The 144,179-nt window shown below is 46.0% G+C and overlaps 2 protein-coding genes across 4 annotated transcripts; one reads left to right on the top strand and one right to left on the bottom strand.

Moving 5' to 3' along the window:
- Positions 1-32,066: 32,066 nt before the first annotated feature.
- On the top strand, positions 32,067-83,975 carry LOC120917253 (inner centromere protein). Of its 3 annotated transcripts, none has more exons than XM_040328409.1 (19): positions 32,067-32,206; positions 40,408-40,554; positions 40,822-40,932; positions 43,286-44,019; positions 45,611-45,659; positions 46,407-46,443; positions 48,481-48,610; positions 57,266-57,302; positions 59,148-59,265; positions 59,343-59,489; positions 61,384-61,389; positions 61,593-61,702; positions 76,204-76,324; positions 76,421-76,543; positions 79,977-80,164; positions 81,693-81,804; positions 82,181-82,345; positions 82,438-82,594; positions 83,332-83,975. In XM_040328409.1, exons 2-19 carry the CDS (start codon positions 40,418-40,420, stop codon positions 83,544-83,546), a joined length of 2,697 nt encoding a protein of 898 aa, XP_040184343.1. In that variant the 5' UTR covers positions 32,067-32,206; positions 40,408-40,417; the 3' UTR covers positions 83,547-83,975. The 3 variants fall into 3 exon arrangements, with proteins under 3 accessions (XP_040184343.1, XP_040184342.1, XP_040184345.1); XM_040328408.1 differs by having other exon boundaries at positions 32,067-32,214; positions 40,410-40,554; XM_040328411.1 differs by lacking the exon at positions 61,384-61,389 and having other exon boundaries at positions 32,068-32,214; positions 40,410-40,554.
- Positions 83,976-95,684: 11,709 nt separating this feature from the next.
- PPP1R32 (protein phosphatase 1 regulatory subunit 32) lies at positions 95,685-142,627 on the bottom strand. Its single transcript, XM_040328407.1, has 11 exons — positions 142,437-142,627; positions 140,451-140,586; positions 138,770-138,923; positions 135,902-136,030; positions 126,834-126,897; positions 121,488-121,594; positions 118,617-118,685; positions 111,621-111,707; positions 109,321-109,401; positions 109,146-109,234; positions 95,685-95,866 (listed from the first exon to the last, which is right to left on the bottom strand). The coding sequence occupies exons 1-11, from the start codon at positions 142,540-142,542 to the stop codon at positions 95,749-95,751; spliced, it is 1,140 nt and encodes a 379-aa protein (XP_040184341.1). The 5' UTR covers positions 142,543-142,627; the 3' UTR covers positions 95,685-95,748.
- Positions 142,628-144,179: the final 1,552 nt, after the last annotated feature.

The following is a 144,179-nucleotide window of genomic DNA, read 5'->3' as shown; positions in this document are numbered from 1 at the left end:
CATCTGTGGGGGTTCATGCATAGGTGTCTATAGAAATCGCCCCCGAAGTCGCCAAAAGTAGTGCAGGAAGTCGGCATCACCTCGCTGGGTACAGTGCCATTGCCGCCAATAGGCGGCAATTTGGCATGCGATTTGACATGTTAAATCGCATGTTAAATCACGCCAATGTGAGTTCCAGCTTGTTTTTTTACCAAAAAAAAAACACCCAATGGTCACAACGAATTCAATACATTACAGAATTAGTACTAGATGTAGGTTTTCTAAATCCTTTTCAATTTTAAAGACTCACTGTGCTCTCCTCAGGGAGAGCACTCCCACCTTCTGTGTGGGCATCTGAATCACACTTGTTACTCCTTCCGGGATTGGGTGCTGCTGGCTACCCAGCATGCATCTCCTGATCTTGCGCATATCGTACAAAGGGCGGAACACTCATTTTGTTGCAGGTTGCCTGGCAATGCGTCATTTCCAGTTTGGAAATACCACAATGCTACAAGCGGGGGATGGCCATTGACTCCTATGGGACTTGTAGTTCTGCAACAGCTGAAGGTCCGCTCGCTTGTCCCCACCCCCTTTCCTGATCTGCCAGGCTGTGTGCTTGTATAAGGGTATGGTATAGATTTTGGGGGGACCCCATGCAGTTTTTTTGTGTAGGTGTTCCCCTTAAAATCCATACCAGCCTGGTATGCTATTGGATGTCATTTAAAAAAAAAAAAACTGCGTGGATTTCCTCCTAAAGATTCATTGTTGGGGATCAAAGTCGGTTCCCTGTTCATTTAAGTCGAACGCATGTCGGACTTCAAGTCGCAGGGCAAAGTCAGATCCAAAGTTGTACGACTGTCGTGTCGTAACAGTGTGAATCCGGCCTTATCATCTCAGGCGCCTGAAAATGCCAGGCTTTGAAGCACAGGAACTTAATGCCCAGTGTACATGAGGCCTGTCATCAAACTCAATCAGACAGATACTGAATCAGCAAGATGCTACAGAAACTATAGACTAGAAGATTATTTTCAAAGGTGCCATTTACAATTCAAGTTGCCGATAAAAAGTCTGTGTAAGAGCTCTTTTTACACTTGCAACAAAGTGTAGTGCCCTCCGAAGAGCGATTCACATGCAGATAATTTCTCAGAGGACATTTAACAGGTGTTAGGAAGCTAGCCTCCTAACCACGTAATTTAACCTTATGCTGCACTACCTCGCTTCAATCACCTATCAAAACTCAGCAAAAATGGGAGTTTAGGAAGAGTCCAATCAGTAGCTGAATATTCATACAACCCTGGCCAATCCCTAAGGAGATATTCCCAGATGGTGACTGGGAGTCTGTATAAATACTCTGAGAGCTGTCTGTTTTTTTCCCTGAAGAGGAGATCACAGCCTTGGGGGGCTGCTAGCCTCCTAGGCAATTCACCCATGTGCCTGTGGGGTGTCAAGGCCTCAGTGTGGCTACCTGGAGGCCTGCTGGTGAGAGTTGGTGAAGCTGACTGAGGGGCTGTCATCTGAGGATCTAGCCAGGTACCACTGGGTGAAAGTGTCTGGAGGATATTGGAAGGAGACAACCAATTTTCCAACGACATCTGTGAGTACAGACTGGTGAAAGAGATCCTATAGACTGTGTGCTGTGTCCTGGGCCGGACTTACCATTGGGCTTGACTGGGCTCAAGCCATGGGCCCCGCCAGTTTACATTTAATTTTTTTCAATAATATGCCAGTCATTAAATTTTTCATTTAAAGTGTGTTGATTGGTCTAGCATTTTTACCTGTTCTAGGGACATTGATCATTTTTGTCCTCTGTCCAAGTAGACAAACTGTCTTTCTTTTATTACCATTGTGAAGCAATTTTTCCAATATTATGCCCGGTGTCTGTCCTTTTGCTGGATGTGGCATGATACTTTGGCTCCAATTGCTGGATTTGCCCATTGAATACATTGCACTCTGACTTGTGTAAGGCCTCGTACACACGGACGGACAGTCCACTGAAAACGGTCCGCCGGACCGTTTTCAGCGGACATGTCCGCCCGGAGATTTCTGTCTGATGGTTGTACACACCATCAGACAGAAATCCGCGTGTAAACAATACGCGGGGACGTGGCCGCGCCGACGCCGCGACGATGACGCGGCGACGTGGGCGGCCCTGGAAGTTCAAAGCTTCCACGCATGCGTCGAATCAGTACGACGCATGCGAGGGATGGCGGTCGGCAGGGCTGGACTGGGACAACAATGTGGCCCTGGACTTCATCCAGACTGGCCCACTTTGACAGGTCTCTCCCATGGCGGCCAGACAACTCCCGCACCCCCCGGCCACCTAAGCCCCCTCTCCCCCTTCACTAGCCACCCGCCATTCTACTTTATTAGAGTAGAACGGCTGGTACTGGTACTCTTATAGGCAGTACCAGTGGGGAAGCTACACATTATTTCACCCGGGGCAAAGAATCAGTTTGGTGCCCCCCCCCCCCCTTATGGGACAAGATTAGGCAGAAGTGAGAAACTCTCAGGCCATAGCTGTTGAGTCAGCTGTCTGTCCCCTCCCCCTGCTCCTCTGGCCCTCCCCTGCTTCTTTGTTCCCCCCCAGGTGAGCGCTGCGGGAAGGGAGAGACAGAGGAGCGGAAGGGGGCGGTGGTCCGCTGTCACTGAAGCCGGCCCACTGAGCCATCGGCCCACCGGGAAACTCCCTGTAGTCCCAATGGCCAGTCCATCCCTGGCGGTCGGTCGGACGTGTCCGGTGAGTCTGTACAGACGACCGAACACGTCCGACGGACAGGTTTCCAGCGGACAGATTTGTTAGCAGGCTAAAAAAAAATTTGTCCGCTGGAAACTGTCCGATCCGCCGGACAATTGTCCACTCGGGCCTACACACGACTGGATCTGTCCGCTGAAACTGGTCCGTCGAACCAGTTTCAGCGGATAGATCCGGTCCTGTGTACGGGGCCTCAGTGCTTTTTTGTGCCCATGCGCAGTATACATCATGTCCTTCGGGACAACGCGATGTTTACTATTGATGACTACGCGTCATCATTATGCGACGCGTTCGTGATGACGTCATTACGCCCAGTCATTCTTCTGCACATGTGCGGGCATCCGAATGACACCATTTAAAGCTGCGACGACTACTGATGGACATACGTGACAGGCCGGCTCGTACGGCGGAATTATATGATCCCTCTCCATCTAACAGGTACAGCGGAAGCTTTTTCCTTGCCAGGCTCTTTGTGGTGATATTGGGTTATTTATCCCCATACACACATTCATTTTATGCTGTTTTGCTTCCCTAGGCATACCCCTTTGAAGTATGAGAATACATAGCTTGTGTATGTATCATTTTGTTCTATTTAAAGTAATGTATAGAAGGTAGGGCCCAAAAGTGACTCAAGCCCAGGGGCCCCCATCACCCTAAGCCCTGCCCTGGCTGTGTCCATTCTTCTTGTGCTAGAGTCAGCGGGTTTAAAGGAGAAATTGCATCCTGTGTGTCCTAAAGAGCTTATAGGTAGATTCACGTAGAGTTGCCTAAACTTGCGGCGGCGTAGCTTAGCGTGTTTAGGCTACGCCACCGTAAGTTAGCTAGGCAAGTACATGTTTCACAATGTACTTGCCTGCTAAGTTACGGCGGCGTAGCCTAAAGCGGGCGGGCGTAAGGGCGCCTAATTCAAATGTGTGTAAGGGGGCGTGTTTTATGTTAATGGGGCTTGACCTTAATTTCTTGACGTTTTTTTTTAACTGCGCATGAGCCGGACGCCTACATTTCCCAGTGTGCATTGTGGCTAAGTACGCCGCACGGGCCTATTGATTTCGACGTGGACGTAAGCGACGTAAATCGCTATTCGCGGACGACTTACGCAAACAACGTAAAAAATTCGAATCTCGAAGCGGGAACGCCGGCCATACTTTAAAGCGGGAGTTCACCCATTTAAAAAAAAAAAAAAAATCTCCCCTTAGCTTCCTGCTCGTTCGGTCTAGGGGAATCGGCTATTTATATTAAAATATGTGCAGTACTTACCCGTTTTCGAGCTGCATCTTCTTCCGTCGCTTCCGGGTATGGGTCTTCGGGAGCGGGCGTTCCTTCTTGATTGACAGTCTTCCGAGAGGCTTCCGACGGTCGCATCCATCGCGTCACTCGTAGCCGAAAGAAGCCGAACGTCGGTGCGGCTCTATACTGCGCCTGCGCACCGACGTTCGGCTTCTTTCGGAAAATCGTGACGCGATGGATGCGACCGTCGGAAGCCTCTCGGAAACCTGTCAATCAAGAAGGAACGCCCATTCCCGAAGCCCATACCCGGAAGCGACGGAGAGGATGCGTCTCGTAAACGGGTAAGTACTGCACATATTTTAAAATAAATAGCCGATTCCCCTAGTAAAAACGAGCAGGAATCTAAGGGGGAAAAGTGCCCTCTAAGGGTGAACCCCCGCTTTAACATTACTATTCCATCTAATAGATAGAATAACTTTAGGCCTGATAATGCCTTATGGAAACGGCGTAAATGTACTGCGGCGGCCGGGAGTACGTTCGTGAATCGGCGTATCTAGTGATTTGCATATTCTAGGCCGACCGCAATGGAAGCGCCACCTAGCGGCCATCCGAAATATTGCAACCTAAGATAGGACGGCGCAAGCCGTCGTATCTTAGATATGTTTAAGGCCTCGTACACACGGCCGAGGAACTCGACGTGCCAAACACGTCGAGTTCCTCGGCCAGTTCAGCCCTGAAGCCGCCGAGGACCTCGGCGGGCCGAGAGCTCCCATAGAACAACGAGGAAATAGAGAACATGTTCTCTATTTCCTCGCCGAGGTCCTCGTCGGCTTCCTCGGCCGAAAGTGTACACACGACCAGTTTCCTCGGCAGAATTCAGCCAGAAACTCGGTCGGAAGCTGAATTCTGCCGAGGAAACTGGTCGTGTGTACGGGGCCTCAGTGTATCTCTGATTGAGAATACACTTAAACATAAGTCGGCGTAGATTCTGAGTTAGGTCGGCTTATCTACTGATAAGCCGGCCTAACTCTTACTGAATCTACCTATTAGTCTATTTTTTTTTTAGTGAAAGGACTTTGCTTGGACTGTCCAGAGAGGAAGATAAATGTAGTAGTCAAGCTGCTACTACAAAGCTCTGTCCACCCTTTACTTATGCAAGGACTTGTCTCACAGTTCTACAAGAGAATGTTCAGTGTCCTCAAATCGTTAATAGGGGTTACGGGAGTATCCTTGCGATAAGAAGAAGAATGGCGGCACATCCGAATGAAGAATAGATGGTTTATTGGAAGTCCATAAGTTTAAAATGCACGACACACAACTGATAACAGGTACTCAGCAGTGTGATGCCCCTTAATGATTATTTAGGTATATACTGGTGGGCAGCACTGTTTTTTATATTGCCTTTAATATCACTTTAATTTAAATAATGTGCATACATTTTTAGCCAGGGGTTCCATCAGTACTGAAGCCAATGGATTAGCATAACAGCCAAGCAGCTAGTATTTCCAGAAGGAGGTCAGCAAAAGCAGCAGCCACACGATAAAGTATGTTTATATAAACTTTCTTGCAACACACGTGCAGGTCTTTGTATAACAAGTAAGTCACGTTATAAAAGTGTTAATTACACAAGGAATATGGAGAGACAGCTGACTCTATTGTGTAACTATTGTAAACAGGAACAGAAGCGTCATTGGAGCTGTCAGCAAAGGTGTGTTCTAATTGGAGGATACAAGTTTTATAAGCGCACTGGCATCCATGGAATCCTTGTGGCAGGTGATTCTACAGTACATAATGTACAGACAAGAATTAAAACACACCTCTGTATTCGTACTACGTCTATGACAGCTTGCCTCAGTTAATAGGTTAGTAGGTTAGTGGCACTGCCCAGTGACATACATATATGCCACATGAGTTGGAGAATATCATCTGGTATAAGAAAGACACTCATGAGATACAGGTATTTTGAGTTGTGCACAGACTATTTAACCTGCAAGCTCATACCCTTAGGTTCACACTGATGCAGTGCGAGTTTTCTACTGCGATTTCAAGGATCATGGCCAGTCCCAGTTCAGCTGCGATTACATGCGATTTGGATGCATCTGCAATTTTGATTTATCTTAAGTTGGGGGTTTACAACCGCTTTAAGCTTCCTTAAAGCGGGAGTTCACCCATTTATTTATTTTTTGATCTTTTCCCCTTAGATTCCTGCTCGTTTTGTCTAGGGGAATCGGCTAGATGTTTTAAAATATGAGCCGTACTTACCGTTTTCGAGATGCATCTTCTCCGTCGCTTCCGGGTATGGGTCTTCGGGAGCGGGCGTTCCTTCTTGATTGACAGTCTTCCGAGAGGCTTCCGACGGTCGCATCCATCGCGTCACTATTAGCCGAAAGAAGCCGAACGTCGGTGCGGCTCTATACTGCGCCTGGGCACCGACGTTCGGCTTCTTTCGGTAAATCGTGACGCGATGGATGCGACCGTCGGAAGCCTCTCGGAAGACTGTCAATCAACATAGGAACGCCCAGTCCATACCCGGAAGCGGCGGAGAAGATGCATCTCGTAAACGGTAAGTACGGCTCATATTTTAAAACATCTAGCCGATTCCCCTAGACAAAACGAGCATCCATCTAAGGGGAAAAAGTCATATATACGGGTGAACCTCCGCTTTAAGGCGACCTGTAGGCAGATGTGTGCTCTTTAGTGATACTGTGGCTGGCGAGTTGTCCCCAGCAACAGGATTGCCAATGTGATACGACTATAGGTATTCTCTGAGGTTTGACTGCAGCCTTGTAGGGCTTACCTAGTACACTGTTAGTACTGTTAGTAGTTAAAGCATATGCCTGCTTCCCTTGTTCCTGCAGAAAGATTTGCCAACTCATCCCTTTAATTACAGAAAAACTTATACTGGGCAAGTTATTTGTCTTATTTTGTTTAGTCTGTGACTTATATAGATTTAATTGGGTGAAGAACCTGTGTAATAAATGTGTCAGGAATTAAAGGATGAGTTGGCAACTCACAGGATCCTACATGCTCTGATTACAGGTACTTCAATGGCCACGCCTCTTTCTAACATGCCATCAGGTGACATCATCAGGATTAAAGTGGCAATAAATGATTTTCTTACACATCTTACATATCCACATCCATCTACTTTTCACAAAATGGTTTCTAATGCCGCGTACATACGACCATTTTTAATGTCATGGAAAAAACAATGGGCCAGATCCACAAAGAACTTACGGCGGCGTATCTATTAATACGCCGCGTAAGTTCTACGATGCGCCGTCGTATCTTTGTTTTGTATCCACAAAACAAGATACGCCTGAATGTGGGCTAGATCCGACTGACGTACATCTTAGTACGCCGTCGGATCTTAGGTGCATATTTACGCTGGCCTCTAGGTGGCGCTTCCGTTGATTTCCGCGTAGAGTATGCAAATTAGCTAGATATGCCGATTCTCAAACGTACGTCCGCCCGGCGCATTTTTTTTTTACGTCGTTTACGTAAGGCTTTTTTCGGCGTAACGTTACCCCTGCCTCATGAGGTGTACGCAATGTTAGGTATGGACGTCGGGACAGTGTAAAATTTTCCGTTATTTACGTAGTTTGCGTAAATCGTTCGCGAATAGGGCTTTGCGTAAGTTACGTTCACGTCTAAAGCATTGACTATTTGCGACGTGATTTCGCGCATGCGCACTGGGACACGTCCACGGAGGGCGCATGCGCCGTTCGTAAAAAGCGTCAATTACGTGGGGTCATACCAGATTACCATACAACACACCCACTCCAAGCCTACTTTGAATTATGCGGGCTTACGCCGGCAGATTTACGTTACGCCGGCCCGCATATGGGAGCAAGCTCTTTGGGCATGTGCCGTAGACAACGGTGTATTCCTTTTGGCAAATATCTCCTAAGGAGATATTGCAAACACCTACAGGTAAGCCTTAATATAGGCTTACCTGTAGGTGTAACTTCCCACAGAGGGTTTACAACCACTTTAAGCTTTGACAATAAAACCTGGAAGCTGATTGGTTTCTATGCAGAGCTGCAGCACTCTCCAGTTTTAGTAAATCAATCCCGGTGATCATCATTGAAGGAAAAATCACAGCAGGATGATAACGTTACTAACGCGTTTCCCCGAAAATAAGACCTACCCCAAAAATAAGACCTACCCCGATTTTCGGGAAGGGCTGCAATATAAGCCCTACCCCAAAAATAAGCCCTAGTTTAAAGTGCTGGTGAAATACTAGAGTCCACTCTATTACAGTGTTACATAGTGTAGACTGTGTGTGTGTGTTCTAGTTGTGCCAAATACCTTTTGGTATAGCGCTGACCTCCCGCTGCTCTCAGCTGATCTCACGCTGCTCTCCTCTTCCCCCTCTCCTCCCAGCGGGGGATCTTGAGCCGCCCTCCCTCTGCATTCCTTAGAGCTGGAATAAGGCCTCCGACGGGCAACGGAATCGCCGAGCAGCACTCAGCTGATGTCAGGCTGCTCTGCTCTTCTGCAAACTGTCAGCGGGGGATCTCGGGCCCCCCTCCCTCTGCAGTACTTGATGAGGGGAAGAGAGCTTCAAAGGGTTACAGATGCGCCCAGCACTAGAAGAAGGTATGTGGCAAAATTGAATTGCAGACATACACATTCTGCAATATGTGGTGCTGTGAATTTTAGGAATTTACAAGCACTTGTACACAGTTCCACAGGGGATTTCTGACAGGCAGGGGGAGAGAAGACAGCATATGGCATGATAAGACCTACCCCGAAAATAAGCCCTAGTGTGTTTTTGGTTGCCAAAATTAATATAAGACCCAGGCTTATTTTCGGGGAAACAAGGTAATGATGCATGGAAGCGGCTTGGCGTTGTCAGCCTAAAACAGGAAGTGCTGATACTGATATGATCTCCACCAGATAATTTACAAAAATATTTGGGTTTATATACACAGGAAAGGTAAAAAATAAAGTAACTGGAGTGTTGTTTTTAACTTTCATAAATCTGGGAACTTTCTTTCCACAGAGCAGTGAATGGATTGCACATGTTGTGTTGTCTACGAGATGTGACCTAGGTAGATGTAAGCTCACAGCAAAGACAGATGACGCACTTGTTTAAGGAACCTTAGATTTCAAAAACAAGTCCGAGAAATAGTGGGATTTCCACCAGCCTCTTACCACCGTAAATACGTAGATCTGTGGTCTGGACGCCGGACAACTCTGCTGTCACCATTATAAGTTTAACTCTGTAACCTCTACAACGACTGCATCATTTTTTTTAGAAGTCTGATGAAACAGCACTTCCCTGATTCAAGAGATCTCTCTTAATTCATTTTATATATTTTTTCTTTGTAACATGATTCTCCTCCATGGAATAAATAAAGCAGAGTTAGTATTGCCTTTCACATTTCTGAGTGGGAAGCGAGGTCATATTTCAGTTTCCATAGCAGCTAGTTTGGGAAATTTCAGCTTTCCTGGGTTACGGCAGTGAAGTTTATAGTTTAAAGTGACACAGTTATACATTTTCCACTGTGAATTGGCAAACCCAGTGATTTTCTATGAGACCGAAATTTACATTTACATTTACATTTACTCCTTCATTTACATTTGTCCTCTGCTGTGTACTGCAAATATAAACTGCTTGTTAATGCGAATAAATATAGCTGATCCTCTACCCTCTGCGAAAGGGGGTCTCCAAACGCTCTAAACAAAGGGCCAGTTTACTTCAGACTTTAGGGAGGCTGGACTGCGGACAATGGGAGTATAAAATGTCCCAGATGTCGGCGGGAGTAAACAATGCCTCTGGCTTGGTGGTCAGTGGGAGTGGAAAAATGTCATGTACAGTGCCTGTGCTTAGTAGAAGGCGATATAAGGCACCATCTTTGTTATCAGCAGGAAGAATAATGCCCCATCTTTGGTATCAGTGGGAAGAATAGTGCCCCATCATTGGTATCAGTGGGAATAATAGTGCCCCATCATTGGTATCAGCTGGAAGAATCGTGCGCCATCATTGGTATCAGCTGAAAGAATCGTGCGCCATCATTGGTATCAGTGGGAAGAATAGTGCCCCATCTTTGGTATCAGTGGGAAGAATAGTGCCCCATCATTGGTATCAGCTGGAAGAATCGTGCGCCATCATTGGTATCAGTGGGAAGAATAGTGCCCCATCTTTGGTATCAGTGGGAAGAATCGTGCCCCATCATTGGTATCAGCTGGAAGAATCGTGCACCATCTTTGTTATCAGCAGGAAGAATAATGCCCCATCTTTGGTATCAGTGGGAAGAATAGTGCCCCATCATTGGTATCAGATGGAAGAATCGTGCGCCATCATTGGTATAAGTGGGAAGAATAGTGCCCCATCTTTGGTATCAGTGGGAAGAATAGTGCCCCATCTTTGGCATCAGTGGGAAGAATAGTGCCCCATCTTTGGTATCAGTGGAAAGAATAGTCCCTAACCTTTGGTATCAACCAGAAGTATAGTGCCCCATCTTTGGTATCAACCAGAAGAATAGTGCCCCACCTTTGGTATCAACCAGAAGAATAGTGCCCCACCTTTTTTTATCAACCAGAATAATAATTTCCCATCTTTGGTATCAGCGGGACGAGTAGTGCCCCATCTTTGGTATTAGCAGGAAGAATAATGCCCCATCTTTGGTATCAGTGGGAAGAATAGTGCCTTATCATTGGTATCAGCTGGAAGAAGAGTGCCCCACCGTTGGTATCAGCCATAAAAATTGTGCCTCATCTTTGGTATCAGCGGGAAGAATAGTGCCCCCATGTTTGGTATCAGCTGGAAGAATAGTGCCCCACCTTTGGTATTAGCAGAAAGAATAGTGCCCCATCTTTGGTATCAGCAAAATGTGTGCCCCATCTTAGGTACCAGCAGGAAGAAAAGTGCCCAGTCATTGGTATCAGCCGGAAGAAGAGTGTCCCACCTTTGGTATCAGCCATAAGAATCGTGCCTCATCTTTGGTATCAGCAGGAAGAATAGTTCCCAGTAATTGTTATCAGCAGGAAGAATAGTGCCCCGTCTTTGGTATCAGTGGGAAGAATAGTGCACCATCTTTGGTATCAGTGGGAAGAATAGTGCCCCATCTTTGGTATCAGTGGAAAGAATAGTCCCTAACCTTTTGTATCAACCAGAAGTATAGTGCCCCATCTTTGGTATCAACCAGAAGAATAGTGCCCCACCTTTGGTATCAACCAGAAGAATAGTGCCCCACCTTTTTTTATCAACTAGAATAATAATTTCCCATCTTTGGTATCAGCGGGAAGAGTAGTGCACCATCTTAGGTATCAGCAGGAAGAAAAGTGCCCAGTCATTGGTATCAGCCTGAAGAATAGTGCCCCATCTTTGGTATCAATCAGAAGAATAATGCCCCATCTTTGGTATCAGCAGGAAGAATAGTGCCCCATCTTTCGTATCAGTCAGAAGAATAGTGCCCTATCTTTCATATCAGCCAGAAGAATAATGCCCCATCTTTGGTATCAGCCAGAAGAATAGTGCCCCATCTTTGGTATCAGCTGGAAAAATAGTGCCCCATCTTTAATATCAGCCAGAAGAAGAATGCCCCATCATTGGTATCAGCCGGAAGAATAGTGCCCCATCTTTGGTGTTAGTGGGAGGAATGGTGTTCCATCATTTACATCAGTGGTAGGAATAATGCCCCATTGTTGGTGTCAGCAGAAGGAATAGTGCCCCATTGTTGGTGTCAGTGGTAGGAATTATTATACCCAACTGTTGGTCTCAGTGAAGTAAGTAGGAGGAATACTACTTGTACTGTTCTACGACTAGAACAACCAATCCCGCTCTATCCTCAATGAGTGTAGCAAAGGATGCAGAGAACCACACATGGGCCACTTCAAGTCATGCAAATACAGCAGTGGGCATTCGATGATGTCACCCCAATGGCAATGAAGACAACTACCCTGTTATTGCCAGTCTTTTTACCCTCTTTCTCATAATTCCTTTACCATAAAAAAATCTGGAGCCTTGGTAACATGAGAAATTCAGTGAGACCTTGGAACAAGAATAGCCATCTGAATAAGTATACAAGTTGAATTGTGCGCACATACCACAAATTGTAAATAGTTGGAGGTCTATTTTTAAAATGATTTACTGTGCAAGTTTTAAGAATTTGTACTGGCATCATGAATAATTTGCCTTATTTTTTTCTATGATCGTCAGCTCCATCTAGTGGCCATAATACAGTATTTTAATGAAATATTTCAACTAGCAAAATTCCACATTGCAGACACTAGATGGAGCTGATGATCATAGGAAATAAGCATATTAGGCAAATTATTGAGACAACTGTTTGTGAAGGCTGTGTAAGTGCTTGAGACATTCGCACAGCAATTTTTTTATAAACAGACCCCCTTTGTGTTATATTACTACTATACTGGTATATGGGAAATACTATGTAATTCATACAAGCAAAGCAACACATCTGATCATCAAGCAACAATCATTTTGATAAGATGAAAAAATGTGTCTTTATAAAGAGCCTTGAAATATTGTGAGCTGCATATCACCACCTATTGGCCTTCAGTAGTAATGCAGCATTTACATTTCCAATTTTACCAAACAAATATCTTCTCAGGACCATTACCGGGTATTATTTTAAAGACATATAGCCAGATTCAGAAAGACTGGCTTAACTTTGTGCAGGCGTAGCGTATAGCATATACGCTACGCCGCTGTAAGTCAGAGAGGCAAGTGCTGTATTCACAAAGCACTTGCGTCCTAAGTTACGGCGGCGTAGCGTAAATGGGCCGGCGTAAGCGCTCCTAATTCAAATTGTGAAGAGGTGGGCGTGTTTTATGGAAATAATCCATGACCCCACGTAAATGACGTTTTGAACGAACGGCGCATGCACCGTCCGTGGACTTATCCCAGTGCGCATGCTCCAAATTACGCCGCAAGGACTTATTGGTTTCGTGAACGTAAATTACATCCAGCCCCATTCACGGACGACTTACGCAAACGACGTAACATTTTCAAAATTTGACGCGGGACCGACGTCCATACTTAACATTGGCTAGGCCAGCTTTTTGGTGGAATAACTTTACGCCTGAAAACGCCTTACGTAAACGGCGTATCTTTGCTGCGACGGGCAAGCGTACGTTCGTGAATAGGCGTATCTCGCTGATTTACGCATTCTAGGCGTAAATCAGCGTTCACGCCCCTAGCGGCCGGCGTAAATAGACAGCTAAGATACGACGGCGCAGGCAGTCATATCTTAGCTAGATTTAAGTGTATCTCTACTGATACGCCGGCGTAACACTACCTGAATCTGGCTAATTATCCACTTTTAAGACCATATTTAATTTAACAATCATATCTAGGATGTAACATGAGACACAGTTGCATTCTTGACCCCCATTTTACCAAACACACGCACTGCCCTGAATCGCAGGATTCTTCTCCCTGTAGTATCCTAAACTATTTTTAATGCAGCTCAGCTTTGTGTGGATGTGACCTCACAGTTGCATCATTCATTCGCAGGGATCTTTGCAAGGGAAGACTATGGGCCTTTCACATTGCTCGATGGAAAAAATACTGTAAAAATGCATATGCATTTTTTTTATGCGTTTCCTGTGCGTTGTCTGGTTGCCTGACCTAGCTTGCACCTGTGAAATATGGATATATGACTAAAAAAAAGCACACCTTAACCACTTGACCCCCGGAAGATTTACCCCCATTCGTGACCAGGCCATTTTTTACGATACAGCACTGCGTTACTTTAACTGACAATTGCCCGGTCGTGCGACGCTGTACCCAGATAAAATGTATGTCCTTTTTCCATACAAATAGAGCTTTCTGTTGGTGGTATTTGACTACCACTTGGCTTTAAAAAAAATTGTGCTATAAACAAAAAAAGACCCACAATTTTAAAAAATAATACATTTTTTTTACTGTCTGCTATACAACATATCCAATTAAAAAGATGTAAAAAAATCGAATTTCTTGATAAATTTAGGCCAATATGTATTCTGCTATGTTTTTGGTAAAAGAATATCTCATTTAGGGCCGGTTCACACTAGTGCGCTGTGCGATATTGCATGTGATTCGCACCGCACTGCAAATCGCATGTGATGTCCGTGCAATGCGATTTCAGCCATACAGATGGTATAATTCTTTCCCCTATTTTGTAGGCGCTATAACGTTTGCGCAAACCAATCACTATACGCTTATTGCATTTTTTTTACCAAAAATATGTAGAAGAATACATATGGGCCTAACCTGAGAAAAAAATAGTTTTTTTTTTTTTTTTAAATGAATATTTATTTTAGCAAAAGGAAAAAAATATTGTGTTTTGGCGCTCTATTTTTGTTTATAACGCAAAAAATAAAAATTGCAAGAATGATCAAATACCACCAAAATAAAGCTCTATTTGTGGGGGAAAAAAGGACGTCAATTTTGTTTGGGTGCCACATCGCACGACCGCGCAATTGTTATATCGTCTACATATACTGGATATTTACAGTGGAAGCTTGGATTGCAAGTAACGCGGTTAACAAGCTTTTTGCAATACAAGCAATTATTTTATTTTAATTCTGACTCGGTTTGCGAGTGTTGTCTCGCAAAACGAGCAGTGCATTTTGTGTTTTTGCACATGCGTTTTTGATGCATTTTTTTATGTGTTTTGTATAGTTTTATGCTTTATGCCAATTTGTTGTTGAGTGGATTAAAAAACGCAAAGTGCAAATCGGGACAAAATCACATTACATGCTTTTCTGCAGCTTCTCCATTGAAGTCTAATGAACCAAAAAACGGAAAATTGTATACTTACCTTTCCGTAATTTTCCTTTCCTGACGCATCTTCATGGCAGCACACACTGGGTTGTGACTCCGCCCCCACAACCTGACAGGATTGGTTAGCTATAAATTTGAAGAGGAGACACCCGGCATTATTCTCCGTAAATATCATCATTGAACAGTAGGGTGGGCAGCTGTGTGCTGCCATGAAGATGCGTCAGGAAAGGAAAATTACGGAAAGGTAAGTATACAATTTTCCGTTTTCCTGACGCATTCATGGCAGCACACACTGGGAAATAACTCGCCAGTCGGGAGGGTTCAATGCAAAAGTATTTTATTCCCTAGAGAGCAGAAGAATTGGCCCTGATGACAGATCTGCCAAATTCGGCCGTAGCCAAGAGAGCGGCGTCCACCCTGTAGTGGGAGATAAAGGTATGCCTGGAAGACCAGGTTGCTGCTCTGCATATAGTTTCCGCAGAAACACCACAATATGCTGCCCAAGAGGTTGCCACTGCCCTGGTTGAGTGTGCCCTGACGCCTTCCAGGATCTCCATCTGCTGAGTGGAATACGCTTTTCCAATAGCCCTGACCAGCCAAGAGGCGATGGTGCGGGAAGTGGCCGCCTGGCCTCGCCTGGCCCTGTGAGGTATAATCAAGAGAGCGTCTGTTGATCTAAGATGAGTAGTAGCCGACAGATATTTGGAAATTGTAGATTTAATGTCCAAGGCATGAGGTTCGCCATTCTCGTTAGAAAGGCATGGTAAGACGATGTCCTGGCTGTAATGGAAGGCCGAAGTAACTTTGGGCAGGAAACGGTCTGACGGTCTCAGAATCACCCTGTCGGGATGAAAAATCAGGTATGGCTCTTTAGACATGAGAGCTTGCAACTCCGACACTCTCCTCGCCGAGGCAATGGCAATGAGGAAGGATAACTTTAAGGTCAGATCCCATAGAGAAATTGAGTTGAGTGGGAAGAAGGGTGGATTGGAGAACGCCTCGAGGACCACCGAAAGATCCCAGGACGGGAAGGACGGTCTTCTGGGTGGTCTGACCTTTACGCATGCCTTCATGAACTGGATGATCAAAGGATGCAAGGCCCACCTGGTGCCAGTTTTGGCGGACAGAGCGGAGATCTGTACCTTTAGGGTGCTTGAATTTAGTCCCTTGTCAATTCCCGTTTGCAGGAACTCCAGGATCTGGTAAGGATCGGGTGAGACGGGGTTCCAACCTTTGAGTTGCGCCAACTGGGCGAATTTTTCCCAAATCCTGGTATAAATGGAGTTCGTGGAGGATTTCCTGGCTTGCATTAAGGTTGTTATAACCGCTTGGGAACATCCTTGTTCCCTTAGTCTAGCACTCTCAACCTCCAGGCTGTCAGGTGGAGCCTGTCTGGGGCTGGATGGGGAGACCGACCTTGGAGTAGGAGATCCGCTGTAACTGGAAGGTGGATTGGAGGTCGGGTATTGAGCTGTAGGAGCGTCGTAAACCACGGTCTCCTCGGCCAGAATGGTACCACTGTGATTACTGTGGCCGACGACCTTCGGAGTCGCGATAGAAACCTCGCTATTAGAGGAGTTGGGGGGAAGATGTACCCCAAATTGAAGTCCCATGGGTAAAGGAGGCAATCTGTCCCCTCTGCTGTTGGAAAGGGTACCCTGGAAAGGAATCTCGAACACTTGGCATTCGCTGGTGTTGCTGCCAGGTCTATCTCCGGAACCCCCCAGGTTTCCGTCAGAACGGCGAACACCTGGGGATTCAAGGACCACTCGTTGTTGGATAGAAGTTCCCTGCGTATTCTGTGCTGCTGGGACATAGACTGCTCTCAGGTCCAGAAGATGTATCTGGGACCACTCCATTATGGGGCGAACTTCCTCCAGAAGAGTGAGGCTTCGGGTACCGCCTTGCCTCTGGATGTAGGCTACCGCCACCCTGTTGTCCAACCGAATTAGGACGCTCTTCCCCTGTAGAAGAGGCGCAAAAGCTAAGAGGGCCTGGAATGGCGCTCGGAGCTCCAGTATATTTGAGACTGTCCCCCGAGCAGGGAAGTGCCAGTGACCCTGGGCTGTCTGATCCAGGTAGTGAGCCCCCCAACCTCTCTCGCTGGCATCGGATGTTACTATCTCCGGTTCCGGAGGAGCTATGGGCCTGAATCTTCTGAGGTTGGAAGGGCAAGTCCACCACAGAAGGGAGTGTCTTACATGACTGGGGATGCTGATGGGTTGGTGCATTGATGCTCCGTCCCAATGCCTGAGAAAAGTGTTCTGCAGGGTTCTCATGCGCCATTGGGACCATTGTACCATGGGTATGGTGGATGACATCGAGCCCAGCATACTGAGGCAGGTTCTGGAGACTGGAGGACAATAGATTCCGCACTTTCCGGACTAAGGGATTCACCTTCTCTAAGGGCAGTTGTACCCTGTTCTGCTTCGTGTCCAATTCTGCCCCCAGGTAAACCATGGACTGTGATGGCTGAAGGCTGCTCTTTCGCCAGTTGATTAACCAGCCAAACTTTTGGAGGGTCGAGATTAGGATCTCCCGCTGGAGGAGTAGAGTCTCCCGATTTGTAGCCAAGAGCAAGATATCGTCCAGGTAATGATGCACCCGCAGCCCCTTCTCTCTGAGGAATGCTATGAGGGGAAGCATAACCTTCGTGAACGTCCTGGGAGCCGAGGAGATCCCGAATGGTAGACATCGGAATTGGTAGTGATGTTAGCCGATGGAAAAGCGCAGAAACTTCTGGTATGCGGGATGTATTGGCACATGGAGGTAGGCGTCTGACAGGTCGATCGACAGCATCCAGTCTCCGAGATTTACTGCCAGGAGGATGGACTGGAGACTCTCCATTTTGAAGGCCTCTATTTGAATCCTTCTGTTGAGCCGCTTGAGGTCCAGCACGGGCCGAAGGTCCCCTGATTTCTTTCGAACCAGAAAGAGAGGGGAATAAAATCCCCTGCCTCTTTGGTGCGAAGGAACTTCCACGATAGCTCTTTTCTGCACTAGTTCTAAAATGTATTGAATGAGCAGTTTCCTTTTGTCTAGGGAAGACGGTATTTTGGTGGGCTGAAAGGTAGCGTGAGGCAATACCCCTATAAAGTTCCATCTGTGGCCATGCTTTATTGTAGAAAGAGTCCATGGGTCCTCTATGTGGTTCGACCATATTTGCGCAAAACTGCTGAGCCTTGCCTGGGTGGGCAGGCAAGACTTCGAAAAGACTTCTGCTGGTCCCCTGCAGTAGTGACCTTGGGCTTCTGCCCCCTCGTAAAGGGTGGGCGATTAGGTCTCCATTCTCTCCTGAACTCCTTACCAGGACGATAGGATCTGGCCTCCCTGTACCTCTCAGGCAGATTACGCCTGAAGGTAGGACCTTTCTGAGGCTTGGGTCTTCTGTCGGAGGGAATAAGCCCCGATTTTCCACCCGTGGACCTTGGAGATTGCCGAATCCAATTTTGTGCCGAACAGGTTCGTGCCATCATATGGTATCCTGCACCAGTTGGCTTTTGAAGCCGCGTCAGCGACCCAAGGCTTTAACCATAAGGCTCTGCGGGCCATAACTGAGGCTAACATGGACCTGGCCGAGGAACGAATGATATCCACCGAGGCCCCCGCCATAAAGTCACCGGCTAGCCTGATCTCCTGCAAGGAGGATATGACATCCCCTCGATCAGCACCTTCTAGGAGAACCTTCTCAGCATTGGCTGCCCATGCGGAAATGGCCTTGGCGACAGCTGCTGTAGCAATAGCTGGTCTACATGCGCCCCCCCCGAGGTGGAGTAAGCCTTCTTTAATTCTAGGTCGATCTTACGGTCGAGAACATCCCGGAATGATACTGCGTCTTCTATTGGCAGAGTGACATGCCTGGCGAGTCGCATAAGAGAAGCATCCACCACGGGAGCGTTAATGAGGGAAGCGACTTTAGAGTCTTTCAGAGGGTATAGTTTAGAGAGTTTATTGGACAGACCGGGACGCTTGTCCGGTTTTTCCCACTCCTCCTTAATGAGGTCCTCCAGTTCTTCGATGAAGGGAAACAGTTCGGGATCCCTCCTTAACTCGGGGAAATATTTCCCAACCTTGGGTGGTTCCGTCACGGGTTCTTCCCAACCTATTGTCGCCTTGACCGAGCGGGCAAAAGGTTCGACTAGACAGAAGTCAAATCCAGACACAAGTTCTCGATCCTCATGATCAGAATGAGCCTCTATTAGTTGGGCATATGGGCCGGAGGCGGATGAAGTGCCCGGAGTGGGCTCATCACAGACCAAAGGAACTGAAGTCCACATTGATTCTTGCGCTGACTCCCCCACGAGCTGTTGGGAGGAGAAATCTGTAGTCATCCTGGCGCTCGTCTCCTTTTCTCTAGTTGCTTCATTAAAGCAAGTCTGACATGCTAGCTTTCCTGGCAAAGCAGTAGCACCGCACACCCAGCAAGCGTTAGCTGCAGGACGGGTATGATAATGCTCGCGGTGGGATGAGGGAGACCGTCTGCGTTGAGACCGGCTATGACGGGAGCGGCTGCGGCGTGATCGGCTGTGCCTTGATCGATGGTAGCGGGAGGAGGATCTTGACCGACTTTTACGGGACCTCCTACTTGATGCATGCCTGGACCTCTCCCTGCGCCGTGGGCTTGCGTCTTTTGGCCTGATGGGACTGCAACAGAAAGGCAGTGTTTAGTGGCCGGCTCTCTTTTTTCTCTCTTCTCTACTTACCCGAAAGTGATGGTCTCCATACCTCGTTTGTTGGTAGTGGTCTGCGAGGGCAGTGGGCTCCATGAAAAACACAGGGAAGCAGCAGAAGGATGTACTGGAAGAAAGCAACAGGTGGTTAAAAAATAAATAAACAAAACACCTAACAAGGCATAGGCAAAGGGAAAGGGAAGCACCTGCATACCCTGGGAGAAATCCCAGTGGAATTCCAGCAAAGCAGCAGCCTCAGGGAATAAAATACATTTTCAGTTTTTTTAAATTTGGCGCCGCCGACGCGGCGCTGATGACGCGTACGCGCATGCGCAGTAGCGTCCCGCGCGTCCCGGCGCCATCTTGGATGAGGGCGAGGGAGGTGTCCGGCGTCATCATTGTGCTGCGCGCATGCGCAGTACGCCCGAAGAGCGCGGCGGTGCGAGGGACTACATGGCTCAGAGAGCCTGCTGGAAAAAAAGGTACAAACGCACACAATAGGCACAGCAATGAATGGGAACCTTCAGGGGCACAATAGCAGGGAAAGCCTTGTCATACAAAGTGAAAGAGCATACCCAGAAGAGGGAAAGGGAAGCACCAGGAGAGAAAAGAGAAAAATAGTTAGAGAGCCACACTGCCTGTCTAAGCTTATTTAAAGCTTGTATATATGCCAGGAACTTGCCGGGATTAACCCCTGAGACCACCAGAGCGGGGCTCCCCCTATAAAAGCTCTATTAGAGACTGTACAAGGGGGACTTCCAAAACAGGAGAGGCTGAACCTGCTGGGGCGATAGCGGTAGGAGACAAGCTGTACGTCCACGTCCTGTCAGGTGAGGATAAAAAAAGAGAATAATGCCGGGTGTCTCCTCTTCAAATTTATAGCTAACCAATCCTGTCAGGTTGTGGGGGCGGAGTCACAACCCAGTGTGTGCTGCCATGAATGCGTCAGGAAAGACCTTTTCCAAAAATACAGCGGCTGGAAAAGGCATAGATGTGAACGTGTCCCATAGGAAACCATGTTAAATGGACTGTAGTGCATTTCTGCAAAAAGCATTAAAAAATGCATAGATGTAAACCGAGCCTTAAAGAGAAAGTCCACTTTTCTGCTTGTGTGATTGGCTCACCGATTTTCCCAGAAGTCTGCCTAAGATACAAGGCATCCCCTGCAACAAAAATTTTATTTTTGGTAAGATACTCCCAACAGGAACACGTCTAAAGGGATGCAGACCCTACAATAGTCCTCGTTAGAGCCCTACAGCTTCAGCAGCTGGTTGATAATTATGAAACCACTCCTATTAGACTCACTTGGCCCGGAGACACAGAGGAACATACAGGGATTTCTTCAGAATAACAAAAGGTAGGAATCTGCAACAAAGTTTGGTAAAATCCCTGCAATGCAAATAAATCACCCAGAGGGGAATGTTTATATCTCAACAAAAGTGGAGTTACGCTTTAAAGAGGAGATCCAGGCACCCCCAAATAGTTTTTTATCCACTTAAGACCTGAACCATTATGCAGCTAAAGGACCAGGCCCCTTTTTGCGATTCGGCACTGCGTCGCTTTAACTGACATATTTTTGGTAAAAAAATCGCAATAATCATTTATTGATTGGTTTGCGCAAAAGTTATAGCGTTTACAAAATAGGGGATAGTTTTATGGCATTTTTATTAATATTTTTTTTTACTGGTAATGGCGGCGATCAGCGATTTTTTTTGTGACTGTGACATAATGGCGGACACTTCGGACACTTTTGACACATTTTTGGGACCATTGTCATTTTCACAGCGAAAAAGTGCTATAAAAATGCACTGATTACTGTGAAAATGACAATGGCAGTGAAGGGGTTAACCACTAGGGGGCGCTAAGGGGTTAAGTGTGCCCTAAGGGAGTGATTCTTACTGTAGGGGGGCGTGTCTGGATGTGTGATGTCACTGATCGTCGTTCCCTATAACAGGGAACAAACGATCTGTGACACTGCCATACAGAAGAACAGGGAAGGTGTGTTTACACTCACCTCTCCCCGTTCTTCAGCTCCTGTGACCCGATCGCGGGACACCGGCAGCGATCGGGTCCGAGGGTCCCGCGGTCATGGAACTTCGGACCCGGGTCGCAAGCGCGCTGCCGGCGGCGCGTGTGTGACCCAATGACACTTAAAGGGCAACGTACCTGTACGTGCCTGTGCCATTCTGCCGACGTATATCGGCGTTAGGCGGCCCTTAAGTGGTTAAAGTCAGCAGCTACAAATACTGCAACTGATGACTTTTAATATATGGACACTTACCTGTCCAGGTAGCCTGCGATGTCGGCACCCCAGCCAATCGTCGCCATTCCTGGTAAGGGAACCCGGCAGTGAAGCCTTTTGGCTTCACAGCTGATTCCCTACTGCGCATACGCGAAGCATGCTTTCTAATTGGGGGGTAAAATCTTGCGCCAAAAATAAATATAGATAAATAAAGTTAAGTACTGAGCTGCTCACCCAAAATTACAGTGAATTGTAACCATGTGAATGAGTGAAAGAAAGGGGGGGCTAGCAAATATTAACCATCTAAGTGTGAACAAGTAGATAATTATGCCAGCAAAAGTGATTCGTTTAAGTGGTGAATATAATACAAATGTAAATATTAAAAATGCAACAACAATACATTATTGTCCATTAAGTGCAAAATGGGAGATAACTAAAAGAAATAACGTGCAGAAAAAGGGTAAATCACTGCAAAAGTGCTCATGGATGGCACCTTACCGCAAGATGTTGACCAATTTAATTAAAAAGAGGTCAAATAAGGCGTAAGACATAACCATAGATTCCAGACTTGATTCTTGCTATCGTGATACCGCCACACTCCACACCACATGAAGTAAATCAAAAAAAGGAGATCGCCATAGAATAATAACATTTATTTTAAAATGATTAAAAACAAACAACGCCAAGTGGCCCCTTACTTGAATAGTGCGGCACTGAGGCTGAATGGCGTTAAATACAGGTAGAGGAATGTCCTGGGGCTTTTCGATGGGGGGGTGTGACCGGAAGATGGTGGAGTAGGATCAGACAGGCTCCGCTCCACATACCACGCCATGTACTTCCACCCGACCGAGAGCGTATGAGTGATTGAACCCTCTCATGTGAAACCCCCGGACAAGGACCCGTAGTGAAGCGGAGCTTTTGGCTTTTGTCGATCCTGGCTGGGAAGAGTAGCAGCAACAGTATAGTACTGCGGGGGAGATCGCAACAGATAGTTGGACTGCAGCGGAAGGATACGGGGGATGAGGAGAGAAAAAGTTGACGAGAGGAAAGTTGTCAACTCACCGGGAAAGGAGCCGCGGAAAGAACCACTGCAGGCACGGCTGTCTGGACCTCCGGGACCACCCAGGACGTCCAAAAAGGCAAAACAGACTTACCCGTCCCAGCCGGAGATACAGCGGTACTTTCCTCTGACGAGATCAGCTGCAAGCAAACACCGCGAGACCGGGTCACATGGTAGTGTGACGCTTGGGGAGACGCCGACAATTACTCTCTCTCCCCTCCCGACGGTGTCAGCAGGGACGGATACGCTGTGTATAGGAGGAAAGGAAGCTGGAGAGGGGAGAGACCAGGAGCAGAAGGGAAAAGAAATGTCTCAGGTACAGTTCCCACAGCCCCCGCAGGAGACTGAATTGAGTATATTAAAAGCCATGTTACAAGCTCTTCCTACTAAAGCAGATATGGAGGCATTAGTGCACCGCATGGAGGAATCCCACCGTAAGGAGGCGGAGGCGATACGAGGCGAAGTCCAGCAGATAGCAGATAAGTTGGAGAGAGATGAATTACTGTTGACAAATTTGGATGCACGGGTCACTGCAATAGAGCAGACATACAGTGTTAAAATGGCCCAAGTAGACTATATCCAGCTTAGGCTGGAAGAAATGGAGGACCGTAGCAGACGTAGGAATTTAAGGTTCAGGGGGGTCCCTGAAACAGTGGAAAAAGAGGACCTGCAGATAACTATAAATAAGATATGTAATCAATTGGTGGGCTCACCCCCCCCCCCAGGGGTTTGAATTTGAAAGGTTACATAGAGCATTGGGCCCCCGTTCAACGAACCTGGACAGACCGAGGGATATAATTGGGTGCTTCCATAGGTATTCCCATAAAGAGATGGTCAGTAGAGCTGCATGGGAGGCGGGGAAGGTGGTGCTGGAAGGGGCACAAATTAAAATTCTCCCGGACTTATCGAGGGCTACGCTACAAAGAAGGGCAATGTTGCGCCCACTGCTGGACAAAGTAAAGGGGGTCGGTGGGAACTATAGATGGGGGTATCCAATATCTGTGACAGTAAGAAAGGGAGCAGAGTCTTTTCTCCTGCAGCAGCATGAGGATCTTCCCGGCTTGTTTGAAAAGATGGGAATAGAACCAATAGGAGTTCCAGATTGGCTACAACAGCTATCGAAGTTAAGAAGATAGGGCCAAGCAGAAGTAGAAGAGAGGCTGAAGAGGGAAGGACCCTGAAGAGGATTAGGACGTTTAGGGGGGGGTCCCCTGTGCTTTTTTTTTTTTTTATGCGGGGTTTGGCTCTCTCCCCCCTCTCCCCCCTGCCCCCCTAGTTTTGAGGGGAGAGGAGGGAAGGGTTTAGTTTTTCCTCTCTCCTGATTTTTTTTTTTTTTTTTTTTTGCGCCCGACCCCTTCACTGAACTGCACATATTCACAAAAGGATACAGGATATAGGCGATAAGAAGAGAAACTTAAGAATTTTAAGGAAACTGAGACACGAGACACAAATCGCACAGGATTAAGAGGAGGATGGAGGATTATATTTTTTTTTTTGGGGGGGGGTATTTGGGGATGAGTGGAGGGGGGGTTTTTTGTTTCGCCCCCTTGTTTAAATATATATATAGTTATTTTTTATTATGGAGCTCCAGAAATATGGAGTAAGGGGGGAAAAGGAAAGGGGATTTTTTTTTTATTTTTTTTCTTTCCCTTTTCTTTTTCTTCTTTTTTTTTTTTTGGTTGTTGTGTGTATTATGTCACAGAATCACTATTTCACTATTTCACAGATTCACAGAATTCACAGATAACACTGGATTTTGTATCTGCTAAAGTTAAAAAGTAGATAAAGCAGTCAGGGAAAAAGAGAAACAATGAGAGAGGATGTTTGGAAATAATGCAGGTTCATTTAGGTAACTAAGCAGATACCTTAAAAAACATTTTTTTTTTTTTTTTGTGTTTTTGTTTCACAGACTCACAGACTCACAGATTTATAGAAATCACAGATATTACTGGACCGTATCTGTATTTGGACTGTATCTGCTAAAATTAAATAATGTAGATAAGATAGATAGGAGATGTGTAGAAAGGTGAAATGTGAAGTAGATTCATATATGCAGATACGTAAACACTTTTATATAAATATTTAGCACAATAAGGGGTATGGGGGTACGGGGGGAAAAGGGGTATGTGGGGGGTTGGAGGTGGAGGGGGGGGAGGAACACCGCAGAAGAATTAGGGGTCTTATCTTCTTTTCAGGCCTCCTAGGTGATATAAGGCTGGGAAAGGGGGGATCGAAATAAATGATTTAGCCCCCTTATTATTTTCTTTTTCTCTTCCCCCCCTTTTCTCTTGGGGTTTTTTTTTCTTTTTTTTTTTTTCTCCCCTCCCCTCTGTTAGAGATGATGAGGTTATTTCTATAAAGATAGAGGTTTACTGAGTGTGAGTTCAACCTGTTTCCTGGTTTTCTGGCCCTCTCCCCCCGTGTAGTGGGTTTTTAAACCACCTATTAAATTAAAGAAGATGGGTAACCTAAACATAACGTAAATATAAAGGAATAGACAAGGGAAGGAGCTAGAGGGGAGGGAGTGGGGGGTTGAGATAAGGAAGTGAAATGAGAAAAGTAGTAGAAAAAAAACTAGGAAGGGAAATATAGAATAAGGGAGGGGGGATGAGGAGAGGGAAGGGGAAAGGGGGAGGGAAGAAACGTAAGAGAGTAGGAGACAGGGGGATTGAGAGGAGGGGAAGATGGGGAAGTGGGATGGGAAGAAGGTCGGGGGAGGAGTGGAGTGGAGTGGAGTGGGGCTGGATGGTGCTACTTGACCGCTCCGTTATTTCCCCCAGAGTAGGTACACACCCACGGTGACTACTGGAGAAGGATCCAGTCTTGGGTGGTATTTTTCCTTAGGGCTAGAGAAGAGGGATTGGGGTTGATTTAAGGGAGGGAGGGGGGTAGGTCAGGGTTTTTTTTTTTTTTTTTCTCTCTCTCTCTCTCTCTCCTCTCTCTGATTTTCGAGATGGGGACTATAAAAGTAACTTCACTGAATGCTAGAGGATTGAATATTCCAGAAAAACGAAAAATGCTTTTGAAAGATTTAAGGAACTGGGGGACGGATGTGGCCTTTGTACAGGAGACTCATTTCAGGGGAGGGAGCCTGCCATTTCTCCAGAATAGATTTTTTCCATGCGTGTATCACGCAATGAACCAGGAGGCGAAAACAAAGGGAGTATCAATCTTGATTTCAAATCGAGTTGCTTGGACTTTACAAGATAAACGCCTGGATTCTAGTGGCAGGTTCCTTTTTCTGAAAGGTAGCATAGGAGGGGTTAAGGTGACCCTGGCTTCGCTGTATGCGCCAAATACGAAACAAGACATATTTATTAAAAAAGCTCTTACAGAATTGGATGAATTTTCAGAGGGTAAATTAATTTTGGGAGGGGATTTCAACATTACGCTGGACCCAGGAATAGATGCATCTTCAGGGACCTCATCGGTGCCAGGGAGTATCAGAAGGGGGATAATAAAGAAACTACACGAGGTACGATTAGTGGATGTATGGAGGATCCTACATGTAGATGAAAAGGACTATACTTTTTTTTCTAATCCACATCAAGTATACACTCGGGTAGATATGTTTCTTATCCCTCATTATCTGATTACCTCAGTAACAGAGACAACTATTGGGAACATAACATGGTCAGACCATGCACCGATTAGCTTATGCCTCTCCCTCTCTGCCGATGTATTTGCCCAAGATAGAACATGGCGATTAAACGAGAGTCTGTTGCAAAATTCAGAAGTAAGAGAGGATGTCGCTAGGGAGATTGTGGCATACTTTCAGGTCAATGATACGCCAGGGAGTAACCCTAGTATGGTGTGGGAAGCTCATAAAACAGTAATCAGGGGAATTCTGATAAAACATGGATCGTACTTAAAAAAAAAACGAGAAAAACAGATTAGGGAGATATTAGAGGAAATCCAGGAATTAGAACTTCAACACAAAAAAAAAACAAACACCCGAGGTGGGGAGAGAGCTAGGACAATTAAGGAGGCAGATCTCAGAGATTATGCGGTTTAAAGCCAAAGCGATCATACAAAGAGGAAAGAGGGTTAATTATGAGTTAGGCGATAAATGCAGTAAATTACTGGCAGGGAAACTCAAGGAAAAGAGCAGGTCGATATATGTTCCGCAGATTAAAGGGAAAGAGGGACAGCTTATAAAAAAACCTAGAGAGATAGCCCAAACATTTGGGGAATTTTACTCGGGGTTATATAATTTACCATCAGAAGTAGATACAAAGTTGGAGACGGAGGAGTATCTTTCCGCGGCAGGATTAACTAGAGTGCCATCACCGATTCGGAAGAAATTAGAGAGTCCTATAACTACTGAAGAGGTAGAGGAAAACTTAAAGAAAGTCAAAGTAGGGAAATCTCCAGGTCCTGATGGATTTTCGGTAAGTTATTATAGGGAATTTTCCGGAATACTGAACGTGCAGATGACAAAATTCTTTAATGCAGTGGGGGGAACGGCGGTTTTTCCCCCAGAGGCACTGTTGGCCCACATTACGGTGATCCCTAAAGAGGGGAAGGATCCGGCAGAGTGTAGTAGTTATAGGCCTATATCACTGTTAAACGCTGATCTTAAACTCTTCTCTAAAATAATAGCGTCTAGACTGCAACCATTGATAGCACAGTTAGTGGACATGGACCAGGTGGGATTTGTACCTGGGAGGGAAGCAAAAGACAATACGATTAAAATCCTTAATCTGGTGCATTATGTTGGAAAGAAAAAAATTCCCTGTGTATTTTTGAACACTGACGCAGAAAAAGCGTTTGACAGAGTGAGTTGGCGTTTTTTGGAGCAAGTGCTGAGACAAGTGGGCCTGGGTGAACGGATGGTCAGATGGATCATGAGTATGTACACAAGCCCACGTGCCTCAGTAAGGGTTAATGGAGTAATATCACCCCCTTTTGGAATTACGAACGGAACAAGACAGGGATGCCCCCTATCGCCCCTGTTGTTTGCTCTTACATTAGAGCCCCTGTTAAATAGAATTCGACAAAATGCGAATATCCAGGGAATTCAGATGGGAGATCAGGTACATAAAGTAGCTGCATATGCGGACGACCTGCTCTTTTCAGTGACCAACCCTCATGTATCACTCCCCAACCTGGTAAGAGAAATAGAGAAATATGGGAGGATATCGAACCTGAAAATAAATAAAACAAAATCTGAGGCAATGAAGGTGGCGATCCCAGAACCTATGGGCGACATAATAAAACAGAATTTTAAGTTTAAATGGGGGAAGGTATTAAAATATTTAGGTACATATATATCATCAGAGATCAAAAATATATATGCATTGAATTTTCCCCCACTGTACAATGCAATACGAATTTTGTTAGATAAATGGAGAAATGGAATGCACTCGTGGTTCGGGAGAGGAAGTATAGTTAAAATGTGCATTTTGCCAAAGGTTTTGTATTTATTTCAGGCACTGCCAATCTCTATACCAATGACCTTTCTTAGACAGGTGAATACCCTGTTTATGAAATTTATTTGGGCAGGGAAAAAAGCCAGAATTAAAAGAGATCTGCTGAGAATGCCTAAAAGTGTAGGAGGGATGGCAGTCCCAAATATAATAAAATATTATAGAGCAACACATTTGACCAGGTTGGTAGACTGGTGTAGACATGGGGAATGTAAACGTTGGGTAAGTATAGAGCAGTACATAAGTCAGATACCTTTAGGTAGAGCACCTTGGTGCTATGCGGCTCTCCCTAGACAACTTAAGAGACACCCTATAATAGGCCCCACACTGTTAATCTCAGCAAAAGTATGTGGAGATAAGAAATATACACCAAGTAAATCACCACTGTTACCCATAATTGGTAATCCTAATTTTATCCCAGGGATGGAGAAGGATATAGTTGAAAAGTTTAAAGGAAAGAACCTCCGACAGGTCTCGGATTTTTTAAAGCCAAATGCTTGGCCATCAATCGGAGATCTGACGGAGGCTGGAGGTTTATTTGAACTCTCAACGTGGCAGGCGCTTCAAGTAAGTCATTTTGTAAGATCTCTGGGCTCGGTAACTGAATTTCAAAGGCAGCTGACAACAATGGAGATTTATTGTAATGGGGTGGAACCAATATCAAGAGTATTATCTAAAATGTATGGGTTTTTGAACATGCCACCGGAAGAATTTGTGATGCCGGGAATGCGGAAATGGGAGAGGGACTTGGGGAGAACTTTCACCCCAAGTCAGCATAAACAAATAATATACCTAGCATTCAACTCTTCGGTATGTTCAAAGACACAAGAAGCTAACTACAAACTCCTTATACAATGGTATTACACCCCAGAAAGATTACATCAATTTGATGAAGAAGCAGATGAAAGGTGCTGGAGGTGTGGTAGAGAGCAAGGAACTTTGATCCATATTTTTTGGTCCTGCCAAAAAATCAGACAGTACTGGGAGGAGGTGAGAAGAATTTTACAAAAATTTGAGGAAGAGTTGATCCCAGATGATCCTGCCTTTTTTCTGCTACATAGCTCACAGATACCGGTGCAGAAGTACAGGAGGTCGGTAGTGCCCCATATGGTTAATGCAGCAAGGGTAGGAATAACGTTGAGGTGGAGGGACTCGTGCCCCCCCTCTATTGCAGGTTGGCTTAAAAGGATTCAAGAGGTTGGTGCAATGGAAGATTTGGTGCATTCAGCGCAGAATAGGAGGACACAGTATGAAGAAACATGGTCAGGATGGAACGTATTTATAAGATCGGAGGAAGGGAAGAAATTATTAGAGTAAAGGCAGAGGTGAAGAGAAGGAATTTGAAAGAATCAATCCTACGTCTCGTGAGAGGAGAGAGGGGGGGAGGGGGGGGTTTCTATAGGGTTTTTTTTTTTTTTTTTTTTTTTGGGGGGGGGGGGGGGGGAGGTTGGTTGTTTGGGGGTATTAAATAAGAGTGGTAATAGGAATGATGACTGTTAAAGAAAAAAAAAAACTGAAGGAGAATGTATTGAAGTTGTAATTACATCTTGTCAGTCGTAGTATTTTTGGATTATTTGTTGGAAAAAAAAAACATAAATAAAAGATAAGTAAAAAAAATAAATACAGGTAGAGAGACGGTCCCACGATTCTGGAAGCCTGCAGAGCAGCGTGCAGCGTGCGCTCCACCTCTCAAGGAAGGAGAGCCAGCGTGACCGGAAGTACGTTGATTGTGCGTGACCAGTGCGCCTCGACGTACGTTTCGTGATTGCCACGTCGATTGGTCACGCACAATCAGCCTCAGTGCCGGGGAAAGGCACTATTCAAGTAAGGGGCCACTTGGCGTTGTTTGTTTTTAATAATTTTAAAATAAACGTTATTATTCTATGGCGATCTCCTTTTTTTTATTTACTTCATGTGGTGTGGAGTGTGGCGGTATCAAGATAGCAAGAATCAAGCCTGGAATCTATGGTTATGTCTTACGCCTTATTTGACCTCTTTTTAATTAAATTGGTCAACATCTTGCGGTAAGGTGCCATCCATGAGCACTTTTGCGGTGATTCACCCTTTTTCTGGTGGAGGTGGAAACCTGTATTAATTAAGTGGAATCATCTTTCAAGCATTTGTTGTTTATTCACTTCAATTTATGGACTTTTTTCTGTACATTATTTCTTTTAGTTATCTCCCATTTGGGAGTTTGCACTTAATGGACAATAATGTATTGTTGTTGCATTTTTAATATTTACATTTGTATTATATTCACCACTTAAACAAATCACTTTTGCTGACATAATAATCTACTTGTTCACACTTAGATGGTTAATATTTGCTAGCGCCCCGTTTCTTTCACTCATGCTTTCTAATTGGTCCAGCAGCGAAGAAAGGAGGTGGGAGCTGCACTTCCAGGGGGGTACCCGTTCCCCCCTGAAGGGGGCCAAATGCTGTTGTGGGAATGCTATAGGGTGAACTTCAGCAACGTCTCCCTAAAGGGAACTTTTTTTTACTAGTAATGGCGGCGATCAGCGATTTTTATCGTGACTGTGACATAATGGCGGACACATCGGACACTTTTGACACAGTTTTGGGACCATTGGCATTTTTACAGCGATCAGTGCTATAAAAATGCACTGGTTACTGTGAAAATGACACTGGCAGTAAAGGGGTTAACCACTAGGTGGCGCTGTAGGGGTTAAGTGTGTCCTAGGGAGTGCTTCTTACTATCGGAAGGATGGGCTGTGTGTGACAAGACAGTGATTACCGCTTCCGATTACAGGAAGCGGTGATCACTGTCATTGTCACTAGGCAAAGTGGGGAGACGCTTGTTTACTTCAGCATATCCCCGTTCTTCCTCACCGTGAGACGATCTTGGGTATCCCCGGGGTGATCGAGTCCGCGGGACCCGCGGTCGGGCTCACGGAGCTTGCGCTGCTGGCGGGGCCCGCGCATCCACAATGCCTTAAAGGGGACGTGTATATATACATCCTTTTGCCCAGGAGTGCCATTCTGTCGACGTATAAGGGCAAGTGGTTAAAGCGGGTGGAAATCCGCTTTAAGTGTGTAAACTGACCTCATTTGCAGACCGAAAATTCATCCCTTTGAGCTAAAAGAACCAAATGATACAATGTTTCTTTTTATCTCTCAGCACTGAGCAATGTTGTGATAAACTTTGCCAGCCTTGTGTGATAGCTGTGAGCAGAGAACTCACTTGATACATGAATTTGTGGAAATGCCGGATTAAGATTGTGAGGGGGGGGGTTGAATCAAGGGTGTTTTTTTTATTGCGCAGCTCTAACGCATACCTATTTTATGTAGACGTACGTGGGTGCGGAAATGCATTCTAATAGAGTAGATGAATATTCTAGCCAATAGAATGAGTTTATGTTCATATGCATCTAAACGCAATATGCCTGTATATATGTGCATATGTATTTGTGCTGAAAAACGCGGCATTAGAGGCTTTTTTTTATTTCTGTCAACATTTAAAGCATTTATTTATATGCCTGTGTATGAGAATTTGGTGACTGGGTTTACAACTAACTACTCAGTTTGGAACTATTGTTATGTTTTTTTTTCTTTCGTTTATACCCATCATTTAAGTTTCCATTACTTCTTATGGGGAAATTTGCTTTGATATACAAGTGCTTTGGATTACGAACATGTTTTTTGGAACGAATTAAGCTCACAATCCAAGGTTTTACTATATATCGATATCTACCTATCTATCTATAAATAGATAGATAGATATAATAGGGTGTACTGTGCTTGCACTACTTAGAATAACGTTGTATGAGAATGCAGCGACTGGGATAACAAGCGTTTGGACTCGAACTATCGTATCACAGAACACATCAGCCCAACCAACGGCGTTGCATTCCTTTGTTGCTTCTCGCGAGTCCTCCAGCCCCCGGAAGGAGGTGCTCTTCTATCCTTACCCCGGCTTCCTCTATGGTTTCCGGCTCCGCCCTCTGACGTCGCGCCGTCTGGCTTGCAGCCGTTTGGATTTGAACTATTTGAACGGTTTGAGCGGGAGAGGAAAGAGCTCCTGTGACGGGGGAGCCATAGTTATAGAATAACAACACCGGGGACACGGAAACTCGGGAGACCGGGACCCGGACAGGTGAGCGCCGTCCTCCATTAACCCTTGTACGGCTGGAGGGTTAGTCACAGTATAGCGGGGCGGTGACTGGCCAGAGGGCTTTAATCCTGGACATGCCCGTCTCTGTCATCACCGGTGTCCGGCCCGGGCCCTGCTTCATGCCGGGGCTGTGTGTATCTGTCCGTCCATGGAGGTGTCCCTGATCTGCACAATGTGTGCTGAGGAGGGGAATGGAGGATTATTATTCTGCATGATAAGCGTCTCATCTGTTATTACTGTGCGTGTTTATTATTTACTAAATAAATACATCTGACGTGATGTGTGATTGCAGACAGTTCTGAAGGAGTCAGGTTTATCTCGCTGTTATAAAATTCTGTGTTTAATAATTTTTTAAGAATATAAATATTATTTCTCCTAAAGAGGGTTATCCATATTAGGTCAGGTGTGCAGAGTTATGTGATACCATGAAAATCGCACGCCTTCCCGCGACAGACGTAGGGGGTAATTCCTAATAGTACCCCCACGCCTCTATAAGCGCAGCGTATTTTCAAGTGCATGAAACATCATGGTGCAAAAGCACCCTGCGGTTTGCATGCAGTTGCGCTGTAGAGAAGGCGCAGGGATCAAAGGAGTGGGCAGCTGTGCCCGGCTTCCTGGACTGTTCTCAAAATGCGCCCTGGCGCATTTAGATTTTGTGGTTGTGGAAGTGAGCCGTGGTTCACACTGCTGCGATTTGACATATCAAATCGGCGGCAATGGCACAGTCCTATTCGGTGCAACGCCACATCTGCGGCGCTGCAACGATTTCAAAAAGTAGCTTCTGTACTTCTTTTTGCGATCTCGGCCCGTGATGTTTGCACAGATGTCTCTGTAATCGTGACCGAAATCGTACAAGGTCAGCTGAACTCGCACGGTTTCATTCCCTCAGCCCAGTGTAAACCTGGGCTAAAAAGTCCACTATAATTTTATTTATTTTTGACCCACCTGGTGGGTTATGCCATAATGTACTAGCGTGCACAGCATCAGACTTGCCTGTCATGGTGTCCTCCAGCGCATCGCTGGGACTGATTTTGGCAGGTCCCTGACACTTCCAGTTTCTCCTAGTCTTCTTTCTGGATCCTGTGCCTTCTTTCACTTGATGGGCCAGGCTGCCATAACACCATTTCCACGCATGCGCACGGGGATCACATCACCGTGGCACAGATCGGGGCCGCTAAGGTGCGTGGCTAAGTGAACATGACAGCTGACAGGCCGACGGCTGCATTTGTGGATTAGGAGACCTATAGGGTCATTATTGCCTTTCCTTTCAGCCATGTATTGGCAAACCAGCTGTACTTCCCCTAAAGACGTGGTTGAGCTTCTTTTTTTTTTTTTTTTTTTTAAGCATGCACGACTGTTAAAGCCATAGTCCACACCAAGAAAACAAGTTTCCCACGCAAGTTTGAGTATAATGTGCTAGTCTGCTTGCCACATTCTGAAAGACTTCCCTTAAAACGCATCTCTCCAGCTGTGCACTGACCACTGACAGGGCTCCCATCTTCACGCAGGTTTGTGGAGATTGGTCATTCATGCCTTCAGGAGTGACAGCTGCAGCACAACCCATGCCGTCCATTGAGAGCGTAGTGTGCGTGCGCCAGTGATGTCACTAGCTGCTACTAAAGTACATATCTCCTAAACACTGCATTTGTAGGAGATATTTACTGTATCTACAGGTAAGCCACCTTAGTCTTACCTTTAGCTATAAACGGTTGCATTTTTACTATCCCTTTAAGCTGGTTTGGTAGTGACAGCCTGATTTCCAATCTGTGTGTAGCCCTCCTGGTTTGACGGAAGACAGTTTAGTTTCTGTCAAACAGTCCCGCTGGATAACCTCCTTCAATCAGAGGCTTTTTTTTTTTTTTTTTATTTGCATTCAGCACACATGTGTAGGCAGCTAATGCGCCAGTGTGTTTTTATTTGCCCCTAAAGCCTGGTACACACTAGTAGTTTTTTTTGGGTTTAAGGCCCCGTACAGATGAGCGGACTGTCCGCTGAAAACGGTCCACCGGACCGTTTTCAGCGGACATGTCCGCTCGAGATTTCTGTCTGATGGTTGTACACACGATACGCGGTGACGTGGCCGCCGCGGCGACGTGCGCGGCCCTGGAAGGTCAATGCTTCCACGCATGCGTCGAATCACTTCGACGCATGCGAGGGCTTTCGGCCGAGCGGACATGTACGGTGGGTCTGTACAGACGACCGAACATGTCCGACGGACAGGCTTCCAGCGGACATGTTTCTTAGCATGCTAAGAAACATTTGTCTGCTGGAAACCTGTCCGATCCGCCGGAAAATTGTCCGGTCTGACATACAGACGACCGAACATGTCAGCTGAAACTGGTCTGCGGACCAGTTTCAGCGGACATGTTCGGTCGTGTGTACGGGGCCTAACAAAAAACTGAAGAGCTCAGGAGGGCTGCTGTACTAACTATGCAATGTTAGTACAGCAATCTCACTTGCTGTGCTATGGTGTTCTGACGGGGGGCCTCTGCCAGAATACACCAGTCAGAATTCTCAGCCATTGGCTGAGAGCACACCTTTTTCGGTCATGCCCATTTGACAGCAGCTGGACCAGCTGCTGCACACGGGTAGAATGTCGGCCAGTTTCTATTGAAGCGGCCGTGGCTCTCTGATATTTGGCCCGTGTGTACGGCCTCCTGTGTCATTTTAGTATCTGCAGTTTTTTGAAAGGGGAAGGAGCAACATCCTTTTGAAGGGTAAGAGCCTGTAACCTCACCTGTGCAGTAGAAACGTGTGGACTGGGGAAGGTCCTGTAAACAGTCCCTGGGAGTCACAGCTGTCAGATCTCGGTGAAGCATGTATCCGTGAAGGGGTGGGATGGAATCGGTTAGGTCAGCTTTAGGTGGAACTATACTCGCCTCCACTTCAGCACTACAGTGTCCTGGAGCTCCCTTGCCGGCTGCTGACCTGTTTGGCTGAGCCAAGATTTTGCATGGAATTTCATTAATCTCGACCGATGGCAAAATTATACACTGAACTGCGTGTCCAGACAGGCAGGTAAAAAACTTTAATGTGATGTAGAAAAAAAAAGAACCTGCCTGTTTGCTGATTTATTTTCTTTAACTAAAGTTCCACTTTTGTCTTCATGTACACTTTATTGTATATGATGCTCTCCCTTTTTAGCACAGATTGGCATGCAATTTCCTAGTAGCACTGGATCCATACCTTAATGTTGGCAATTGTGGCAAGGCATGATGGGATGTGTAGCTTCTTGGAACCTGCAATCACAAATTCGGTGTGTCCCAAACCTCTGCCTTCCCACGCGTCATTTTGTATCCCAAACTTACTGATGTAAGAGAATTATGTTGGAGCTGTGATAGATAGATCTATATCAGCTCCAACATGTTTGCATTTTGTTTCTAGTCTCATGGCAGGTATCTTGAGTTTTGAATACTTTTTTGGTGTCGCATATACAGTGATACCTCGGTTCACAAACTTAATTTGTGAACTGACTCTGGTCACGAACCGAGGCACATTTTCCCATAGGGTTCAATGTAAATCCGGTTAATCCGTGCTGACCTTTTTTTGGGGGTTTTTGAAGCACAAAAATATGAAACAAATTACAATACACATTAGTACAGTATAGTAATGTATAAAGAGAGGACACTAACCTTGCTTGAGATGACTTCTGGCATGGAGGAAGGCAGGTGGGAGGCAGTTATTGTTTGGAGCTCCTTTGATGGCGGCTTTGTTTTTCAGAATAGTCAAGATTGTTGACTTTGCCATCTTGTACTCCGAGGCCAGATCAGTCACACGAATACCACGGTCATGCTTTTCTATAATTTCCTTCTTCAGCTCAATGGTTATTTTCTTCACAACCTTGCTGTCACCTTTACTACTGCTCTGCACTTTCTTTTTGCCACCATCCTTGCGCTGTACATTCTTGTCACCTGCATTTCCACTTTGCACATAGTCACTTGCATTTCCACTTTGCACATAGTCACTTGCATTTCCACTTTGCACATAGTCACTTGCATTTCCACTTTGCACATAGTCACTTGCATTTCCACTTTGCACATAGTCACTTGCATTTCCACTTTGCACATAGTCACTTGCATTTCCACTTTGCACATAGTCACTTGCATTTCCACTTTGCACATAGTCACTTGCATTTCCACTTTGCACATAGTCACTTGCATTTCCACTTTGCACATAGTCACTTGCATTTCCACTTTGCACATAGTCACTTGCATTTCCACTTTGCACATAGTCACTTGCATTTCCACTTTGCACATAGTCACTTGCATTTCCACTTTGCACATAGTCACTTGCATTTCCACTTTGCACATAGTCACTTGCATTTCCACTTTGCACATAGTCACTTGCATTTCCACTTTGCACATAGTCACTTGCATTTCCACTTTGCACATAGTCACTTGCATTTCCACTTTGCACATAGTCACTTGCATTTCCACTTTGCACATTGTCACTTGCATTTCCACTTTGCACATTGTCACTTGCATTTCCACTTTGCACATTGTCACTTGCATTTCCACTTTGCACATTGTCACTTGCATTTCCACTTTGCACATAGTCACTTGCATTGCTGTTCTTGTCACCTTCATTGCTGCTCCGTACTTTCTTCTTTCCACTATGCTTCTTGGGAGCCAAATTGGGTGTCCAGTGAACTGTACAATACAGCAAGGACAGTACTGTATGTGCTAAAAAGCACACCAAAAATCAAAAAAATCACTTAAAATGTTTGCAGAGTACTCACAGTACTTCTTTCTGTGTGTCTTCTTCTCTCCACGGTCTTCCTACAGGAAGTCACGACCATATGACAGCCTGGAAATAGCATTAAAATGGCCGCGGCTCCTGTTCGTGAACCGAGGCAGAGTTCGTGAACCAGAGCATATTTTTATGAGCTTTTCTGTTCGTGAACCGAGTTGTTCGTGAACAGAAGCGTTCGTGAACCGAGGTATCACTGTACTCCTTTGGGCTGTAAGGTCTGCAGACACTGTTCATAAATTGATATGTAGTCAAAGGTTGGTGAAACCTCAGCTGTCCAGACTTGTACTCTGATGAACATTGCCACATATTTTGACTCATAAGATTTGGATATGTGAATACTTGTATACAATATAAGCATTTTGGCTTTGACATCCGTAGGATGCAGTCGTCTTTATTGCAAACCAGGAAAAGTAGAGAACTTGGAGCGGATAAATACCAGCGGGTTCTTTTAGAAACCGGTTAAAGCAATGACTGGGTTACGTCTAACGATAATTGGAATCTGCTTCCTATGGAGAAACTGGCCTTTGCGCACTTCCTGAATACCTTTTGTAAAGTTCTGATTGTTTTAGCAGGATTTTTTAAAATTCTTGAAACATCTTTATGTAAATTGCTCCCAGATGTACAGTATGTTTGGAACACAAGTGTCAGTAAAGCCCTTTAGTTTGCAGGCTTGGCACTAAAATCCAAAATGGTGTTGTGAGCTACAGAGCACCTCCCATTATCCTATCTCTGTAACAGTGATGTAAGGGTTCAACGCATACAACCAGAAGTGTGGAGTAGGATTGGTGCAGAGCTTTTTTCAAACAGGCCAAATGACAGGTATTTATAATTCTGCCAGCACGTTGGGTTTGTGTGGGTTTTTTTAAATTTATTTATTTTTTTCCTTTTTCTTTCTGAGAAATGATCACTTTTGGTTCTTTGCAACTGCACCTTATGTGTGATGTGATCGCCATTGGTACATTTACAGTGCATTTAAATTAAAGTGAATGGAGGTGGTTACTGTCTGCAGGTTTTGCAAGCATCAGCCCTTTGCTTTTGTTTTTCTGTGACCCAAGTCAACCCTAAGGTTAGGCTCATGCTAGAATGCAGTGTGGAAAACCGCATTCCGCAATCGCTGCACTCAAAGTAGCCATTATTCGTTTTAAGTTAACACTCCAAACAGTGCGTTAGCCTGCACCAGATCTCATGGTACAAAAGTGTTGTGCAGTTCAAAAAGTAGTGCATACGCTACTTTTGCTAAGATGCAGTGTGATTTGAGTCCATTTCAAATGAATGGGCTCAAATCGCACTGCAATGCACATGAATCCAATTGCACAGTGTCATTCATAGTGAGAACCGTGGGAATATTCTGCTTTAATTACATATCAATCTGCTCCCTGTATCAAGAATTTTGAGTGGCTTTAACATTAATCTCTAGGCATTTGAAAATAAATTCTCTACAAGTTCAAAATGCAGGCGCTGACACCTGAAGCACTTTATTTTTTTTTTTCCTGAGACCAGACCAAGACGGCTTTCTGATGTAAACACACAGCAGGTGTTTCTAAGCTGAAATCTACTAAATTGTTTTTCTTGTGATCTTTGAGAATAAAAAATAACTTTACAATAAAATCAGCTAGATCGTGGATGGCCTATTTTAAATATTTGACTATTTTTTTTTATATTTTGTAAATCTTTTATATGCCAATAGTCTTGACTTGGGTACACTATTTTGCACAAATCAGCCCATATTCTCCTTTTCAGCACTCCGGGGTCCACCCTCCTGTTGAGTGCCCCACAGAAGGCCACTTGCTATCAGGGCTGTGGAGTCGGAGTCGGGGGAAATTTTGGGTACCTGGAGTCGGCAAACAATGCACCGACTCCGACTCCTACTAAATTTAGATTGGAATAAAAAAAAAAAAGCAAGTTTAAATGTCCCAATTCACAAAAAGTTATAATAATGACTTCTCTACTGTAAGAATAAAGACCAATGCATGCAGTGCCTCACGTAACCGCAAAACGAACACGTTAAGTGACCGTGAAGAAGCATGCTTTTCATGTGCTTCACTATATGGCACGCAACGCACAATTAGGAGCTGCAATACTTATACTTTCCATAGTGTTGTGTTCTGCTTTTACAGGGAATGCAGCGTCCATGTGTAACCTAGCCTCTCACTGATAAGGGATTAAATAAATATGTTTTTTGCTGGACTAGAGAGTGAGACACTTGTATAAGTGAAGGAAATGGAGGGCCAATAGTTCAAGACTGAAGCTGTAAACCATTGGAAAAACTGCTGTCATTTAGCTAAGGCTATAAAAACTTGTAAACTCCGATTGTTAGCTTAAACTTTAAACATGACTATGGGATTCTCCTAGGAAAATCATGTTTTAGAATAAATGCCCCTTCCTGGATCCTCCCACTGCCCTATCTTCAGCAGCAGATTTGTTTTCATTGTGTTTGTTTTTTGCTTAAACTGTGCAATACAGTAGACTGTTGGCTTCCCAGCCAGTAGTCCTGTGGTAGGTTGCGTTTCTTTCCCTCAAGGAATGTATAAAATACATTTGCATATTAATACAGAGCAGTCGGAGTCGGGGAGTCGGAAGTACATAAAACTGAGGAGTCGGAACATTTATCTACCGACTCCACAGCCCTGCTTGCTATGGGGGCACCCAAGCCACAGCACCATGTGTCCATTTAGACAGAGCTGTGGCCTGGCCTCTCCCCCTGGTGTCGAGTGTCGTTCTCGCCCCCTCCCTTGAGGGGGCGAGCAGGAGAGTCAGGACGCTCTCTACGTTGCAGATAAAGGAGCTGTATGTTGGTGGGTGTCCTGACTCTCCTGCTCGCCACCTCCCCCCTTGAAGGAGGGGGCGAGCACGACACTCCACACCAGGGAGAAAGCCTTGCGTTACTGTATGGAGTTAGACAGAAGAACAGGAAGTGAGAATTTATCAGAAGAAATAAGGACATTTAAAAGCAAAATTGGAGGAGGACTGCACTAATATAATAAATATATATTTGTAATATAATAAAGTTGCTCTTCTGTTTGTCAAAAAGCAATATATGTTTGTTCATGAAACTTTGTTTTATTTATAAAGACATTCTATATCGTAAGAGTCGGTTCACACTAGGGTGACACGACTTTCAGAGGCGACTCCGACACGACTTGAGCATGAACCACAGGGCGATCTGGGGCGATTTACAACACAACTTGAAGTCGTCTCCAGGACCGGAGACTTTCCAGTGGCCAATCAAACAACAATCAGCTCTAGGGGAGGGAGGGGGAGGTTTGCCTGAGAAATGCATGTCATCTTATGGTAAATGGCAAGGAACACTTCTGTTTCCTCTATTAACATTTTTTATTAATTTTTTTACAAACAAGCAACTTGAGAAATGTATACGAATACTATACTGTATTAATGAAGTTTTTGTTTTTCATATATATTAATAGGTAGCAACATGAATGAGTCAGAAAGCCTTTCCAATCTTCTGCAAGTATGTGCCCGCAAAACAGAAGATTTTGTGCGGCATCTGGACAGCAAGCACATGGTATGGCTGATGGAGATAGAGGAGGCAGCCAGGAAGATGTTCAGCAAGTGAGTATAGCAGGATCAGCAACATATCTCAAGCTGCAAATGTTTTTGTTATGGTTAAGTTGTCTATCTTTGTAATTCAAACACTGATGGAAATGTCCTTCAAAACTCGCTTCTCTTTTATACAGCGACAGTCCCGTTCCTTTTCCAGATGTCCATTCAATATGTGTTTGGCTTTTTTTTTTCTTCTATTTTCCTGAGTTGTGCAGGTTGTTGCAATCAGTGGGTTTACTGTCTGCAATATATTTACAGTTGTTTACTTTCCAACAGTGACTTCACTGCTGAGCCAGAACTGATGCCAAAGACACCGTCTCAGAAGAGACGCAGAAAGAAAAGAATCTCTATTGTGCCAGATGAAAATAGGGACCCGAGTGGGCGCAGGTAACTGCTGCAGCAGTAATGATACTATGGATCAATTATTAACAACTTTTTTTTTTTTTTTTTTTTTTTCCTTTGCCTCACTGTGCTACTTCTAATCATGTCTAAAGTGCCACAACAGCTGTGCTTTACAATGATATAGTGAACACTTTAGGTCTTCAAACTATTAGTACTGACACATATGCGGGCACCTTGTGGAGATGGTGCTTATATTTCACTTCAACTCGTTTTCTTAGGGCCTTAGAAGTGCCTTAATCCCAGGCTATACCTACAGCTTGGTGCTAATAAGCCTGGTCTTGCCAGCTTGCATGTGGAAGCCTCTGTATAGTCTAGGTGTTTATACTGGATCTTTGAACAGCAGAGAGATTATATCTGAGGTGGACTGACTGAGCTCATCAATCGCTACAGACAAGTCACAAACTTATGTAAAGTGTGTGCCTGGAATCAGAGGATTGCCCAGGAGCAGAAAGAGTACCTTATGAATAAGCGGCGGTTGTGTCACTTGCTCACATAAATCTTCAGTCATGCAAGCATTGTTGACATGTTCATGTTATGTACTTGTGTTGTAGCAAGAAGAGCAAGGTCTGGGGGTCACCTTGGCATACTTTTCTTCAGGGTGGATTTGATTTAAATAAAGTTGATTTAAATCATAATTCTTAAAGAACTGTCATTTCTGTCCCACAGTGGCTCCCCTGACCCGCTGTTGACTCACTGACTGTCCCATTCACATTATTGGGACAGCTGGTGACACAAGGTGAGGGACGTGGTGGCAGCAGGTGAGTGGATGCCCGCTAACCGATGCTGCCATGATGGATTTAATTTTTGATTATTATTTTTTTTTTGCTTGGTGAAGGTGATGTCCAGTCTCCCTTGCAGTAGCAAGAATTTAGTTCTTTAGCATAGATAAGTAGGTGGGGGTACACAAGTTTGTACAGTTATCACCATATTTTGACACTAGACATGTGGTTGCCTGGTAAAAACACAATTTTAAAGCTCTAAACCCAGCTCAGAAAATAGTGTTTAAGCGAGGCACCATTTTATAGAGATGCTCTGTTCCATGCTTAAAGCGGAGTTCCGCCTGGGGGAAAAAGATGAAAGTGGAGGTTCTGCGGGAATTTTTTTTTTTTTTATTTATTTATATATGCATCTGCCGCTCTTACAATACTTAATAGTGTACTCACGTGTCCTATTTAAACAGCCGTCTGCATTGTCATTCTGCGGTAAAAGATAATTTTATAAAAATATTTCCTGAACGCTCCCATCTTGCTTGTGGGCACTCTGAAGCCCACAAGCAAATCCTTCCTGGATATGGTGAATGCTGATGTCCCAGCATTCACCACTCTATCCCGCGCATGTGCAGTGTTGACGGCGAGCTGCGCCGTCAACACTTCACAGTTGCCATCACAACGGCCGGCGTACTGAAAAGGTCACGCCCCGTTGTAATGACATCCACGTATCAAATCACGCGAGAGTGCTTCTGGTGGGCTAGAGAATCGTCTCCTAGGCAGCGTCACGCTGTGCTCCCAGGAGACACTGGGGCGATCGCAGCCAAAGCGACACGCCCACTCCAACGGGAGCTAAACCAGGAAGAGCCTGGTTCTTAACGCAGAAACAAGGTATGGAATTGTTTTTTCATTTTTTTTAAACAGCGAAGTTTCGATAGACACTCAGCCCGTGTGTTTAACGTTGAGTTTAAAATTAGGGTGAACCTCCGCTTTAAGTCGGCAGCTACAAATACTGCAGCTGCTGCCGACATTCCTGGTAAAGGGACCAGGAAGTGAAGACTTTCGGCTTCACTCCTGGTTCCCTACTGCGCATGTGCGAGTCGCTTTTGCACATTCTAAATGGTCCCTGCTGTCTTCTGGGACATGTGTCACCCAGAAGACGGCAAGAGGGGCTACATATGGCGTAGTGAAAGGTGCCAAATGGGACACTCAAAGGAGTGGAGGAATACAATAAGCGGAAGTTCCATTTCTGGGTGGAACTCCGCTTTAAAGTGTGTGTGTGTGTGTGTGTGTGTGTGTGTGTGTGTGTGTGTGTGTGTGTGTGTGTGTGTGTGTGTGTGTGTGTTTTTTTTTTTTTTTTCCCCAATCACTTTATTGCAGGCTTTTGGCTTTGAGTTCAGGAAAAAAAGCCTCCACAACTGGTTTCCCAAAGTCTTTTAGTGCAAAAGATGGGTGGCGTTCATTTAACATAATGGTAAAAGTGCTTGCTACTTGGTAGAACAAAGCACTGAGGAAGCATCTCCCAGAGTTTGACGTGCTTAATGCTCCTCAAATCGCACATATCCTAAAATGTTTTATAATTGTATGTTTGTATTGCATGCACAGCTCAAGCAATGATTGTTTTTTTGCAGGATTTCCAGGAGACTAAGTAGTGTCAGCTGGAGCTCATCTGTGCGCAGGCTCTCCGCCAAACAAATTAGTAAGCCACTTAATGAATCTATTCAGGAAGATGCTGACCAGCCCAAGAGAATGACACGGGCACGTAAACAAGCCAGCACAGCATGCATGCCAGTATTGGAGAAACCACTGCAAGATCTTGCTAATGCATCCAATGATCGCATGTTGCAGGTGAAGATCAGTGCTGACGAACGGCGTAGTGCAGAACTGCGCTGCGAAGAGATGATTGCATTAGGCTCAGTGAAAAAAGAGAATCCAGAAACTATTGTGCCAGAGTCTCCTCCTTCAGTGACCGTTGCACAACCCCTCGATCCTGTCACCCCTGAAAAAAATGGCCGCACAGCAGCTAAGTTAAAGATTGCGGACAGCTCCACGCCTAAGGTTGCTTCTAAAGAAATGATAGATTTGACAAGTGAAACGCCCCAGCGTGTTGATGAAGCCCCTAAAACACTGTCATTAGACTTGTCAAGTCACAGCACAACACCTACGGGCTCGAAGTCAGACCGACGCTCAGTACGTCGCAGCATTGTGGGTCGCAAGTCTATCAGCATTCGTCCTTCCTTGGCTAACCAATACTCCCTATCCAAGAAGCGTGAAACCATGACTCGAGAAGCTGTTCGGCAATCCATTCGTCGCTCAATCTCGAAAAAGAGAGCTACAGAGAATTCTGCTTCTAGCTACAAAAGTTGTAAGTACTCCTTTCCCTATGTTGTATTGATTTATAATGCACCCAAGATTGGGCTGGCACCAGCATCTTGTAATGCTTAGTGTGGCCTTGACAAAAGAGAAAATGCTTAAGTGATTGGAGCATGAAAGATTCCAAATCTTTATTACATACAAAAATCACCACAGGTTTTCTGAAATTTTAGCATGTTCCTTGCTTTCTAAACCTAGTACAATATTGCAGAATCTGTGGCGCCAACTCTGACTCAACTTTTTGCCTCCACTGTTCACATTCTAACTGAACTGTAGGGGTGAGGTCTGATCTCACTTCACTGTTGCCAGTCTCAATTGATATGAAAAGAGATGAAACATTGCAGAGGCACTGTGTTGTGACCTAATCTTGGGACTGCTGCTAAAAACCACAGTTCTCAGCCAGTTATAGTTTTGATGCATGACTTAAAGCGACGTAAAAAAACCTGCCCAGAGCAAGCAAGTATGACAGTGGTTTTGCACAGACTGACCCTCCTTTTTTAAAATTTTTTTTTTTTTTGGCTTCTCCCCTTTTTATTTAGTGCTCCCAATAGCAAGCCGCTTGCTCTGGAGACACTGGTTCATGCCCTACTCTATGCATCCATGAGACACACAGCCGCTGCTCAGCTTTGCCCCCCACTCTTTCCTCATTGGCTTGCTGGCTGTGATTGACATTGGCAGGAGCCAATGGCTTCCGCTGCAGTTTCAATCACTGAGACTCGGGAGAAGCTCATCGCTGGATCGAGAGGGAGCTCAGGTGAGTATTTGGGGGTGGGCCTCTGCGTGCGCACACAATGTTTTTTCCCCTCTTAATGCATGAAGGTTAAAAACCTTGAACCTTTAAAACCACTTTAAATCGCCACCTGCATTCTCCACCAAAAACTTTACCCATAACCACTTGTTTAGCCAGGAACATACATTCCGCATTAATAATTATGCTACCATAATTGGTGTGTGCTGTAAATTGCCTCCAGCATTGTTTCTTCTTGCCAAAGGCTGGCATTTTGCTGAAGCCCAATGCCCCTGAACAGTAAATCAACAGTAAATCAGAGCGTAATCTATCAATTTAATGGTTTCAAGAAATGTTACATTCCTCGAATGCCAGGATTGCTATCACATTTGCCTGTGTCCTCAACCAACTATCAAATGGCTGGTGTCATGGCTGATCACGTGGAGCATCATGGCAGTGGCAGATCAAATCAAAAGCGGCTTCCTTGGCTGTAAAGGATGGGAGGGTTTAAGCTTTAAGGCTGTCAGATCGGCCTTTACAAACTCGGCAGTGCCTAAAATTGGAGAGCAACTTGGCATGTGAAGAGCATGGATGAGACAACGTATTTCTGTATTTTAAACAGTATAGACGTTTTATTTTTATTTTTTCTCAAACGAAGGTTTTTATTGAGCATATGTAAAAAAGAAAACAGTTTACAATTTCCAGAGCATAGTCACATTTAAAATATCATGGGAATTTAACGTTTTATTTAGTTATACCTGCAAAAGGGACCTGCCTGAAGTAATCTAGCAGGACTTAATTTTTTGATTAAAGTTCCCATTAATTCTGCTTTCATGTGTTACCCTTTTTTTTGCAGACCACAGCTCCGTTGAATTAGTGGATGAAGAGGTCACTGTTCAAGTTAGGTGAGGAGAATGATTGTGAGATGGTTGAGTTTTCTTCTGTTCTGCCAGTGGGCTGATTGAAATAAGTAACGGATTCCTCCATCCACACATGAGGTGTGGTTTACTGCTTTCCTATTTATCGAAGATCACTGAGCTGAATGGAGGCATACCGGGCCACCATGCTGCTGTCGGCGTCTGTGTGAGCTCCCCCCTTATCTCTGTGCTACAAGCCAGAACTCCAAAGGGCATATGTGTTTCGGGGCTTTGCCCCTTTTTTAAAGCCCTGACATATTCTCACTCGCTGTGGTTCTGGCTTGCAAAGACGGAGGGAGCTCACAAGGATGCCAATAGTGGCATGGTGTATTTCTGGGTTGGCTCGCCTTCATTTAGCTCAGTGATCTTCAAAACTCTGTGACTTGCTGCTGTCCTAGTAAGTGGTCACCCTGTCCCAGGAGCTGCTGCCTCAATACCTTGGTGTAAGTTTGGATATGGGGTAACTTATTTTTTTGGGGGGGGGGGGGTGTTACAAATTATTAGTGCAGTGTCTTGGCTATTGTTTCTCTTTTTAATTACTCTATCATATGCTTATTGCCAGTTGTGCTTGAATCCACTGCTCTTCTGGGTGGCTTCATTGGTTGTATGGAGCATGTTAGGGATTATACTTGCAACTAGTCTTTTGTATATAATGGTTGTGTTTTAAATCCTAAGTGGTATAATGTCTGGTGCCAGATCTTTCAGACTTAAATTTGTTCATTAAATCGTCTGCAGGGCCGAAGCTGCTGAAACTGCAGAACCTGCTGAGGAGGTAAGAAACAATTTGCTTATGTTTGTCCTTTTAACTAGGATTGATCAGATGTGAATTTTTTGTAGCAATATATGTGGTGTTTTTTCTACCCATTTTGTGCCATGCCCCGTTAGAACTTGATCAGGCTGCTGCAAACTACTGCATGTGAAGCAGAGGTGGAGAGGAGTGGCTTGCAAATTGCAATTGGGTGGTTCCAGAAAGCCAGGTCGGCAACCATTGGTTTATACAGTGCCTTGACGGGGTATTCGTACGGTTTATACAGTGTCTTGACAAGGTATTCATACCCCTTGACATTTCCACATTTTGTCGTGTAACAACCAAAAACATGTATTTTATTGGGATTTTGTGATGGACCAACACAACATAATTGTGAAGTAGAAGGAACATGATGAATGGTGGTCAACAGTTTTTACAAATGAGAAGTGTGGCCTTCTTTTTTTTTTTTTTTTTTTTTTTTTATTCAGCCACCTTTCTCTGCAATTAGTTGCAAGTCTTTTTGGGTATGTCTCTATCATCTTTGCACATCCAGAGCAAAACATTTTGCCCATTCTTTGCCAGATGGGTTTAAGCTGTCAGATTGGATGGAGAGCGTCTGAACAGCAATTTTCAAATCTTGCCACAGATTCTCAAATGGATTTAGGGTTGGACTATGAGCCATTTTCGGAAGACAAATTGAACAGTGAGATGTTCAACACTTGGGATATTCTTTTATAACCTTACCCTGCTTTAAACTTCTCTGCACATTTATCACTGACCTCCCTGGCGTGTTCCTTGGCCTTCATGATGCTTTTAAGGGCTTCACAGAACAGCTGTATTTATACTGAGATACAATTACCCACAGACTCTGTTTATTAGGTGACTTCTGAAGAGCATTGATTCTACTATATTAGCTAGGGGTATCGGATTAAAGGGAGCGAAATACAAATGCACACCACAAATTTCAGATCTTTATTAAAAAAAAAAAAAAAAATTGAAAACCGTTTATCATTTTCCTTCCACTTTACAATTATGTGCCACTTTGTGTTGGTCTATCACATAAAATCCCAATAAAATTTAAAGTGGAGTTCCACCCATTTTTTTTATGTTTGTCTGTGCTGCATGCCCTAATCACATAGTGTTCAGAATGGACACTTTTTTTATTTTGTTGCTTGTAAATACCTTTATTTTGTAGTCCTTCATTCCTTTCTCCTCCTTATTAGCCTAGGCTATTAATTTACAAGGCTATTCGCAAGGGTTTCTGAGATAGGCATCATGTATCCCAGTAGTCCTTGCAAATAGCATATTTGCATAGAGAAGGGGTGGCAACTTCCTCTGACACTCCCGTTGCTATGGAAACCTGACTGAAACCTATTACATCGCTTGTGCAGCACTGAGCATGTGCGAGATCTGCAATGCTGTAATCCAGGAAGTCATACAGTCTGGCTTCATAATGCCCACACTTAAGATGGCCACGGTCTATTTCTAGATTATAAACTAACTAAATGCTCGAACAACCTAACAAAACGGACCTTTAGTTTACAGACTATCTTTACTAGACTACATTAAGCTTCATTAAGCTTGTGTATTACAGGGGTATTTATATTTAAAAAGTGAAATTGTGGGTGGAACTCCCCTTTAAGTTTTTGGTTGTAACATGACAAAGTAACAATTTTTAAAGCGGTTTTGAGTACTTTTTCAAGGCACTGTACATAATGGAGGAGAAGACTTGGGGGTTTATTTGCTAAAGGCAAATCCACTTTGCACTTGGAAGTGCAGTCGCTGTAGATCTGACATGCAAGGGAAATGGCATTTATGCTTGTACATGATTGGATGATAAAATCGGCAGAGCTTCCCCTCATTTTAGTTCTTCCCCCTCGGATCTAAAGCGACTGTAGCTCCAAGTGCACTTGTAGTGCAAAGTGGATTTGCCTTTAGTAAATTAACCCCTTATACTTTAAACTAACAACTTCCTATTGTACCTACAGATATATTTGAAAAATACAATTTTAAAAATGTATATAAATTGTCTAAGCTCACAAATGTCTTTTTATTCTTTAGGCTCCTACTGCTGAGAGTTCCAGGCCTTCTCTTCGTGTGCGCACTTGTAAAAAAATTCCTATTAGCAACCCAGCAGACTCTGATGAGCCACAGAGGATGACGACACGACAGTCATCGACATCAAATGGTGGTAGGATTACTATTGACGTTAATTTTTGTGACATTGACAGGTCATCTCCATAGGAATGAAAACGGCTCATCTGACACTATATAAGCTCTAACCACTTGCCGACAGCGCTGTAGTAATGACTGCTACAGTGGTGTCGTTCAGTTCTGGGAGGTCGTCTGTTGACGGGCCCTAAGAATCGTGCCCGCTAGGGTGCGCACCCAGTGTGCTCTGTGATCGCCAATCAAAGTGGCCCTTTACCACATGATCAGCTGTGTCCATACATGGCTGATCAAGAGATGTACAAACGCTTCCCAGCTATCAGCATTCCTTTTTAAGGTGTGTGTGTGTGTGGGTTTTTTTTAATTTTTATGCTATGCTATTTCATTTGTTTAGCAAAAAATAAAAACCTAGTGGTGACTAAATATCATAAAAAAAAAAAGTGTGTGGAGGAGATAAAAATATCATATAGGCATAATGCTGCATTCCTGCGCAATTGTCAAGTGCTACAACGTTAAAACCTGAAAAATTGTCCTGTCAGCAAGGGGGTGAAAGTGCAAGTGATTACACTGAATTCTGGGCTACTGAAGACGCTTGCAAACAATGAGTAGGGAAAGACTGGCTGTAGTTTGTTGCAGAGGGACCCCCAGACAAGGCAATGCTTTTTCTAGGTTACAAATATTGAAATGGGGAAATCTGTCTATTGTGGTGTTCGTGAATATGTTGTTGAATCTACTGTTGTAATGGGCTTCCAGCATTGAATTGTGCTGGAAAACATCCAAGATGACAAGTACTTTTGGAAATGTTCAAAAGCCCACAGCAAGAAACTTGCTTTCTGGAATAAATGCTAACTCTTTAAAGTGAGGGCAGAAACGGTTCACGTAACCTGCATGGGCAAAGCACAGAGTTCACTTTAAAGTATAGTGTTGCAGAGCCTCAGTGCTGTTTCATCAGAACCTGATGTAGTAAAGGTGGTGGGCAAAAGAAAACATGGTGGGCTGCAGTATTAACTGCTCTACTACTTCCTGGGAAAATTGGTTGTTTTGGTAGCTGCTATAAGGCGCAAACTAGAAACTACTCTTGCTTGAGTGTTCTTGAAGAGAAACTCAAGAGATGTCATTTTATTCCGACTTTGCTACCTAATGAGTTGTGAACCTAGAACAGATCTCAAGTTGTGCAAGTTAGGTGTCCGACACTTCATTGGCTACAAGCTTGTTCTGGGTCAGTGACTCATTAAACTGAGGGATGCCATCTACCTTTTACAAATGGGTTTCTTTGTACATTGTATGCTGTATCCACTGCTTGGACCATTGTAGAAATCTGAACTGGGGGTCAATGCACACTGAGCAGCAGAAATAAGCAACATAAATGCTCCTATGGAACATACTGTACATGTGTTTTTAGCATGTTTACATTTTTATAAGTGTCCTAAAGGCACCTATGGGGAACACACTTGTGATAGTCGTCCACACATCCCCTCCCCCCCTTTTTTTTTTTTTTTTTTTTTTTTGAACGCTCCTCTACAAATATATGCCTGTAAGCACCCAAAAGTGTATGGGTACATGGTCTAACACAGGGATGCTTCCGTTAAAACAGTTATTGGTGTACAGTGCACAAAGTGGCACATAATTGTAAAGGAAAATGTTAGTGTGTGTACGATCTCACTCAGAGTTTGTGATCATGAGAATGGTGAGGAATCTGCCCAGAACTACACAGGAGAATCGTGTTAATTTCAGGGCAGCTGGGATTATAGTTCCCAATAAAACAATTGGTAACACACTACACTGTGAAGGACTGAAATCCTGCAGCGTCGGCAAGGTCCCACTGCTCAAAGCACATGTACAGGCCTGTCTGAAGTTTGCTAATGAACATCTGATTCTGAGAAGAACTGGATGAAAGTGTTTTGTGGTCAGATATGAACAAAATCAAGCTCTTTGGCATCAACTCGCTGTGTTTGGAGGAGGAATGCTGCCTATGACCACAAGAACACAATTGTCAAACATGAAGGTGAAAACTTTTTTGCTTTGGAAGGGTTTTTCTACTAAGGGGACAGGACCACTTCACTGCCTCAAAGGGACGGGTCATGTACCGTCAAATCTTGGGCGAGAACCTCCTTCCCTCAGCCAGGGCATTGAAAATGGGTTGTGGATTGATATTCCATCATGACATGACCCAAAAAAACACTGCCAAGGTAACAAAGGAGTGGCTCAAGATGCACATTAAGGTCCTGGTGTGGCTTAGTCAGTATCCAGACCTTAATCCCATAGAAAACATAGAGGGAGCTGAAGGTTTATGTTGCCAAACATCAGCCTTGGCACCTTAATGACTTGGAGAGGATCTGCCAAGTGTTGGACAAAATCCCTCCTGAGATGTGTGCAAACCTGGTGTCCAACTACAAGGGTTTCTCTTTCGTTCATAGACGGACACAGCCTTCATTGACCTTAGGGTTATGCTTCTTCCTACCAGGAGATTTAGGCAGAATTCTACAGCACTTAAGGTGTTAAAAACTTTCCTTCATGCTGCTCCTCCCAGGGGGCGTGGCTCCCCCAGGCATAACCCACACCCTGCTTTAGCAGCCTCAGTTTGTTTTCTGCCTAACGACAGGAGGTCAAGGCTATCTCTGGAGTTCCTGGACTCTGGAGTTTTTTTTTTTTTTTTTTTTTTCTGGCGATTTTTCTCGCTTTTTTTATTATTCCTGCATTTTTGAATCCTGCGATTCTTCTATCAACAGCCGACTGGGTGACAGGCTGGGTCCTCGACTCTTGTAGTCCCCCCATGTTCGGCCTTCGAGCGTGTGCCGGCCCTCAGCTCAGCTTTGGGACGTCCACGACAGGCCCCATTGCTCCAGGGGCGGCCGGGGAACTTTGGTTCTAGGGCACACATATGACCGGTCTCTATGGCTTTGTCACAGTGTGTCTGGCCAACAGCCATGCCGTTTACGGACGTTGGTTCTGTCTGGGATACCTCCAGCCGGGTAGTCGCAGGACAGGTAAGTAGTGGCCCCTTACTCAGGTAAGTGGTCTGGCTGGTGGTTTCCCTGGGGAGGTCGACTGAGGGTCCGCCCTGCTTTCCTCTCTCCCCTTCCTCTCCCTCCTTCCCCTGACTGGGTAGTGGCTGTGAAGGGGGGCCTCCTGGGTTTTCTTTGTTACCACCGGGGCCCGTGTGTTGTTAGGGGGACTGTGTTGTTACTCTGGGGGGTGCTGCTGTGTGCTGCTGTGTTCTATGAGGTAATTTTTACCTCAGACAGCGGCCGTCTTGGAAATCTCCTTGGTAACGCTGTGATTCTTTTCTGAGGTAACAGACAAAGCAGTCAGGGCTGCTGTGTTCTATGAGGTAATTTTTACCTCAGACATCGGCCGTCTTGGAAATCTCCTTGGTAACGCTGTGATTCTTTTCTGAGGTAACAGACAAAGCAGTCAGTGCTGCTGTGTTCTATGAGGTAATTTTTACCTCAGACAGCGGCCGTCTTGGAAATCTCCTTGGTAACGCTGTGATTCTTTTCTGAGGTAACAAAGCAGTCAGTGCTGCTGTGTTCTATGAGGTAATTTTTACCTCAGATGGTGGCCATCTTGGAAATCTCCTTGGTAACGATGTGATTCTTCCCTGAGATGACTCGGCACAGCCTCTGGTCAGTTTTAGTGCTGTTACAGTTTTAGTGCTGTGAATCTTCCATGAGGTGAATACACATCACAGTCAGCACATCAGAGCACACCTGAGGTTTTTCAGCTCCCTCTGCAGCTGGGTGGGGTGGTGAATACCGGGGGCCCCCATGCTCTGCAATAGCAGCAAGGAGGTGACCAGTGGGTTTTTTTTGTCCTGCCTTGCAGGGTGGGTGACTCAGCGCTGACACTATGGAACTCAAGCTATGCCTGAGTTAACCCTTAACGCCCCTCCCCCTGCCACATCTGTTATGTTGGCTGTCCTGGGTTTCTTGCCAGGTTTGAAGCAGCTAGTGCCCGGATGGGGGGTAAAAAAGCGCCCCCTCCCTGAAGCCTGCTTCTGGGGATGACACAGAATCGCTGTTTTTTTCTGGTTCTGTTATGTCAGAGGCTGCGGGTTTTAACCCTTATGGATAGTGAGGATGACTCTGCTGCAGTCAGTTGCTGGCAAGAATTTGTTGGAGCTCTTGTTTCTGCGGTGCGTGAGGCTCTAAAAATTGAGGATGTGGCGGAGACACCTCCGTGTCAGTACCAGCAGACTACCACGCATCGCTGAAGTGTTTCCTTGTGTTCCTTATTTGGACTATATGTTATACAAGGAATGGGATGCACCGCAAAAAGTTTGTCAAAAAACTTTGCAACCCGTTACCCCCTTGAGGGGGGATTTAAAAAAAAAAAAAAAAAAAAAAAGTAGGTCTCTCCTCCGCCAGTGGACCCCCCTGTGTCCAGACTGCGCAAGGCCACCACATTGCCTGTGGAAGGGGCTCCTGCATTTCAGGATCCCGCTGATAGGAGAGTGGAGGCCGTGGCCCGCTCCCTATTCACGGTGGTGGGTTCGGCGGTGAGGCCGGCTCTGGCCGGGGCCCTGGCAGGCCCCGACTAAAAGGGCGAAGCTCCTGCTGCAGGAGCTGGAAGAAGGACCTCTAAGGTGGCCTTGGTGATCACCGTTAAGGGTGAACGGTCCTTTTGGGTCTTCCCTGACTGGCATCATTGAGGATGCCACAGGTGGTAAGCGCATGCTGTTCCCACGGTTTGGGAAGGGCTAGGGACCTCGCCCTGTGCAAGGACCCTCCTTGCCTACCTCCGAGCGTTTTTTCGCTCGCCCTGTGCGGTGGGGGTAGGTCTACATGGTGCTTGAATCCCCGCTGCGGGGTAGCAGCGCACCGGATACCGCATGCCTAACAAGTCTGCGGACATACCTGCTTCCGCCTGAAGGTCTGCTCCCGCCCGTGTCTCGGGTGGGAGACTGGCTTCGCATTGCGAAGTGTTTTCCTTGGGGTACAAGATTGAGTTTCTCTCTTGTCTGCCAAACAGGTTTTTTCCCTCCGGCTTCTGGCCTCCTCCGGTTCGCCGGTTGACTCCGTCAGGGGCTGTCCAGGATCTTCTGGTCAGGGGAGTGATTGTGCCAGTTCCCTCGTTGGAACGGTCTTGGGGTTTTACTCCATTCTGTTTGTGTCCCCACAGAGGATGGGGCCCGGTCGATCCTGGGCCTCAAGTCCCTCGTTTTGTTTTGTCAGGTTTTTCTGGCATCCTTGGATGTCATGAACGTGTACCTGCATATCCTCAAACCACCAGAGATTCTGTGCTTTGCGGTCGGGGGGGACCATTTTCAATGGTGTCCTTCCCATTCGGCGGGTTTTCGCCAAGGTGCTCGTACCGATACTGGCCCGGCTGTGACAGCGGGGGTTTGTTATCATGGGATGTCTGGACGACATTCTCCTACGAGCTTCTTCGAGCTCTGCATTGGTGGAGCCGTGTCTATCACGTGTCAGGCTCTCCGAGTGTTCGGCTGGTTTCTGGATTGTCCTGAAATCAGGGTTGATTCCGTCTCAGGGATACCTGAGACTGGTCCTGGATTCCTCCGGGGCGGGAGTGTTTTTCTCCTAGCGGGAAAACTTCAGACTCTGCTATCTGCTGTGCAGCAGTTGCCGACCCAGAAGCGGTCATCTCTGCGATTCTGCAGGAAGGTTCTGGGTCAGTTGGTAGCCTCTTTCGAGGCGGTTCCGTATGCCCAATTCCACGCCAGGGTACTACGGAGGGAACTGCTGTCACGATGGGACTAGCTTCCGTCATCTCTGGATTACCAGATTCAGTTGAGTCATCTGATCATGTCTCCCCTGGTATGGTGGCTGGCGTTTCCGGTGCTTCGGGCCGGAAAGTCATTTTTCTGCAGGCCACTGGACAGTGGTCACGACGGATGCCAGCCTCTCCGGTTGGGGAGGGGCGCTTGGGGCACCCAGTCAGCCCAGGGGCACTGGACTCAGGTGGAGTCCTGCCTACTGATCAACGTTCTGGAGCTCCGAGCAATCAAGCTTTGCCTTACCAGGTGGTCCCTGGATCTACAGGGCCGACCGGTCAGGATCCTGTCCGATAATACCACGTCCGTGGCGTAGGTTGATCATCAGGGAGGCACACGGAGTTCTGTTGCAGCGACGGGGGTCGCGCGCATCCTTTCGGTGGGCCGAAGGGTCCGTTCCGGCTCTATCGGCCGGGTACATTCCGGGAATACGGAATTGGCTAGCCGACTACCTAAGTCGCACTGCACTGGGCCAAGGAGAGTGGTCTCTCCACCCGCAGGTGTTTCGGGGTCTGTGCCGAAAGTGGGGCACTCCGGACGTGGACCTTCTAGCGTCCCGTCTCTATATCGGTAGGTGCCACGGTTCGTGGCCAGGTTTAAGGACCCGTGGGCGGACGCGTCAGGCGCGTTGGTGGCTCCTTGGGGTCGCTGTCGCCTACTTTACACCTTCCCTCCTCGGAAGCTTCTTCCTCGCCTGCTGCGCAGAGTAGAAGCTGTAGGGATTCTATCGGTCCTGATTGCCCCAGATTGGCCGCGTCGCTTCTGGTACGCGGACCAGGTGCGTCTGCTGGCAGACGCCCCCTAGCGTCTTCCCCTGGGAATTGATTTTCGTTACAGGGTCCAATCTTCCACCCTGTTTCACAGCCACCGGCCTTAGCGGCGTGGCTGTTGAGAGCCAGGGGCTTAAGGACCGAGGCCTATTGGGCTCGGTGGTCTCTACCGTGCTGCCTGCACGGAGGTCTACCTCACGTAGGTTTTTTCCTCATACATGGAAGGCCTACTTCTCTGTGTGTGGGGAGATGAACTGGCACTCTCGTACATGCGTTGTGTACAGGATTCTGCTGTCTTTGCAGCAGGGAGTGGTTCAGGCTCTCGCCTTACGTACGGTTAGGAGCCAGATTTCTGCTCTGGCTGTTTTTTACTTGCAGCGACCCTTGGCATAGCACTCCTGGGTGCGTGCGTTGGGTCAGGGGGTCTGGCAGGTGGCCCCTCCGGTGCGCCCTCCATTACCCCCATGGGACTTGAATTTAGTCCTTTCAGTGCTTCGGGATGCTCCCTTTGAGGACATTCGGGAGGTTTTTTGTTTTATTGTCACAAAAGGTGATTTTATTTCTGGTAGCAATTGCCTCGATCAGACGGGTGTCTGTCTGTTCTGGTGGCCTTGTCTTGCAAGGCTCCCTGCTTGGTCATCCGTAAGGATGAGGTGGTGCTGCGGCCGCAGCCGTTTTTCTCCCTAAGGTCGTTTCGGCTTTTCACTTGGATGTGGACATTGTTCTTCCATCCTTGTGTCCTCAGCCGAAGAACCCGAAGGAGGCCTCTTTACATTCTCTGGATGTGGTTCGGGCCCTTCGAGTTTACTTGTCGGCGACAGCTCCGTTCCGGATGTCGGACTCGCTGTTCGTGTCTGTGTCCGGTCCCAGTAAGGGCCTGGCAGTTTCGTCGGCCACCATTTCCAGGTGGATCCGACGGATTGTGCTTCAGGCCTATGCCCTGAAGGGCGGGCGCCCCCCTTTCGGGTCATGGCGCATTCGACCAGGGCGATCGGGGCCTCTTGGGCTTTCCGACACCAAGCCTCTGTGTTACTGGTGTGTAAGGCTGCGACCTGGTCGTCGGTCCACGCTTTTTCAAAGTTTTATATGGTGGATGTGAGTGCATCTTCGGATGCCTCCATTGGCCGCAGGGTGTTACAGGCGGCAGTTTAAGGTTGGAGTTCCTCCATTGAGTAACTCCGGTTTTTGTTTGGGGTGTAACCTGTTTTTGCTGTGTTATTTTTCCCACCCCTCGAATTTTTTTGACACTGCTTGGGGACGTCCCTAAGGTCAATGAAGGCTGTGTCCGTCTATGAACGAAAGAGAAAAAAGGATTTTTGTACTCACCGTAAAATCCATTTCTCTGAGTTCATAGACGGACACAGCACCCACCCCTCCTTTGTTTGTACTGCTTGTTACGAACTGAGGCTGCTAAAGCAGGGTGTGGGTTATGCCTGGGGGAGCCACGCCCCCTGGGAGGAGCAGCATGAAGGAAAGTTTTTAACACCTTAAGTGCTGTAGAATTCTGCCTAAATCTCCTGGTAGGAAGAAGCATAACCCTAAGGTCAATGAAGGCTGTGTCCGTCTATGAACTCAGAGAAATGGATTTTACGGTGAGTACAAAAATCCTTTTTTTGCCACTAAGTCGTGTTTTGTGAAGGGGGTCAAATACTTATTTCACTCATTAAAATGCAAAGCAATTTAACTTTTTTGATGTGTTTTTTTTTTTTCTGGATATTTTTGTCCAATCTTCCCCCCCCCCCCCCCCCCCCTCCCTCTGACTGTACATATATCATTACATGACTTGACAGTCTGTTTTTGTTCATTTTATATAAATATATATGATTGTTTTGGTGGGCAAAATAGAGTTGGTGTCTCAATGCATTTCAATCTAATCTTGATCGGGAAGATTGAGGTGATCTGTGACATTTATCTATGTAGCATTAAAAAAAAAAAAAAAAAAACTTTGTCATATGGGACATGACACACAGTATCCATACTGGTGTATAATATGAATCCCTGTGTAAAGTTATTGGCATAAACTTGTGCAACTTCTATACTGTTCTGATTTGTCTTTATGGTGGATTTGTGTATACCAAGCAAAGTGTATTTGTGAAAAAACGTGGTGCTGTGGCAGTTTCTTTCCCCTAGTGTTCTAGTTCTATGTTATGATGTTCCTTCTTTTATTTTACAGAAACCTGTCAAGAGACAACTGATGATCAAACAAGAAGGTGCTTATCCTTTCTATTATCTATGCAAAAAATCTTCCAGCTAGTTTAAAACTTGACATGTTTTAGAATGTGTATTTTTACTCCAGTTTGTGGTTGTATACCTAGTGAAGTGACTGGCTTAATGTGGTTGCAAATGTAATTATATATATATATATATATATATATATATATATATATATATATATATATATATATATATATATATTTTATTACCACAGAATGGCACGGTTGGACACAAGCATGTACCTTAAGTGCCCAGCCGTGGGTCGCGAGCGTGAGCCCACGACTCGGTCCAAAGCTCTGTGGCCGCGGGTCCGGTGTCCACGATCGGTCACAGGAGCTGAAGAACGGGGAGAGGTGTGTGTGTGTGTGTGTAAACACACCTTTATCCGTTCTTCGCAGTGTCACTGATCGTCTGTTCCCTGATATAGGCAAAGACGATCAATGACTTCACAAGTCCACCCCCACCCCCCCCCAGTTAGAAACGCATATGAGGTCACTTAACCCCTACAGTGCCCCCTAGTGGTTAACTCCTAAACTGCAATTGTCATTTTTACAGTAATCAATGCATTTTTATAGCACTTTTTGCTGTGAAAATGACAATGGTCCAAAAAATGTGTCAATTGTCCCATGTGTCCGTGAAAAAAAGTCGCAGTCACGAAAAAAATTGCTGATCGCCGCCATTAGTAGTAAAAAAAAAAAAAGAAATGCCATAAAACTATCCCCTATTTTGTAAACTCTATATAAATTTTGCGCAAACCAACCGTTAAATGCTTATTGCGTTTTTTTTTTTTTTTTTTTTCTTCTTCCCAAAAATAGGTAGAATACGTATCGGCCTAAACGGAGGAAGAAAAACTGTTTTTTTTTTTATTATATTTTTGGGGGATTTTTATTATAGCAAAAAGTAAAAATATAATATTTTTTTCCAAAAATTTCGCTCTATTTTGGTATAGCACAAAAAATAAAATCCGCAGAGGTGATCAAATGCCACCAAAAAGCTTTACTTGTTCAGGACGCCAATTTTGTTTGGGAGCCAAGTCGCACGACCGCGCAATTGTCAGTTAAAGCGACGCAGTGCCGAATCGCAAAAAGGGGCAAGGTCCTTTAGCTGCATAAATACTCGCATGAGTTCAATCTCGGTACACCGCTATGTACATCCAAAGCAGCTCTTCTGCCTTCTCATGTCTCAGTCAAAACCTGTGTGACTGGAACAAAGCTGAGGCTGTGCTTGAGCAGCTCTCTCCCTGTCACCTTTTTGCTGTCAGGAAAACTGGTTAGAGTTTACTCGTGCAGATAGAGGATTAAGGCAGCAAACAAAGGACACTTATGGGGAGATTTATTAAAACTGGTGCACACAGAATCTGGTGCCACTGTGCATAGTAACAACTTCTAACTTCAATTAAGCTTAGATAATTTTTAAATGTAGAAGCTCAGTTACTATGCACAACTGCACCAGATTCTGTGTGCACCAGTTTTAGTATATCTTGGTGCTCTAGTCATCAACCCTGTCCTCAGGGCCCACTAACAGGCCAGATTTTATGTATTACCTTGGGGAGATGCAGACTAGAATACTGCAATCACTGAGCAGCAAATGATATCACCTGTGATGTATTTCAGTTATCTTGCAAACCTGGCCTGTTAGTGGGCCCTGAGGACAGGGTTGATGACCACTGTTCTAGTGCACACTATAGAGGAAATTCTTTGCTTATATTTCTTGCCAGAGGTTTACAACCACTTTAAATCTCTCCTGTATCTATTTTACTGTGTGTGGATACATGGGCGGACTGTTCAAAGCCCTTTAATCTTTAGCTCTAGACAGAAATGTAATGTTGAGGTCTCTGACAGGAGGAAGAGTTACAAGCGAGCAGTAGATGAACTGTCTGATGATGACCAGCCAGATGATGAGCAAATACACTCTCCTCCACGGAAGAAGACTCTCTCTCCACCTTGTCCTCCCAGCAAAGTAAGCTCATAATTGGTTGAGAACAGGTATGTTCTCTTAAACCAGGCCTTATGAATTGAAACCAATTTCTTTCTCAGGTTGTAAAGCCACTTCCTCATATGAAAACTTTCCTGCATACCGTGCAGAAAAATCAACTGCTGATGATGACGCCAGGATCTATCAGCAAAACTCTAATGATGAAATCTTTTATAAAGCGCAATACGCCCCTGAAGGCAGACCCCAAGGTATGTGTAAAACGTAATAAATAAGCTGATTTATTTTTTTATGTACCTAGTCAGTCATTACTCAATTAAAGTAATATCTCATGTTTTGTAGCATCCTTATATATTTGTTGCCACTAAAGTGTAACCTTACACTTTTTTTTTTTAAAGGATTTGTTAACTTTTTATAAATAAAAACCCTCTATGCAGTCACTACACCATAGCAGCACCCTATGCTGATCAGATTTTACAACCGTGCCCTCTCTGCTGGTGTGTTCTTGCCTGTCGCAGCTGCTGAGCTCATCCAACCTGATTGGACAGGGTGCACTGCGCCCTCAGCAAAAGGACGGCACTTATCCTAACTGCTTGCGGAGCCATGTAAAGCGGTGGCAGTTTTTTAGGCAAATGGCCCACAGGTATGTTAACAGAGGGGAGGTTTGGTTGTTGGATCTGAACAGCATAGGGTCCTTCTATGGGGGTGGGTGTGTGTGTCTTCAAAGTAGTGAAGCGCTGAATTTTTCTAATATATTACTGTGTCCGAAACATTCCTGGAATTTGTTTTCTGGAAAGTTGTGCAGTATCTTTGCCGTGATGCGATGGATGTCCAGAATGTCATCAAATCTTTGTCCTTAAGGCTTTTTTTTTTTTTTTATTGGACAAAAATTGCAGGGTGCCAGATTAGTGGAGTAAGGTGGTTTCGGAATGGATTCCTGGGCCAGCAACTCTAACACTTAATGCATTATGTGCAGGGGCGTCATCAGGGTGCAGTAAAACATGGTGTCATCCCCACCCAAAATTTTAGCCCAGTGTTGGCTAAGGCCTGCAGGCAGTATTGGGCTGGAGGATAGTAGGTTAGGCAGTTCCTGAGTGAGCCCTCCAGCTGGATGCTTGCTCTGGGGTGACTGGTCAGTAGTGTAACACACGTCTGTACACTGGCAGTGGCTCAGTCTTTCTCTCTGGGCAGCAGCAGGGCTTGCGCTCCTCGAGTGGTGCTGGGCAGCAGCAGGTGTGTGTGTCTCTCTCTCCTCTCTCCCCCCAAGCAGGGTGCATATTGGGGCTGTATCCTGCTCCCTGTGGACAATGGGTCTGCCAGTCTTTTGGGACTACATTTCCCACAATGCTCTCCTAGTCTCTTCTGATTGAGTCCGCTGTGGCCAATGGGAGGGAATGAGCAAGCAGGACGCTGGGTGGTGAACCTGATGAGCCGCTCTCGCTTGTCCCTCACTGCTGACCAGAGAAAGAGGGAGGGGGTGAGCGCTGTAAACTGACAGCCTGCAGCTCATCTCTTCCCTGTCATGGCACTGCTGCCTGAGTTCTCTGGCAGACTGAGCAGGGGAAAAGAGCCCGCTGTCACCATAAGGCCTTTTTTACATTTGCTGAGTCTGCCAGCGGATTCACCTGCTCAGCAGGGGGATCTCTCGCAAAAGTTTCACATGCAGCAGATCGTGAGGCTTCCCAAAGCCGCTCCAGTGTGTGAAACTGTCAGGTAATGTAATTTGCTTGCAGGGAGAAAGACCAGCTGTCAAAACTTGGCGGTGATGTGGTGGGTGGGATCAAACACCAGACAATGGGGTCTGGGGGACCGCTACATTTAGGTGGCCCTGCCCCTTTAAGCAGACCAGTCGTTGACTGGTGTTTGACATTTACCCATAGTTTGCCTTTAATAAACACAGATGAGCCAAGGCAATGGGTTTCGGAGGTCCTTGTGGATGTTGGTGGTGTGTTTGTACTTTAGCTTTCTCGCCTTGCTCTATTTTAACACAGCAGAGTTGCTCTAGCATTTTTTGCTTGCACAGTGTATGAATGGAGTTGATGTGAAAAAGTAGCACTAAAGTTTGCGGTTTCCTGTACTAATTCATGCAGACTTACAATGTATCCTTCCCTTTTTTTTTTTTTTTTTTCTTCATTCCCTTTTCAGTCAGAAGTAAGTAACTTGGTTTTTATTGCATTCTCACTGGTGATTCTTGGGTTTTAGGGCACACAATGGTCTGGTTATTTGGGTTTCTTTTTTCTTCACTTGGTGGGGCTCATTTTGTTCTCTCAGCTAAGATTGGGTTATCCCATTGGTCAATGAAGTTCAATGAGATTTCTGTATTTACCTATAGTCTTCATATAACCGTTTTATAGGAAAAGGAGCGTCAGCGTTTAGAAACCTTGCGCAAAAAAGAGGAAACTGAACTTCAGCGAAAGCAAAAAATAGAGGAGGGCAAGAAACGCAAGCAGGAGGAACTAAAACTGTGAGTTTATGGGTGGTGTGTGTATGGGGGGGGTGTTTTAAGATTGTAAGCCCTGCCTAAATATGTGGTATGACACGGTGCAAAAAAAAATTATCTTAAAATTGGTTATGTGCCAAAGATCTGCTGCAGTACTATGTACACCTCAAAAATGAAGTGTAGAAAATATAAGTTAACAAATATGTTACTGTGCCAATCCTACAGTCTTATTACCAGTGATGGTGAACCCAATATAATTGTGCAAAAAAATATTTTGTAATTATGTGGGTGAAAAGAAAATACAATATGGTTTTCCGAAGCAAGTCCAATGCTTTAGAGGGAAATCCAATGAAAGTCCAAAATTGTGGTGCTCCGTATTGTGAAAAATAAATATGCGACTACTATTCCACCAAAGCATGCCACCGTCACCAACTTCTGAAATAAACACTCACCAGACCTAGATTTAAAAAGCACCTGTAGTTATAAGGTAGATCTCTCCTCTGAGCCAATGCGCAATCCTCTACATAACATCCATATGGTTCCTAATGGTAATTGTTCTAAAACAAGGGGCTAATCATAGCGCAGTATGCCCAAACTAGTTTATTGAAAAAATATAAAACAAGGTCTCACTCAGAATATGGTGCCTCCAGACCGGCACCGAGTCCTTCCAGCAGTGCCGAGCGAAAAGACGCTCACCAGTGTGCGGATCCCCTCAGCTGGCGTGCGCTCCACGCCTCCGTATCCGCGCGGCAGGAGGTGACGTAGTTCCGTCCAACGTACTACCCAGACGCCTCTACGCGTTTTGCAATCAACCTTGCGGCGTCGGGAAGCTTACCTGTTACCTTCATTAGCCTGAGAAACCCTCCTCCAGGTTTTTTTTCCCCCCACATTCTTTACTTTCTGGCCCAGAAACACGGCCTTTTCTGGTCTGAAGCATATTTAGACAAGAGTGTTGACTTTAGTTCCTAATAAAATTTTATAAAATAAAGCCTTTGACTGTAACTTGAAGCCAGTTTTAAAGGGATGAACGGAGGATAATTTTGCAGTTTACTATGGTTGTTGGCTGAGAGGATAACTTTAAAGAACCGGTAGTTTAGATTAATTTTGTTATGTCTCAGGACACTGGGTACGTCATATTCACAACTACTTGGGCTGTGTTGCCACCTTCAAGTGATTGAACACTGAACAAATAAAAGCGCGTTTCCCTGTCCAGCCCTAACTCCTCAGCTAACACTCTATTTTTAGCTAGTGTTTTTTTAGCTTATGGATTTGCCTGTAATGGGGTCACTGGAGATCTCCTTCAGTGGGAGATGGCACATTGACAGTCATATAAGGTTAAGAGGTACATTACTCAAACTCTGCATGCAATATTGCCTTTTGGTACTGGATACTGCAGGCAGCCAACTCCCAGTGTAAATTTGTAACTGGTGACCTTGCTGACAAGGTTCTGTTCGGGTCCAGGACAGTGATCCTTTGTGGCAAGTGAAGGCCCGTGGGGCATGCCCACCATAAGGAATGGAGACCTGGGCCTTTTTTGGGAATGCAGAAAGGAATAATGAATGCCTCTGTAGAAAATGTGGCTGCCCCCTAGTGGTGTTCCCTGGTGCTTGGGGCTTTGAGCTGTTAACTGCAAGACTGGAGCAGCACACCATTGTATTGGTGTTTGCAAGGGGCAGATCGGGTGCAGTGATGTCACCTAGCACATCTGCCTTCTTTGTTTAACAGGAAACCACATGTGATCTGAGCTTCAGTACAATGCCTGCAATAATCCATGACATCCGCAGCACACCTACAGTGCAGTGTACAGCCCTCCAGTCCTCTGCCGCTTCCTCCTCACTTGTTGTGCAAGATAAAGTTGGGCATTTTGGCAATTCTAATCGCACTTGCTTATCTAAGAATGTGGTGTGCGGTCATTGTAAATCTCTTGGAAAATGGTCCCTTCCAGATTGGCCTGATTTGCTATTGGAGTCTGATCTTCCATCCTGCTTTTACAGTCGCTGGCTTTGATGGCTCGACTATTAAAGCGCAAGTCCTCATGTATAGGGGTGTTTTAACTGTAATTATTACCCTCAAGACGAGAGCCAATCTCCAGGAATGTGTACCATGGTACATGGAAGGCTCATTCCACTTGGTATGAGGCTCAGAATTTTAATTGCTGTCAGTATGTCATGGGAAGAATTTTTACTTTGTCTGATGTGGAGATGCCGCTAGCTTTGAGTAACGTTAAGGGGTCTTGGCTGTTCTGTCATAAAGACCTATTGTATTTCATTCCATGGTAAAAAAAAAAAAGCCGGGGGCGTGGTCTAGCCGTGATCGGGAATGGCTGCTTAACTGGAAAGCTCCCGCTGCTGCAGGCTGCAATTCTCGGCTAACGGAATCGGTAAGGGGTCCCACCGACTGGAATACGACTAATCTGATACCCGTTGTCACGGTGATCATCCCCATACTGTTTTCCATTCTACCCGACGAATTTTCACCAATTTACAATCTTTTGGAAATTCCTGTCAGATCTTATGATGGCCGAATTCCCGGGAGGCCAGTCAGATACATTGGCCACTTCTCAAGGGAACTTTGACACAAACCCCCTTACCGACAACCGGAATCCCCACCTCGCTACGGACGCTCGACAGAGCCTTAGCCTAAATGATCTACACTCCGTGGCAGCTGATATTAAAGAGACGCTATCAGCTGCCATTGCAGATCTGAAATTGGACATACGCGCAGTTTCAGCGCGCGTCAGTGATGTGGAAAAAACTACTGCGCAACAGACAGCAGCTCTGCGCCATATTAACCACAAAACCAACGTACACATTACGCTTCTGAGAGACTTATACCGCCAAACAGAAGACCTCGAGAACAGAAGCAGGAGACATAATTTGAGGGTACGGGGACTGCCCGAATCGATTGATTTTGATCGACTCTCCCCCGCAATTCTAACAATTTTTAACGATTTGCTGGGTCGCCCACCCTTAACCAACATTAAAATGGAACGCCTGCACAGGGCCCTGCGACCCAAGGGCAGACCCTCTGATCCTCCTAGAGATGTCATATGCCATATAGATGACTTCTTACTGAAAGAGGATATTCTGAGGCAGGCAAGACTGCGCTCTTCTCTGAAATTTGAGGGCTCTACATTATCTATATTTCAAGATCTGTCGAAAATCACGCTCCAAAATAGACGTGATCTGAAACCTTTATTGGATGCACTGAGAAATAAAAGCATCATCTACAAATGGAAGTTTCCATTTGGCCTGCAAGCGACCAATCAGGGTCATACTGCCCTGCTGAGGGTACCCGAAGATCTACATGCCTTTTGCAAATCCATGAACATTCCATATATGGAACTACCAAATTGGTATGCAGACTTTCGTTTTAAAGACAACTCCAGAGACTGCAGGAAGGATGACACTGTCGCTATGGAAACGGCCCCTTACAGAGCCAGGAGACGACGATCCCAATCACCTAGCAACCTAGATTCTCCAGGCATTCCAGATCCTGATCTTCAATCAACAAACGTGCCACATTCCAGGAAACCCAGAAGGGATAAATGAGTGTATTCTGTTATTTACACTTTTTTCCAAAATTGTCTAAAACACATATATTTTATTGATGTTTATTGATGTTTCTTCTATCTTACTCCTGATATATATAACCCTTGTGGTTTGACCTGAAACGTATTTGTTTTGGTGATTTTAAGACACATACGAAATTGCTACCCTTCATGCTGCAACTTTTGTGGCATTCAATGTATTTTTTATTTTTTATTTTTTTATTTTTCTTTGGATTTATTTATGAAGGGTGGAGACAATGTTTCTTTCTACTATTATCAACACTATCATTTAACTATGCATTGATACTACTGTTTTCAGGTCTACCCACACGGGCAAGGGATCTGCAATAGTCTCTTTCTTACATTTTGTTACTGCAGTTCTCTTCCTATGATAATATTACTGATGGTTGTGACCTGTACCTAAGACCCGGACAGCGCTCCTGACACACTGACATGCTGTCCGGATGCTGAGCAGTTTTACTACTTTCAATTGTTTATATCTTATATATTTGGAATGTTATCAGATTCCGGTCTCTCATTACCCTTTATAATGGGAATTCCGTTAGCCTCATCATTTCTACTATAGCATATTGCTTTCTTTCTTTAATAGTCTGTAGGCGGCGGGCATCCAGTCGTTCCGATTTATTGTTCTCTGACTCGGTTCACTCCAACCCCCACGGAGTAGCTCTTGTTAGATCTCTTTATTTTTTCTAATAAGATACTACTTCACCTTGTACCGCATATTTTTCCCTGCGGGGAAATTTTACTCCTGTCAATTTTTATTTTTATTATTGTGATAGTCACCGGTACTATCTGTTTTGAGTATTTAATACTCAACACCTAAACCTTCCCTTAAACCCCTTCACCCTCGTTTTTCCTATTTTCTCAACTTGAGGATCCCCTCCTACTTTTGACTAATATGACTACCCCCAATAATCCTACAACAGACCCTCAAAAGACAATCAAACTTTACTCTCTTAATGTAAAGGGCCTCAATATCCCAGAGAAACGGTCAAAGCTTTTACTATTGTTGAAGAAATCAAAAGCAGACATAATATTCCTTCAGGAGACCCACTTTAAGTCCAACAATTGCCCAACCTTTACGGATAAGAGATTTCCTCTGATACTCCACACTACAAACCCAAACTCCAAATCGAAGGGAGTTTCAATACTAATTTCTAAGTATTGCCCCTTTCAAATTTTGGACACTAAAACTGATAATGAAGGCAGGTACCTGTTTGTTAAAGGATCCTTGTATAATAAACCTGTGACTTTGGCCAACATATATGCCCCTAACAGGCTCCACGTTCAATTCTTTAAGGACACTATTGAAGTCCTTAAGTCATTCTCTGTCGGCTCATTGATACTCGGTGGAGACTTCAACATAGCCCTGAATCCCCTTCTAGACACCTCCACTGGCTCCTCTACAATATCATATAAAACACTGAGTAGTATTAAATCTTTGCTAAAAGACCTTTCCATTCACGACACCTGGCGAATACTAAATCCCTCTTCAAAAGACTTTACTTTTTACTCTCTCCCACATGACTCCTATTCTAGAATAGACTATTTTTTCTTGTCCCACCACGATCTAAACACTATTGAAAGCGCTACAGTAGAACCCATGCTCATATCGGACCACAACCCAATCACTCTGCATTTGACCTTCAAAAATAAACCAATCCTTCCTAGATATTGGAGACTAGATGATTCTCTCCTCACATATGCTGACAACATGCAAAAATTGGACGTTCAGATCTCCGAATTTTTCATACATAACAACACTGGCGATGTACATCCTATAAATGTTTGGCTCGCGCACAAGTGTGTCATTAGAGGCAGTTTGATCTCGCTCGGTGCGAGAAGGAAGAAACTACATCAGGCTCATATAAACGATTTAACTAATAAAATCAATAGCCTGGAACTTATACATAAACATTCTTTGGCACTACAAACGCTTGAGGAGCTTTCGAGACTCAGGCTAGAACTGTCTGAAGTCCTAGACAAAAGGATCAAACGCAGTTTTGATATGTCTCGAAAATTTTTCTATGAGCATGGAAATAAGACGGGGAAATTACTAGCTAACACCTTGCACTCAAAATCTAAAAAATTTGAGAACATATTTGCCATTACTGACCCTAAAGGTAAAAAATATTCCTCTTCTGAAGATATCGCAGACCAATTCCGAATCTTCTACTCCAAACTCTATAACTTGACTCCTGAATTTGGCCCTAAAAATACGCCTTCAAGAAAAGATCTAATTTCTGAGTTCTTGAAAAATTACTGCCCTAATACCTTATCCTCGGACACAGCGAAAAGTATAGATAGGCCTCTGGAAGCAGGAGAAGCTTTAACTGCACTCGGTCAATTAAAGACTGGAAAAAGTCCTGGCCCAGACGGTTTTTCGGTTAATTACTACAGATCTTTCAAAGATGTCTTGATCCCACAATTTCTTAACGCGTTTAATTCTAGCCCTTTCCCGTCCCCACTTCCTAATGATCTCTTAGAAGCCCACATTGTCATGATTCCTAAGCCTAACAAGGATAAAACCCTTGTTTCCAATTACAGACCCATTTCCCTCTTAAATAACGACATCAAATTATATGCTAAAATCATAGCTAATCGCTTACTTCCCTTATTACCTCGAATAATATCCCTCGACCAAACGGGCTTTACGCCGGGAAGAGAGGCTAAGGACAACACCATAAAGGCTATACATGTTCAACACTGGCTCATCAAATCAAAATCTCCGGGTTTTTTCTTATCCCTCGATGCGGAGAAGGCCTTCGACAGGATAGCCTGGGACTATATGTTAGATGTCCTTAAATCCCTGGGCATACAAGATCGAATGTTGGGATTCATTAACCTCTTATATTCATACCCTACGGCTAGAATCAAAGTTAATGGTGTCCTGTCGGAGGCCTTCTCCCTGTCGAATGGCACTCGTCAGGGTTGCCCTCTGTCACCCATAATTTTTATACTTATCCTGGAGCCTTTCTTATGTAGACTACGAGAGAATGTGGATATTAGTGGAGTTAAGATTAATAACACAACTTATAAATTAGCGGCTTTCGCAGACGACATTCTACTATTTCTTACCAACCCAATAATTACAATTCCGAACCTACTTAAAGATTTCTCCATGTTTAGAACCATCTCAAATTTCAAAATAAACTTCTCCAAATCTAAGGCCTTAAATATTTCCCTTTCCACTGACACGGTAAACCAATGCAAACTTAATTTTTCATTTACCTGGGAGAATGAATCTATACCTTATTTGGGAATCCACTTACCGTCCAACATGGATAATCTGTACACTATCAACTTTGTTCCCCTGCTGAACACCATAAAAAAAGATTTGCTTGAATGGAACAAAGGCATTTTCTCGTGGTTTGGGAGGGCTAACGTCATAAAAATGTGTATCTTGCCTAAAGTCTTGTATCTCTTCCAGACCATTCCTATTACGATCCCTGCCACATTCTTCAAATCTCTAAACCGTGTCTGCTTGAAATTTATCTGGAATGATAGGCAACCCCGTATCAAATGGGACAAGCTTACTATCCCGAAATCTTTGGGTGGAATTGGTCTACCAGATTTTAAAACTTATTATTGGGCCTGTCATATGTCCAGAATTATTAATTGGCACCTACACAGTGGCTCCAAGGACTGGATCCAACTGGAGGAATCTTTAATCTCTCCACCAATCCCTCTGAAAAACCTTCCATGGATTGATCCTAGGAAGGTTCCGCACCTTGCAAACACACATCCCATTACGGGAACTTCATTGAAAATTTTCAGGTCTCTCTGTAAAAAATTTAAAATCTCTTCAATATATGGACCTATTACCCCAATATCCTTTAACCCTGAAATATCCCGGAAACACCATATCATTACCTCCCCCGACTTGGATTCAGACACGACTTGCAGGGCTGAAGCCTTCTTTGAAAAAGGGAATCTCATTTCTCTGGTTCATTTCTCCGCTAAATTCCCGAATCTTACTGTCTCTCCTCATAACTTTGAACTAATCACTCTTTTTTTGAAAAAATTCGGTTTCACTAACATTTGGCACAGGCCTAAGACAACCTTTGAATCCGTCTGCATAGGAAAGGCTCCCCAAGGCCATTTAATTTCCCTCATGTATTGTGTATTGAGCTCAACATCAGACCCACAATCAGACAACACCAACAAGAAATGGGAAAGGGATCTACGTATAACAATCTCTAATGACCAGTGGACTTCAGTCTTCCATCGCCTACACAAGGGCTCACTAAACGTCCTGATACAGGAAAACAGTTACAAAATATACTCAAGGTGGTATAAAACCCCTTACATTATTAATAAATTTAGCCCAAACGTCTCTCCCTTGTGCTGGCGATGCGGACTAGAGGCTGGCACTCTCCTCCATATATGGTGGGAATGTTCAGCTATCACGACTTTTTGGAAATCAGTCCATGATCTCATTGTGTCCATTACCACCTACACCCCAGACTTTACAGCTGGACAGTACCTATTACACCTCTCCTCCCTACCCAATTCAGTCTACAAGAAATCTATTATTGTGTTTCTTATCAACGCGGCAAAGCTGTGTATTCCAGTTAAATGGTCGCAAGCAACCCCTCCAAAAATTTCAGAGTGGATACGCAAAGTGGATCACATTGCATATATGGAGGAATTGATATCCCATTCTAGAGATTCTTCTAGGAATTTCCGAGATAAATGGGCATGTTGGCACCACTTTGCGGATTCTTCTGAATACCGTACTTTGTTGGATTCCTGATGAGTCCCGGAATCTGATTAATCTCCTCTGTTGTTCCTATTTTCTATAACTTTGTCAATTTGAATCACACCGCTTATAATAGGATGGTTTCCTCAACCCTCCCTCTACCTTGCCTTCCCCTACCCCTTCCTTTCCCCCCTAAATACTCGAATTTTATCTTGACTGCTTTGTTGTGACTATGATGGATCACTAACTTTAAATATTGATCCTTGTTTTATGTTCTTAAATGTAATGTCACTTATTCGACTTATTGCATACATTGTAACAAGATCGCTTTGTATACTCTTACATGTTTTAAAAACCCAATAAACCTATTTGAAAAAAAAAAAAAAAAAAAAAAAGCCTTTGTGCAGGGTGTCACTTGGCTTGATCTGCCTGTATGGCCCCTTCCTTAATTTAGTCTGGTCTGTATTTCAGTCCTATCAGTTTGAGTCTCAGATTTATCCTGGAGTTGGCTGTGCTATCCTGTATTGAATCGTTCCTTGTTCTTTACTAGGCTAAGATGTATTTGTTTTTGTATAAGTGTCGGCGGCCATTTTCCTGTGGTCCTATGGTGTTTTTTTTTCCCATACGGTGGCCATCTTGGATTTCTTTTGGCCTTGTGCGGCCGTTCCAGCGCTGCAAAAAGACCGCGAATACTCCTGAGGGGACAGGCGCAGCTGGCTTCTCTCAGCTGGCGCTGGGTGGGGTGGTGAGTTTTCCCTGGGGGCCCCCATACTCTGTTGTAATGGCCGGGAGGTGACCGTGGGTGTTTTCTGCTTTGCAGTTTGGGTGACACAGCGGTGGGGCATTATGGAGCCTGGACCAGGTACTTCTTCCCCCAGCAAAGCCTGAGTTAACCCTTGCTGCCCCTCCCCCTGCCGCATCTACTGAAGCAATGTCAGTGGCGTTTTTCTCGCCGGGTTTGAAGCGACTGTTGGCCGGATGGGGGGGTATATTAGCGCCCCCTCCCTGGCCTGCTTCTGGGGATATCTCTGACATGGTATCTGTATTGTCAGATGATGCGGGCTTAACCCACGCGGACAGTGAGAGCGACTCTGCTTCAGGGTCGGTTGCTGATAGGAATTGTTGGAGCTATTTTTTCTGCGAGCTTGATACTCAGTACTTGAGGATGTGGCGGGGGCACCTGGTGTGCCAGTCCCTTTTGGGTCCAGCAAACCGCCACGCACTGAAAATGTGTTTCCTTGTGTTCCTTTTTTGAACAGTTTGTTGTACAAGGAATGGGATACGCCGCAGACAGTTTTTGCCTCTGCGACCCGTTATCCCTTTGTGGAGGACCTTTTTAGTAAGAGTGGGTCTCTCCTCCGTCCGTGGACCCTCCCGTGTCCAGGTTGAGCAAACCACCACATTGGCCTGTGAATGGGGCTCCTGCCTTTAAGGACCCTGCGGATGGGAGAATGGAGGCTGTGGCCCGCTCCATCTTCGCAGTAGTGGGTTCGGCTGTGAGACCGGTTTTGGCTGGGGCTCTGGTGTCACGGACTCTGACTGTACGGGCAAAGCTTTTTGCTGCAGAAGCTGGAGGCACAGGGTGCTTCCGAGACCTGTAAGGACATGGCTGAACAATTGGTTCAGGGTCTGAAATTTTGTCTGTGAGTCGGTCCTGGTTACGCTCTCGCTTTCCAGGGCTTCCGCCTATGCGGTGGTACTGCGCCGCCTCGTGTGGCTGATATGCTGGTCTGCGGACCAGTCTTCAAAAAAGGCCTTGGTGGATTTACCCTTTAGGGGTGAACGTTTTTTGGGGCATCCCTGGATGGCATTGTTAAGGATGCCATGGGTGGTAAGAGCACACTGCTCCCACAGTCTGGGAAGGGCAAGGTGCCTCGCCATAAGCAAGGGCCCTCCTTGACTACCCCAAGTGGGTTTTTTTTTTTTCTTCGCCTGCCCAATGCGGTGAGAAAAGGTTTGCAAGGTGCTAAGACCCCCGCGCACCTGGTACCGCAAGCCCAAAAAGGCTGCTGACAAACCTGCTTCCGTCTGAAGGTCCCACCCCCCCCCCCTGTCTCGGGTGGGGCACCAGCTTCGTGGGACGGTGGAGGTCTCTCCTCTCTGACCGTTGGGGTTTGTGAAGTCGTTTCCTCGGGGTACAAGATAGTTTCTTCAAGGCAATATCCTGAGTGGAGCGACCATCTGAACCATCCAACAGAGCCATCCATCTGCACAAAACCCAGGGTCCGCTGTGACCACCACGCTTTACCTGACTTGGCGCTAGTATTAGCACGCAAGTCCACCACAGCTGGTAAGAGTACCCTTTTTATTTCCTATACCAACGTGGAGATTGCTACAGACAAGCTATTACCACTGTTTGTTTGAATTTACATCATCTGTGAAGTGCATTCACCTTTCCAGCTGGAAGCAGTTTCATGAACTCTCCCTACAGCTCATTGAACTTTGATTGCTTTTTTGCATTTATCCAGTGTTTTTTCCACTAGCTTGATCGCTAGACACATATACTTTGGCTCTCATGAGCTAACTTCCCATTTACCATTCACTACACAAGTGTTTCCTCAATTGTTTATGTTTATATAACATTTTTTTCACATTAATGTTTTTTAGCGCTGCACTTTTTTGTATTTATTTGCCTGGACTTTGTTTCTTTGTGTGCTGGCTGCTTTTTGGGTCATACCTCTTATCACAAATTTTTCTAGTTAGCGCAATTTTTCCCCCCACATATCAGTTTCTCTCTTGTCCACCAGATTTTTTTTCCTCCGGTTCACCGGCAGGCTGTGTCAGGGGCTGTCCAGGATCTTCTGGTCAGGGGAGTGATTGTGCCAGTTCCCTCGATGGAACGGTTTCAGGGGTTTTACTCCAATCTGTTGGTAGTCCCCAAGAAGGAAGGGGTCCGTCCAATCCTGGACCTCAAGGCCCTCAATTGTTTTGTCAAAGTGCAAACATTCAGGATGGAGTCGATTCGCTCGGTGATAGCTGCGCTCCATCATGGGGGACTTCATGGCATCCTTGGATATCATAGACGCATACCTGCATGTTCCCATATGCACAAAGCACCAGTGATTTCTGCGCTTTGCGATCGGGGTGGACCACTTTCAATTTGTGGCCCTCCCGTTCGGCCTGGCCTTGGCACCGCGTGTTTTCTCCAAGTTGCTCGCCCCGTTCCTGGCCCTTCTGAGACAGCGAGGGATCGCTATCGTGGGATATCTCGACGACCTTCTCCTGAGCGTTTCCTTAGAGTTAGAAGAGGACGTGTCTATCACGTGTCGGACTCTCCAAGACATCGGCTGGCTTCTGAATATTCAGAAGTCAGTGTTGGTTCGTCTCTGCGTCTGGAATACCTAGGGCTAGTCCTGAATTCCGCGGAGGCGAGAGTTTTTCTCCCAACGGAGCAACTCCAGACACTGCATTCTGCGGTGCAGCAGTTGTTGACCCAGAAGTCGTCGTCTCCTCGATTCTGCATGAGGGTTCTGGGTCTGATGGTAGGCCTCTTTCGAGGCAGTTCCTTATGCCCAATTCCACACCAGGGAACTACAGAAGGAGATTCTGTCACATTGGGACAAGCTCCGGTCTTTGGATTACCAGATTCAGTTGAGTCAACTGGTCAAGTCTTCCCTGGTGTGGTGGCTGACGACTCCGGTGCTTCGGACCGGGAAGTCATTTCTACCTTGCCACTGGACCGTGGTCACGACGGATGCCAGCCTCTCCTGTTGGGGGCGTTTGGGGCACCCAGTCAGCCCAGGGGCGCTGGACTCAGGAGTCCCGCCTGCCAATCAATATACTGGAGCTCTGAGCAATCCAGATGTGCCTTGCCAGGTGGTCCCTGGATCTGCAGGGCCGACCAGTCAGGATCCAGTCCGATAACGCCATGGCCGTGGCGTACGTCAATCACCAGGGGGGCACACAGAGTTCACCTGCAGCGACGGAGGTCGCACACATCCTTCGGTGGGCCAAAAGGTCCGTTCTGGCTCTATCGGCCTTGTGCATTCCGGGGGTACAGAATTGGCAAGCAGACTTCCTAAGTCGCCAAACGCTAGACCAAGGAGTGTGGTCACTCCACCCGGAGGTGTTTCAGTCTGTGCCCAAAGTGGGGCACTCCAGACGTGGACCTCCTAGCGTCCCGTCTCAATCGGAAGGTGCCACGGTTCGTGGCCAGGTCGAAGGACCTGTGGGCGGACGCGTTGGTGGCACCTTAGGGTCAATATCGCCTGATTTACGCCTTCCCTCTAAAGCTTCTTCCTCACCTGCTGTGCAGAGTGGAAGCTGTAGGGATTCCAACAATCCTGATCGCCCCAGACTGGCCGCGCCACTCCTGGTACACAGACCTGGTGCGTCTGGTGGCAGACGCCCCCTGGCGTCTACCTCCTGAGAATAGATCTTCTGTCGCAGGGTCCTATCTTCCACCCTGCTTTACAGTCGCTGGCTTTAACGGCATGTCTGTTGAGAGCCAGGTACTGTAGGGCCGAGGCCTGTCAGGCTCGGTGGTTTCTACCATGCTGCGTGCACGGAAGTCTACCTCACGTAGGTTTTACCATCGTACGTGGAAGGCCTACATCTCTATGTGTGAGGAGATGAAGTGGCACCCTCGTTCATACGTGGTGTTTAGGATTCTGCTGTTTTTTACAGCGGGGAGTGGACCAGGCTCTCGCCTTGAGTACGGTTAAGAGTCAGTTTCCGTCTCTGGCCGTTTACGTTCAGCGACCCTTGGCGGCGCACGCTTTTGTGCGTACGTCTGTACAGGGGGTCCGACATGTGGCTCCTCCGGTGCGCCCTCCACTTCCCCCATGGGACTTGAATTTAGTCCTTGCGGTGCTTCAGGATACTCCCTTTGAGGACACCTGAAAGACCCCTATGTTGACTTTGTCACAGAAGGTGTTTTTTCTGGTAGCAATTACCTCGATCAGACGAGTATCTGAACTGGCGGCCTTGTCTTGCAAGGCTCCCTACTTGATCATCCATATGGATAAGGTGGTACTGCGACCTCAGCCGTCTTTTCTCCCAAAGGTGGTTTTGGCTTTTCACATTAATGAGGACATTGTTCTTCCATCCTTATGTCCTCAGCCGAAAAACCAGGAGGAGGCCACTTTACATTCCCTGGATGTGGTTCGGGCCCTACGAGTGAACCTATCGGCTACGGCTCCGTTCCGGAAGTCGGACTCACTGTTTGTGTCGGTGGCTGGTCCCAGAAAAGGTCTGGCAGTCTCGTCGGCAACCATTTCTAGGTGGATCAAACAGGTTGTGTTTCGGGTCTATGCCCTGAAGGGGCGGTCGCCTCCCTTTCGGGTTACGGCGCATTCTACCAGGGCGATCGGTGCCTCTTGGGCTTTCCGGCATCAAGCCTCTGTGTTACACGTGTGTAAGGCAGCGACCTGGTCGTTAGTCCACACTTTTTTTCAAAGTTTTTTACAAGGTGGATGTGAGTGCATCTTTTGATGCCTCCTTCGGCAGTTTAAAAGTTGGAGTTCCTCCGTTGAGTAATTTCGGGTTTGTTTGGGGTGCAAGCTTGGTTTGCTGTGTTTTTCCCACCCCTCGAATTTTTGACACTGCTTGGGGACGTCCCTAAGGTCAAAGGCTTCTGTGTCCGTCCATGAACTCGGAGAAATGGATTTTACGGTGAGTACAAAAATCCTATTTTTTGCACAATTTTTGTGTAACAAGTACTATTAAATGAAATCCAGCCCATAAAGGAACTCATTAAAATACACATTCATGTGATTTGAAGAGCCCTTCACCTTAGATGATCAAACTTTGCAAGTAATTGGAGAAAAATTCATGCTTTTTTATTTATTTTTTTGAAGAGGGTGGATTGCAGTAGGACTAGTGAAATAAAGCATTCTCCATAACAATTCATTGCATTTAATTATCAATTATGCCACAATATCATATTAGCCCTTAGTATGTGCTGAAGGTGAAATGTTAGATGCTGTACTAGCTCTATGAAAAATTCAAACCTTGGAACATCTCAATGCTATTTTCTGGAGAAATTTGCATCTAGATCAGTTTTGTTCCCTCAATGTGTGCCCCTTGTTTCTCTTCCCTTTTTTCGAAATCTATGTTTGTCAGGATTCACTATTCAATTTGGGTCTAATGGCTGGCTGATAGGAGCATACTTCTAGAGACTTTTTTTTTTTTTTTTTAGCTGGATTTAAACTTTTAAGCTTTGTAGCACTATACACAAAAAGCCTCTAGCTCAATACAAAATTTTCTGTAAATGTATTTGTTTGCTGACAATCTCTACCTTCCAACTTTTAGGAGAAGGGAAGAACGTTTGCGCAAGGTTCTGCAGGCACGTGAGAGAGTGGAGCAATTGGAAGAAGAGAAAAAGAAGAAAATAGAACAGAAATTTGCGCACATAGATGAGAAAAGTGAAAAAGTAATTTTATTTTTTGTAGTGCATGCATATCTTTGTGGCTATTGATATGGATCTAAAGCTTAATGAACAAGTTGTCTTGTATCGATGCCTTTTCAGGTTCGGGAAGACCGTATGGCTGAAGAAAAGGCCAAAAAGAAAATCACAGCAAAAAAACAGGAGGATCTAGAAAGCAGAAGGCGACAGGAAGAGGAAGCACGCAAACTTAAAACAAAACAACTGGTATGTGTGACCAACACTCGTTAAAGTGTTTTGAAGTCTAATAAAAATATATGTACATACATCAAAATCAAGTCCTAAGCTAGTAGCTGGGCCTTAAAGGGGTTGTAAAGGAAATTGTTTTTTTTTTTTTTTTTTTTTTTTCCATAAGCATCCTTTACCTGCAGACATTCCTCCTTTTTACTTCCTCATCGTTCGTTTTTGCTCAGAAGTTGCTCTATTTCTTCTCTGTTCTGTTCACTTCCTGATTGTTACTCATCGCCACCGTGAAGGGAGGCTTTACTGCCGTGGTCAGTGATGTGCTCGCCCCCTCCTGGGAACTACATCTGTGCGGCAGGACGCTCTCTAAGTGTTAGACTTCAAGGAGGTGTGAATTGCTGGGCGTGCCGCAATGCATACTGGGAAATGTAGTTCTTACATGAACAAGCGCCGCAAACCAAGAAGTGAATGAGAGAACAAACTAGAACGCCGGATGTAATATAGATGAAGGAATTTAATAGGTATTTATTTACTCTTAACAGAATCATTACACTATTCTGTCTGTCTACCTTGCAGACGTTAATTTTAGGCCAATTTTTTTTTTTCCCCTTTACAACTCCCTTTAAAGGAGTTGTAAAGGAAATTTTTTTATTTTGGGCTAAAATTTATGTTTGCAAGGTAGACGGACAGAATAGTGTAATGATTCTGTTAAAGTAAATGCCTATTATTAAATTCCTTCATCTATATCACCTCCGACGTTCTAGTTTCTGTTCTGTCATTCACTTCCTGGTTTGCGGCGCTCGTTCATGTAAGAACTACGTTTCCCAGTATGAATTGCGGCACGCCCAGTAAGTCACACCTCCTTGAAGTCTAACACGTAGAGCGTTCTGCCGCACAGATGTAGTTCCCAGGAGGGGGGCGAGCACGTCACTGACCACTGCAGTAAAGCCTCCCATCACGGTGGTGAGTAACAATCAGACAAGCAGGAAGTGAACAGAGAAGAAATAGAGCAACTTCTGAGCAAAAACGAACAATGAGGAATGGAAAAGAGCAATGTCTGCAGGTAAAGGATGCTTATTATGAAAAAATGTTTTTCTTTACAACCCCTTTTAAGGGTTACACTCCACCAGTTGCCTCTAATTCCACCCTCCAAATCATCTCACGAAATGACTCTGCCTCCTGACCCGGCGACCTGTGCCACAGAATGTGTCTACACCAACATTAGACCAGCGTTCTATCCGTCAGGAGGTGAGACTGTATGACCGCGGGCAGAGGCAATTCAAATGTAAGCTGTTACAGCTGGCAACCCCTGCTCTGTGATCCGGCCAGCTCTCATTTTTCCTCCACACTCTCTTCCCCTGTGATCCTGCTGCCTACTCTCTTCCCCTGGGTGAACGGCTCCCATTCAACCCCCCACCCCCATAAACGCCAGCCATCACCTCTAATTTTAATTAGGAAATTGTACACACTGCACAGAACATCCCTAAACTGCCTCCTTTTCTGGGGTTCCCAATAAGCTCAGCTCCATCCCCAGAGCATGGGTTGCCTTGACACACAAGCCCAGGTATAAATCTGCAAAAATCCTGGCAAGACAATTTAAATGGGGGGGGGGGGGCTGGAACACGGACAGCAGTAAAAAGCAGACAGGAGTTCTCGTGTGTGTGTGTGTGTGTGTGTTACAAAATTGGTGTTATCAATATCGGTGCTGATACTAACCATTTGCATGAGTACTTGACTTGTGCAAATGCTTCAATACCTAGAACCGGACCCTTTTTTTTTTTTTTTTTGTCCGATCTGAGCCCATACAAAATTAATGGGCTTAAATTGCACTGCGAAGAATCGCATGCAATGTGAACAGGAATGCAGTGCAGTTCCTGTCCGAATCGCATGCGGTTCCCTCGCCGCTCCTGTGTGAATCCAGTCTTGTCAGTGACTTCACTGTGGTTGTCCCACTTCACTGTGGCTGTCCCACTTCACTGCAGATTGATGGCAGTAGCCTTTGGCTCCTGCTGCTGTCAATCAAATTCTGTGACGAGGAAGCGGTAGGCAGGGCCCTTTCTGTTAATGGACACAGACAAGGCGGCTCGGGAGCAAGCCCCTATAGGAAGCGGCTTCCTATGGGGGGGGGGGAATTGACCAAAGAGGAGCCAGGAGTGCCAGTGGGGGATGGAAAAGGATCGTGGTCCACTTGGCACTGAACTCCTCAGTATGTACGCGAACACAGGAATCCAATTACAAACTTTTAACCCAATGGCACTATACGCCAGTAAAGATGCATACATTTTCTACAGAAAACTCAGAGTGCTGTTGGAGATGTGGACTGGAGCAAGGAACTTTGCTACATATATTCTGGTCCTGTGTAAAAGTAAGACAATACTGGCTGGAAGTCCAGAGAATATCTCAAAAGTTCGGAGTTCCAGGTACCAGATGACCCGGCTTTTTTCTTGCTCCATAGTTCACAGATTCCTGTGCAAACCTATAAAAAATCGGTGCTATGTCACCTGATAAATGCTGCTAAAAGTGGAATAACTTTACAGTGGAGAGACACTAGAACACCCTCCATCACGAGATGGCTCAATAGAGTTCGAGAGATAGGAGCTTTAGAAGATTTGGTTCTTTCAGCCCGAAATAAAAGAGAACAGTATGTTGAAACATGGACAGGATGGAATCTATTCATGTCTTCGGAAGAGAGGAAGAGAATGTTGGTCGAGGAGAATATGGAGTGAGGAGGCCTACCGGGGGGGGGGGGGGGGGGGGGGGGGGGGGAGTGTGTGTATAGGAGTGTGATCACTAGAAATAAGGAAAGAGTACCACCATCTCTTGAGTAAAGGATTAGTGGGGGGGGGGGGGGTTTATGTTTTTTTTCTTTTTTTTTTTCTTTTTTTTCTTTTCATTTGTTTGGGGTAGGGGAGGGGAAGGTAGGGTATATAAGGACAAGGGAACAGAGAGGTTTTAGGTGTATGAGAACAACAAATTTAATTTAGAGACTTGGATGAGAAGGTTTAAGAAGTTTTGTTCACTAGTATAATATTATGGGAAAGGAAGAGATATGGACATTCCTTTCTTGGTTGCTTTTTGTTTTTCGCCGTTTGGAGCGATAATATGTATATGACTATGTACTTCTCTTTTCTGTTATAATACCTCTTTGTGGTCTTAGATAAAAAAATAATAAAAATAAATGATATGGAAAAGGATCGTGGTTGCAGGCAAGTATGCCTTGTTTTGCTTTTAAAGGGGGGAAAAGTGAACCTTTTTAATGGGGATTTTCTTTTTCCAAAGACAGTTATGACTGGACTCCAGAGGGGTGTTTATTTTGTAAAGGGGGCAAAAAATCACTACAAGCTTGTATATCTTATCTTGACAATTCTGCACCTTTTTGTGTGTTCTGGCTTTGTAAGGTCTTTCAGAGTAATTAGATGGTCCAGTATATAAGATTGCTGTTTGTTTATTAACGTAGGATGAGGAAGAGCGCCGGCACCAGGAGCTCCTCCAAAAGAAGCGAGAGGAGGAAGAGCAAGAGAGGCACAAAAAGCTTGCAGAGGCAAAGAAATTGGCAGAAATACGTCAGGGAGAACAAGAACGAGAGAAGCAACGACAGCTGCAGGCTGCAGCTGAAAGAGAGCAAGAGCGTCTTCGAGCAGAACGGTGAGGATTGATCATTCTAAAACCCACTGCATGATGTACAAATCACTTCCCAATATTTTCTTTATGAGAAAACCTAAATCTACCTTTTTGATGCATCACCTTTTAATAAACCACTTTTTGGGGGGACAAGCATGATTGATTTGGATAGATTATATATAATAATTTATATATATATATATATATATATGTTTAATTCCCTCTACAAAAAATACCCATCAGGATTGTCTTTTCATAGTAGCACTGGCAACTACAGTGCAAAAAAAAAAAAACACAGAAGTATTCACAGCCTTTGCCATGACACTCAAAATTTGAGCTCGGGGGCATCCTGTTTCCACTAATCATCCTTGAGATGATTTTACAACTTGAATGGAGTCAACCTGTGGTAAATTCAGTTGCTTGGACATGATTTGCAAAGGTGTGCACACACACCCGTCTATATAAGGTCCTACAGTTAACACTGCTCGTCACAAGCCATGAAGTCCAAGGAATTGTCTGTAGACCTCCGACAGGATTGTATGGAGGCAAAGATCTGAGGAAGGTTACAGAATTTCTGCAGCATTGACGGTCCCAATGAGCACAGTTTGGAACCACCAGAACTCTTCCAAGAGTGGGCCCCCTGGCCAAACTAGCAATCGGGGGAGGGGAGTTTTTTGGTGGATAGGAGAACCTTCTAGAACAACCATCTCTGCAGCCCTCCACTAATCGGGCCTGTATTGTAGAGTGGCCAGATGGAGCCACTCCTCAAAAGGCACATGACGGCCCACCTGGAGTTGGCCAAAAGACACCTGAAGGACTCTTGGACCACAAGAAACAAAATTCTCTGGTCTGATGAAACGGATTGTTTGTTTTCTTTGGCCTGAATGGCAAGCAGCATGTCTGGAGGAAACCAGGCACCGCTCATCACTGTTCCAAAGAATGGAGTGGCAAGTAATTGGTTGTCCAAGACCACTTCTGCAGGGGTTTCCCCCACCACTCCCTGAAGTATTAGACCCAGAAATTTCCAAATTACATCTTTGGTCACTGGTTCCCACTTTCTACTTCTTGGAAACTTGCGTAGTAGATAATTGTTGCTCATTTGTACTGGTTTGTCTCAGTAACTACTTTTCAAAAAACTCTTCGGATCACCCGAGGGACAGATCGGCTTCGGATGCCGACATTGTCGTGGGCACTCTGGACAGGTAAGTGTCCTTATTTTAAATGTCAGCAGCTGCAGTATTTGTAACTGCTGACGTTAAAAAAAAAAAAAAAAAAAAAAAAAAAAAGAGAGAGATAAAAAAAAAATTGGGCAGAACTCTGCTTTAATCTCTTCACTTTATCTAAAGAGATTTTTTGTGCCTTTAGTAAGATTGGCATTCTGCTGTGAAGGTTGGAATATTGTGTGCTGTGAATCATAATGGTTAGTTTACTAAAACTGGACAGTCCAAAATCTGGTGCAGCTCTGCAAAGGAACCAACCGGCTTTTCAGTTATTGTTCCCTCTTTTTTTTTTTTTTTCAAGATATTTAAAAAAAAAAAAAATTATATTTCAGGGAAAGGGAGCGACTGGATCGTGAACGGGCTCTTCAGCTACAAAAAGATCTCGAAAGGGCAGCACTGGAGAGGGAGCAACAGCGCAAGGAGTCTGAAGAACGCAAGAAGAGAGTGAGTTTATATTCTACTTTGTAGCATTCTCATCTGTTTCAGAATACTTTGGAGCAATACATGTGTTTAGCATAGTTTGAGAAGTCTGTGAGATGTGTTGTGTGTGACATTGTTGGTGAGAAGATTGTGGCAATCCATTAGAACTACTGCTGGAACAAACACGATTGACTTTGTATGGTGTTCCTTTTTATAATATAAAAACCTATAGTTGGCTAACTGACTTCTACAGTAGAGCCAGAGTTTGAGACTGGCTGCATATTGTGAGTTCCACTGATGTGAATTTATTATCTCTCTATATAGCTATGTAATTATCAATAGGATGTCTAATACATTCACATAGAAGTATGACGAACACCTGCTATGTGTGCATTTTCAGGAGCAACAGGAAAGGATAGAACAGGAGAGGTTACGTAAAGAAATGGAGGCAAAGAGGCGCCAAGAACTGGAGGCACAGAGGCTACGTGAGGAGCAGGAGAGAATCGCTAAGGAGCAGACATTGGCCGCCAACACTCCAGTGCTAAATGTCACTGTAAACATGGAGGTAAGGACATGTTAACATTGAAACAGGAAATCTATTTTGTGTCTTGCTGGCTATTTGCGAAGTCTGTGGGTAAATGTTCCCTGTGTTTTCAGAACTCTCCCTCTTGTGAATCCTATGACATGACGCCTAAAGGATACAAACCCCACCCACCTAAATATAATCCAGATGATTATGGCATGGACTTAAACAGTGGTGACTCCACAGATGATGACAGCAAGCCTCGCAAGCCTGTCCCAGCTTGGGCATGTGGTGAGTGTCTTATCAGCCTAGATGTGACTTCACATACCTGCAGTGTCCTATAATTCCATAGCTACATTGAGAATTGGAGCTACTAAAATCAGGGACTTCTAGAAGTTAACGTTTACCTGTCCCATCCTTTTTTTATGCACGTTGCTAGTGGGGCAGTCTATTATGTGTGTGCTTTCTTTTTCTCTGAGAAAAATGCTATTTCAGATTGCTACTCATGCTGGTTATGGGACTAAGCATGTTAATTTGGTTATGGTTTTAACATGAGGAACACCCCTTTGATCGTGCCTCTTGGCAGTGATCACTTTTTTTTTTTTTCTCCACATAACATGAAAAGAGAGCTCAAGTAATTCAATTGGCTGTAAACTCCATCATATGGCACCTTAATAGATTGATGATTTTGTTTATTTCCCATCAGTATTAAAGTAATTATAAACGATCACCTTGTAAAACAACCCATTCAATTTAAGTCTGATCATTGGAGCAAAGCAGGCTGAGTTCCTAGAGAGAACGGACTATGCTGTGTGCTCCTGCTTAGTGTGGTCAGTTTTTAACTATAACGCAAGGGGACTATCAGGATTACCAGGGATTTCACATAAATTAAGCAATACAAAGAGAACCGGTTACTTTTTCAGACAATTACATGTTACAGCAGGTACATATCAGGAAAATTAAGTGTTGGGGTAACAAATGCTTTAAGTAATGCCTAATGTATTCCATCCTCTCATTTTTCTCCACAGGAAGCGAGTTTGCTCAAGCAGTGCACCAACAGTACTATCGCCCCATAAATCTCGACAGAACATTTGGCACAATTGACAGCCCAAAACTGGAGGACTTGTTTTATAAGAAAAAGCCCCGCTACTACAAGCGCACTAGCTCTGCAGTATGGCACTCTCCACCACTAAACAGCAACAGGCAGCATCTTGCTGTGGGCTACAGTCTAAAGAAATTCTAAGCAATAGCACTTCGCAGCCCATATCCCAGACTACTGCACGTTGCTCCATGCCTGTCCTGTTTTATCTGTAATATTTTTAAACTGGTTATCTTATATATTTGTATGGTAGGGATGTCTTGTTATAAAAATAAAGATTCTTTAAAGATTTAGTTCATTTTCTGCATTGTTTAACTGCAGGGTGTTTGAAATGTTCTTGTGCATGTAAGGTAAGTTTAGAGAAGAGATGGTATGATTTGAAAGGTATTGTCTCGGTAGAAATGTTATTACTGAGGTAGCTATTGCATTGGTGATTTTATTTGTGTCAATGCTTATGACCATCTAAAAACAATTGGCTGGTCCAGTCCATTGAAGTGCGAGTTTGTGTAATTCCATATTCTGTATGTGTTTTTTTGTTTTTTTTCTTTTAACTGAAATATATGGATTATTGTACTGGTCTGGTTAATTTATTCATGAATGGGTACTGACTGTATGAAAGGATACCAGTTTTCACTACATTAATGACATGGAAGGACTGTAGAATCTATATTTTGCAACCATAATGAAGACTGTTATGAACTGGTCATATAGCGAACATGACGCCAGGATTGGTGGAGTGTAAGACCAAAGTGCTTTATAGTTCACTTTTGCCTTTTCTCTTCCGTTCAAGGACGGACACAGCAGCCTTTGACCTTAGGGTTATATCCGCTTCCTTTAGGAGAGTTAGGCAGAAAAACGGCACTTTAAGTGTTAACACTTTCCTCAGTGCAGCTCCTCCCAGTGGGCGTGGTTCCCCCGGGTATAACCCACACCCTGCTCTAGCAGCTCCAGTTTCTCTCTGCCTAACATCAGGAGAGGACAGGCACTCTGGAGTCTCTGTACTCTAGAGATTTTTTTTTTCGCTTTTTATTTTGTTCCTGCATTTTGAATCCTGTGATTCTTCTATCAACAGCCGACTGGGTGACAGGCTGGATCTTGACTCTTGTAGTCCCCCCATGTTCAGCCATCGAGCGTGTGCTGGCTCAGCTCAGCTCTGGGTATTTCACGACAAGCCCCATTGCTCCAGGGGCAGCCGGGGGAACTACATGTTCCAGGACACACATATGACCGGTCTCTATGGCCTTGTCAGTGTGTCTGGCCGACAGCCATGCCGTTAGTGGACGTTGGTTCTGTTTGGGATACCTCCAACCGGTAGTCGCAGGACGGGTAAGTAGAGGCCCCTTGTCCTGGCAAGGTGGTTTGGCTGGTGTTTTCCCTGGGGAGGTCGACTGAGGGTCCGCCCTGCTTTCCTCTCCCTCCCCCTCCTGTGGTTTCTTTATTACCAACCGGGGCCCGTCTGTTGTGGGGGACTGTGTTTTACTCTGGGGGGTGCTGCTGTGTAGTGTTTGGTGCATCACTGGGGAATTTAAACTGCGCCATTTTGCCATGGTCGCCGTTTACACAGCTCGGCGGTCATTTTTCTGTAGCCCGCTGGTGATTTTTTCCTCAGACAGCGGCCATCTTGGTAATGTCTTTGCCTCTTGTGACAGTTTTAGCGCTGCAAAGCGCCGCAAATCTTCCCTGAGGTGACAGACGCAGCACATCAGAGCACACCTCAGGTTTTTAGCGCTCTCTGCAACCGGGTGGGGTGGTGAGTCCCTGGAAGGCCTCTGCTTCTATTTTTGCAGCCAGGAGGTGACCGGTGGGTTGTTCTGCCTTGCAGTACACAGCAGTGGGGCAACATGGAACCTGAACTGGTGTTTCTGCCCCAGCAATGCCTGAGTTATACTTTAATCCCCCTGCCACATCTGTTGAGGCACTGTCGGCTGTCCTTGAGGCATTTCTCGCCAGGTTTGAAGCAGCTAGTGCCCAGGAGGGGGGTACAAAGCGCCCCCTCCCTGAGCCTGCTTCTGGGGATGTCTCCGACACAGACTCATTGCCTGCTGTTGCTTCAGGATCTGATTCTGTAATGTCAGATGATGCAGGCTTAACCCACACGGACTGTGAGGATGACTCTGTCTCAGGGTCAGTGAATGATGGGGAATTGGCGGGGGCACCGGACCAGTCCCTTTTGGGTTCCGCAAACTGCCCAGCACCGCAAAAGTATTTCCATGTATTCCATATTTGGAGCAATTGCTATGTAAGGAATGGGACACGCCACAAAGTTTTTGCTGTTCCTAAAAACTTTGCGGTCCGTTATCCCTTTTGAGGAGGCCTTTTTGAAAAGGTGGGTCTCTCCTCTATCAGTGGACCCTCCCGTGTCCAGACTGAGTAAAGCCACCACATTGCCTGTGGAAGGGGCTCCCGCTTTTACGGACCCCACTAATGGGAGGGTGGAGGCTGTGGCCCGAACTATGTTCACAGTTGTGGGTTCGGCTGTGAGACTGGTTGTTGCCAGGTCTCTGGTGTCGCAGACGCTGACTGAACGGGCAAAGATGTTGCTGGAGGAGCAGGATGCTTCCGAGACCTGCAAGGACCTGCCTGAACAATTGGTTCAGGGTCTAAAATTTGTCTGAGTCGGCTCTGGATACGCTTCCCTTTCTTTCCAGAGCCTCCGCCTATGTGGTGGTACTACGCCGCCTTGTGTGGCTGAAATGCTGGTCTGTGGACCAATCCTCAAAGAAGGCTTTGGTGGATTTACTCTTTAAGGGTGAGCGGCTTTTTGGGGTGTCCCTGGATGACATCAAGGATGCCACAGGTGGTAAGAGCACACTGCTCCCACAGTCTGGGAAGGGCAAGGAGCCTCGCCGTAGACAAGGGCCCTCTTTTACTACCCCAAAGCGTTTTTTTTCGTGCGGCGGGAAAGAATTCGCAAGGTGCTAAGGCGCCCGCTGCAGGGCTGAAGCGTCCCTGGTTCCGCAAACCTGCTTCCGCGTGAAGGTCTGCCCCATGTCTTGGGTGGGGGGGGGGGGGGCGGCTTCGCAAATTCGCGGCTCGGTGGAGGTCGCTCCTCTCCGACCGTTGGGTTTGCAAAGTAGTTTCCTCGGGGTACAAGATAGTTTCTCTCTTGTCCACCGAACAGTTTTTTTTTTTTTTTCCTTCCAACCTCCTCCTCGCCGGCAGGCTCTGTCAAGGGCTGTCCAGGATTTACTGGACCAGGGGAGTGATTGTACCAGTTCCCTCGTTGGAACGGTTTCCAGGGTTTTACTCCAATCTGTTCGAAGTCCCCAAGAAGGAAGGGGTCCATCCAATCCTGGACCTCAAGGCCCTCAACAACTGTTTTGTCAAGGTGCCAAACTTCAGGATGGAGTCGATTCGCTCGGTAATAGCAGCACTCCATCAGGGGGACTTCCTGGCATCCTTGGATATCATGGACGCATACTTACATGTTCCCATTTTCACCAAGCACCAGAGGTTTCTGCGCTTTGCGATCGGGGAGGACCACTTTCAATTTGTGGCCCTCCCGTTCGACCTGGCCTCGGCACCAGGGGTTTTCACCAAGGTGCTCGCCCCGATACTGGCCCTGCTGAGACAGCGAGGGATCGCTATTGTGGGATATCTGGACGACCTTCTCCTGTGAGTTTCCTCAGGCTCAGAGTTAGAAGAGGACGTTTCTATCACGTGTCAAACTCTCCAAGAGTTCGGCTGGCTTCTGAATATCCAGAAGTCGGTGTTGGTTCCGTCTGGAATACCTAGGACTAGTCCTGGATTCCGCAGAGGCTAGGGTTTTCTCCCACCGGGAAAACTCCAGACACTGCACTCTGCGGTGCAGCAGTTGTTGACCCAGAAGTGGTTGTCTCTTTGATTCTGCATGAGAGTTCTGGGTCTGATGGTGGCCTCTTTCGAGGCAGTTCCTTATGCCCAATTTCACACCAGGGAACTACAGAAGGAGATTCTGTTACGTTGAGACAAGCTCCCGTCTTCTCTGGATTACCAGATTCAGTTGAGTCAACTGGTCAAGTCTTCCCTGGTGTGGTGGCTGACGTCTCAGGTGCTTCGGACTGGGAAGTAATTTCTGTCGTGCCAATGGACTGTGGTCACGATGGATGCCAGCCTCTGCGGTTGGGGGGGTGTTTGGGGCATCCAGTCAGCCCAGGGGCGCGGGACTCAGGAGTCCCGCCTTCCAATCATTGTACTGGAGCTCAGAGCAATCAAGCTGTGCCTTGCCAGGTGGTCCCTGGAGCTGCAGGGCCGACCGGTCAGGATCCAGTCTGACAACGCCACGGCAATCATCAAGGAGGCACACAAAGCTCGGCTGCATCGCTGGAAGTAGCGAACATCCTTCGGTGGGCCGAAAGGTCCGTTACGGGAGTTCAGAATTGGCAATCCGACTACCTAAGTCGCCAAACACTGGACCAAGGAGAGTGGTCACTCCACCCAGAGGTGTTTCAGAGTCTGTGCTGAAAGTGGGGCACTCCAGATTTGGACCTCCTAGCGTCCCGTCTCAATCGGAAGGTGCCACGGTTCGTGGCCAGGCCAAAGGACCCGTGGGCGGACGCACCTTGGGGGGGGTCACCATCGCCTGATTTACGCCTTCCCTCTTCCTCGTCGGCTGTGCAAAGTGGAAGCCGAGGGGATTCCGACTATCTTGATCGCCGCTCCTGGTACGCGGACCTTGTGTGTCTGGTGACAGACGCCCCCTGGTGTCTACCCCTGAGGTAAGATCTTCTGTCGCAGGGTCCGATCTTCCACCCTGCTTTACAGTCGCTGGCTTTAACGGCGTGGCTGTTGCGAGCCAGGTTCTGAAGGACCGGGGCCCCATCAGGCTCGGTGGTTTCTACCATGCTCCGTGCACGGAAGTCTACTTCTCTAAGGATTTACCATCGTACGTGGAAAGCCTACATCTCTGTGTGAGGAGATGAAGTGGCACCCTCGTACATACATGGTCTCCAGGATTCTGCTGTTTTACAGCGGGGAGTGGATCAGGCTCTCGCCTTAAGTACGGTTAAGAGTCAGATTTCGGCTCTGGCCGCTAACTTTTAGCGCCCCTTGGTGCGTACGTTTGTACAGGGGGGTCTGGCATGTGGCTCCTCCGGTGCGCCATCTGCTACCCCCATGGGACTTGAATTTAGTCCTTTCGGTGCTTTAGGATGCTCCCTTTGAGGACATCCAAAAGACCCCTTTGACTTTGATCGAGGTAATTGCTACCAGAAAAACCACCTTCTGTGACAGACGAGTATCTGAACTGGCGGCCTTGTCTTGCAAGGCTCCCTACTTGATCATCCATATGGATAAGGTGGTACTGTGACCTCAGCCGTCTTTTCTCCCAAAGGTGGTTTCGGCTTTTCACATTAATGAGGACATTGTTCTTCCATCCTTATGTCCTCAGCCAAAAACCAGAAGGAGGCCACTTTACATTCCCTGGATGTGGTTCGGGCCCTATCGGCTCCGTTCGTCGGACTCACTGTTCGTGTCGGTGGCTGGTCTCAAAGGTCTGGCAGTCTCATCGGCCACCATTTCTAGGTGGATCCGACAGGTTGTACTTCAGGTCTATGTCCTGAAGGGACGGGCGCCTCCCTTTTCGGGTTACGGCGCATTCGACCACGGCGATCTGTGCCTCTTGGGCATTCCAGTATCAAGCCTCTGTTACAGGTGTGTAAGGCAGCGACCTGGTTGTCGGTCTACACTTTTTTTTTAAAGTTTTACAAGGTGGGTGTGAGTGCATCTTCTGATGCCTCCTTCGGCCGCAAGGTGTTACAGGCGGCAGTTTAAAGTTTGGAGGTCCTCTGTTGAGTAATTCCGGTTTTGTTTGGGGTGTAAGCTTGGTTTGCTGTGTTTTCCCACCCCTTGAATTTTTGACACTGATTGGGGATGTCCCTAAGGTAAAAGGCTGCTGTGTCTGTCCATGAACGGAAGAGAGAAAAGGATTTTTGTACTCACCATAAAATCCATTTCTCTGAGTTCATGGACGGACACAGCATCCACCCCTCCTTTTGTTTGTACTGCTTGTTACGAACTGGAGCTGCTAAAGCAGGGTGTGGGTTATACCCGGGGAACCACGCCCCCTGGGAGGAGCTGCACTGAGGAAAGTGTTAACACTTAAAGTGCTTTTTTTCTGCCTAACTCTCCTAAAGGAAGCGGATATAACCCTAAGGTCAAAGGCTGCTGTGTCCGTCCATGAACTCAGAGAAATGGATTTTACGGTGAGTACAAAAATCCTATTTTTCCTAAAAACAAATATTTTTAGAAAAGAGCCAGAGATTTTAAGCACTGCCCTTTGATATTTTTTTTATGCTTATCGCGCGTGTTTTTTATATAAATTATGAGAGGTGTGGAAAAATGACCTGAGTTGTACAGCCAGTGGAAATGAAGCCAAAAAAGTATTCAAGTCTTTTGCTGTGTGTACATTTTTAACACATCCTGTTACCATAGAGACACTTCACATGAGGCATATCTGTTCAGCAGAGTCCTGCCAGCTCAGTGGGTTATCCCTGCTGTGCCGGTGGATGACAGGTCCCTTTCTGCTTGCTATGAAGATCGGACAAAAACTGACAGCATGTCCGTTTTCATCAGCTCTCCTCTGCCAGGACAGATGGCCACATATCGCCATACGTCCTGATGTTTATTTTTTTGGCGGATCGGATGTCAGCGGATATGGTGACCGCTGACGTCCGGAGCTCCATAGACTAGCATGGAACACCCATTCAGCCCTAAAGCCTCGTACACACGACCGGTTTTCCCGGCAGGAAAAATGCCAGGAGAGCATTTGCCCGGGAATCCCGGCTGTGTGTATACTCCCTAGCAGTTTTCCCGTCAAAACAGCCAGGAATCCCGACGAGAAAATAGAGAACATGGCTCGCTATTTTCTCGTCGGGATTCCCAGCAGAGTGTTTCCTGCCGAGAAAACCGGTCGTCTGTATGCTTGCCTGTCCATGGTAAAGCTGCGCGTGCTCAATACGACTTCAACGCATGCGCGGTAGCATACAATGATAGTGTGGGGGTGTAGCGGCAATGACATACAATGTGACGAGTGCCGGCTCGTTGTAGTCGATGACGTTACCGCGTTCTTGCCATCCAAAAGAATGTCTGCACGGCTCTGAAAGACAAGCTTGCCAGGAATCCTGTCAGGAAAACCAGCGGTTTTTCCCCCCTGAAGGGATTCTCGGCCGTGTGTACAGGGCTTTAAAATTATGCATGCCCATAAAATGTTGACAAACTTCAATACCCTAAATTTTCTATAGCCAAAGCTTTAAAAGCCCCCTACAGGTCATCAGTTAACCATTAATATTGGCCCAAGAATTAATACATGTAACATGTTTATTGTGAGTACCCATGTTTAGTTGAGTATTAGTGTCAGGAAGCTTGTTGTCAATTGGACAGAGTAAAATGCCCAATCCCCATTATATTAGCGGGGTACGGAGATGCGACTCGGTGCACATCTTGTGGCATGTATGCGTTCCTCGATCATCTAATCGAGGGTGAATACTGCTGCGCAAAATGTAAGAACGTTGTTTCCCTGGAAGTCCAGGTTCTGAATCTAGGGAAGTAATTGTCAACACCGAGAAGACTCTCCATACATGCTGGCAGGTGGAGACAAAGAGGTGCAGGCACCAGAGTAGATGGGTGACAGTCAGGAAGGGTAGAGGGGAAAGAGTCAGGGAGGACGGTCCTGGGCTGGAACATCCCAATAAGTACACCCTGTTGCGTGAAATTTGAGAAACCAGTCGGGGACCAGCATTGCAGGAGCATAGTGATGCTCCTAGCTGTCAGGGGAAAAAACTCCTACAGTGAGGGTGGGAGTAAAGCCAAGGGAAAGGAAATACAGATTCAGGTGGTTGGGGACTCAATTATTAGAAGGACAGAGCGGTAATCTGTCAGAAAGACCTCACGCGCCAAACTATGTTGCTTACGGCACATCACACTTTTATCTGAAAGCCGTCCGCCCACTGAAGAAGTTGATACTGGGGTTATGGCAGCTAGCTACTGTCATACCAACCGACATATAACAATGGTGGGCGGTTGGCAAGTGGTTAAAAGGGGGACTAAAGTGGTTGTAAACCCTTACAGACTACTTTTTCCTACAGGTAAACCTAGATTAAGGCTTACCTGTAGGTGCAAGAAATATCTCCTAAACCTACACGGTTTAGGAGATATTTACACTATAGGCATGCGGAGTAGACAACAGAGTAGGCGCACTTTATTCCCCATTCACACCTGAGCATATCGTTTTCTGTGGCGTTTTTACCGCGATTTTGGACAGGTCAAAGGGTCACTAATGTTAAAAGCAGAAAAACTTCCAAATCTGCCTAAAAAAAAAGTCCCAGAACTTGTTTGAGCTTCAGGCGTTTTGCAACTTCTGGCTTCAGGCGTTTTGGAGTGGAGATGTGAACCAAGTGGAGATGTGAACCATCTCCATAGAGAATAATAGATTTTTTCCCCCTCCAGCGTTTTGAAGCTTCAAGCTACAAAACGCTCAGGTGTGAATGGGGTCTTAGAAACGGCGATCTCCAGAGATAAAATGATCATTCTCTCACTCTACAAGACTTTGGTTCGGCTGCTTCCTGAATATGCCATCCAGTTCTGGGCACCAGTCCTCAGGAAGGATGTGCTGGAGATGGAGAGAGTCCAGAGAAGGGCAACAAAGCTAATAAAGGGACTGGAGGATCTCAGCTATGGGGAAAGACTGCAAGCATTGAACTTATTCTCTCTGGAGAAGAGAAGCTTGAGAGGGGATATGATTTCAATGTACAAATACCGTACTGTTGACCCCCCACAAAAGGGATAACACGTTTCTGCGCAAGGGAATTTAAAAAGACACACGGCCATTCACTAAAATTAGAAGAGAAGCAGTTTAACCTTAAACTGCGTAGAGGGTTGTTTACTGTTAGAGTGGTAAGGATGTGGAATTCTCATCTACAAGCAATGGTTTCAGCAAGGAGCATAGACAATTGAAAAACCTATTAGATAGGCACCTAAACTACCACAACATACAGGGATATACAATGTAATATTCACATAAAAGCACACACAAAGGTTGGACTTGTGTCTTTTTTCAACCTCATCAACTATGCAATTATTGCAATCAGCATTTTCATATGTAGGCATTCCCTAATGTGTGTTTACATTTGTATGTGCATTTATGTGGGGGGGGTTAAGTGCTTGGTTGTAACCTTTTATATTTAACACTTTTTTTTGTTCCACTAAAACTCAACAATAAACTCCCCAGATACATTGATGTAATCCCCTAAATATGGAGAGAACACCAGTATATTTAAAGTGGTTCTCATGGCAGAAGTTTTTTTTTTACCTTCATGCATGCTATGCATAAAGGTATAAGGCTGCATTCACACCTGAGCGTTTTGTAGCCTGAAGCTAGAAAACGCTAGAGGGGAAAAAATACAATATTCTCTATGGAGATGGTTCACATCTCCACTTCAAAACGCCTGAAGCTCAAACAAGTGCGAATCGGGCTGATTTGGGCGTTTTTGAACGTTTGTATTCCCATAGAAACTAATGGAAACGCTTGATTCAAGCGTCTAGCGTGACAACGAGCGTTTCTACGGGTGTTTTGTCGCTTTAATCTGTTCTGTGAAATAGAATATTCACCCAGGAAGAAGATAAAAAAATCTACAAACATAGCAACAAATGATGAAAGAGATGAGCATTTTTCCTATTAGCTAAAATAAAAAACGACGAAGTTCAAAAACATCGGACAACCCTGTATGCAAACGCGCGAATACGTGTTCATACGCGCGACAAAACGCCGGAAAAAACGACCGAAAACGCTACGCTCAGGTGTGAATGCGGCCTAAAACCTTCTGGGTGCAGCTCCCCCCCTATACTTACTTGAGCTCATCTTGATCTAGTGATGTGCATGAGAGCAGCGCCTCTTCCAGGTCCCTCTCCTCACTGCTGCTGTTATTCACAGCCAATGAGGAGAGAGTGGGGCTGAGCTATAAGGGCATTCTGCGGGGGGGGGAGGAGCCAGGACCGCTGGCAGGGGACCCAAAAACAAGAACATCGGGGCTGCTCTGTGCAAAACCATTGCACAGAGCAGGTAAAGCATTACATATTTGTTATTTCAAACAAAAAGTACAACCTTTAGAATCACTTTAACCACTTGCCGTCTGCCTCACGTACACATACGTCGGCAGAATGGCATGGGCAGGCAAAGCAACGTACAGGTACGTTGCTTTAAATCTGCCGCCTAGCGGGCCCGCACCCACCGCGAGCTCCGTGACCATGCCCGCGGACTTGATGTCTGCCGGTGTGCCGCGATCTTGTCGCAGAATGGGGAGATGCCGTTCCGATGTAAAATTCCAATGTAAACAAGGCATTTTCCTTGTTCTGCCTAGTGATAGGACATTGATCTACTGCTCCCTGTCATCGGGAGCAGTGATCACTGTCGTGTCACTGGTAGCCCAGCCCCCACACAGTTAGAATCACTCCCTAGGACACACTTAACCCCTTCATCGCCTAGTGGTTAACCCCTTCCCTGCCAGTGACATTTACACAGTAATCAGTGCATTTTTATAGCACTAATCGCTGTATAAATGACAATGGTCCCAAAATAGTGTCCCATATGTCCGCCGCAATATCGCAGTCATGATAAAAATCACAGATCGCTGCCATTACTAGTAAAAAAAAAGTCATAAAAAAAATGCCATAAAACTATCCCCTATTTTTAGACGCTATAACTTTTGCGCAAATCAATCAATATACGCTTATTGCGATTTTTTTTACAAAAATATGTAGAAGAATACACATCGGCCTAAACTGAGGAAAAAAAATGTTTTTTTTTATATATTTTTGGGGGGTATTTATTATAGCAAAGTAAAAAAATATAGTTTTTTTTTTCAAAATTGACGCTATTTTTCTGTTTATAGCGCAAAAAATAAAAACCATAGAGGTGATCAAATACCACCAAAAGAAAGCTCTATTTGTGGGAAATAAAGGACATAAATTGTGTTTGGGTGCAACGTCGCACGACCGCTCAATAGTCAGTTAAAGCGACGCAGTGCTGAATCGTAAATGGCCCGGTCATTGGGCAGCCAATTCTGAAGTGGTTAATGAACTGGAAAAACCTGCATTCGTTGGCTGACTGGAGAGACTTTCAATATTTCTAAAAACTGTCCTATATCTACCAGTAGCTGGTAATAAAAAACAGTCTTCCAGTTCAAACAAGAACATAGCAGGAACGCAGGAGACATCTATTCTCCTAAGAACACTAAGTGAAACTGAGGCGGTATAAGGTGGGAGGGGTTATAGCCTCTAGGGGGCTGGCCTTCAGTTTTCTATGTGCCTAGTGTCCATTTCTCTTGTAGCAAGTAGTATAACTAGGTCACTTACTATCTGTATCCCACAATGGGCAATAGAAAAAACGAAGCAGATAATCTCATCACCTTTGAGGTTCACATGTCTCTTTTTCTGTAGGATGAGAAGCAAGTAATCTTTCTGGGCCATATTCTTGTAGAGTTGAGGCGGGCGTAGCGTAAGCCATTTACACTACGCCGCCCCAACTTACAGGAGCAAGTGCTGTATTCCCCAAACACTTGCTCCGTAGTTTGGGGCGGCGTAGTGTAATTGGCCCAGCGTATCCCCGCGTAATTCCAAGGGGGCGGCTTGTATTTAAATTAGGCGCGCCCCCGTTTCGATTGAACTGCGAATGCGCCGGGCTAAAAATAGCCCAGTGCGCATGCTCCAGTTCTCGGCGGAAAACGTCAATGACGCCGACATGTGTGTCATTGACGTAAAGTCGTATTCAAGAACGACTTAGGGAAACGACGTACCCGACGGGAAAAGACGACGCGGACCCGACGCCATACTTAACATGGCCTACGTGGGACTGGCGTAAGGTTACCCCTCATATAGCAGGGGTAACCTTACGCTTACGTAAGCGACGGTTACGCGACGCAAATTCGTTTGGGAATCGGCGTATCAGGCTCATTTGCATAAACAAATGAGACCTGAACGTAAACGCCACCTAGCGGCCGGCTGGGTAATTACATTTAAGATCCGACAGTGTAAGTGACTTACACATGTCGGATCTTCAGCGTATCTATGCGAAAATGATTCTAGGAATCACTCGCATAGATACGCGGGTCAAAAAAGAGATATGATGGAGTTTCCTGAGATACTCCATCGTAACTCTACTCAGAATATGGCCCTCTGTGCTGTACCACCTAAATTATGTGACAACAGGAAGTATGGAGTGGAGAAGGAAAGCTGCATAACAAGGGCTGTCATATCAGACATTATTAGACAATGCTCTCCTGTATGCAGGTGAGTAAAACACGACAAAGCTTTGGGTTTGTGGAATATTTTGGTTTTTATTTCAGTCTTTGAGTCTCGCCTCCTAAACTTTGGCTTAAATGCCAGTTATATGTATTTCATTATTTACGGAGAAGCCACTGTGGAGTTGATTCTGTATTCCAAAACGAGTCCAGCCTTCACGATCTTTCCCATGTTGTGCTAGATCTATAAACCTGCAAAAGGGTGGAAGATAATATATTGATACTATTCGTAATGACTTATCTGAGAAGGTAAACAATGCAAATGGTGCGCTAATCCTGACAATCCGATTTTCTGGTACAGGGTGAAGATATAACTTGAGAAAGCTCTCATTTCTAAACATGCAGAACCGGTGTTCTGTCGAGAAGTGCCCAGCCATTGAAAAGTGCCCGGGTGGATGTGCGCATGGAGCCGAGTTGACAAACAGCTGTTGTCTTGCGTTGCCGAGGCACGTTCATGCAGCTAAAGGGATGATAGTTACATAAAGGGGGCGGATTTTAAAAAGATGGGCAGTGTGGGGGGGGGTGGAAGTTTTATCGATGGCCAAACAAGTGTGTAAAATAAATCTTTATCTGAAATAGAAAAAGCCGCCCTTTAATTGACTACACACGCCCCTGCAACCGTCCAGAAAGAATAGTAGATAAAGATTTCCTTTGCAGGCTGAGCTCTGATGAAGAGGCCCTTGACGCCTCGAAACGCGTAAGCTGGCAGTGACACACCTCTACATCCCCCCCTATTTTGGAGTGTGGTTCGAGGGGTATCCATTATAGCGTTGCTGTTGAGCTTTCCATGTCAGTTCTCTTGTAAGTAGTTTCTACTATCATTTTATTTGATTAAACCCATCAACGGTAACACACTAGGCTGGTGCGCCTTTCTTCCTTTGCTTTTGTCGTTTCCTTTGCATCTTTGTCTGGCCATCGATAAAAATTCCACCCCCAGCACTGTGCATCATTTAAAAATCTGCCAACCTTCATGTAACTATCCGCCACTCAACTACATGTACGCAGGGCCGGCGCAACCACCAGGCGGACCAAGCGGCCGCTTGGGGCGGGCAGGTCCGCAGCCTGGGATGGGGCGAAAAAATTACCTTTTTTTTTTTTTTTTTAATTTTTTTTTTTATACTTTGTCCGGGGACCGGAGTTGCCGCCGCCCTCCGGCGCCCGGTGTCCCGCTCCGGTGTGCTAATGCGCCGCAGCGCCTGTCAGTAGCTGACTGAATGTGGCCCGGGCCGGGCGCAGCCAATCCAGTTACTGCCTGGTGATGGATGACGCCGGGTCCGGGCCTGTAACTGCACGGCACTTCAGTGACGATGTCCTCCTCCGCGCAGGAGGACGTCTGACGTCACTGAAGGGGCGGACCTCCGCTGCTGGGTGACACAGTGCCCAGTCCCGCGCCGCCGGAAGATTGAGATGGCAGAAAAGCGCACAGGAGGTGAGGGTGGGGTCGTGGCGTGGGGAAGAAGAATGGATGGATGATGGATGATGGAAGAACGAAGAAGGAGCAAGGGGGGTTAATGGAGACGGGGCCGGGTGGATAATTAATAAAGCAGGAGGGCTTAATGGAACTGGAAGAAGGAGTGGGGCCCCCACTCCTTCCAGTTCCATTATGCCCTCCTGCTTTATTAATTATCCACCCGACCCAGTCTCCATTAACCCCCCTTGCTCCTTCTTCCATGATCCATCATCCATCCTCCCTGGGCCCTGCTCTGCTTCCGCCATTCCTCCCCCCCACAGTGGGGGGGGGGGGAGGAATGGTGGAAGCAGAGCAGGGCCCAGGGGTAATGGATGATGGAAGGAGGAGCAAGGGGGGTTAATGGAGACTGGGTCGGGTGGATAATTAATAAAGCAGGAGGGCATAATGGAAGAAGGAGTGGGGGGGGGAGGAATGGTGGAAGCAGAGCAGGGCCCAGGGGTAATGGATGATTGAAGGAGGAGCAAGGGGGGTTAATGGAGACTGGGTCGGGTGGATAATTAATAAAGCAGGAGGGCATAATGGAACTGGAAGAAGGAGTGGGGGGGGGGGGAGGAATGGCGGAAGCAGAGCAGGGCCCAGGGGGGATGGATGATGGATCATGGAAGAAGGAGCAAGGGGGGTTAATGGAGACGGGGTCGGGTGGATAATTAATAAAGCAGGAGGGCATAATGGAAGAAGGAGTGGGGGGGGAGGAATGGTGGAAGCAGAGCAGGGCCCAGGGGGGATGGATGATGGATCATGGAAGAAGGAGCAAGGGGGGCTAATGGAGACTGGGTCGGGTGGATAATTAATAAAGCAGGAGGGCATAATGGAAGAAGGAGTGGGGGGGGGGAATGGTGGAAGCAGAGCAGGGCCCAGGGGTAATGGATGATGGAAGGAGGAGCAAGGGGGGTTAATGGAGACTGGGTCAGGTGGATAATTAATAAAGCAGGAGGGCTTAATGGAACTGGAAGAAGGAGTGGGGGGGGGGGAATGGCGGAAGCAGAGCAGGGCCCAGGGGGGATAGATGATGGATCATGGAAGAAGGAGCAAGGGGGGTTAATGGAGACGGGGTCGGGTGGATAATTAATAAAGCAGGAGGGCATAATGGAAGAAGGAGTGGGGGGGGGGGAGGAATGGTGGAAGCAGAGCAGGGCCCAGGGGTGATGGATGATGGAAGAAGGAGCAAGGGGGGGTTAATGGAGACTGGGTCGGGTGGATAATTAATAAAGCAGGAGGGCATAATGGAAGAAGGAGTGGGGGGGGGGAGGAATGGTGGAAGCAGAGCAGGGCCCAGGGGTAATGGATGATGGAAGGAGGAGCAAGGGGGGTTAATGGAGACTGGGTCGGGTGGATAATTAATAAAGCAGGAGGGCTTAATGGAACTGGAAGAAGGAGTGGGGGGGGGAGGAATGGCGGAAGCAGAGCAGGGCCCAGGGGGGATAGATGATGGATCATGGAAGGAGCAAGGGGGGTTAATGGAGACGGGGTCGGGTGGATAATTAATAAAGCAGGAGGGCATAATGGAAGAAGGAGTGGGGGGGGGAGGAATGGTGGAAGCAGAGCAGGGCCCAGGGGTGATGGATGATGGAAGAAGGAGCAAGGGGGGTTAATGGAGACTGGGTTGATAATGAAAGCAGGAGGGCATAATGGAAGAAGGAGTGGGGGGGGGGGGGTTAATGGAAGCAGTGGGGGATAATGGAAGAAGGAGCAGGGGGGAATGGATAATGGAAGCAGGGGGGTAATGGAAACGGAGGTGGATAATGGAAGCAGGGGGGGTGGATAATGGATGCAGGGGGGATAGATAATGGATGCAGGGGGGATGGATAATGGAAGCAGGGGGGATGGATAATGGAAGCAGGGGGGATGGATAATGGAAGCAGGGGGGATGGATAATAGAAGCAGGGGGATGGATAATGGAAGCAGGGGGATGGATAATGGAAGCAGAGGGGGTTGGATAATGGAAGCAGGGGGATGGATAATGGAAGCAGGGGGGATGGATAATAGAAGCAGGGGGATGGATAATGGAAGCAGGGGGATGGATAATGGAAGCAGGGGGATGGATAATAGAAGCAGGGGGATGGATAATGGAAGCAGGGGGATGGATAATGGAAGCATGGGGATGGATAATGGAAGCAGGGGGGATGGATAATAGAAGGGGGGGGGGATGGATAAGTCGACTTCCACACTCCACCACCGGCCACCAGAACTCCCACACGCAAATAAATATAATGTAGTAGATGTGACCTGCAGTCCTATGTAACACCACAGATAACAGTGATAACTCTCAGAGTACAGATAATGTATTAGATGCTACCTGTGTTATCTGTGGTGTTACATAGGACTGTCTGCAGGTCACATCTACTTCATTATCTGTACTCAGAGAGTTATCACTGTTTTATCTGTGGTCAGCCCTGTCGTATTTCAAGGTAACAGTTTAGGGCCACATATAGGGTATCTACGTACACAGGAGAAAGTGTTACAAACTTTGGGGGCATTTTCTCCTTTTACCCCTTATGAAAAGGTAAAGTTGGGGAAACATTTTTGCAAGGGAGGTGGGTGGCCGTTGGGGGGGGGGGGGGGGGCGCCAAAATGGAGCTTCGCTTGTGTAGGCAGAAATCCTTGCACCGGCCCTGCATGGATGATGGATGATGGAAGAACGAAGAAGGAGCAAGGGGGGTTAATGGAGACGGGGCCGGGTGGATAATTAATAAAGCAGGAGGGCTTAATGGAACTGGAAGAAGGAGTGGGGCCCCCACTCCTTCCAGTTCCATTATGCCCTCCTGCTTTATTAATTATCCACCCGACCCAGTCTCCATTAACCCCCCTTGCTCCTTCTTCCATGATCCATCATCCATCCTCCCTGGGCCCTGCTCTGCTTCCGCCATTCCTCCCCCCCACAGTGGGGGGGGGGGAGGAATGGTGGAAGCAGAGCAGGGCCCAGGGGTAATGGATGATGGAAGGAGGAGCAAGGGGGGTTAATGGAGACTGGGTCGGGTGGATAATTAATAAAGCAGGAGGGCATAATGGAAGAAGGAGTGGGGGGGGGAGGAATGGTGGAAGCAGAGCAGGGCCCAGGGGTAATGGATGATTGAAGGAGGAGCAAGGGGGGTTAATGGAGACTGGGTCGGGTGGATAATTAATAAAGCAGGAGGGCATAATGGAACTGGAAGAAGGAGTGGGGGGGGGAGGAATGGCGGAAGCAGAGCAGGGCCCAGGGGGGATGGATGATGGATCATGGAAGAAGGAGCAAGGGGGGTTAATGGAGACGGGGTCGGGTGGATAATTAATAAAGCAGGAGGGCATAATGGAAGAAGGAGTGGGGGGGGGAGGAATGGTGGAAGCAGAGCAGGGCCCAGGGGGGATGGATGATGGATCATGGAAGAAGGAGCAAGGGGGGTTAATGGAGACTGGGTCGGGTGGATAATTAATAAAGCAGGAGGGCATAATGGAAGAAGGAGTGGGGGGGGGGAGGAATGGTGGAAGCAGAGCAGGGCCCAGGGGTAATGGATGATGGAAGGAGGAGCAAGGGGGGTTAATGGAGACTGGGTCAGGTGGATAATTAATAAAGCAGGAGGGCTTAATGGAACTGGAAGAAGGAGTGGGGGGGGGGAGGAATGGCGGAAGCAGAGCAGGGCCCAGGGGGGATAGATGATGGATCATGGAAGAAGGAGCAAGGGGGGTTAATGGAGACGGGGTCGGGTGGATAATTAATAAAGCAGGAGGGCATAATGGAAGAAGGAGTGGGGGGGGAGGAATGGTGGAAGCAGAGCAGGGCCCAGGGGTGATGGATGATGGAAGAAGGAGCAAGGGGGGGTTAATGGAGACTGGGTCGGGTGGATAATTAATAAAGCAGGAGGGCATAATGGAAGAAGGAGTGGGGGGGGAGGAATGGTGGAAGCAGAGCAGGGCCCAGGGGTAATGGATGATGGAAGGAGGAGCAAGGGGGGTTAATGGAGACTGGGTCGGGTGGATAATTAATAAAGCAGGAGGGCATAATGGAACTGGAAGAAGGAGTGGGGGGGGGGAGGAATGGCGGAAGCAGGGCCCAGGGGGGATGGATGATGGATGATGGATCATGGAAGAAGGAGCAAGGGGGGTTAATGGAGACGGGGTCGGGTGGATAATTAATAAAGCAGGAGGGCATAATGGAAGAAGGAGTGGGGGGGGAGGAATGGTGGAAGCAGAGCAGGGCCCAGGGGGGATGGATGATGGAAGAAGGAGCAAGGGGGGGTTAATAGAGACTGGGTCGGGTGGATAATTAATAAAGCAGGAGGGCATAATGGAAGAAGGAGTGGGGGGGGAGGAATGGTGGAAGCAGAGCAGGGCCCAGGGGTAATGGATGATGGAAGGAGGAGCAAGGGGGGTTAATGGAGACTGGGTCGGGTGGATAATTAATAAAGCAGGAGGGCTTAATGGAACTGGAAGAAGGAGTGGGGGGGGGGAGGAATGGCGGAAGCAGAGCAGGGCCCAGGGGGGATAGATGATGGATCATGGAAGGAGCAAGGGGGGTTAATATAGACGGGGTCGGGTGGATAATTAATAAAGCAGGAGGTCATAATGGAAGAAGGAGTGGGGGGGGGAGGAATGGTGGAAGCAGAGCAGGGCCCAGGGGTGATGGATGATGGAAGAAGGAGCAAGGGGGGTTAATGGAGACTGGGTTGATAATGAAAGCAGGAGGGCATAATGGAAGAAGGAGTGGGGGGGGGGGTTAATGGAAGCAGTGGGGGATAATGGAAGAAGGAGCAGGGGGGGAATGGATAATGGAAGCAGGGGGGTAATGGAAACGGAGGTGGATAATGGAAGCAGGGGGGGTGGATAATGGATGCAGGGGGGATGGATAATGGATGCAGGGGGGATGGATAATGGAAGCAGGGGGGATGGATAATGGAAGCAGGGGGGATGGATAATGGAAGCAGGGGGGATGGATAATAGAAGCAGGGGGATGGATAATGGAAGCAGGGGGATGGATAATGGAAGCAGAGGGGGTTGGATAATGGAAGCAGGGGGGATGGATAATAGAAGCAGGGGGATGGATAATGGAAGCAGGGGGATGGATAATGGAAGCATGGGGATGGATAATGGAAGCAGGGGGGATGGATAATAGAAGGGGGGGGGGATGGATAAGTCGACTTCCACACTCCACCACCGGCCACCAGAACTCCCACACGCAAATAAATATAATGTAGTAGATGTGACCTGCAGTCCTATGTAACACCACAGATAACAGTGATGACTCTCAGAGTACAGATAATGTATTAGATGCTACCTGTGTTATCTGTGGTGTTACATAGGACTGTCTGCAGGTCACATCTACTTCATTATCTGTACTCAGAGAGTTATCACTGTTTTATCTGTGGTCAGCCCTGTCGTATTTCAAGGTAACAGTTTAGGGCCACATATAGGGTATCTACGTACACAGGAGAAAGTGTTACAAACTTTGGGGGCATTTTCTCCTTTTACCCCTTATGAAAAGGTAAAGTTGGGGAAACATTTTTGCAAGGGAGGTGGGTGGCCGTTGGGGGGGGGCGCCAAAATGGAGCTTCGCTTGTGTAGGCAGAAATCCTTGCACCGGCCCTGCATGTACGTGCTTCAGCAACAGCTGATAGTAAATTCAGCTGTTCTGGGGCTCCGTACTGCGCGGCGCATGTGCAGTTCCACCTGGGCATTTCTCGATAGAGGGCAATTCTCGACAGGACACCGGCAAGGTCTAGGACAGTGATGGTGAACCTTGGCATCCCAGATGTTTTGGAACTACATTTCCAATGATGCTCAACTACACTGCAGAGTGCATAAGCATCATGGGAAATGTAGTTCCAAAACATCTGGGGTGCCAAGGTTCGCCATCACTGGTCTAGAATATTACGAACAAGGCAAATGTTTTGGGGCTTTTTCACAACCATGGGCCAGGGAAAACAGCCCTGACCCCCAAAATAATTCTAACATTTCAGCCTGACACAATGCTTTGTTTCACAGCCGCAGTCATTTTAACTCAAGCTGCAGAGTTTGATGGGCAGCACCGCCTTTCAAATCCACCCATTAAGATCAATGGGGCACATCACAACTACAAGCAAAGAGTTTTATAGTGCAGTCCCACATTGTAAAATTTCCATTTGACAATTAAATAAAAATAAACAGGTGTCAGTAGCGCCTATTGATTACCAGCCAGCTGCTGCTATAATGCCCTCTGAACAGTGACCCACTGCAAGTAAGCATTACTGTCTATCTGGAAAAGCCCTTAGAGGGCAATAATCCAAGCCTGAAGTATGTTTTATTTTGGTGTAAACAATACTTTATGTCCTGAGAGAGACATGAACGCTAGCAATGTGAATGTGTTGCAAATGCTATTTGCATGAATGTAATACTGGTCCTTTAGCTTCAATTCAGAGTCACTACTAGGGTGACCACCTGTCCCGGATTGCCCGGGACAGTCCCGCATTTTGCAGGTCTGTCCCGGGCACATTCATTCCGGGACAATACAGTGTCCCGGAATGAAACTGACACAGCCACCCCCCAGGCCAATCTGATGCCCCCAAAAAAGGCCGCCACATCACCACTTCACTCACTGACAGTATTTGTCCTGGCCGGGAATGCCTGGAGGAGCACAGTCCCCGCCCCCTGCTTGTGATTGGAGAAATCATAAATCCCGCCTCTTGTGTCCAATCACTGTGCTGTGATTCGTTACAGCACGAGCTGATTTTTGGGAAGGGATGGTGTCCCTGAATGGTAGTTTGGAAATGTGGTCACCCTAGTCACTACCAGAACAAGTTTACAGAAAAGAACTTTGCTAATATGCGTGCTTATTTTAGATCAAATGTATTGAAGTCAGTGGATCAGTATAACAGATGGGTAATGCGACCAGCCATTTTTTGTAAGATCAGCAATGGCAGCCCTGTATTTCTATTAGAAAAGGTTTACAGTACTTTAAAGTCCCACTGATGTATCTCATGTTTCTATGTCTCTACCTCTTCCAGTAAAGTCTGCATATTCTGATTTGTGACCTCTTTTGAAAACTGCTAATTGCCTGTATCAGTCTGAAGTCAAAAGATTTTGTTTTCCATGAATGCATTTTCTGCGTTAAGGTGAAAGACTTTTCATCTAACCCGGATAAGTCTCCCTGTAGTGTTTTCCCGTCAATTGTATTACAGAACGTTATTTGCTTAATTCACTGGAGCAGCCAATGATATCAATGTCAGGGCAGTGGGGACATATGCACCAATAAGTTATGCAGGCATGTCCCAAACCTGTTCTTACTTCTGACCATCAATAAGTTTTAGCATATGTGTGTGCAGCCTATTGCATTAAAAGCTCAAACACACATGCGTATGAGTATGTATGCACAGAGGCGGCTCTCAAATTAGGCGGTCGCCTAAGGCCTTGCACTCACAGGGGCCTCGCGGCCGCATAATTTGCCTGTGATCAATACTAATGTCAGCCTCATCAGATCTCTATTACCCTTCTCCCTTTCTCACCTCCCCCTCTTGCATTGGCTGAATATGTCTGATGGGTGAGGAGGGTGTCCTGGAAGTGGTGCTGATCACCTGTGTGCTAGACCTGTGCATTTTCTGCAGCCATTTTTCTTGCTTGAATTATTTTTCCTATTATGGGCGTGAGTGGGGCCTCATGTCTAAGTTTTGCCTCAGGCCTCACAAAGCCTAGAGCCGCCTCTGTGTATGCATGTATGTATGTATATATATGTATACATGGACAGCTCAGCTGGGAGAGAGAATGGAATTGATTTGGCCTCATTTGGTCCTGCCCACTGCTGCACAGAGCAGGATGAACTGGTTATGGGGATGGGAGGAGAAAGAGAAGGTGATTGGTGAGCTTCTTGAGTTGCGGGAAACCTGAAAATGGAGACAGAGTTGCAGTGTAAGGTCAAGCAGGCAGCATGAGGAGGGCATACCGTACTGGGAGCCAGGAGTGGGCTGCATGGTACAGAGTGCAAAGGATCCTAAGGCTGGGTTCACACTATACTACACGACAGTAGTACAACTTTCATCCTACTTTGCTCTGCGACATCAGTCCTACGTCGATCCTACATTGATCCTACATCCATCCTACTTTCATGAACAGGATACTACTTTGATCCGACTTTGTGATAGTCTGACTTATTCTTTGACCAATCAAAACAATCCCAGAGTGAGATAAATTCCTTTTACTGCTGCTGTAATCACATGTCAGATGTCAAAAGTCGGATGGTAAGGACAAGGGTCCTACTTTGATCCGACTTCAATGATATTCAATGGGCTGAAGTAGGATCAATGTCGGACTAAAGTAGTACAGGGAGCATTTTCAAAGTTGGACCGACTTTGTGTCGGACCAGTTAAGACGGCTCTCATAGGAAAACATTGATTTTCACACGTCATGCTACATGAGCTCCCAATGTCGGAGCGTTTGTCGGACAAGTGTGAACCCAGCCTAAGATACAGTAGCGGAGAGCCACAAGGATAAGGCTGGGTTCACACTATACTACACGATTTTCATCCTACTTTGCTCTGCTACATTGGTCCTACACTGCTCCTACAATCGTCCTACATTTATCCTACATTGGTCCTACATCCATCCGACTTTCATGAACAGGATCCTACTTTGATCCTACTTTGTCCTGGACTTGAAGTCTGACTTTCAATGAGCAGGGATCAGACTTGGATCCCTGCCAATATCAGGCAGTGTTTGATATGAATCTTGAGGGGGAACTCCACGGCAAATTTTAACAAAAAAAACGGCATGGATTCCCCTTCAAGAGCATACCAGGCCCATGGGTCTGGTGCGGATTTAAAGGGGAACCCCCCTACACTGAAAAACCGGTGTGGGGGGTCCCCCCAAAATCCATACCAGACCCGTATCTGAGCAGCAGCCCGGCCGGTCAGGAAAGGGGGTGGGGACGAGCGCCCCCCCCTCCTTAACTGTGCCAGGCCGCATGCCCTCAACATGGGGAGGTAGGTGCTATGGGGCAGGGGGGCGCACTGCGGGAGGGGGCTGCTGTGAAAGAGCTAAAGAAGAAAGCGGCCCCCACCCGGCAGAAGAGAACCAGACGGCGGTGAAGACTGGGACCCCCCCCAGAAGACGTCGAAAGAAGCAAGCCCCCCCCTTGTGAAAGAGCTAAAGAAGAGAGGGGGGGCCCCGGAGCTGACTAATAAAATATTTTAAAAACCTGTGTAGCGTGTTTATTTATTTTTAACACTTTACTTCCAGGTGAATGGGTAGGGGTACGACGTATCCCATACTCATTCACGTGGGGGGCCGGTATCTGGGGGTCCCCAGATTCGGATAAGCACCCGCCCGCAGACCCCGACAACCAACGGCCAGGGTTGTCGGGAAGAGGCCCTGTCCTCATCAACATGGGGGCAGGGTGCTGTGGGGTGGGGGGCCGCAGTGCGCCCCCTGCCCCATAGCACCTACCCCCCCATGTTGAGGGCATGCGGCCTGGCACCGTTAAGGAGGGGGGGGCGCTCGCTCGTCCCCACCCCCTTTCCTGACCGGCCGGGCTGCTGCTTGGATACGGGTCTGGTATGGATTTTGGGGGAACCCCCTCGCCGTTTTTCGGCGTAGGGGGGTTCCCCTTTAAATCAGTACCAGGCCCATGGGCCTGGTATGCTCTTGGAGGGGAACCCATGCAAGTTTTTTTGTTAAAATTTGGTGTGGAGTTCCCCCTCAAGATCAGTAGAATACATGTCGCATGCCAAAGTCGGAGCGTGCAAGACTGCGTTCCGACTTTGATCCTACTTCAATGATGTTCAATGGGCTGAAGTAGGATCAAATTAGTACAGGGAGCGTCTTCAAAGTCGGACCGACATGTGTCGGACCAGTTAAGACGGCTCCCATAGGAAAACATTGCTTTTCACACGTCATGCGACATGAGCTCTCAATGTCGGAGCGCATGTCGAACTAGTGTGAACCCGGCCTAACTGTAAGCAGGGGAGCAATTAGCAAGTAGACACAGGTGGCAGAGTGTTTTGTTAGGACAGGACCCAGGAGGCCATCTGCATTCCACACTAAGCCCCGGGGAGATCCACACAACCAGGGGTGCATAGACAGAGGAGCTTCATGATAATAAAGAAGTGTTCACTGTTCTAGTAGAAAGGGCTTTAGTGGGAAAATTAAGTACGTTATCTTGCAACCCATCTGTCTGCACAACAACCTGTCTAATCCACTAGAAATAGGGGATCTTGAAAACCAGAAAAACTTATTTTACGACCTCCTGGAATAATAAATACAGAGTTTGTCTACCTACAAGAAGTGGTGGCCAAAAGACAAATATTAACAGCCATCACCACATCCAGACAATGGAGAGAGATCTCCTTAAAGAGAACCGGAGATGAACTGGGTAGGTAACACAATATCTTAATAAAGGTGAAGAGTAGAGAACACTTTAGGCAAAAAATAGGTCTTTTGGTCTCAAAACAACAGAATCTTTGGGGAACCTTACAGGCCAATGCTAATACGCTGAGGCTCTACTAACCAAAGTGATGGCCACAAGAAAAACAGGATTACAACACGGAAATGGGGTCTTTCTAACACCAACAATACTAGATTGAAATCCCACAGTTAAGAGCAGGGACCGAACAGAGAGAGTAACCGCACAATCTCTAGATTGAAAGTACAAATTATCAAATGTATCACATCCTTATAAATGAAGCCAACTACAATAAAACACATCAAGGAGGGGTGGTCCTTGGCGGGGACATCCTGTATTCTGTTATGTTGTCTATGGTCGAATTAGGCGTTTAGACCCCTTTCACAATGGGGGCGTTTTGCAGGCGCCATAGCGTTAAAAATAGCGTCTGCAAAGCTCCGTAAAACAGCTGCTCCATTCACGCCAGTGTGAAAGCCCGAGGGCTTTCAGAGCCCTTTCACACCGAGCCACCCCGAGCGTCGGCTTTACCCTCGGATTTGCGTCACTTTTCGCCCGCTAGCTGGGTGCTTTTAACCCCCGCTAGCGACAAAAAAGGTGTTAAAAAACGCCCGCAAAGCGCTGCTACAGTGGCGTTTTGCCGGCGGTATGGCAACGCTGCCCATTGATTCCAAAGGGCAGGAGCGCATTAGAAGCGGTGAGATCACAGCTCCTAATGCGCTGCAAAGAAGCAAGCTGGCAGGACTTTTTCTGATGCCCCGCCAGCGCACCGATCCAGTGTAAAAGCCCTCAGTCCCCTGATATGACCACTAATGCTTCTGCTACATGGAAATCTTTACATGCCTAAATTAGCCTTGTTGTAATATACTCTTAGGCCCAGATTCTCAAAGGCGTTACAACGGCGCAAAACCATTTGCGCCGTAGTAAGTCCTAATCTGGCCCCGGGTATCTATGCGACTGATTCTTAGAATCAGTTACGCATAGATACCCATTAGATCTGACAGGCGTAAGGCTCTTACGCTGTCAGATCTTAAATGCAATTTTGTTTCCCGCCGCTAGGTGTCGCGGACGTCGTTTTCCCCGTCGCTTATGTAAATTAGTTAATTACAGCGATTCCCGAACGTACGCGTGCTCGACGCAGAGGATTTACGTCGTTTCCGTAGCCTTTCCGACGCGTAAAGTTGCCCCTGGGTCTATGAGGCGCAGCCAATGTTAAGTATGGCCGTCGTTCCCGCGTCGAAATTTCAAAAATCTACGTCGTTTGCGTAAGACGTCCGTGAATGGCGCTGGACGCCATTTACGTTAACGTCTAAGCAAATAACGTCTGTGCGACGTCATTTAGCGCAATGCACGTCGGGTAATTTACCCGACGGAGCATGCGCAGTACGCTCGGCGCGGGAGCGCGCCAAATTTAAATGGTGCCCGCCCCATTTGAATTGGGCGGGCTTGCGCCGAGCGATTTAACGATACACCGCCGCAAGTTTACAGGTAAGTGTTCTGAGAATCAGGCACTAAAGCTGTAAACCTGCGGCGGTGTAACGTAAATCTCATACGTTACGCTGCCCAGGAGCAACGTAATTGTATGAGAATCTGGGCCTTATTATGTGCATCAGAAGCCTTATTTAGTCATTGATGTTGAATTCTAAAGGTTGACTGTAAAGTACCTTTGGTTGTAGTTGGTCAGGTAATGTCGTGGAGGCTCCTTCTCAGGCTGCACATATTTTAGATTATTGGTACTGAATCCAGATGATTCCTACAAAATGATAAACATTTCCTCATTTAGATATATAGAAAAAAGCATTTCAATCATTGCCAAAAATAATAAGACTATATACAGACCTTCTTCCCCACATATACTCTTCCCAAAAGATCATCCGTCTGCTTCATACTGTTGCCAAGTCTGGAGTCATTAGGCAGGGACTACATTTTATATGTAAATATAGACAGCGTAAAAAGAAATTAAAATTATGCCCGGTTATTGTCATTTTGCAGACAATGTAACAATTCTACAATAACTTGTTCAAGTAATTTCTCTATATTCAGCAATCAAATATTCTCAAGGATAAAACATTGTCACTTTTGGGCCCATTCACATTCTCTGGTAATGCGTGAACCATGGTCCATTGCAGTACCATCACTTTTTTTTTTTTTTTAAAGATATTTTTATTAGGTTTAAGACAAACAAAACAAACAGAAAAACATACAAAAAAAACACCAGACAACCTGGTCATAAACGTTAGGCAATACACTCAAACATAGAAAAATAAACTGACATCAGTGCAAAAGTACAGGGCCGGCCCTACCATGGGACCCGATGGTACCATTGTACCAGGCAGCACTTTCAGGGGGGCAGCAAATTTCCTGCCTGCCCGCCATCCCATTCCGCCAGCTCCACTCTCCACTTCACTGTGGGGCTAATTGCCGCCCGACCGCTCCACTGTGGGGTTAATTGCATGAATAGAGCCATAACAGGTCCTTTTTATACTCCTATATACATGTATAGAGCCCTGATGATAGGTCCACTTTAGTTATCATGATATAAAATAATGTATGTGGGGGCATTTTGGTGGGCGTAATTTTTTTTAGGGGGGGGGCAGCATTTCATTCTTGGTACCAGGCAGCACAATGTCTTGGGCCGGCACTGCAAAAGTACCATCACTTTTAAAGTGGAGGTTCACCCAAAAACTCAATTTTTAACATTAGATTGAGGCTCATTTTGTCAAGGGGAATCGGGTGTTTTTTTTTTTAAATGGAAGCAGTACTTACCGTTTTAGAGATAGATCTTCTCCGCCGCTTCCGGGTATGGGCTGCGGGACTAGGCGTTCCTATTTGATTGACAGGCTTCCGACGGTCACATACAGCGCGTCACGATTTTCCGAAAGTAGCCAAACAGGGCCGGCCTTTGGGGTGTGCGAGCTGTGCGGCCGCACAGGGCGCCATGGGCAACAGGGGCACCGCGCGCAGGGCCGATCCTGGGCAGGCGCCCAGAGGGGGGGGGGCGCCGAAGTGTCAGAGCGCTTCCCTCCCTCCTCCTCTCCTTGATCTGTGCCAAATCGTCCTTATGGGCAGGCGATGCAGTCCACTAGTAAACACAAGCACGGTTAGGGGCGGCGCCAGGAGCCGCCCGCTTACATTTTTTCTCTTGTGGCTTCACTCTGAGCAAGTCACTCGTCTGTCTCGGAGAAAGTCGCGGACTCACTAGCTAGCTGACTTCAAATGAGGCACAGGATTAGCTCGCACATGGCGCCTGAACACCTAAGGCCGGCCCTGTAGCCGAACGTCGGTGCGCAGGCGCCGTATAGAGCCGCACCGACGTTTGGCTTCTTTCGGCTACTCGTGACGCGATGTATGCGACCGTCGGAAGCCTGTCGGAAGCCTGTCAATCAAATAGGAACGCCCAGTCCCGAAGACCATACCCGGAAGCGGCGGAGAAGATCTATCTATAAAACGGTAAGTACTGCTTCGATTTAAAAAAAAACACACCAGATTCCCCTTTCACAAAATGTTAAAAATTGTTTTTCGGGTGAACTCCCGCTTTAATGGCATCCCAAAACATTATTACAGCACCAGGTAACATGCCTCACGTAATAGAAGATTTTTGTCTGGTAGATATACTAGAGGCTAACCTGTAGCATAAAGTGGTTATAAAGGGTTTGCAACCACTTTAATGCAAGGAATGCATTAAGGTAAACAATTATTAGGCCTTAGATAGAACCACTTTAAGTATTATCTACACAGTGGTGTAGTGGGCAGCACAGTGGATAGCACTTTCGCCTAGCAATAAAAAGGGTTGCTGGTTCCAATCCCAATCACGACACTACCTGCATGGAGTTTGCATGTTCCCAGTGCATGAGTTTCCTCAGAGTACTCTGGTTTCCTCCCTCACTCCAAAAAGACATGCCGGTAGGTTAATTGGATCCTGTCTAAATTGTCCCTAGTATGTGTATGTATGAATGTGAGTTAGGGACCTTTGAGTGTAAGCTCCTTGAAGGTAGGGACTGATGTGAATGTACAATGTATACTGTATATAAATTGACAGCGCTATATAAGTACCTGAAATAAATTAATAAAATACAAATATTCAACAAAAGATCCTGAATGACATATTAGCCATGAAAACAGCATGGACTAGATCTTACACTGGTATGTAGGACTTGGTCCGTTTCTCTGGTGAAACCACTATCTCTTTCACAGTTCCTGGCTAATGCTGGGAGTGGCTCTCTTCCCTGCAAAACAGTTGGAATTGAATGAAGCATCGGCATACATAACTTTACCATGAAATAATAGCATTTTTATTGTAAAACAAAACGTATGAACTGGGCCCAAAGCTTGAGGATGGCTACCTTTTTCAATCTGGTGGCAAGTTATTCCACCACTGTTCCAAGCTTTACTCTCCTCTCTGGTCACTGGAAAACATAATGAACCCCCCTAATCCTCCAATATTTTACACAATATAAAACAATCTATCAATGAGACTCGGCTGATCACAGATAGGAGTAAGGGCTTGATCCTGGCCCCTTACCAACGTGATCAGCTGTCAGCCAATGAAAGCTGATCACGTGATGTAAACAGGAGATCAGTAATCAGCTTTTTTTCCCCCCTCACGCTGACAGCGCGAGAAAAGAAGCCGATCGCTGACTTCTGACAGAGGGACATCGGTCCCGAACAGGGAGAGGCACTGCTGCTATGCAGTGACCTGCAGTGCCACCTATAGGTGCATATCAGTGCTTCCTACCAGTGTCCACCAGTGCCACCTATCAATGCCCACCAGTGCCACATATCATTGCCAACCAGTGACCATCAGTGTCACCTACCAGTGCCTTTCTGTGCCAACCCTCAGTTCCCACCAGTGCTACCTATCAGTACCCATCAGTGCTGCCTTATCAGTGCCCATCAGTGCTCATAAACAAAGGAGAAAAATGACCTGTTTTCAAAATTTTATAACAAACTATGTTTTGTTTTTTGCCCTTTTTTTCTAGCAAAAAAATAAAAACATAGCAGTGATGAAATATCACCAAAAGAAAGCTCTATGTGTGTGAAAAAATGATAAAAAATGTATTTGGGTACAGTCAGAGCTTTTTTTCTCAGAAAATAGGTGCAGGAACTCAACCACGACCCCGTTCAGTTTTTTAAAAACAGTAGAAGGGTCTTAAAGGGGCATTAAATACCAGGATTGCATTACATATAGAGTGCAGAGTTCAGGGGGTTACACACAGAGTGCAGAGCTGTCACTTGTAAACACAGAAACCAGACTTCTGTGTTTACAAGTCACTGTGGTGAGCAGGCACCAAAGGGTCTGAGCCAGAGGTGGTGGAACTGAGTTCCCCCAAGTTCCCCCTGAAAAAAAGCCCTGGGCACAGTGTAGCAAGACCATGCAATTGTCATTCAAAGTGTGATAGTGCTGAAGGGTGAAAAATGGCCTGGGCAGGAAGGGGGTTTAAGTGCCCAGTAAGCAAGTGGTTAGGTTGCAAAATAGTCTAACGCCGGCCCTGGAAAGAGATTATTTGGTAAATACAGGTTCCTTGCAAGACGAGTTCCCTGGTCTGAATTTCCTATACGGTGCATCAAGTGGATTTCTAAATAGGTGTGCTCATTGGGGTTCATTTACTAAAACTGGAGAGTGCAAAATCTGGTGCAGCTCTGCAAAGAAACCAATATGTACTGTACAGTATGTGTGTGTATTTATATTCTCTAACACAGCCTTTCCCAAACTTTTATAACATGCGGTAACCCTTGAAATAACTTTACGGGTATAGAGAACCTCTGTTAAAGGGGTGTTCCAGGCATTTTTCATGTTTATTAAAAGTCAGCAGCTACAAAAAGTGCTGTCTTTTAACCACTTGACCACTAGGCACGTAAACCCCCTTAATAACCAGACCAATTTTCAGCTTTCGGTGCTCTCACAATTTGAATGACAATTACTCAGTCATACAACACTGTACCCAAATGAAATTTCCGTCCTTTTTTTCACACAAATAGAGCTTTCTTTTGGTGGTATTTAATCACCGTTGGGTTTTTTATTTTTTGCGCTATAAAAGAAAAAAGACTGAAAATTCTGTAAAAAAAAATAATTTTTCTTTGTTTCTGTTATAAAATTTGGCAAATTTAGTATTTTTTCTTCATTCTTTTGCATAAATGTGAAAGATGAAGTTACGCCGAGTAAATAGATACCCAACATGTCACCCTTCAAAATTGCACACGCTTGTGGAATGGCGCCAAACTTCGCTACTTAAAAATCCCCATAGACGACGTTGCAGGGTATTGCGGAGTATTGTGGGGTATTGCGGAGTATTGTGGGGTATTGCGGAGTATTGTGGGGTATTGCAGGGTATTGCGGGGTATTGCGGGGTATTGTGGGGTATTGCGGGGTATTGCGGGGTATTGCGGAGTATTGCGGGGTATTGCGGAGTATTGCGGGGTATTGCGGGGTATTGCAGAGTATTGCGGGGTATTGCGGAGTATTGTGGGGTATTGTGGGGCATTGCGGAGTATTGCGGGGCATTGCGGAGTATTGCGGGGCATTGCGGAGTATGGGGGCATTGCAGAGTATTTTGGGGTATTGCAGAGTATGGGGGCATTGCAGAGTGTGGGGGCATTGCAGAGTATGGGGGTATTGCAGAGTATGGGGGCATTGCAGAGTGTGGGGGCATTGCAGAGTGTGGGGGCATTGCAGAGTGTGGGGGCATTGCAGAGTGTGGGGGCATTGCAGAGTATGGGGGCATTGCAGAGTATGGGGGCATTGCAGAGTAGTGCACAGGGAGGGATGGATGGCTGGATCTGTGACTGCATGTGTCACAGATCCAGCCCGCAGCAGCAGCAGCAGCTGCTGCTGCTTCCGCTCTCTCCCCTCTCCTCTCTCACACTGTACCGTTCGGTACAGAGAGGAGAGGGAAGAACCGGCGTCATCACATGACGCCGGTTTGTTTACTAGTGATCGCTCCGTCATTGGACGGAGCGATCACGTGGTAAACCGCCGCTATCAGCGGCGATTTACCGTGATCCGTGATCAGGCGGTCACGGAGACTCCCGTGTGCGCGGCCCACAGGGCGCGCGGGGGCGCGATTCTGGGAGGACGTACATTGACGCCCTCCCAGAGTTAAGCAACCGCCTTGTAGACGTATTTCGTCTATAGGGCGGTTGCTAACTGGTTAATAAACATGCACTCACCTGCTCCACGTTCCAGGGACGCGCCGCCCGGAGCTCCGCTCCTCTCCCACCCTCTCCGGCCGGCGTCCTCATTGCTACTGTGGGCACCCGGCCCGTGACAGCTTTCGGCTTCACGGCCGGACACTGACTGCGCTTGCGCGTGCGGCGCTGTGCTTTCTGATTGGACAGGCGATCGCCTGGGACCTGTCACGTGTCCCAGGCGATGCCTACAGGGAGGGGCCGCCAAAAGGCGATATGACGCATCGCCTTAGCGGCCCCTCGGCGGAAGAAGGAAGTGGGACAGGATGTCCCACTCCTCCTGAAGCCCCCACTCCCCCCCCAAAAAAATGACATGCCAAATGTGGCATGTAAGGGGGCGAGGAGTGGATTAAGTGGAAGTTCCACTTTTGGGTGGAACTCCGCTTTAATAATTCTGGGCCAAATTCACAGAAAAAGTATGCCAGAGTATCTGCTGATACTCCGGCGTACTTTCAAATTTGCCGCGTCGTATCTTTATTTGTAATTCACAAACAAAGATACGACGGCTTCTGGCTAAGATCCGACAGGCGTACGGCTTCGTACGCCTTCGGATCGTAGGTGTAATTCTCCGGCGGCCGCTGGGTGGAGTTCGCGTCATTTTCCAGTGTCGGGTATGCAAGTTAGCTGATTACGGCGATCCGCGCGTTCGGCGCATTCTCTTACGTCGTCGCTAGTCGGTTTTTCCCCGTCGCAAACATAAGCCTGCTTTTTCATGGCTTACATTTAGAACAGCCATGTTAAAGTATGGCCGTCGTTCCCACGTCGAATTTCAATTTTTATTTTTTTTTTGCGTAAGACGTCCGGGAATACGAAACGACGTAACGCACGTCGCCGTTCAAAAAATACGTTGGGGCGCCGTAATTTCGCGCAAAGCACGTCGGGAAATTTTCACACGGAGCATGCGCCTAATTTAAATGGTACACGCCCCATTTGAATTAGGCAGGCTTGCGCCGGACGGCTTTACGTTACACCGCCGTAAGTTTACACGCAAGTGCTTGGTGAATCAGGCACTTGCGCTGAAAACTTGCGGCGGTGTAACGTAAAGACGATACGTTACGCCGCCACAGATCTCTGTGAATCTGGCCCTCTATATCTACAACTCACAGTACGTTAGAATGATGGCCACTGGGAAGACATTTGTGGTCATTTGGAAGAATTCCCCCTTTACAGATAGCTGAAAAGATCATCTAAGAGGCAGAAGTTGCTCATTGAACCCCTAACAAGCTCTGCTTCCTAAGGAAGACATCTAAATGTTTTTGAAGATGTTCACTTCCTCATCTACCACGTCATAGGGGAGGGAGTTTCACATTTTTACTGCTCTGACAGTATAGAACCCTTTCCGCAGTCAAAGATTAAACGGTCTTTCTTCTACTCTCAAATTGTTGCTACAGTTACTGAAACCTTTGATATTTTTGTACATTGTAAATACATTCCCTCTTAAGCGCCTCTTCCCTAAAGTGAATAAATGTCATTTATGTAATCAATCTTCAGAACGGAGGTCCTGCATCCCCCTTTATACGTTTTTTGCCCTTTGCTGAATTCTTTATAATTCAACATCTTCCTTGAGGATTGGTGATCAAAACTGAACACCACATTTGGTGCTCAATAAAACAATGGCCCGGATTCACAAAGCACTTGCGCCGACGTATCTCGAGATACGCCGCGTAAGTGCAAATATGCGCCGTCGTATCAATGCGCCGGACTCAGAAACTAAGATACACCTGAAAATAGGCTTCATCAGACCGACGTAACTTGCCTACGCCGGCGTAGAGTGGGTGCATATTTACGCTGGACATATTTGGCGCTCCCATTGATTTTCCATTCACATATGCAAATGAGGGAGATATGCCGATTCACGAACGTCCGTCCGACGCAGTGCGCGTAAAGTCATACGTCCGGCGTAAAGTTATGCCCCATAAATGAGGTGTAACTCAGCAGCATCCATGCAAAGGGCTGCACCAGGGAACACAAGCCGACGTAGTTTACGTAGGACGTGAATATGACTAGGCGTATGTTATGTTCACGCCGTAGGCAGTGATCCGACGTATCTTAGGCAGTTGTTCCGACGTGATTGTGAGCCTGCGCACTGAGATGCGCCCACGGGACGGCGCATGCCCATCATTTGCATGGGGTCACGCCTCATTAGCATGGCTCACACCCACTTCCACTTACGCCGACTTACGCCTGATAAACCCAGCACAGATTTGGGAGGAAGTGCTTTGTGAATTCAGTGCTTGCCTCTCTGCGCTGCATCGGCGTAGCGTTAAGGAGATACGCTACGGCGGCATAAATATGCGCCAGTGTCTGTGAATCCGGGCCAATATCTTCAATCTTACTCGACTACAGCATTTGTCAGTTAGCTTAAAAATTATGCAAGAAATTAAACAAATCTAGGCAGGCAGGCAGAATATGCATGGATCGCCATACGACCCCTTTCACACTGGGGCTTTTTTCAGGCGCTTTAGCGCTAAAAGTAGTGCCTGTAAAATGTCTCATCTGCAGCCCCAGTGTGAAAGCCTGAGTGCTTTCACACTGGAGCGGTGAGCTTGCAGGAGATTAGAAAAAGTCCTGCAAGCAGCATCTTTGGGGCAGTTTGTGAGCGGTGTATACACTGCTCCTCCACCGCCCCTGCCCATTGGAATGCATGGGCAGCGCTACCGAAGCGCCTGCAAAGCGATTCGGCTGCTGCGCTACATGGACGCTTTTAACCCTTTTTAACCCAATCTAGGGGTTAAAAACGCCCCCGCTCCCATCAAAGCAGGGCTATAACAGCGGTAAAGCGGCACTAAAACTAGCAAGCAGCGCATTACCGCTACCGCCCCAGTTTGAAAGGGCTCTAAACGTTACAAACAAACCACATAAAAAATGCACACAAACATTACTGGTCATCAAAAAATGGGAAAGCTTTACCAAAACAACTGTAATGCCGCGTACAGACGGTCGTTTTTTGTGATGAAATAAAACAACGTTTTAAATCATGAAATAAAACGACGTTTTTGAAACTTCATTTTCAAAAACGACGTTGTCTACACACCATCGTTTTTTTTAAATGCTCTAGCAAAGCGCGGTTACGTTCAACACTCTTTTCCATTGAAGCTAGCTTCATAACTTGCTTCTGAGCATGCGCGGGTTTAAAAACATTGTTTTGCCCACACACTATCATTTTAATTGACACAAAAAACGACGTTTTGAAAAACGACACAAAAAATTCAAGCATGTTCGAATTTTTTTGTCGTTTTTCAGAAGACATAAAACGACGTTTTCCCCACACACGGTCATTTTAAATGACGTTTTTAAAAACAACGTTTTTTTTCATCACAAAAAATTACCGTCTGTACGCGGCATGAGGCTTGGTCCACACTAACCGAATCCAAAGTACAAAATACTTGATTTTTAGTGCAACTTTGAAACGACTTTTACACTCCCTCGTACTGAAGCATTATCAAAGTCACATCAAAGTAGTGCAGGAACCTTTTCTGAAGTCACACTGACTTCAATAGTGTTGAGGCTGGGTTCACACTGTCTTCGGATCCATTTCAGGGACCGAATTTTAAAATTTTAACCTGAATTCTGACCTGAAACAGAGCCAAAGACGCACAGGACCACTGTGCAAACCGCTCCGCAGCCGCCCCGGAGATGTGTGAACCGGCTCCATTAAGAGTTGGTCACAGTCTCCTGTCGTACGAATTTGATTCGGAGAAACCCTCATCCAATTCGCAATAGTGTGAACCCAGCCTCAAACAGCTCTCATAGAGATACATGGCATTTCACATGTCCTGCGACTTTGGGTCTCACTAGTCGGATCCTAAGTCGCAGAAGTGTGAACCGAGCATAAAACTGAATAGCAATCAATCAAATGAGAATTTTTGGAAACCTGTACCACAAAAATAATGACTGAAATGTAACTTCATAAACAAACACATAAATATAAAACACAATTAAGCCTATACCTGCAATAAGGAGCTTGGCAGAAAATCAGTTTTTGTGATACTGAGTCCCATCAGTCGGTGATGCCCCATCTGCAAAAAAAAAAAAAAATGTGAAGCAGACAGCACTAGTTTAAATCACAAAATGCACATAAAATACAGTGCCTTGAAAAAGTATTCACACCCCTTGAATTTTTCCACATTTTGTCATGTTACAACCAAAAAGCCCATGTGTAAAGTCTATTGCAAAACTGTGTTGAAATGATGACACCCATCACAAAAGTAAAAAATGGAGGCTTACCAGAAAGCCTGCGACCCCCCTTAGTCAGGGAGGTCATACAGCGCTTGACTAGATCTCTGATCTACTAAAGAAAAGGTGCTCTCTCAGGTGTCCTTAACCAATTGCAGATCGGCTCACATCGACATACGTTGGCAAAGTAACATGTTCCCACGAAACAACGTATTGGTCTCCTTTAAGAGCCGCCGGAAGCCCGTGCCCCTAGTGTTAACCCTTTCCCTACCAGTGACATTTACAGAGTAATCAGTGTATTTTTATAGCTCTGATTGCTGTATAAATGTCAATGGTTCCAAAAATTTGTCAAAAGTGTCCGATCTGTCCGCCGCAATGTTGCAGTACCGCTAAAAATCGCAGATCACCGCCATTACTAATAAAAATAACGTAATTCTTTCCCATAGTTTGTAGATGCTATTACCTTTGCGCAAACCAATCAATATACCCTTTTTGCGATTTTTTTTTTAAACTAAAATATGTAGAAGAATATATAGTGGCCTTAACTGATAAAGAAATTTGTTTTTTAAAAACATTTTTTTGGGGATATTTATTATAGAAAAAAGTAAAAAATATTGGGCCGGATTCAAAGAGATTTGCGCATTATTTACGGAGGCGCAGGGCAAAGTTTTTGCCCTGCGCCCCTGCAAATTTGCTCCGCTGCCCTTGATTCACGGAGCAGAAGCTCCGTAAATTGCGCGGGCGCGCCGGCAGAATGCCCGGCGCAGGAGCACGCAATTTAAATGATCCCGTAGGGGGCGGGAATCATTTAAATTAGGCGCGTTCCCGCGCCGATCGTAGAGCGCATGCTCCGTCTGGAAACTTTCCCGAGGTGCATTGCGGCAAATGACGTCGCAAGGACGTCATTTGCTTCAAAGTGAACGTGAATGGCGTCCAGCGCCATTCACGATTCACTTACGCAAACTACGTAAAATTAAAATTTCGCGACGCGGGAACGACAGGTATACGTAACATGGGCTGCCCTTGCTAATAGCAGGGGCAGCCTTGCGCGAAAACCACCGTACGTAAACGACGTAACTTGCGTACGCAGGCCTCGCGCAACGTTGTGAATCGGTGTTAGTATGCAATTTGCATACTATACACTGAGCACAACGGGAACGCCACCTAGCGGCCACCGCAAGAATGCAGCCTAAGATATGCGGGCATAAGAGCCTTATGCCGCGCAGATCTTAGGCTGCAGTCGGCATAACGAGGTTCCTGAATCAGGAGCACTCGTTACGCCGGGGGAAGTAAGCAATTGCGCTGTGTAACCTATGGTTACACAGGCGCAATTGCTTCTTGAATCCGGCCCATTGGGTTTATTTTTCCAAAATTGTCACTCTTTAGTTGTTTATATGTGATCAGTACCATGTCTGTTTTTTTTTAAAACCCCAAACCTCTCCATTACTGTAGAGGGTCTAAAAAGCCTTCAGCCGGCGTTCCAACACCTCATAAAGGTGCATTCCAGGATCACTAGATTACTCATAAAAAGTTGTGGGGTAGTGCCCAGGTGCCTATGGGGGCCATACGCTTTGTAAATTTCAATATTTAATTTACAGTTTTAATTGAAGTGAACCTTTTACCAGGCAGACAAACCTCCAGGGATACACCAACTACTGGTGTAATGAGCTTGTACTGGGTGTGTTTTGGAATCCCTCCCCTATCACAAGAAGGGGTTCACATATCACCAGACAAACAAAAGGGTCACATTAAGGGGCTCATACTGTACAGCTATGACTGGATAAAAAAACTGAAGTACTGCGCAGGAACTTTGCTTTCTGTAGGCATCTCAAAGGTTTCTGATTAAATAAGGGTTTTAAAAAGAGTATGGCCTGGATTCAGAAAGGACTTACGACGGCGTATATCCAGATACGCCGTCGTAAGTCCAAATGTGCGCCGTCGTATCTATGCGCGTATTCAGGAACTGAGATACGCCTGAATTTTGCAAGATACGAAATCGTATATTGGGTGCATATTTACGCTGGCCGCTAGGGGCGCTTCCGTAGATTTACGCGTTGAATATGCAAATGACCTAGATACGCCGATTCACGAACGTACTTGCGCCCGTCGCATTCAGCTACGCCATTTACGTAAGGCTTACGTCCGGCGTAAAGTTACCCCTGCTATATGAGGCGCAGATAATGCAAAGTATGGACGTCGGAACAAGCGTATGTTTTTACGTCATTTACGTAAGTCGTACGTGAATGGGGCTGGGTGTAGGTTACGTTCACGTCATTGCCATTGACCCGTCGTATCTCAGGGCGTAAATTCGACGTGATTCTGAGCATGCGCGCGCATGTGCCGTTCGTACGGCGCTTCATTTACATGGGGTCACGATTCATTATAATACAACACGCCCACTACCAGCCTACTTTGAATTACGCGGGCTTATGCCGGCCCATTTCCGTTACGCCGCCGTAACTTAGGGAGCAAGTGCTTTGTGAATACTGTACTTGCCGCTCTAGGTTACGTTGGCGTAGCGCATATGAGATGCGCTACGCCCACACAGAGATACGCCGATCTCTGTAAATCTGGCCCTATGCCTTCAAATTGTTATCTTTTACTATCCAGGGCAGTAAATAGAACGCTTGTATTATCAACTTTACCGGCACACAGTGCTGTGAATGTGGATCATGGGTGATGGGTTCCATGGCTGACCCCTCAGTGAATCCAGAATTTTCCATCGCTCCGATAACAGAATTTTGAAAGGTGCCTAGAAATAACATAAATGTGGGTGATAACAGAATCATGACACAGTGTTCACTTTTATTGCTCTTGTTATTGCAAAATATTCTGCCTTGATATGACCGGGCCTGGCAAATATACAACCCACATCCTATGAGCCCGAGGCACTTCAGGTTCACTGGACCCCTTATACAAAAGAATAAAAATCTGTGCCAAATCATCAAATGTACACATAAAGGGGCAGATCCACAAAGGTATTACGCCGTCGTATCTCTTGATACGCCGCGTAATTTCAAATTTTGCACGTCGTATCTTTGTTTTGTATCCACAAAACAAGATACAACGGCATCTCGGCTACATCGGACAGACGTACGTCTTAGTACGCCGTCGGATCTAAGCTGCAATTTTTCGGCGGCAGCTAGGTGGCATTTCCGTCGAATTCCGCGTCGAGTATGCAAATTAGCTAGTAACAGCGATCCACAAACGTCCGTCCGACCGGCGCATTTTTTTACGTCGTTTTCGTTCGGCTTTTTCCGGCGTATAGTTAAAGCTGCTGTTATGAGGCGTACTCAATGTTAAGTATGGCCGTCGTTCCCGCGTAGAAATTTGAATTTTTTACGTTGTTTGCGTAAGTCGTTCGCGAATAGGGATTTGCGTAGAATGACGTCACCGTCGTGAGCTTTGGCTTGTTCCGGGTTCATTTCAAGCATACGCACTGGGATACCCCCATGGACGGCGCATGCGCAGTTAAAAAAAAACGGTGTTTACGTCGGGTCACGACGTATTACCATAAAACACGCCCCCATTACATCCATTTGAATTCCGCGCCCTTACGCCGCCAAAGATACACTACGCCGCCGTAACTTACGGCGCAAATTCTTTGAGGATTCGAAAAAAAATAAAAGTTGCGGCGGCGTAGTGTATCTTAGATACGCTGCGCCCAGCATATTAATGCGCCGAGGTACGTGAATCTACCCCAAAAGTCATAAAAGATACATTTGGATAAAAAAAACAAAAAAAAAAACAGTTTTTATGTTTTTGTATAGAGACCCCCTTCTGGCTGGGGGCCCAGGACAATTTCTCCTTTTGCCCTCTTATACAGTACACCCGGCACTGGCCTGGATGTCATGTTGATGCTCTGGATGCCTTCCTTGAGTGACAGGGTGGTAGAACACTGGACTCCAAGATTAGTAGAAGTTTAAATTAGTAGCTTTCTCAGTGGAGCCACGTCAGGGTTCCTGGTTAAATCAGCTTATTTAGAGTGAAGAAAGGGTAAGCGCACCAAGCTGTCCAAACATACCTATTGTCACAATAAAATGGTCTATAAAGAGCTGACAGCAATTAGAATCTCAATCTGTTAACCACTTCAGCCCCGGCAGATTTGGCTGCCCAATGACCGGGCCATTTTTTGAGATTCGGCACTGTGCCGATTTAACGGACAATTGCGCGGTCATTGCACCCAAACAAAATTTATGTCCTTTTTTTACCACAACTAGAGCTTCCTTTTGCTGGTATTTGATCACCTCTGCAGTTTCATTTTTAGCGCTATAAACAAAAAAAGAGCAAAAATTTTGAGAAAAATATAATATTTTTTACTTTTTGCTATAATAAATATCCCCCAAAAATATATAAAAAAAATAATTGTTTTCCTCAGTTTAGGCCGATATGTATTCTTCTACATATTTTTGGTAAAAAAAATCACAATAAGCGTATATTGATTGGTTTTCGCAAAAGTTATAGCGTCTATAAACTAGGGGATAGATTTATAGCATTTTTTTATTATTTATTAGTTATGGTGGCGATCTGCGATTTTTATCATGACTGCAACATTATGACGGACACATAGGCCACTATTTTGGGACCATTGTCATTTATACAGCGATCAGTGCTATAAAAATGCACTGATTACTGTGTAAAGCCTCATACACACGATAGGTTAACCAGAGGACAACGGTCTGAAGGACCGTTTTCATCGTTCCAAACCGATCGTGTGTAGGCCCCATAGGTTATTTAACCTTCGGTTAAAAAAATGTCAACTTGCTTTAAAATTTAACCGATGGATTGCTAACCAATAGGTCAAAACCGATCGTTAGTAGGCACAACCATCGGTTAAAAATCCACGCATACTCAGAATCAAGTCGACGCATGCTTGGAAGCATTGAACTTTTTTCAGCACGTCGTTGTGTTTTACGTCACCGCGTTCTGACACAATCGGTTTTTCAACTGATGGTGTGTTACGCACGACGGACCATCAGTCAGCTTCATAGGTTAACCTAGGACAACGGTCCTTCAGACCGTTGTCCTCTGGTTAACCTATCGTGTGTACGAGGCTTAAATGACACGGGCATTGAAGGGATTAAACACTAGGGGCGAGTGTGTCCTAGGGAGTGATTCTAACTGTGAGGGGGCTGGGCTACCAGTGACATGACAGTGATCACTTCTCCCGATCACAGGGAGCAGTAGATCTCTGTCCTGTCTCTAGGCAGAACAGGGAAATGCCTTGTTTCCCCGTTCTGCAGCTCCGTGACACGATCGTGGGACACCTGCGAACATAGAGTCCGTGGGTCCTGCGGGCACGGTGACGGAGTTCACGGCGGGCGCGCAATGCCGCGATTTATAGAGGACGTACCTGTACGCCCATTTACCCAGCTGTGCCATTGTACCGACGTGTCGTGCGCTGGTCGGTATGTGGTTAAGTTGTCAGGCTACTAGCCAACATAACTGTGAAAGCTTCCAACTAAAATTACAAGGAATTAAAACTAAGGATCAATCTTCCATACAGATTCCTCTTACATAATGTAATTAAACCCTGATGAAGTGGGATCTGAGCATTACCCCCAATTATGTTTGCTGTCAACTCATGCGAGAATACTGTATTGTGACCAGGGCTTTTTTACTCAGAGGATAGGTGCAGGTGCTCCCCCCTTCCGAGTCACCCCTTGTCACCGCCCCCTACTCACCTTTAAGCAGGTCCCTTGGTATCACCCCCTAGCCACCTTAGTACCGTCACTTTAGAGAGTACAGAACCAAGTATAATTTTTGTGCTAAGTAATTTGAATGGAATTTGTTAATTATAACAAGAAAAACAGTAAACTAGATACCGCCATGCAATGCGGACTTGCTGTAATTGTGCAACAAACTTGTGAAGCCTGTCAAGTCTATCAATAGCTTAGCAAGTCATTTTTAAACTTGCAGCACAATTACTTGCTATCTAAGAACAGACCCCCCTCACTCAACAGAAACAATACACACCTCCCTCAATTGTAGATCATTCCCTAGCAACAATAGAATCACTCACCAGCAACAACAGACCCTACCAACTATAGGCCCCATCCAGCAACAGTAGATCCCTCAGCAGCTAGAATCAATAGCACCTCCAGCACCCCTTGCCATTACATACATTCAATGCTAGAGGTGCCGGTGACTTAACATCCTTGTTCCACCATATGGGAAGTTCCACACCCAACTGCGCAGACTCCGGGCATGCGCAGTTATAGGCTATGGGCAGGCTACGGAAATAGCCGAACGAAACAGCTGATCGTCAGCTGTTAAGAGGAACACAGCTCGGCAGATCAGGATGCAGAGCAGAGAGAAGGGGCGTCTGTTGTGCGATGGGGGAGGAGAGAGGATCCCCCTCTGTATGGACTGAGCACACCGCCGTCCTACACAACACCTACCATCCCCTTCTACATGCTTTCCCCGTCTGACATATTGCAGGATGGGTGATGTCACCCCACTAAGCCGACGCTTTTTGTGTCCGCGGCATGCGGGATCCCTGGGCATCGGAGAGGGGGGGGCTGTGTGCGGCTCTATGGGGCTGACGGAGCAGGAGGAGCTCACTGACTGACAATAGAGCAGCCCATCCAGGGCACCAGTCAGCGAGCACCCGAGAAGTTCCACAACCGACTGCGCAGACTCGGGGCATGCGCAGTAGCAGGCTACGGAAATAGCCGAACGTAACAGCTGATCATCAGCTGTTAAGAGGAACAAATACCATAGCTGGAACAAGCTTGGCAGATCACCGGAACTGCGTTCCCCTGTATACCTGCTATAAAAAAGCCCTGATTGTGACTAATAAAGAATACATTTGGACTGATCCCAATGGCTTTGCGCTCTCATTCTTTCACTGTGTATCCAGTGACCTGGAGCAAGTATAAAGATAAGGAATTATGACACGTTGTGACTGGATCTTTGACTGATAAAGTTGACCCCTAACAACAAGCATTAATAAAAGGAGGCCAGCAATGGCGGTCCCTGAACTTTTCTCATGATAGGTTAACTTAAATGCCAACTGTATTATATATGTACGCAGACCTATTCTGGTGCAGTCTGTATTTGGAACCTCATGAATATTATGGTTCATATATTAACATGACACGATTTGTCGATCCCGTAATTGCAGTTGCCTAGTGTGATTTAATAGCTTTGCAATGGCTGTGGCTGCTGGGTAGACTTGGAAACTTAAAGGGGTTGTACAGATAAAAATCTTTTCCACTTAAATTAACATCTGACAGTTGCTGATAAAGAAAAAAGTAATGATTGCCATTATACTGTAAATACTTTTATACCTGTTAAAATCGAGCTTGTTTATCAACCTCTGTCATTCCTGAATCATTAGTATCACTCACTTCCTGGTTTGCTGTGCGCGTGCATTATTGCTAATTCACGGCCTAATGGGAACTACATTTCCCATTATGCTTAATGGCATCGCGCATGCGCAGTGCCTTTTTTTTTTGTTAAATCGCCGAACGAGAATGCCGCCACACTCCGCCCCTAGTATCCACCCATTCCCAGGTCCCCTGCCTACACGAAAAACAATGCACAGGAGGCAGAGCTACAGCGTTGTAGAGACACCCACTTATGTCCTGCCTCCGTGCCTGTGAATGATAGACAGCGTCTTCACGCAGGTTGCGCAGGGCTGTAGTCATAGGGAGGGGGCGATCACGTTCTGCTTTCCCCCATGCAAAACGGCTCAGATGCTGGTGGAAAGCAAGAAGAAAAGAGACAGGAAATTACTTTTTAAAAGCTGGATTACTCTAATTTGGAGAGGGAAATGGAAGGACAAGGTAAGTGATATTGTAATGCACTAGCTTACAGCAAGCAATTTAGGCAATAAAAACGAACCTTTAGTGTTCCTTTAAGCAAAGAGACTTGCTGTCATCCTAAGTCCCAAAAGAATGTGCAAAGCTAGCTGATGATTGACCCATCCATAGATAAGTGAAAAGTCAATGGGTGGAAGAACCCCTACATCTCATTTAGTGACTCACCTGTATGATGAGGTGATTGTACATTGAATTTGGTTTTGTATTCTGTGGACATAAAAGATGGACCCTATGGCAAATAGGAAAATTCACATTGTTAGAGGCAGAGAAAAGCCGAACACAATTCTATTCTGTACAATACAGTCCATAAAACAACATCATAAGCGGTCTTCGTTTCAATCACTTATATTCATTTTAGGCAACTAGAGGAAGCTTAGATCTGCCTTCAGGTTTTGCTGTTCCATGTATCCCCATCAGTTAGATCTTCCTTCACTTCCTATGTGGTTAAAGAGCAACTTTTCTTAAGTTTTGGGCAGAATGGAGAATGGTTAGAACCTTTGGGTGGTCACACTAGGGAGTGAGGGGAAATCTCAAAATACAGTCCTACCTTAGCCTAACTCATCAGAAGGCTGGTATCATGAAATTACAATAATGGCATGCTGAATTATCAAATTAATTCTTATTATGAAGATACTCAAACAAGTTAAGCACAGGCTTAAAGGGGTTGTAAGTCTTCTTGTTTGTTTACCTTAAAGTGATACTAAAGCTTCATGATTTTTTTTTTTTAAATAACAAACTTGTCATACTTACCTCCACTGTGCACTTAGTTTTGCACAGAGTGACCCCGATCCTCCTCTTCTGGGGTCCCACGGCGGCTCTACCCCACATTAGATAACCCCCTCTGGGAAGCTCTATCCCAAGGGTGTTACCTTGCGGGCGCTCTCCTGAGTCATACACTCTGCGTCCATTGGATTTGATTGACAGCAGTGGGAGCCAATGGCTGCACTGCTATCAAACAGAGTCAAACAGAATACAAATAATATCAATAAGCTGTTTTAAATTGTCATACAAATATATATTTAAAAATAAAATCTTTATTATTTTTTTGCCAAAGTTTGATTGCTGTGCCCTTGGATGGCAATCAACATCCTTGATAATTGTATAAGATATATGAAAAAAAGAAAGAATGGACTTTGAAGGCACTATTTAGAAATGTAAAAAAATATCATTTTTAATCTTTAGAAAAATACAATTTCAAAACAAGATGCCCATTGCATCTAATGAAGCTATAAAATACACAATATTAAAAAAAGATGTAAGAATATGAAACCAAGTGAAAAGACTGCAGGTAAGGGTTAGTAATAAAGGGATTTTTAATACAGCTTACCTGTAAAATCCTTTTCTTGGAGTACATCACGGGACACAGAGCAGCATATTCATTACTATGTGGGTTATATGGAGTACCTTCAGGTGATGGACACTGGCAATCTCAAACAGGAAATGCCCCCTCCCTATATAACCCCCTCCCATAGGAGGAGTACCTCAGTTTTGTAGCAAGCAGTATGCCTCCCAAAATGGTCCCCAAAAGAGGGGTGGGAGCTCTGTGTCCCGTGATGTACTCCAAGAAAAGGATTTTACAGGTAAGCTGTATTAAAAATCCCTTTTTCTTTATCGTACATCACGGGACACAGAGCAGCATATTCATTACTATGTGGGATGTCCCAAAGCAATGCTTACAATGAGGGGAGGGAGAACATCTCCAAGACAAAAGGATTTAATTTAGAGGTATACTCAAATCATAATAAATCCAACTTAGTTGAGAAAAATAATTTTAAATATTAAATTTAACTCAAAAGGGAGCCCCCGGAATCCGAGGGTCTCAAACTGCAGCCTGCAGTACTGCCTGCCCAAAGGCTGTATCAGTATTCCTTCTTACGTCCAACTGGTAGAATTTTGTAAACGTGTGGACAGAAGACCAGGTTGCCGCCTTGCAAACTTGAGCCATAGAGATCTGGTGGTGTGCTGCCCAGGAGGCGCCCATGGCCCTAGTAGAATGAGCCTTTAATGATAACGGAGGAGGCAACCCCTTCAAGCCGTAGGCCTGAGTGATTAACTGTTTAATCCACCTTGAGATGGTGGATTTTGCAGCTGCCTGTCCCTTCTTGGGCCCATCCGGTAAAATGAACAACACATCTGTTTTCCGGATCTTCTCTGTAGCTTTAAGATAGGCCTTCATGGCCTTGACAATATCCAAGGTATGCAGCAACCCTTCCTTTCTGGAAGTAGGTTTAGGAAAGAAGGATGGTAATACCAAATCCTGGTTTAGATGAAAACTGGATATAACCTTTGGTAGGAAGGAAGGATGAGGGCGGAGAACGACCTTGTCCTTGTGAAAAATAAGAATATGGTTCCTTACAGGATAAGGCTGCCAGTTCCGATACTCTTCTGGCGGAAACTATGGCAACCAAAAATACTAACTTCCTTGTCAGAAAAACCAAAGGAATTTCAGCCCAACGGCTCCAAAAGGTTGTTTCTGTAAACTTGACAGAACAAGATTTAAATCCCACGGGACAAGTGGGGATTTAACTGGAGGATTAATACGTAAGACCCCTTGAAGGAAGGTCTTAACCAGCGAAGTGGGTGGCCAGTCGGCCGCTGAAACCACACTGATCAAAGCTGAAATCTGTCCTTTTGATTGTGCTTAATGCCAAGTCCTTTATCCACTCCTGCGGAGAAAACTTAATACTCTATCGTTGGTAAACTTGCGAGAAAGCCATCGCTTGGACTCACACCAGCCTACATAGGCCTTCCAGATCCTGTAATTAATCACCTAGAGACCGGTTTCCTGGCTCTGATTAGGGGTAGAGATTACTTTCTGAGACAGACCTTACCCCTGAGAATCAGGGATTCAGCTTCCAGGCCGTCAAATTTAGATGTCCGTAAGGCAGGGTGGAGGATCGGACCTTGCGATCGCAGGTCTGGCCGTAGAGGAAGAGTCCAAGGGTCTCCCACTACCATCTTCAGGATTAGTGAATACCATGCCCTTCTGGGCCATGCTGGAGCTACCAGGATGACTGGTATGTGCTCCACCCTGATCCTGCGTAGCAGGCGGGGGTAGTAACTGGAGCGGGGGGAAAAGCATAAAGAAGTTTGAACTGATGCCAAGGGCAAACCAGCGCATCGGTTCGCAGGCCATTGGTTCCCTTGAGCGGGATATGAACCTGTCTAGCTTCTTGTAGAGTCTCGATGCCATGACATCCACGTCGGCACTCCCCATCTTTGGCAGGAGTGCTTGAAAGATTTGTGGATGTAGAGACCATTCCCCCGGCAACAGAGTCTGGCGACTTAAGAAGTCCCGCCTGAAAGTTGTCCATCCTGGAATGATATTGCCGATATGCAGGGCACATTGAGCCTCTGCCCATAGGAGAATCAAGCTCACCTCTCTCTGAGCGGCTTCTTGACTCTTGGTTCCCCCTTGGTGATTTATGTATGCCACGGCCGTGGCATTGTCCGATTGAATTCTCACCGGGAACCCCTTGCAATTTGGACGTCCAAGCCCTGAGGGCTAGTCGAGCAGCTCTGAGCTCAAGATGTTGATGGGAACTGCCTCTCTGGCTTTGCCCAAGTACCTTGGCGAGTGAACCATCCAAAATTGCTCCCCAGCCCAGTCAGGACTGGCGTCTGTGGTTACGATCTTCCAAGCCACTGGGTGAAAGACTTCCCCCTTCACTAGATTCTGAGGGTCTAACCACCAACACAGACTTTGTCGGACTCTTTGATGTGAGCGGCAAAGGGATATCCAAGGCCTGTGGCCTCCTGCTCCATGCTGACAGGATGGCTGCCTGCAGGATGCGATGTGTGGCTCTGGGCGTACGGTACCGCCTCGATGTGGCCCCATCTTGCCTAGTAAACCGCATACATAGGCGAATAGTTGGTTCCTTTTTGCTTAGAACCAGTAGGATTGATTCCTTGATGGCTTTGACTTTCCTCAGAGGTAGAAACACTCTTTGTTGTTCTGTGTCTAACCTCATGCCGAGATATTCCAACTGCCTTGTGGGCTGGAATGTTGACTTTTCTCGATTTAGGACCCAGCCGAACCTCTCGAGGTATTGGACAGTGAGGGCCACTGCTCGTTCCAAGCCAGGAGACGAGTGATCTATGACTAGGAGGTCGTCCAGGTATGCTAGGATCGTGACTCCTTGGATCCTTAGCTTGGCTAGGATTGGGGGCTAGGACCTTCGGTGAACACCCGGGGGGCCGTAGCCAACCCAAAGGGAAGCGCCACGAACTGGAAGTGACGCGAAAGCCACCATAAAGCGTAGATATCTTTGATGTGGCTGATAAATTGGAACATGAAGGTAGGCATCCTTTATGTCTATGGAAGCCATGAAGTCGTCCTTTGGAGTGTGGCAGCTGCTGACCGCACGGATTCCATCCGAAATGAGCGGACTTTAGGTATGCAATTACCATCTTTAGGTCAAAATTGGCTGACATCTCCATTGGACTTTGGGAGATGAATAGGTTGGAGTAGAAACCCAGCCCTTGTTCTAGGACTGGTACCTCTATTATACTTCCTGGGAGTGTAGGTGATTTTAATGCCGTCATTAATGCGGCTCCCTTCTCCGGATCGTTTGGAATCCTGACTCTGGAAATGAGGAGGAGGAAACCTTAGGAAGTCTATTTGTAGCCCGTGGCCACGGAAGACCGTACCCACTTGTCGGGAATGCTGGCTTCCCAAATTCTGAAAAGAGACGCAGCCTTCCCCCCACCTTTGTGGGTGGGGGCGCCCCTTCATAAGGTCGGCTTGGGGGCTGGCTTTGCTGGTTTGCGAAACCACTGCCTCTTGCCCCTAGCAGCCTGGCCCTGCGATCTGCTATTGAAGTTAAAGTTTGATCTTGCAGGAGGCCGTCGATACTGTTTGGCATTAGAGGGCCCCTGCCCAGGGGAGTGCTGTCGTTTAAACGCAGGCCCCTGAAACTTCTTCTTGGTTGGCAAAAGAGTACTTTTGCCGCTTGAAATAGTCTGAATGTATTTATCCAGGTCTTCTCCGAAGAGTCGTCCTCCATGGAAGGGAAACCCTACCAGGAGCTTCTTGCATGGGGGCTCTGCCTCCCAGCTCTTTAACCATAAGAGTCTTCTCATATGGATAAGGGATAACGATAAACGTGACGCTTGCTGGATAGAATCCTTAATCGCATCTACCGTAAAGCGTATGGCCCTAGGGACATCCGAAAATTCTTCTGCCTGCTGGGCAGGAATAAGTTTAAGCATCTGCTTAGCTTGATCCGATAATGCTTGTGCAACCCCAATCGCAGCCACAGCTGGCTGCACTACTGCCCCTGCAGTAGTGAAGGAGTTTTTAAGTAGTGCTTCCAAGCGTTTATCAACCGGATCCTTGAACACCTGTATGTTTTCTACAGGGCATGTTAAAGACTTGTTAACACATGAGATGGCTGCGTCCACCGAAGGGGTTGCCCATCTCTTGGAAAATTTATCTTCCATAGGATACAAGGCAGAGAATCTTTTAGGTGGTAAAAAGACTCTGTCTGGTTTGATCCAATCTTGGAACAAAACTTCCTCTAGCAGAGGATGGATCGGAAAAACTGCGTTGTTTTGAGGCGCCCTTAGTGAGCCCAAAGCTGAAACAGTCGATACCTGGAGATCTGGTGTTGGCAAGTTGAAAGCACTATGGACCAAGTCCGTTAAGGCTTGAACCCAACAGCTCTCCTTTTGGGAGACTGCCCCAGACTCCTCTGTATCCGAATCCTCGATCCCCGAACCTGCTTGGTCCTTGTCCAAGAGGTTTTCCAATTCTCCTGCGGAAAGGACCTCCTCCTCAGAGGGTCCATGCTCGGGCGACGGAAATCTATTCCGTTTCTTGCCCCACAGAGCCATGGTTATCATCTTTTCCATTCTTTTTTCCATCTCCTTTAATGAGGTGGACAATACCTCGTCCGTGACCATCCTAGGGTTGGACTGACCCGAGCCAGCTCCAGCCCCAGATCCCGATGGCCCCAAGGCTCCCTCTCGGGAAAGCAGCGGCATAATTTCCGAGACCTCAGACTCTCTGGGGGAATCCCCCACCTCTTGTACCCTCTGACCCTGATGCCATGGTACAATACCGAGGTACGCCCGCTAACTTGTCGGTGTTTGGAACTATAACAATTATTGTCCAAAAACCCGTTTGGGGGAAAAAATGCCTTCTCTCCCTTTGATGGATTTTCTCTTTTTTTTTTTTTTTTTTAAACCCAAGAAAGAAAAAACATTCTGTCCCCCTTAGTAGTATTGCCAAAAGACTGCTGAGATAGAAAAGAACAGCCTATTTCTAGGCTAGACAGTCTTGTGAAGACTGTAATATCTTTTTTGGCCACTGTGTGTCCTCGGCGCCCTGTGCTGCCGCTCTGGTCTCTTCCTCCTCAGTTCCAGCATAAACTGAGCTGATGGAACGAAAGGAAGGGCCGCCCCTTCCTTAAACCAACTGACCCGCCCTTCCCCCCTCAGCTAACGGCGCGAAATTGCGCTCATAAAACGGGGACGCGCGCGCGCGCCCGCCGACGGGGGGGGGGGGGGGGGGGGGGGAAGGGAGCCCACGAGGAGGCCAGCGTTTGCCTGTCATCCAGGCTAGGAGGAAGAAACCCATGCAGCATCGCCTGGAGGCTTGCAGGTAAGCACAGCTCTCTTAACACACACACACAGCCACTCAATGCTTCAATACTACTAGGGAGGTCACCTCTTATGGGGAAATAACACATGAAGCCATCCTATCATTAAGATATGTGACTTACTTTGCCAGATGCAGCGCATAACTTTAGGCATATCCCCTGTGACCCCCCAGAAAAACCTGCTAAGAACCAAGTTCCGCAAGTTTCCCCTCACTTACCTGCTCCATGCCGCAGGACTTTGCCAAGCAAGAGGCCCAATCTTCCCCCATCTCCGTGGGGCTGTCTAGACCTTCAGGCCCTGGGTTCCTATGAAGGATCCACTGTCCTGGGCCCATATAGCACTCTGGCAACAGAAACATTAGGCCCCCAAAGGTTTCTAAGTTCTGGGCCCAGGGTCCAGCTCTCTAAAAAGAGAAGCATTATGGGCTATACCCCAAGGGTTTGGGGTCCGGTTACTGACCACTTTAGCGCTGAGGCCTTTGGACAGAACCGGTTAGCTCACCTAATCCCAAGGATGCGGAGGCAAGCTAAACCATGACCAACACCTAAGACACTGGCGTAAAAACTGAGGTACTCCTCCTATGGGAGGGGGTTATATAGGGAGGGGCATTTCCTGTTTGAGATTGCCAGTGTCCATCACCTGAAGGTACTCCATATAACCCACATAGTAATGAATATGCTGCTCTGTGTCCCGTGATGTACGATAAAGAAAGTTGTTGTTGCTGTCGCTGATACGGACTAGTCAAGCCTGGGTCGACACTGTTTATTATTTTTTTGGCAATAACATGGTGTGGGTGGATTTCTGCCAGTCAGAGGTTGTATCACACCCCTCCAACCTGTGTCTTAGAAGAAGAGGGAGGTGAAGCCTCTATCAATCTACATGTAATATCCTACCCCTATTGTGTTTAGCTGGTTAGTGGACATGGAGGAGGGAGAAGGGAGTGGGCTGTCATTTACCACTGTGTATACACCCACATGTGTGACTTTATAGTAAAGGGGCTGCTCAGATGTGATAGAGGGGAAATGCTCAGCATACAAACTCACTGAAAACTGAGCATGTGCAGAGCTGCCAACACTGCTCTGCAAAATCCCTAGATGCAGGGGAGGGCTGGCAGCCTTAGGCCTGGGGGGCAAGTCAAGTGGCCCATTGAACCGCCGAATCAGCTCACCATCCATGGCCCATCTGGTTTTTCAATGCAACCTCACCAGTGCCCATCAGTGCAGCCAACTCCAGTGCCCATCAATGCAGCCTGATCACTGGGACAGGTTACATGGGGTGTATGGGGGAGGGGGGATGGGGGTCAGCTAGGGGTGCCAGGGTCTCTCACCTGAGTGATCTCAGCTTAGCGGGTCCTTGCACGCCACAGGGGGGGGGGTAATGCTCCTGGTCCTGGGGTCAAGTTACAGCCAGCGCCCAGCCCTGCGTCCCTACTACCTGGCATGCTCTGCCTCTGTCTGCTTCCAAGAATCCAGTCCCAGGGAGTTGTAGTTTCCTCTGCGCTGTTCTGTTTTCCTACCACCGGGAGCTTGAGCGTGGACTACAACTCCTAGAATGCAACAGCTAGTGGTCAGCCCGACTTCCAAGACCAGAATAAAAAATAAAATGGTAGCGGGCATTTTGAACATAAGTTAGGGTGGCCTGGGAGGCAATAGCCACCCTGCCCCCTGGCCCAGCCCTCCCCTGCCTAGATGCATTGGAGACATGAATGGAAGGGGTGATAGAGAGCAGCAGGATCAAGCAGGTTTTTTCAGATTACAGAGAAGGAATCTCATAGTGACTGAGTGAGTATTAACAGCATGTAATACACCATTTATTGATCATTTTTATGAAGTGGGTTAAGTGACACTTTAAGACTACCTCAGCAGTGTTTACAATAATTTTCTACCAAGGCCAATGTTACAGTGACTACAGACTCTATACAGATGATGGGTTAGCCCAACTTAGTAGGAATAATAACACACCTTTTTTTTTTAACCCAATCATATCTATAAAAAAAAAAAAGCATTTGGCTAGAGATAAACGTTAAGATTCCACCTAACATGCAGATTGCAATTATTACAAATCCTTGGGATCCCCAAATAATTGTGCACATTTTCAGCCATTAAAATTATTTGCATCAATAACACATTATTACCATTAAACTCTTTACAATATACAAAAATAACACAAACATGTTCAGATTTCATTGTTACAGAAGTTGATGCAATTAGTCTATTTCTAGCAGTAATTATAGAATATTAATCTTGTTATGTTATGTTTATCATAATATGAGGTGATCCACAGTTCATTGTATATTACCAGGATGTGTTATGTGGGGGAGGGGTGGATTTCTCACTTTTTATACTGTGGATCACCTCATATTATGATAAACATAACATAACATATGATAAACATGTCATTCATGTCACTCAAAGCAAGGAGAGAGGAAAGGACTTTTTATTTAGACAGGTTTTTATCTGGAAGTCTGTTAATTTTCACTGAACAATAAAAGAGGATTGCTCAGAGCTGGATTAACTCTGTGTGGCAAGACTGGGCACAGATGATAGGAAATCTTATACTCTACATTGCGACATAAAAAATAAAAAAAACTATTTTGGGTTTACATCCACTTTAACTTCTCTACAACTCACATGTCGGAGATTTTCAGCCTCAGGGGATCCTTTTCCTTGAGGCATAAGCAGCAGAGGTCGATGTTGTGGTGCGATGCCAGCAATAACTCCAGAACTGTGATCCCGTGTGTTAAAGTGCACAGTCTTCACCTGTCAAAATCCGGGTAAAACTCATGAGATCATCATCCTGGCAAAACAGATTACAGAACGGCGGCACTGAAAAAAATCTGTGCATTAAAATTGCTGACCTCTTTCTTGAAGATGCTGCTTGCTTGGCTGTCCCTGGCTTACCATGTCCTCGACCCAGAACAGAACATAAACTCAAAAATCCTGATCGGCAGGCTTGTTCCAGGCTAGTGACTTGCAGAATATTGAAGCCATTGTAGCAGCATTATGCACAGGCAACTAGATATGTGCCCTGACAAAAAATGTGTTTGTTTTTGTTTGTATTTGTTTTTTTTGCTTTGTTTTCGTAAATTCGAAAATTCAGAAATTCGATAATTCAGAATTTGGAAATCTGAAAATTTGGATTTTAAAATTTCTGAATTATCGAATTCCAAACTTTCAAATTTCTGAATTTCAAATATCGAATTTTCGAAAATTCAGAAGTTTGAAAATCCAAAAAAAGAAAGAAAATCTTAAAAATTTGAAATACCAATTACCAATTATATTACAGTTATTGGAATTCCCTTTCAAATTTGTCTGTTTGTGAACGTAACAAATACAAATTTATCTGAAGTTATGAATTATCAGAAATAATGAATGCCACATCTGAACAAATGGAATGGAACACATTAATAATAATAATAAAAAGTTTTTATTATTATTATTGTTATTTATTATTATTAAATTGTTACATTACATTCATTTATATTCTGCATTCGTTATTTCAGATAATTTGTAACTTCAGATAAATTCGTGCTCGTTGCGTTCACAAACAGCCAAATTTGAAAGGAAATTCCAATACCTATAATTTAATCGTTAAGTTATTATTAGTTAGTTATTATTTCAGATTTTGGAGTTTTCGAATCTTCATTCTTTTGAATTTTCAGATTTTTATTCTTATTTTCGGATTTTCCGAAATTTTCGAATTTCCGAAATATCGAATTTCCGAAATTCTAAATTTCCGAAATTTCCGAAATTTCAAATTTCCGAAATTTCGAATTTCTGAAATTTTCCAATTCCAAAATTTCTCCAATTTCTGAATTTCTCCAACTTCTGAATTTCCAATATTTGAAATTTCCAATTTTTGCAATTTCCAATTTTTGCAATTTCCAACTTCTGCAATTTCCACTTTCTAAAATTTCCAATTTCAGAAAATTTCCAATTTTCAAATTTACGAAATTTCCAATTTATGAATTTTAAAAATTACAAAATTACAAAATCCTGAATTTTCCCAAAATTTCCTTACATCACATTGCACCCCCTTACCTTGGGCCAGATTCACAGCAGAGATACGACGGCGTATGTCCTGATACGCTGTCATATCTCTGTGTTACGGCCGTCCTAACTATGCGACTGATTCATAGAATCAGTTACGCATAGCTAGCCCTAAGATCCGACAGGTGTAATTGAATTACACTGTTGGATCTTAGACCCCATTCACACCTAGGCGTTTTTACGCCTGTAGCGCTACGCCGCTGCCGCCAGAGGGCTGAAATCAGATGTCCCTCTATGGAGATGGTTCACATCTCCACGCCGAACGCCGGACGCCTGTCGCCTGCCGCGTGAAAAAAGGTCCCGGACCTTTTTTTCAGGCGTCTTCGAGCGTTCGGCTAGGAGATGGGAATCATCTCCATAGAGGGGGTCATCTTGGGGCACATCTAGGCGGACAATACCGGCGTTTTGTCGCCGCAAATCGCGGTACAAAACGCCGCTATTTTTACCGCGATTTGCGGCGACAAAACGCCGCGATTTCGTCCGTCTAGATGTGAATGCAGCCTAAAGGATGCAATTCTAGGCCGGCCGCTAGGTGGCGAGGCCATTGCGGTCGGCGTAGAATATGCAAATGACTAGTTATGACGATCCACGAAGATCCGCGCGTTCGTCGCAATCCCGTACGTCGTCGCTAGTCATTTTTACCCCTCGCAAAGTTACACCTGCTTTAACATGGCTTATCTTTAGATCAGCCATGTTAAAGTATGGCCGTCATTCCCGCGTCGAATTTCGGAAAAAAATTTTTTGCGTAAGACGTCTGGGAATACAGAACGCCGTAGCGCACGTCGCATTTCAAAAAACGTCGGGGCGCCGTAATTTCGCGCAATGCACGTCGGGAAATTTCCTAACGGAGCATGCGCAGAACGTTCGGCGCGGGAACGCGCCTAATTTAAATGGTGCCCGCCCCATTTGAATTGGGCGGGCTTGCGCAAGCGCATTTACGTTACACCGTCACAAGTTTACAGGTAGAAGTTTTGAGAATCAGGCACTTACACTGTAAACCTGCGGCGGTGTAACATAAATCAGATACGTTGCGCCGCGGGGGAGCAACGTAATTGTATCTGAATCTGGCCCCATGTGCTTATGCTGGGGAGGAGCTGGGGGCAGTGTTGCAAAACAGAAAGTGCAGGGTCTGGTGCCAACTGCTGAGACAAGGGGAGCTGGTGCAGTTGCACTCTGCAAGTGCAGTTGTTGCAGAGCTTAGTAAATGAGGTAAAGCTTCACTTTGCAAAGAATACCCAATCACGTGCAAGGAAAATCGGAAAAAAAGGCATTTGGATGATGGAAGTCAGCAGAGCTTCTGCTCATTTACTAAGTTCTAAGCAACCCCTTAGTAAATGATTTTGAAACCTAGCACCATGCACACAAATTTTGGAGTAGCAGCTTGGGTTATATATTTTGTATTCACATTTTCACGCTTTTTGTTGGTCATTACATATAGCCAGTACTCACAGCTCTGGATTTAGGTATGGTGACTTCACTGCTCCTGATGAATCCACTTTGTGGAGAGGATAGTGTGTGGGGCAACGGCTCTGTTCCTGTCACATTTTGGTGAGGGACGAAATCTCTGTTGGTTATTGATGTGTAATTGTTCCTCAGCATTAACCTAAGAAAGAAATGAGAAGGAACTTTAGCATGTTTAGCAAGGTATCAAGTTTGATCCAATAAAATGTACACTATGGCCCGGATTCACGTAGCACTTACGATATACGCCGCGTAAGTGTAACTATGCGCCGTCGTATCTGTGCGCAGTGCCCACAGAACTAGATACGCGTGGCGCATTAATATACGCGGTTTACGTAAGTCGTACGTCCGGCGTAAAGTTATGTCTCATAAAGCAGGTGTAAGTCAGCAGCATCAATGCAAATGGCTGCACCAGGGAACACAGCCGTCGTTATTTACGTTGTTTACGTAGTACGTGAATAGGGCTGGGCGTAGGTTACGTTCACGTCGTAGGCAGTGATTCGACGTATCTTAGGCGTTCGATCCGACGTGATTCTGAGCATGTGCACTGGGATACGTCCATGGGCCGGCGCATGCGCCGTTCGGTTTTCGTATCTTGATGGCGCTCGGCCCATCATTTACATGGGGTCACGCCTCATTAGCATGGCTCACGCCCACTACCACTTACGAACGAGTTACGCCGAGGGAACCCAGCGTAGATTTGGGGGCAAGTGCTTTGTGAATACTGTGCTCGCCGCTCCGCGCTACGTCGGCGTAGCGTATATTTGATACGCTACGCCGGCATAACTATGCGCCAAGGTATGTGAATCCGGGCCAATATTACCAAAAGTATTGGGACACCTGCCTTTACACTCACATGAACTTTAATGACATCCCAGTCTTAGTCCGTAAGGTTCAATGTTGAGTTGGCCCACCCTTTGCAGCTATAACAGCTTCCACTCTTCTGGGAAGGCTGTCCATGAGGTTTAGGAGTGTGTCTATGGGAATGTTTGACCATTCTTCCAGAAGCGCATTTGTGAGGTCAGGTACTGAAGTGGACGAGAAGCCCTGGCTTTTCTATTGCAGATTTACTGTCAATACTAGACAGTGAAAGGAGAAGCAGCAGCAGCAGTAGTTTATGCTCATCTCATGGTTCTCTGCTCTCTCTAGCTATCACCATGCTATTTGCAGTGCAACATACATGAATGGCTCCTTGTGCTGCTTCTACCCTTGTGGGCTCTTGTCGGGACTTGGATCACCTGCTGGTGGAACCGTGGTTCCCTGTGCAGAGGGTTGTAGTTCACGTGTTCACCAGCAGGTGTCTCCCAGCAGCCCTCAATAATTAGTTTCCACCTGATGCTGGCTGCTGGGAAGGTATTTAGCCCCTCCACTGGGAAGGTATTTAGCCCCCCCCCCCCACACACACACTGGTGCCTCTTGCTTCAGTGTCTTGCTGCTTTCTAACTCTGTTTGCCATATATCTGATCTAGTTCTTGCATACATGTATACAGCAGTCAGCAGACCTCAGTAATCAGTTTCCACCTGATGTGTTTTGCTGCTGCCTGATACTGTTTGCCATAGATCTAATCTTGTTCCCACATACACACAGTATATATTCTCATAAATATTGCTTTAGCTGGAAAAATGTCTGTCTCCATTGTGGCTAAACAACATTTTACTGAAAGCTTACCCCATAGCTGGGTTATCTTTCCGGTCCAAGTTGGGTGAATAATATACAGCCGGTCGGAAGTTTGATTGGTACCCTGTGCTGCGGTGGGTAAGAATCCCAGGATGGTGGACACCACCTGGAACAAACTGTGGGTGACCTGCGTGAGACCAATTTGAGGTTACTGAAGGAGTCAACATCAACAAGGAGACATGCATTGTATATCTGTGATCTCATTACATTCCTTTAGTAACCAACATATAGAATGTTATAGATGGTGTTATAGAGGGGTTGCTCAATTAATCCACAGAAATTAGTGTTGATGGGGGGAATCTCTCCCACAGCACTATTGTGTTCTGCCGGTGGGAAGCCTTCCTTGCTGGCAGAACACGAGTACTGCTGGCGGCTATAGCCACCTTCAGTAATCACACGCAAAAAATCTGACAGGCTGGTTGTACTGAAGTCGATTGATGGATCAACTTCAGTGTAACCAGTCTGTTCATGGATGGATCTGAATTCAATCTATCTATGGCTGGCTTTATACAGGTTCTGTATCTAAATAAGCTAGGGGTGGCCGTAAAAATGCTCATAAAAACAACCCCGTGCTTCACTGTGGCGGCATATCGATCGAGTGATCCTTTTTATAAGGGAGACTCGATCGATGACGTCAGTCCTACAGCCACACCCCCCTACAGTTGTAAACACACACTAGGTGAACACTAACTCCTACAGCGCCCCCTGTGGTTAACTCCCAAACTGCAACTGTCATTTTCACAATAAACAATGCAATTTAAATGCATTTTTTGCTGTAACAATGACAATGGTCCCAAAAATGTGTCAAAATTGTCCGAAGTGTCCGCCATAATGTCGCAGTCACGAAAAAAATCGCTGATCGCCGCCAATAGTAGTAAAAAAAAAAAAAAATTAATAAAAATGCAATAAAACTATCCCCTATTTTGTAAACGCTATAAATTTTGCGCAAACCAATCGATAAACGCTTATTGCGATATTTTTTTACCAAAAATAGGTAGAAGAATACGTATCGGCCTAAACTGAGGAAAAAAAAAATGTTATATATGTTTTTGGGGAATATTTATTATAGCAAAAAGTAAAAAATATTGAATTATTTTCAAAATTGTCGCTCTATTTTTGTTTATAGTGCAAAAAATAAAAACCGCAGAGGTGATCAAATACCACCAAAAGAAAGCTCTATTTGTGGGGAAAAAAGGACGCCAATTTTGTTTGGGAGCCACGTCGCACGACCGCGCAATTGTCTGTTAAAGCGACACAGTGCCGAATCGCAAAACCTGGCCTGGGCATTTAGCTGCAAAATGGTCCAGGGCTTAAGTGGTTAAGGATGCAATTCTAGGCCGGCCGCTAGGTGGCGAGGCCCTTGCGGTCAGCGTAGAATATGCAAATGACTAGTTACGGCGATTCCCGAACGTCCGCGCTGCCCGTCGATCTAACTTTATGTCGTTTCCGTCGAGTTACGCCACGTAAAATTAGGGCTGAGCCCTAGTTGTTCTAAGCCATGTTAAGTATGGCCGTTGTTCCCGCGTCGAAATTTAAAAAACCACGTCGTTTGCGTAAGTCGTCCGTGAATGGCGCTGGACGCCATTTACGTTAACGTCTAAACAAATTACGTCCGTGCGACGTCATTTAGCGCAATGCACGTCGGGTAAATTACCCGACGGAGCATGCGCAGTACGTTCGGCGCGGGAACGCACCTAATTTAAATGGTGCCCGCCCCCATTTGAATTAGGCGGGCTTGTGCCGAGCGGATTTACGTTACACCGCCGCAAGTTTACAGGTAAGAGCTTTGTGAATCAGGCACTTACACTGTAAACCTGCGGCGGTGTAACGTAAATCACATACGTTACGCTGCCGTGGAGCAACGTAATTGTATCTTTATCTGGCCCATAGTTACTAAAAAGCCTTGAAAAACAAACTTCTTTACTCTTTATTTACTACATCCTCCCAGCCAGTTACCCGCACTATGTTATCTCTCACCATGAGCGCTGTTGTAGTTGGTACAATAGAAGTTCAGAGGGTCACAGCTTCCTCCAGAACTGCCCCGAATCCCTGGAGACGAATTTCCTATTGGAATCGGCCCCATTGTAGTGACAGGCTTGAATAAAAATGCTCTGCTGGGTTTATGAACACAGAATGCCTTTGCAGAAAGTCAAACTTCCGTAACCTGGCTACAGTCAGCATAGCAACAGACAACATCAGCTGTTCCCTGTTCAACCACTAGAGGCCAAATTCTGCTTTCCCGTCTCCACTGTAGACTGGATCTATTCTCTAAACTTAACCACTTCAGCTCCGGAAGGTTTATGATGCCCCTTCATGACCAGGCCATTTTTTGCCATACGGCACAGCGTTATTTTAGCTGACAATTGCGCGATCATGCGACACTGTACCCAAATACAATCCCCCCCCCCCCCCCCACAAATGGTGCTTTCTTTTGGTGGTATTTGATCACCTAGGCAGTTTTTATTTTTTGCGCTATGAACAAAAAGCATACAATTTTGAAAAAAAACAAAAAAAACGATCTTTCTTACTTTCTGCTATAAAAAATATCTAATAAAATAAATGTATAAAAAATGTATTCTATGGGGCAGATCCACAAAGATCTGCCCCGGCGCACCGTTCCGAGATACGCTACGCCGCTGTACCTTACCTGGCTTTAAATCGAATCCATAAAGAATTTGCGCCGTAAGTACGACGGGGTAGTGTATCTCAGCGGCGTACGGCGTGGAATTCAAATTGGCGATTAGGGGGCGTGTTTCATTTAAATGAAGCAGTCCCCGCGCCGAATGAACTGCGCATGCGCCGTCCCTAAATTTCCCCGCCGTGCATTGCGCTAATGACGTCGCAAGGACGTAATTTTTTTTAACATAGACGTGAATTACGTCCATCCCGATTCACGGACGACTTACGCAAAAAAAATTTAAAAATAAACGCGGGGAACGACGGCCATACTTAACATGGCAAGTCTAACGATACGCCGCAAAACAGCAGCTTTAACTATACGCTGGAAAAAGCCGACTAGATGACGACGTAAGAGAATGCGACGGCCGCGCTTACGTTCGTGGATCGTCGGAAATAGCTAATTGCATACACGACGCGGAAAACGACGAGAGCTCCACCCAGCGGATCCAACGTATTGCATCTAAGATCCAAAGGCGTACAAAGCCGTACGCCTGTCGGATCTAACCCAGATGCCGTCGTATCTTGGTTTGAGGATTCAAACCAAAGATACGACGCGGGAAATTTGAAAGTACGCCGGCGTATCAGTAGATACGCCGGCGTACTCTCTCTGTGGATCTGCCCCTATCACTTTAGGCCAAAATGTATTCTGCTACATATTTTTGGTAAAAAAAATCCCAACAAGTGACACTAATACAGTGCTAAAAATATGCACTGTCACTGTACTAATGACCCAGGCTGGGAAGGGGTTAGCAGCAGGGGCGGTTAAATGTCTTCCTAGGGAGTGCTTAGCAACTGGGGGAGGTGCTTGTACTGTGGGAAGGCAGAGATCTGTGTTCCTGCTTAGCAGAAACACAGGATCACTCACCCCCTCCCCTACTGACAGAATGGATATCTGCCTTGTTTACATAGACAAACCGCTATTCTGCTTCTCTCGGGAATTATCGGTGGTTGCCCCGACAGCCACTAGAGTCTGTGCCAGAACCGCTGATTGGCTCCTCCTGTGTCCAATCGCAGCAGGAGCGGGTCGCCAGCGACACGCTT

Source organism: Rana temporaria, chromosome 11 (genome assembly GCF_905171775.1).
Source record: "Rana temporaria chromosome 11, aRanTem1.1, whole genome shotgun sequence".
Lineage (NCBI taxonomy): Eukaryota > Metazoa > Chordata > Amphibia > Anura > Ranidae > Rana > Rana temporaria.
The sequence above is the reverse complement of the archived record's forward strand: the minus strand, read 5'-3'. Positions and strand labels throughout refer to the sequence as shown.

Bases quoted from the DNA above. Each gene is read 5' to 3' on its own strand.
- LOC120917253 (XM_040328409.1), top strand. From the start codon at position 40,418: ATGAATGAGTCAGAAAGCCTTTCCAATCTTCTGCAAGTATGTGCCCGC. The intron at 76,325-76,420 runs GTAATTTTATTT...ATGCCTTTTCAG, and splicing joins TAGATGAGAAAAGTGAAAAA to GTTCGGGAAGACCGTATGGC. The intron at 82,595-83,331 runs GTGAGTGTCTTA...TTTTCTCCACAG, and splicing joins TGTCCCAGCTTGGGCATGTG to GAAGCGAGTTTGCTCAAGCA.
- PPP1R32 (XM_040328407.1), bottom strand. From the start codon at position 142,542: ATGGGGCCGATTCCAATAGGAAATTCGTCTCCAGGGATTCGGGGCAGT. The intron at 136,031-138,769 runs GTGAGTACTGGC...GGATTTTGACAG, and splicing joins CCATACCTAAATCCAGAGCT to GTGAAGACTGTGCACTTTAA. The intron at 126,898-135,901 runs GTGAGTTGTAGA...TATTTGCCATAG, and splicing joins AGGCTGAAAATCTCCGACAT to GGTCCATCTTTTATGTCCAC.